This window comes from Amaranthus tricolor, chromosome 1, assembly GCF_026212465.1.
Source record: "Amaranthus tricolor cultivar Red isolate AtriRed21 chromosome 1, ASM2621246v1, whole genome shotgun sequence".
Lineage (NCBI taxonomy): Eukaryota > Viridiplantae > Streptophyta > Magnoliopsida > Caryophyllales > Amaranthaceae > Amaranthus > Amaranthus tricolor.
The window spans coordinates 11,554,961-11,663,172 of record NC_080047.1 but is presented as its reverse complement, the minus strand read 5'-3'; the positions used below and the strand labels follow the sequence as shown (position 1 = coordinate 11,663,172).

The window sequence follows — 108,212 nt, the reverse complement described above, 5'->3', positions numbered from 1 at the left end:
GAGGTTGTCTCACCAGTACAATACAAGCTAAAAGATTTTTATTTTCTAACTTGAAAATCATTTATTTAATATGAATACTAGACAATTAAGAGTACATTTTGTATTTTTCTACATTAACTAGTTCACTTATGCAAATTAGAACTTTGAACTATCAAAAATTTTATTTAATATATATATATATATATATATATATATATATATATATATATATATATATATATATATATATATATATATATATATATATATATATATATATATATATATATATATATATATGGAGGGATGCATTAAAATGAGTATTCAATATGAGAAGGATAAGAAGCTTTCTATACTCTTGATTTGAACAAGATAAAAAAATCTAGGGTCACAACGAGCTAAAAACACTTAAATGTAAAAGTCACTATCTTACACAAAAAAAATAGTATGTCATAAATCTGAAGAATTTTATTAGTATTTAACATAGTATTTGTTTTTGTATATATATATTGACAAACAAAAAATCCTTCTTATCCTTCTCTTTTAAAAATCCTTTTTATTTGATCTTATATATATATATATATATATATATATATATATATATATATATATATATATATATATATATATATATATATATATGTGTGTGTGTGTGCGCGCGCGCGCGCGCGCTTTACCCCTCCAAACATTTGAATTTAACGACCCGTTTAGTAGGTGGAAATAAATAATAGTAATGAAAATGAAAATTAGTGTAATTTTAGTTGAAAAATCTCTTTACTACATTGATAGTCATGTTTGTCCAGCTTTAATGATCTCAATTTCTTAATAAAGTTCATTTTAATGCATTACCATTAGAAGAGGTGGTATTAGATGGCAATGTAAATTTGTAAATAAAAAAAAACTTTTTTGTGGTTAAAATTTCATCATCATCACCATATATGGAAATGATATAGATCTTTTGATAAAATCGAACACTTTAAATTATTCTCACCACCACCATTTAGTATCACTATAAACAAGTGTAAGTGTCATTTTATGAAACAAAGAGATCTGGGAATAATTTAATAATCATAGGAATAATCAACGCATATGCCAGCTTTAGTTTTCTCAGGCCCCTCGCGATCTATGCGAACAATAATTTATGATCTCTTAGTCTAATTAAATTTTTATTTTTTAATAGAAACATAAATATTAATTTGTATGTGTAAATAAGATGAATCTCAAAATGCCATAACAAAAGAGTAGATGAGATTAAAACAAAATTATAAATATAAATATAAAATAATAAAATAATGTAAAATAATTAGATGAACTAAATATATAAATTGACTGCAAATTAGATGAAACAAAAAATAAAATACTATTATTATAAAATAAAACGATTAAAGCCCGAGTGAGCGGTGAGCCCAGATAACATTTAGACTCATTAATTTATTAACCGAATTAGTTTAATTAGTTAAAAAAAAACAATATGCTACGAAAAAATAAGAGAAATTTTATGTGGTGATTCTGAATTTTTGAATTTTCCTTGTGATAGACGGTAAATTCACGTTGTGACCTTGAGCTTCTAACTTTCCATGTTGTAGACAAAATGTTAATTATTTTATTAAATTAAGTACTCATTTGGAATAGATTACATAAAGGGTGACCGTGTTATCATTCAAGTAAAAAGCGTTATATAAGGCAAAAGCCCAAATAGGAGTCCACAACACGTACACCGACCGCACCAAAAAGGCCACCAATAAAATTCTGCTCGGGTCGGAGTAGAAGAATCTTTTTGAAGGAGTCTAATTTTTATTAACGAAATTTAAAATTTATTGGTCTTTTTCGTATGTGTTATCTTCCATATATCAATATATCCTGGTGATAAATGATGAAGGTGTCTGTGTTATCATCCCCAGGAAGGTCCCTGGTGTTTGTATTAGCAGCATTTTTGTCATTTGTTCCAAATGCTTCTATCGGCGTTGTGTTTGCTTATACAAGAGAAGACTTCCCTTCTGATTTTATCTTCGGCTCCGCCACCTCTGCTAATCAGGTACTCTATTTCGTCCTTTTTAAGTTGACTTTTGATTATAATATAATATTTTAAATCGGTTTAATTTTAATTATTGTGCGAATGTAAATTTCTTTTCAAGCTAATTAGATTTTATATTTAGATTATTTCAGATCAAATTAACTTAATCGAGTTTTTGACATCTCTGGTTAAATTTGGAAAATATGGAACTTAAGTCAAATAGGGTTGAATTGTAGAAATGTAGGATCTTGAAATTGATTACTAGCATGACTTAAGTTTTTCAACTCTTTTCTTTTAGCAATATTAATTTTAAAATACTTTATTAAGTTGATGTTATATAAATGGAGTGATAATATTTCACTTAATTAAAGTGTATTTTAAATTAACAAAAAGAATATATACAAACAAAATCATGATGAATAATAATTGCTTTAGTGACTAAAGCAACGAATAAAATCTAAAAGAAATATATGTAAAAGTCCATATGCTAAGTTAATTAGACATACATTTAATATTTTTTCATGTTTACAATTATTGTCTTATTTTTTTTTTTACACTAGTATCTTAAATATGGTTATTAATTAAAACTTACAAAAACTAATATTGATAAAATTTGATTGAGAAATCAAACAATATAATTGAGTTTATAAATTGAAAATAAAGTACAAAATATAAACAATTAATGAGTAGTATTTAAAAATAAATAAGACAATAATAACGAAATGAAAGGAGTGAGATATTTGTCTATGTATATAATAAGTATACTCATAGGGAGTATAAGTTAAGACATGCAATTTTTGGCACGCCAAATTTGTAGGTATCGGAAGGGGGTCACAACGACATCCATAATGTCACTCACAAGACAATCAATCAATAACTCTAACAAATCAACGCAATCAATTCACCAATATCAATCAACCAATAATACCAAATTTTGGACAGCAATATGGCAGTAAAAATAATCAATAATAAGCGAGAAATAAATCACAATCAACACACACAAATAATCGATGTGAAGGATAAAAACCACGAGACCTTTTGAGGAGTCCACCCTTATTTCTCTTATTGATAATTGAGGGAAAAAGAACTCTAAATCAGTCTAAAAAAGGTTCATACACCCACCAACAATAGCCAAGAACAACAAGAGATCAAAATAGAATAAAAGCTGAAGAATAGCACCAAAAACGTCAGGTCTGTTCTGACAGCAATTCCGACCAAACCGAAGCTCCAAACTACGATCAAAACCAGTCAAAACGAAGCTCTAGATGTCAAGAACAAGCTCACCAAATTTCAGCAAAATCGGACCACGAGAACTCCTCCGATCGACCACTTGATCAAGCTTGGTGCTGACTGAAACGAAAATCACAAAACCCTCTTTTTCCCTCCTTTTTTTTGCGTTTTTCTGTTTATTTTTTTCTCTCTTAAAATGGTTTGCCTTCCTTGCTGATAACGACCCTTAAGGTTCTCTTAAAAGCCCAATAAATAGATCCATTAATAAAAGCCCAAAAAGAAATGTATGTATATGATGAAAATGTAATTAAATAAGTACGTGAATTATAATTAAAATTAATACATTTTGCAATTGCACGCAGGTAGAAGGAGCAACATTTGAGGATGGAAGAACTGCTAGTCTATTTGACACTTACTTTCATGATGGTAAGTTTGATTTATTTATTGCATTCAATTTCCACTTGATGAATTAAGAAAATTGCTATATATATATATATATATATATATATATATATATATATATATATATATATATATATATATAAAAGGTTTAACCTAAACCTAGGGTCATTAAAGTAAATTTACAAACAAGATAAAATATTTACATATTTATATCTATTATCAGTTTGATGTATAATAAAAAAATTATTGGGTTAGGTTTAAATGTTTTAGTATCAAAATTCTAAAGTTATCTAATAAAATTATTTACCTAATTAGCAACCTCTTTAATATGAAATAAATGATTAATTAAGGCTCTTTTCAAATTTCAAATTGAATAAAACAATTGATTTCTAATAAATGTAATTACTTGTAGTTTTTTTTTACCATATTTTAAATCTGCATTCTATGCAACAAATTTTTGGTTGATTTATTTTTTAAAATATTCAAATTATTCAGTACTTCTATTTAAAGATGGTAAATTTTCATTTTGAAATAATTTCAAATCACTAAATTATATATATAGCTCAATCAAACACAAAATTATAGAATTCTTTTTTCCTTTTCTGAAAATGGAAAATTTTCAAAAAATAACATGGTAGTAATTTCATTTCACACATAAGCCAGCTTCAACGAATAAAATTGTTTCATTGCGAGGTGCTATGTGACAATGATATTTGTTATTTTTCAATATTAATATTAAATTGAATGATAGCTTGATTAAAAATAGAAGCATAGAATTTTTTTTTTCTATAACGGTAAATTACTCAGAATTTAACATAGTGGTATAATTTATTTGTCATTCGAGACAACATCATTGAATAAAGTTGTACCATTTGGAATGACCATGTGAGGATTACATTTATCATTTTTCTATATTTTAAATTAAATTGTATATTTATATATGATATATAGAGAGTAAATACATTTCTTTTTTTTTATCTTATGTGGGACAACCCCCACCCCTAAGCAACGACACCTCGTGATTCGAGTTAAAAATGTTAAAATGTTATATTATGAGTTTATTCAATGGTTTAGGATATTTTTTCTTATATCAATAAAAAAACTAAAAAATTTAAATTTTTTTGCTAATAAATTATTCTTTGACCGTCCCTGATTTATAAAAAAATAACTAAATTACAATTTTAGAAATTATAAATTGTAGGTGCGGATAGTGGATACACAATGGATGCCATGTGTGATCAATATCATAAATACAAGGTAACATATTTTAAATCTTTGCCAAATTGACTATGTTTTTTTATTGTCAGATATCAGATCTGGATAATTAAATATTTTTTTTTTATCCAATTTCAGAGTAGAACTAGTAAGTCGTGACTAGTAAATGACTAAATTGCTAGTCTCGTTGAGTTTGTCCATTTGATTAAATTTTGTGAGTTTTTTTTTTTTTATTTTTTATCATGGTGTGCTTACCCAAAGGAAAAGAGTAGTATCTATAAGCTTTACACAAAAAAATAAAAAATTATTTTTTACTCCGTCTTATTGATCTAAATAAATGTCTTAATTTATATAAACTATTCATTCATCATTTTTAGTGTATTTTATCTAAATTGATAAATTAAAATATAGTTTAATGGATTATTTTTTATTGATCTCAATATAAATTTTATTAATATTAACTTTTTATTATTTAATTTTTAACCAAGTAAAATTAGAGATATTTGTAATTAAAATACTATATATGCATGTGTGTAAAACCCAATCAAATAGAACATTTGGTTTTTTATTTTTGATTATAGGGTAGGCTTAGGAAAAGGATCAAATTCGAATTTAACCTCACTACAATATAATTTGCTTTTAGTGGGATATATTTAGGGATATTAATTTAAATATTACTACTTTAATTTTCTAATGGTGTATATATAATCGATTCAGTGACATTTATTAGATTCTTTAGCAGCATATATAAAATTATACTAAAACTTTTCGCGTCATAAGATCCAGTGATATTTTCTCATAAATGCCACTGTAGACTATAGTAATAATTACATATGCTACTAAAGGTCAAATAAAGTGTTACTAAATCACTTTATAGTCAACTTAAAATAAAATTATCACACTAAAAATATAAATCTGTGGCATTTTTTAATATCACTAAATCAAATATCGCGAAAAGTTAAATTTTTTATAGTCACTATTATTATTTTTATAGACTAATAAATTTAATTATAATGTCATTACACTTTATCTTTGTAATTCACATTCAACCTTTTTAGTGTGTGTATTTTATATTTTTGCTACACTAATTTTACTAGTGTTTTTTTAGAGATTTACTAGACAAATATTTAAAGTCAAAAACACTTGCTTTTTTAATCAATAAAAGAGATGATTATAAGGAAGCTACAATTCTATTTGCGTCGTTAAATATAATTTTTACTATGATTCAAGTTCATTTCAGTCTATATAATTTTAAAATTTTAATAGTTAATTAACTAATTTTTATATAACAAATAATTTTTACAAGTATATGAATCTCAAAATCTTAATTTCGCCCACCCTTATCAAACCAAAATGACACTTTGTAAATTATTTCCAGGATGATGTTCAACTAATGGTACGAACAGGATTAGATGCATATAGATTCTCAATCTCATGGTCAAGGCTGATCCCATGTACATCCTCTTCATTTTATGAATTTTCTACATAATATTAACTAGCTCTTTCATCCTTTTTATTTTTTGTTGTCAGTTTGTCACACATATCAACAAGTAAGAAATAATACTCCCTCTTATTCAACATAACTGGTCTATTTGCTTTTTAACACTATTTATCTCTTACTCTTAATTTTTATTTTATTATTAATTTATAAGTTAAAACATAGTCAAGTGGGATCTTCTTTGATTCGTCTCAATACAAGAATTATTTATATCAATTTTTCATAATTTTTAATAATATATAATTAAAGATATTAAAGATCAAATAAGTGCATTAAATAGAGTGTATAAAGTAAATGAGAGGTACCGAGGGTGTATTATACTGTGGACTAAAGGCCAAAGGCAAGAATGATGATAATTAAATTTAGTTTTAATTCATGAAGTTCCGGAAATGGAAGACCAAAATGTGGAGTGGTGTGCTTAAAATGCGCAAGTTTAATTTGCCTTAAAAAGAACTTAGGACTAAAATTAGTTAAAATAAGGTTATCTAATATATTGAGAATCAATTTTTTGTCGATTAGATTAAATATTAGATTATTCATATAAGATTTTGGATTCAATTAACACCAAACTCTTCCTTCCAAGGCTTACTCAATGATCCAAAAACGACATTCACTTACTCTACTTTTCATAAATTTCTGTTTGAGAAGACATTTAGCATTGGAGATAGGCATGGGTTTTGGACCCTGAGGGTCTAGATCCGATTCGACCCTAATTTAAGGGTATGAATTCATCTCATTTTGGACCCTATGGATCTGGATCCATGACCCATGGGTACGGATTTGGGTTCGAGTCAACACGTTTGAGATTCAGATCTGACCCTCAGATCTGACCCAGATCTAATCGATGGACCCATTTACATCTTTTTTTAAATTATATATTAGCTATCATGTGTATTTAATTTTTTGATTTAGAATTTTATTATAATTCTGAATATTACGAGATATTATACTTTGTTGGAAAACTTCATATATCTATTCGCTCAATTAGTATAAAGTATTCGTAGATCCTTCTTAGTAAAAAATGTTTAAATAATTTTATATGAATGGTCTAAATTGTATAATATATTTTAAAAAGTTTTCAGGAAAAAAAAATTATTTGGACCCAAATCCAAACCTAAGACCCACCAGACACTAAGGATCTAGGTCTGAATCCAAGTTTTTCAACCCTATGGATTTGGGTCCGAGTTTGAGCCCACTTAAAAATTTGAGTCTAGATTTGGGTTTAGCTGAATGACTGAATCCAACCTAAATCTGACCAATGCCCATTCCTACTTAGCATGGAGGAAGGAATATCAATTACTAACGAAAAAATTTTCACAAATTCTTGTATGAAACGGTCTCACCGTGAGACATGCCTCATACTTGGGTTAAATAGCCCAATAATTGAAACTTTTAGGTTATAGACTTCTTGTTTTGAGGTTATCTCACCATGAGACGGTCTCACACAATATGGGTTGTAATAGGTTATATCCTTGATTCTTGAATTAAAATTTTCTACAATTTGCAAGTCAGGAATTTTCTCACACCATTGGAGATGTTTTTTCACCTCATTTCAAAAATTATTAATTAACTTAACACTCCATAAGTTACTTTACTTGTTTTGATTTTCTTAATATTTTATAAATATTAAATATAATTATTTACCTTTGACCTTTCTTTTTCAGATGGAAGCAGTGGCGGACCCAGAGGGGTGCAAGGGGGGGCAGTGGACCCCCCAATCTTAAAAAATTAAATCCGGTTTTTTTAAAAAAAAAAAAAAAAAATTTAAAAAAAATTGAAAAGAAGCGTTTGGAGGCGGAACCGCGGAAGAAAGAGAAACCCAGAAACAAACCCTAAATTTCCTCATTCCTGCCTTCCTCTTCGTCTTCGCTTCATCGCTCATTCGCTTGCCCGCTTGGTCTTCGCTTCGTCTTCGACTCTTCGTCTTCGTCTGACTGTCAATCTTCGTCTGACGGTCTGAGCTTCGTCAATGGTGACTTGGTGAGCTTCTTGACCTTCGACACAAACAAACCCTAAATTTCCTGCCTTCCTCTTCCTCAATCTTCGTCTTCGCTTAATCGCTTCGTCTTCGTCTTCGTCTGAGACTCTGAGTGTTCGACACTTCGACTGTCAATCTTTCCTCAATCTTCTTCCTGCTCTTCTCCTTGCTGACGAAGTGACGAGTGACGACGCCGGTCGCCGGCTCTAACCCTCTGTTTAAGTACAATCCCGTCGTCTTCCCGAGTTACCATTGAAGGTACGCAGTTTCTCTTAACTTAATTTTATTAATTTTGTTAATTATCTTATTCTTTTGTTGATTATTCTCTTATGAAAATTCTAAATTTGGATTGTTTTGGGTGAATTGCAACATAATTTGTTGTTTTTTCAACAAAATTATGACGTTTTTTGCAATGGATAGTGAGATTATTGCATTGGAAATTTGGAATTATGACGTTTTTCAACATAATTTGTTGTTGATTATTCTCTTATGAACTGATTTTTGGTAAGTGAGATTATTGCATTGGAATTATAAAATTTGATGTGGGTTTATAAACTGATTTTTGCATTGGAATTATGAGATTATTGCATTTGGTAAGTGAGATTATTGAATTATGAGTCATATTTTTAATTTAATTAGGAAATGTCAAGTAATTCAAATTCACCTTGTTCGAAAAAGTCAAAAGTAAAGGGAAGACAACCCGATCTTCGTGAATTATTGTTTAAAAGAATGAAATCCCAACAAACATCTAACGAAGGCAATGAATCTTCTCCTTTAAGTTCCCCTCTAAGTCCTCCTTTAAGTTCCCCTCCAAGTGAAGATGTTAATATGGAAGTAGGTGGTTCAAGTAGTTGTGATGAACCATTGGATGATGAATGGGTGTATGATGTTGAACTTCTTCCTCATGACCCGGGATTGAGGAAAAACATAATGGATTATCCCCCTAATGAAAGAAATCCGGTTAGGAGAGCATATATTCTCAAAAAACCTTGCCAACCAAAAACACATGATTTCCCTCAAAGAGATATCTCCGGTAGGTTACGCCGTTTTAGTTTGAATTGGTTCAAAAAATGGGATTGGCTTGAATATAGTGTTGAAATGGATGCCGCATTTTGTTTTGTTTGTTATTTGTTCAAGAGGGATGTTGAAATTAACAAGGGGGGTGATGCATTTGTTGTCGGAGGGTTTAGAGCGTGGAGTAAACCTGATAGGCTTGAGAAGCATGTTGGAGGAATTAAAAGTGCTCATAATATTGCTTATGAGAAATATGTGAATCTAAGAGATGCAAAGAAGACATCAATTGAATTTGTATTTGATAATGCGAGTGAGGTTCAAATGAACGAATATCATATTCGTTTGAATGCATCCTTAACTTGTTTGAGATTTCTTTTGGGCTAAGGTTTGGCATTCCGGGGACATGATGAAAGTGAGGAGTCATATAGTAGAGGTAACTTTCTTGAGCTTTTGAAGTCAGTGGCGGACCCAGAGGGGTGCAAGGGGGGGCAGTGGACCCCCCAATCTTAAAAAATTAAATCCGGTTTTTTTAAAAAAAAAAAAAAAATTTAAAAAAAATTGAAAAGAAGCGTTTGGAGGCGGAACCGCGGAAGAAAGAGAAACCCAGAAACAAACCCTAAATTTCCTCATTCCTGCCTTCCTCTTCGTCTTCGCTTCATCGCTCATTCGCTTGCCCGCTTGGTCTTCGCTTCGTCTTCGACTCTTCGTCTTCGTCTGACTGTCAATCTTCGTCTGACGGTCTGAGCTTCGTCAATGGTGACTTGGTGAGCTTCTTGACCTTCGACACAAACAAACCCTAAATTTCCTGCCTTCCTCTTCCTCAATCTTCGTCTTCGCTTAATCGCTTCGTCTTCGTCTTCGTCTGAGACTCTGAGTGTTCGACACTTCGACTGTCAATCTTTCCTCAATCTTCTTCCTGCTCTTCTCCTTGCTGACGAAGTGACGAGTGACGACGCCGGTCGCCGGCTCTAACCCTCTGTTTAAGTACAGTCCCGTCGTCTTCCCGAGTTACCATTGAAGGTACGCAGTTTCTCTTAACTTAATTTTATTAATTTTGTTAATTATCTTATTCTTTTGTTGATTATTCTCTTATGAAAATTCTAAATTTGGATTGTTTTGGGTGAATTGCAACATAATTTGTTGTTTTTTCAACAAAATTATGACGTTTTTTGCAATGGGTAGTGAGATTATTGCATTGGAAATTTGGAATTATGACGTTTTTCAACATAATTTGTTGTTGATTATTTTCTTATGAACTGATTTTTGGTAAGTGAGATTATTGCATTGGAATTATAAAATTTGATGTGGGTTTATAAACTGATTTTTGCATTGGAATTATGAGATTATTGCATTTGGTAAGTGAGATTATTGAATTATGAGTCATATTTTTAATTTAATTAGGAAATGTCAAGTAATTCAAGTTCACCTTGTTCGAAAAAGTCAAAAGTAAAGGGAAGACAACCCGATCTTCGTGAATTATTGTTTAAAAGAATGAAATCCCAACAAACATCTAACGAAGGCAATGAATCTTCTCCTTTAAGTTCCCCTCTAAGTCCTCCTTTAAGTTCCCCTCCAAGTGAAGATGTTAATATGGAAGTAGGTGGTTCAAGTAGTTGTGATGAACCATTGGATGATGAATGGGTGTATGATGTTGAACTTCTTCCTCATGACCCGGGATTGAGGAAAAACATAATGGATTATCCCCCTAATGAAAGAAATCCGGTTAGGAGAGCATATATTCTCAAAAAACCTTGCCAACCAAAAACACATGATTTCCCTCAAAGAGATATCTCCGGTAGGTTACGCCGTTTTAGTTTGAATTGGTTCAAAAAATGGGATTGGCTTGAATATAGTGTTGAAATGGATGCCGCATTTTGTTTTGTTTGTTATTTGTTCAAGAGGGATGTTGAAATTAACAAGGGGGGTGATGCATTTGTTGTCGGAGGGTTTAGAGCGTGGAGTAAACCTGATAGGCTTGAGAAGCATGTTGGAGGAATTAAAAGTGCTCATAATATTGCTTATGAGAAATATGTGAATCTAAGAGATGCAAAGAAGACATCAATTGAATTTGTATTTGATAATGCGAGTGAGGTTCAAATGAACGAATATCATATTCGTTTGAATGCATCCTTAACTTGTTTGAGATTTCTTTTGGGCCAAGGTTTGGCATTCCGGGGACATGATGAAAGTGAGGAGTCATATAGTAGAGGTAACTTTCTTGAGCTTTTGAAGTGGTTGGGGGGGAAGGTTGAGGAAATAGGAAAATATACTTTCCAAAATGCACCCAAAAATTGTCAATTAACATCTCCCAAAATTCAAAAAGACATTATCACTTGTTGTGCAAAAGAGACTACTAAGCGCATAATAGAAGAGGTTGGTGATGGTTACTTTTCTATTTTGGCCGATGAATCAAGTGATGTGTCTCAAAAAGAACAACTAGCTCTTGTTTTGCGGTTTGTTAATAGAGAAAATGGATCGGTAGTGGAACGCTTTTTAGGCATTCTACATGTGGGTGATACTACCGCTTTGTCTCTTAAAAATGCCATTATGTCCTTGTTTATGGAACATTCATTGAGTCCTTCCATGATAAGAGGTCAAGGGTATGATGGGGCAAGTAACATGAGGGGTGAAATCAATGGCCTCAAGACTTTGATTATGAATGATACTCCAAGAGCCTATTACATTCATTGTTTTGCTCATCAACTTCAACTAACTCTAGTTGCGGTTGCTAAAAAGAATGTTAATTGTACTTGGCTTTTTGACGTACTTGCAAACTTGTTAAATGTGGTGGGAGCTTCTTGTAAGAGAAGAGACCTTATTCGAAAAAACCAAGCTCAAGTAGTGGCTCAAGCTTTGGAAGTGGGGGAAATTGAAAGTGGATCGGGTTTGAATCAAGAACGTGGTTTGAGTAGGCCGGGAGATACACGTTGGGGATCTCATTACAAGTGTCTAATAAGTATCATCAACTTGTTTCCTTCAATTGTTAAAGTGCTTGAGGAGATTGGAGAAAATGGCTCTCCGGATGATAAGCTCAAAGCTCAAGTTGTTTTAGGATCTTTGGAGTCCTTTGATTTTATTTTTATGGCTCATTTCATGTTGACTATTTTTGGCTACACTAATGATTTATGTGTTGCTTTACAAAGAAAGGAACAAGATATTGTGAATGCCATTAGCCTTGTTAAAAGTACAACGAATGTGTTGCAAAAGATGAGGGATCAAGGATGGGATAGTCTCTTAGACAAAGTCATTTTATTTTGTACTAAACACGAGATTGATGTTCCATCTATGGATGCTCAATATGTACCTCAAGGAAGATCAAGACGTTTTGCTAAACAAGCAACAAATCTACATCATTTTCGGGTTGCAATCTTTTTGGAAGTAATTGATTTGCATCTTCAAGAGATTGATAACCGTTTTAATGAGAAGAACATGGAGTTACTTACATGCATGGCTTCCCTGAGTCCTAGAGGTAACTTTTCATCTTTTGATAAAGAGAGGATACTTAAACTTGCTTCTTTATATCCCGAAGAGTTTTCATGTTTTGATTTAACGGCTCTTGATCTTCAACTTGATGTCTTCTTGGATTCTATGCAAAATGATGAAAGATTTCATGATTTGCAAGATATCAATTCTCTTTCCATGATGCTTGTTAAAACAAGGAGACATGAGACTTTTCCTCTTATACATTTGCTAATCAAGTTGATGTTGATTCTTCCTGTTGCTACGGCAAGTGTAGAAAGAGTGTTTTCCGCAATGACGTTTGTCAAAAATAAGTTGAGAAATAGCATGGGTGATCAACTAGTGAATGATTGTTTGGTTACTTACATTGAGAAGGAAGTGTTTCTACAAGTTTCTGATGAAAAGATTATTGATCGCTTTAAAAATATGAAAACTCGAAGGATGAATTTGTAATTTTCATTTGAACGCTTGTATTTTTTTTTTTTTATATTTTGGATTGTAAAACTTTTAACATCGGATTTGATATTGTAAATTGTAATTTTCTATTTTTCTTGTATTTTTCTATTTTTCTTTTAAAAAAAAATTATTCGGACGACGATCAAATTATTCGAACGACGTGACGTTCGGATTTTGCCCCCCCAAATTGAAATTCCTGGGTCCGCCACTGGATGGAAGAGGACCCATTAATCCAAAAGGTGTTGAATATTACAATAATCTTATCAACGAATTAATCAAATATGGTAAATTTATAAAAATTCAAATTATGCTATTATGTAGTGATTAATGATTATATCTACTTAGCAATATTTAAATTCTTTTTTTTTATTTAGGAATTCAACCTCACGTAACATTGCTACATTTTGATCTCCCACTACAACTTGAGGAGAATTACACTTCACAAGGATGGCAAGACCAACAATTTGTGTAAAGCTTCTTAATTAATCTATTATTGTGTCTTTTTTTATTTTACTTAAGATTACAGCAGGTAGGTTCTAAGCATGTTTAACATGTTCTACTCCACATGGCCTTAAAAAGTTAGGGTAAGTATGGATATAAATTTAATGGGTAGTTGTCAATATATATATAAATATGAAAAGTCATATCTGCCATGAGTATTGGGTAAATGGTAAGTATAAGGTCTTATCCACACCCACACCCACACCCACCCACCCAGCCCATACCCACCCACCTACCACGTCCTATAGTCGTCCGCCTTATATTTATAATTTACTAATTTTAATTAATTTGTATATTTTTATTAGAAAGTATTGACAAAACTTATAAGTATATTTATTTTATTTTGTTATATAGCATGGTTAAACAAAATTTAATTTGTGATTAAATATGTAAAGATTTATAGAGGTATATAATGTGGACTTAAAGTAAATAAAAGGCGGATACAAGGAGTTACCTAGTAGGTCGAAGTGGATGAGAATGAGTTTGAATGCATATCCAGATTGGTAAATATGAGTAAGAAAAATATTACCTTCGACAAGTGGTGGTGTGATACCGCATCCATCCATCTTTTTTATTATCTCTACAACCATTAAACTAACTAATGTTTCTCAACGATATTATAAACTTTATCATAGTATTTTGATTAATTATCTGATAATGAGATAATCTTTGATGTGAATACAGGGAAGACTTCACCAAATATGCAGATGTGTGCTTTGAATTGTTTGGAGATAGAGTTTTACATTGGACAACAATCAATGAGCCTAATTGCTATTCTTTTGTTTTAAATGCAAAAACACCAAAAGTTATTAATGTAGCTCACAAACTATTGATAGGGCATGCATCAGTGGCCAATCTATACAGAGAAAAGTACAAGGTATATATTCATAATTATTACTCCTATAAGCTTTTGCTGAATCATTTCCCTTAATATTGCTAAAAAAAAATAATTCCCACTTTGCACTATGTGGGAAAGTATTTCCCACAATACCGTTCACGTGGAAAAATAATTTTTTTTTTAATTTTTCAGAGAAAACCGCCACTTGAGATGGCGGTTTCCCTTAAGTGCTAAAACGCCACATGAAGTGGCGGTTTGGTCAAGGCAAACCGCCATCTCAAGTGGCGGTTTGGTCCCTGGTAAACCGCCACTTCATATGGCGGTTTGCTTGTGGCCTGCAACAATTTTTTTTTCTTTCATTTCCCCTAAATAATGAACGCAACCTGCATTAAACTAATTCAATACCATCTATTCCATAATAATCAATTACGAACCAGCTTGATTTGAAAAAATTAATTATGAAAATAAGGCGAAGATATATTACAATCATGGAAAGTCATACAAGAAGTTCAAATCATATAAGAATGTACAAAGTTTGTTAAACTACAACCCCCGGCCCCTTTTGTTTTGCGCACCAGTGGATGATGATGGTGTGAACTCGTCAACCTCCGCAATGACATTAAGAGCAGGAGCTCGTCGTTGACTAGCACGCTGATATGTGATGATCCTTTGCGGAGGCGATGGATGTGGAGGAGGAGTGGTGATGGAAGCTGGAGGAACGAATGGGGACATAGTACTGGATGTCGATGGCGATCTGGAAGACCGACCTCGAGTAGATGAATGTTGGCGACCCCTTGTGGACCGAGAACTGGATCCTCCGGAAGAGCTACCTCGGTGGGCTGAACTCCGAGGAGAAGGAGTGTGGAATGTGTCATCTACCTCGCTAATGACGGGTGGAGTCGGTATAAGGTACTCATAACCCGCCTGACTCAATGCATCGGTCAATGACGCGTTGATGGAGCATAGGGTCTGAGAACATAGCCGATATCCCACATCAACTGGCGATGTAGCGGCCCCTTGAATCGTGTCATTGCATTGTATGAGCACCGATCGGATGTGCTCAGCCTGTTTGTTATCATTATATTGTTAAAAGATTCACGTAAAAATATTACTATATGTTATGAGTGTTGAAAGAAGACGTACCAGTAACGTAGATGTTGGATGGTAATGTGATCCTGACTGCGCAAATGTGGTGTTCGTTAGGCGTAATATGGAGATACGCCTGTACCAACTCATGTACATAGCAGAGCTTTGACCTGTGAAGTTATCTCCTCGAACCAATGTAGATGCTCGGTCATTCCATGCATCTACATGTGATCTACGTCGTACGAGGTAGTTCTTGTCTCCAGTCCTCCGATCGATCGCATGTAGTTGAGGTTGGGTATCACAGGCTTGCGGAATAACCTGCTCCAAACCGAATTGACGCATAACACGATCCGGGAGGTGTAGCTTGACGATGTCAAAACAAATAAGTGGACAACGTGATCTCCAAATCTCGTGGCCCGATGTACATATGTGCGGCAGAGTGTCCATCTTAGCCGATGTGTAAGGCTGCCATGTCATCTGTAATAGTAAGCAATATGCTCAGTAATATATACAATTTATTCATAACTAATACAAACAGTAAATGTTAATAACCTGCTCGTCCCGTTGTCGATCAAGTGCGTCTCTGTAGTAGACGAGAGTATATGGGGAGTGGGATCTCGAAAGATATACGCGAAGCCAGCTGCAAACAAATAAACATTGTTTAACATTTCCATTTATCATAAAATAGTGAAATTATGAATTTGAATAGTGAATTGAGTGTTGCTACCTTACAGCTAAAGGATCCAACCCGCGCCGATGCTATGACCCTAAAACCGGTTCAAAATCACCCGCGTCATCTTCCTGATCATGTTGCCCATCGGGTCGAATCGTCCGAATAATGGGCCTCCCTATATGAATGTGCTCCCATGACCATATCTGTAACAACATCAAGCAGCCACCAATGTCCTTGGCACCCTTGTGAGATGCTCGACATAAGTTACGATACAGATACGCTAGGGTAGCACTTCCCCAACTGTACTCATCTACGCGCTCCAAGTCTCCCAGTAGAGGGAGATAGATCAACTATACCGAGTCGCCGCTCTTGTCTGGAAACAAGATGCATCCAAACAGGTACAAGATGTAAGCTCGCGCATATCTATCAATCGTCACATCATCCGCGTCATCCTCTAGCGCGCTAAAATGCTGTCGGAGCCAAGTCAGCTTCAATGACGATCCAACGATGATCTTCGGCTGTGTGGGGTCTTGAGGGTTTTCCGGCCAAACCCCTAGTAGCTCATGAACTAATGCTGGCCAATTTCCCTCTCCATGACCAATCACTGCTTGTCCTTCAACCGGCAGTCCCATGATAACTGCCACATCTTGCAACGTGATCGTTGCCTCGCCAACTGTGAGGTGGAAGGTATGTGTCTCCGGCCTCCACCTCTCCACCAATGTAGTGATAAGAGCTCGATCGAGCTCTCAGCCCCCGCCCAAGAACCTGTGAATGTATCTGAAACCAGCTAGTTCGACTACCTCTAATACCTTGTCATTCACCTCCCGCTGTAACGTACTCGCCTGGTAGTGCTGACGAGTAACCAATTGGGCAATGGAGCCCTCCCACGCAGCTACGCTCCTGTGTGTCGCCTGAAGCGTAAGCACTGATGGATCAACTGGGCCCGGCATCGCCATGATCGCTGTTATAAACATGTTTTCCATGTGATTTCACTTACAATTAATTGTTGATTGTGAGAAAATGAAGTATAAATTTGAATACAAGAATTTGTGATATTAAGGTATTAGAACACTTATTAGAAGGTTTATTTCAAATATAAAAGCTAAAAATACCATGAATATATACAAAAACCATTAAACTAACCCTACAAAGTAATAAACTTTCATTGAAGCATTTCATCAAACACTTTATATGCATACAAAACAAATCCTAAAATTCAACTATAAATATGTAAAACGTAAGCTTAAATCATGAAAACAATAGAATGTAACAAACAATTAACGTTTTTATAACTTCAATTCAAAACAATAATGAACAAAAAAACAATTTGCATATTGAAAAAAAATTAGGGTTTTATTCATACCTTAAATGAGGATGAAAATGAACTAGTACACAAGGAGAAGATGGGAATGTAGTTGATTAGCTTAGTTGAATGAGAGGAATTGTAAATTTGAAGTAAATGAGAGTGAAGAAATTTTCTTTTTAACCTAATACCGACAGCAAGAAGGAAAGAGCAAAATGAAATGCTCGAAGGAAGATATTGTTTGCTGTTTTGTACTGCTACCAAACCGCCACTTCAAGTGGCGGTTTACTCAATATTAATTATTTATTTTTTTTTTTTTAAAAATTAAAAATCCACAAAACGCTATTTCAAGTAGCGGTTTAGTTCAGATCCCTAAACAAAACCGCCATTTCATATAGCGGTTATATTAAAAAAAAAAAATTCTCACACCTATCCTACGTGGACAGTAAAGTGGGAAATAATTTCCCATTTTAAGGAAAGTGGGAATTAGTTTATAAGATTGCAATATTCTGGGAATAGTTCCGCTTTTGCTATTCCTATGTGCAATTCAATCACTTTTTTTTTTTTTTTTTTTTTTTTTTTTTTTTTTTTTCAGGCAACTCAACATGGATTTGTGGGTCTGAATATTTGTGCAAACTGGTGTCTTCCCGAAGGAGATGATGAAGAAGATTTGATAGCTACTCAAAGAGTCAACAAGTTGATTGGTTGGTAAGCTAATTAAGATATACTCCTATCATATCATATCATCATATATAATAAAAAGAACAACTAGTCTTTTGAGAGACTGTCTCTTTGATAGACGTATCTCAAGCCCATTCCATTAAAGATTAATGTCTACTTATCGTATTCTTAATGCCTACTTATATTATTCTTAATGCTTACTTACCGTATTCTTAATGCTTACTTTCAATATCTTAAGTGTCTACTTACATCATTCTTAATACCTACTTACAATATTTTACAAAATATATAATGGGCCGGCCAATCAGAGATAGTCTCTAAAAGAGACGGTCTCTCAAGAATTTATGTAAAAAGAATGTAACAATTGATGTTGACATGACAATTCATTTTAAACTTGATTACATAATAATATCTTTTATTATATTTGGTTATTTTAAAATTTAATTTAATAGAAGTACTAAATATTATGTTACCAATTTATAAACCGACTAATTTAATTCAACTGTAAAAAACGTACAATGCCATATTACTTTACAATCTAAACAATTATACTGCAATTGTTAAAATTCAAATAACTTATTCATTTGTGGACAAATGGGTCTAATTTAGAACATGAATCTTAATAAATTATTAAATTACAACAACAAATATTGTATAATTGGTGATAAAGTAATAAACTTTTAAAATTTAAATATTTGTCATCAAAAATTTTTGTATTTGAATCTTTTTCATTCAACAGATTTTTCCAAAACGAAATAGTTTGTATTATGCAAATATTTATTAAAAAAGATGGATCTATGGGATTTGAATTTAAAAAATGGTTTTCAAGTTCTTTTGCTAAATTATTCAATAAATCTTTTTAATTAGCAAATTTATTCAACATAATAATAATTTTATTAAATTGAATCTTTTAAGTGATAAAAGAGGCAATCACAATAGGTTAAATAATATTTTAATTTGCAATAAACTTTCCTATATACTATTAAAAATAATTTTTTAATATAGCTAGTCTTAATTTTTTTCCACTATAAATTAAATATATTTACTTCTGATTTACACAATCAATTCTTTTTACATAACCTCCTAAATGATTATCATATTTGTTTAGTGCACCAAAGTCTCATAGGTTAGAACAACCTTCTTGCTTGGTGAATCCTTTTAAAATTCTTGTCTTGTTTATTTCTTTATCATTGTTATTCATCATTAACTTGTATAATTAGTTCCTACTTTAAGACACAACATAAACACCCCTTCTAACTTCATATTGTGATCTTGAGTGAGTTAGAGCAACACTTCTCTTAGATCTAATATTTGATTTTATTACTAAATATACTAAGGAGTTATTATAATACTAGTATAGAAACTCGTGTAATGCACGAATTTATAAATAAAAAATATATAAAAATATAATTTCAAAGAATAATGCAAGTATATATATTATCGTGATTAAATTTATCAAATACATGGTTTTTTTATGCAAAAATTTAATATTAATTTTTTAAAATTATTTATTGAATACATTGCGTTTTCATTCAATTAAATATATCAAATTATAGGTTAGTTATATAAAATTGCTATAAGCCTTTAATAAATTATATAAATATTTTACCTAAATTAGCTCTAATTTAAAAAAAATTAAATTCCAAATTAGGTAAATATTATTATGTAATCAACTATCATCTACTAAAATAATTCCATTTGTCAAACATCTCTAAATATGACATTTGTCATTTTCCAATATCTACTATTATGTATGATGTATGATCATTGTTATTAATCATTAACTTGCATAATTAGTTCCAACATTAAGACACAACATAAACACCCATATTAACTTCATATTGTGAATTTGTGATCCTTGAGTGAGGTAGAGTACCTCTTCTCTCAGATCTATTGTTTGATTTTAATACTAATATATTAAGGAGTTATTATAATACAAGTATAGAAACTCGTGCAATGTATGAATTTATGAATATAAAATATAAAAAAAACATAGAATATTAAAGAACAATGCAAGTGTATATTATCGTGATTAAATTTAACAAATACATGATTTTTTTAACGCAAAAATTAAATATTAATTTTTTAAAATTATTTATCGAATACATCGCATTTTCATTCTATTAAATATATCAAATTCTAGGTTAGTTATATGAAATTGTATAAGCCTTTAATAGATTATATAAATATTTTACCTAATTTAGCTCTAATTAAAAAAAAATCAGATTTTAAATTAGGTAAATATTATCATGTAATCAACTATCATCTACTAAAATAATTCCATTTGTCAAACATCTCTAAATATGACAATTGTCATTTTTCAATATTTTTATTAGTATGTATGATATAATATGATATGATTTAGATTTGATTGGTATAAGGAAGATATAAAATAGGTTACATTTATTCATAACCAATCAAAATATGAGTTAATATTGAGATTCTTTTAGACTTGATTATATTTTATGTGTTTTATATATTCGATTAATTTTATAATTTTACAGCTAATTATTAGTTGTTCATTGATCATTTAGTCATTATGTATTATAAATCTTTTATATCGATTATTATTACAAAATAATGAAATACAAATTACAAGAAATGAGGAATTTGTAATTCCCCTTTTGTTGATGGCTAAAGAACTATACAATTACACTAACGAAAACCTTTGAAGATACTTGTGCAATGAAGATCGTTACACGAAAACTTGATACTTGTAGGCATGAGATTACTTTTCTTCTGTGATATTTCCCCTAAAAAGATATTTGGATTTAAACTTGAAAATTCACAACGAGATACAAATAATACAATATACCGTTAGTAGTTATGGTATACCACTTATCAACAAAGTATTTATATGAATTATAAAACTTGAAAAATTGACAAAAAGTTTTTAACTCTTTTTGAAAATCACAAGTAAATGAGAAAGCAAGGAAGAGATAGAAATTCAGAAAAATTGGTATGTACATCCTTCACCCAAAGTCTCTATTTATATTAGTCATAGTATATACCCAAAGTTTATGGGATACTAATTACCATATTGATCAAGCTTAATGATCATACTTCAATACCATGTTAATTGTGATACACATGAGCATTATTCCAAGCCATAAACATCCTCGTAACTTCAGAATAAAGATTGAACAAGAAAAGAAATCTGATGCTCTTTGTTTAAAGAAGACGAAAAGGCAAACAAAACTGGTCAGAACCAAAACCCGACTCGGCTTTGGTCCTCACCCACAGGAAAATCGAGTTGACTATACCTGCTGACTCGGTTCTTGTTTTTGCCTTTTTGTCCTTCCCTTTGAACCTCTTTAGACCTTGTATTTTAATACAACTTATCCAAATACTATTTATGATCCTTGGTAGTATATCTTTAGGAATTAATATACATTAAATGTCCAATACTTACTACAGTTTATTAGAAATATTCTAATTATATGATAACGATAAAAGTAGACATTTTCTAGAAGTATAGGAAATATAACTACCAATGGCGAATTCAGGAAAAATTACCAATGGGAGGTGTCTATAACTCTATATCCCTAGTCAATTACATATTTTAGTGTTGGACCAATAACAAAAAAAAAAAAGAAAAATCTCAGAAATTCAATAAAAAAGATTTAAAAAGAACAGAATTTCCTATTAAACAATATATAGGAGTGTATAGTATTTAACATTTTCATTATAAAATTATTTACCAGGTTTATTGATCCCTTACTGTTTGGAGATTATTCTGATTTTATGAAGCACTTGTTGGGGAATGAACTTCCATTAATCACGAAGCAAGAATCTGAGTTACTAATTAAAGGTTCATTTGACTTTATTGGTCTAAATATCTACAAAGCTATAGCAATCAAACATAATCCAACCAAAGGGAATTTGGCAGCTACTTGTAGCAGTAAGTCTACATTCAGCTAATAACCTTCAAAATTTTATACTTCATATATATATATATATATATATATATATATATATATATATATATATATATATATATATATATATATATATATATATATATATATATATATATATATATATATATATATATATATATATATATATATATATATATATATATATATATATATATATATATATATATATATATAATAAGATATTTCAAATTTTAAATCGTTATTATTAAAACATACTCCTAATCATATCATAGTACGTTGCAGGTAAGAATGTTGGAGGAAAGGTAAAATCACGAAACTTTATATGATTTATGATAATATTTATTTAACATATATATATTCCTAACTTTTAACACCCATCAGTTTATCCAAGGTGTGCTCGCATATTTTAAGCAGGTTTATGGCAATCCTCCCATCTACATACATGAAACTGGTTTGCAGTCCGCTTCTCAATCTTCTATTATATGTTACTTTTTATTCTAAAATACTTATAACTGGGAATTATATATTACATGGAAAAGTATCACTAGCTATTGCATGTATAATAAAAAGAAGGAAGTATAATTTGATTCTGACTCTTTTTTTTTTTTAAGTTTGCTCCATTTAATTTTTTATCATGTTAGTTTTTTATTATGCTAAACTTAAAAGAATAAGAAAAAGTATATATAGCTATTATAGCTTTTTTTTCATTGTAATGTTGATTTGTTGCTTTACAAAACATTGAATATAGGTTTGAGGACATTTCACAATACGTCTCTAAAGGACTCATCAAGAGTTGATTATCTAAGTGCTTGCATAGAAAGCTTATATGAGGCTCTAAGGTATGATATATAATAAACAAAGCCATCTCATTCTACTACTATATTAGCCGAAGTTAAAGAGTTCGAATGTATGCCGCCTTATTTTTATTAATAATTTATTATTGTTAATGGTTCTTATGCTGTAGGCCTTCTCATCGACAAGTTAGCTCAACCCCTTATATATATATATATATATCTACTGCTTTGAATTCAAATTTAGCGCCTTAAATTTGTTTGATTATTTTATTTGATTATTTTATTTAACATTAAGCTGGACATTCCACACAACTGTTAAAGATCAGCCACGAATATCAAAAATGTTGTTTTTGAAGAATTGAACAGCGGAAATTTAGGGTTTTTGGAATTCAGTTTTTATTAATTGTGAGAGTAATACAACCTTCAATATATACAGTAATTCTAGGAAACTAAATAAGGCAACAAGAATAATCCTATAATCCTATACATAAATTAAAGAACTAATATAAACTAATATACTGAAAAAAATATTTTTACACTCCCCTTCAAGTTAGGTTGTAGGCTCACAAACACCTAACTTGCACAAAATAGTGTTGAAGGCTTCTGCTGATACGAATTTAGTGAGAATGTCAGCCAGCTGCTCCTTTGACCTGATGAATGGTAAGCTAATGATCTTCTTTTTCAGTTTCTCTTTGATGAAGTGCCTATCTATCTCGACATGCTTTGTACGATTATGCTGGACAAGATTTTCAGATATGCTGATAGCTGCTTATTGTCACAGTACAAGTTACACGCCTCTTTTTGTTGACAATTTAGCTCACCCAATAGTTTTCTAATCCAGAGAACTTCTGTAATCCCTTTAGCAATACCTCTAAATTATACTTCAGTACTAGACAAAGCTACCACTTTCTGTTTCTTTCTTTTCCAAGTAACCAAGTTACCACCTACTAGGGTAAAGTATCCTGACGTCGACTTTCAATCATCTCGGTCACCAGCCCAGTTTGCATCTATATAAGCTACAAGCTCTAGGTGTTGATTTTTCCAAAAGAGAATTCCCCTGTTGCAGGTTCCCTTTAAGTATCTTAAGAGTCTCGTTACGGCCTCCATGTGTTGAACTTGAGGTTGATGCATGAATCTGCTTACAACACTTACAGCATAGGCAATGTCTAACCTCATATATGATAGATAGATAAGTTTTCCTACCAATCTTCGATACTGATATTGATCTGCCATCTCAGCTCCTTCAATGAATTGGAGACCATGATTTGTCATTATAGGTGTTTCTGCTGATTTGCAGTCAATCATCCCTGTTTCAGCCAATAGGTCTAGAATATACTTCCTCTGTTTGATAAAGATCCCTGTCTTAGATCTTAGGACTTCTATTCCAAGGAAGTATTTCAAATTCCCCAAGTCTTTCATCTCAAGTTCAAGCGTCAGTCGGCCGTTTAGCTCATTGATCTCCTTAGCATCATTCCCTGTAATGACCAAGTCATCCAGATAAATAACAAGACATGTGATTCTTCCATCTTTCTTCTTAAGGAACAGTATGATTGGAATTACTCTGTTTGTAGCCAAATTTTCTCATAGCTGCAGTAAATCTTCAAAACCATGTTCTAGGATATTGTTTCTGGCCATATAAAGCTTTCCGAAGTCTACACCCTTCTCTCTGATTGTATTCATTGAGAACCCTGGTGGAGCTTGCATATAAACCTCTTCTTCAATTTTCCCATGTAAGAAAGCATTTTTCACATCGAACTGGTATAGTGGTCAATCCTTGTTTCCTGTAATGGAGAAGAGAACCCGGATGGTGTCAATTTTGGCAACTGGAGAGAATGTTTCAAAATAGTCCACTCCATAGGTCTGTGTGTATCCTTTTGCAACGAGGCGAACTTTGTATCTTTCAATGGTTCTGTCTGCATGATACTTTACTGAGAAAACCCATTTGCACCCTACTGTCTTCTTTCCCTTTGGCAGAGTGCATCGTTCCCAAGTCTCATTTTTCTTAAGAGCTATGATTTCTTCTTCCATGGCTTTCTTGCACTTCGGGTCATGAAGAGCATCTTCAGTGGTTTTGGGTAGGTTACCCGAGTAGAGGGAAGCATTGAATGCAAGTGCTGTCTGAGATAATTGTTCTTGGTTCACTTGGCTAATGGGATATCGAGATCTTTGAGACTAAATAAGGCAACAAGAATAATCCTATAATCCTATACATAATTTAAGAAAATAATATAAACTAATATACTGAAAAATATATTCCTACAGTTTTTAATTCATGGAATTGATTAATGCTTTAATAGCGAATATCATGTATGTATGTGTAAAAATAAAAAGTACGCATGCAATAATTAATAAGTAATTTTAATATAATGTTGTTTACGTTGTGACAAAAGGAATGGATCAAACGTGAAGGGCTTTTTTCAATGGTCGTTCTTTGATTTGTATGAGTTATTAGGAGGAGGCTATACCTATAGCTTTGGCCTCTATTATGTAGATTTTGATGACCAAGATCGGAAAAGATACCCCAAGTCCTCGGCACAATGGTACTCTACATTTTTAAAAGGAAATGTGACATTAAATCCCTTAGACTTGAAGGGCATTTCAAATTTGGAGTTATCAAGGAAAGAAAGACATTTGTCACAAGTAAATACAACCTTGAAGATGAATCAACAAATCTACGATATGTTTCAATGTCTTGCTTAACTTTTCGACTTGGATTATGAATATTATGCAAGCTGGTATAAATACCTTATATTGTAAACGGCTTATGCAATAACTTTATACATATTTTTGTATGACGCGATTTCACCGTGAAATGTGTCTTATATTTTAGTTAAATACTCAAATAATAAAAACTTTTAGCATATAAATTTCTGTTTTAAGGTCGTCTCACTGTAATACGCCCTCTTAGCATAACTCAACTTATGCATTTGATTTACATTTTTGTGTTTTTGAAATGTATTAGGATCTCTTAGACTATAATTTTGGTTACAAAAAAGATTATTAGGGAGTTACTCAAATAACTATTGTCATCTTTTTTTTAAAATGATTGTCAATTTAATTTAACAAATGGAGAATTATTTATGTATGCCACTTATAAGGTCATTACATCAACTTTGTTAATAATCATTCAACTAATTACTAGAGTTTATAAGCAAGAACATACAATTGCTTACAAATTTTTTAAAAAATTATCATCATTTTAATTTAATTATAATAAATTCATAATTCTAATTATTTGCTCTTGGAAAATTGATCACACTTAATATTGTCCACCTTTATTTCTATATCTAAAAATATTAACTTCTATAAATTAATAATAAAAAGTTATTTTCCCTTGAGAGATGGGTCTTGTTTCTCTTAGGAAGTGTTTGGCACAAGGAAATGACATTTATGAGACTTTAAGATAGAACTTTTAAGTTGAGACTTTGAAGATAAAAAAGTCACCCTTTATTTGTTATGGTAGGGATTTGGGAGAAAGAAATAAAATGAAAGTCTCAACTCAAATATTTACCCTCCTCCAAGACATTTTTAAGGACTTTCTCCCATTTTAGTCTCATTCCCTATTCTCATTCCTTACACTTATTTCTAAAACAAAGTCCCATTTCCTCCCTCAAATCCCTCATGCCAAGCATCCCCTTAGAGTAAGTACCTTTTTTTACAGAGGAGATCCTAAATCGATTCTCATTTAGCCTTCTCCTTCTCTCAACCTATCCAATAATCCAAAAAAAATTATTTACCTTTAGTTCACTCAAACATATAACATACACATAGGCGAAGCCACACCAGGGGCCGGTGGAGGCCCGACCCCCTTACTGAAAATGCGATACTTTGTAATTTTGGCTTTGGCTCCCCTTATAATTTAAAGAGTGCATAATTGCAAAAAAATTACTATAGGTCAATGCTTGGGATAAATTGTAATCTAAGGTTAATGGATCAAACCTACATTCAAACTATTGTTTTTTAGTGGACTAGAAAATTTTATTTATACTATAATTTCATTACTAATTATCTTTCATAATTCAACATTCATCCTTTTAGTGTAGGTTTATATTTTTATTATCTTAATTTTAATAGTGTTTTTTTTGGAGATTTAGAAGGCAAATATATATATAGTCAAAAAAACACTTAGTTTTTTCAAAATAGGTAATTATAGGAAATTTTCAACTCTATTTGTTAGATATAATTTTTGTTATTATTCAAATTCATTTTTTTAAGATTGATTCAAGTTCATTTCAGTTTATATGATTTTAATTCTTAGTTTAATTAATTTTTATATAATAAATAATTTGTTAGTATATTGAAAATTTTTGACCCCCTAATTCAAAATTCTGACTTCACCCTTGTACATATAATAAATTTATTGTAGTTCATGCACTTTCATATAACATAAAAGTCAATGAGTGTGCTATTTTAATATATCCAATTAGTCTTAAAAAAATTTAGAGCCCTTTTTCATTTAGATTGGAGTCTTTTTGATATATTTTTAAATCTTATATTTTTTTTTCCTAATTTATTTTAGGGTTTATGAGTGTGCTCTTTTAATATAGAGTTTAATTTTTTTAAATTTTATAGAATATTTGGTGGGCTTATCTAATATCAGTATTGGTTGTAGTGAGGAAAAACATAGAATTGATAAAATTGTGTTATGTTTTCTAAATGTTACTTCTACTGTCATTAGAATGCATTTCTTATTATTAATGAAACTTCAAAGTTTTCGTACTGTTACTCTCACTTTAGTTATTTATTTAATTGCACCATATCAAATATTTTTATTTTCTTACAAATTGGTATAACTGCGTTACATTTGTAATGGTTTTTCTATTTTGTGATTTTCAAATAAGTGGATAATAATAATATAGGAAGACTAGGTGAAACCTGAGAATAAAGTTAATTAGATTAATATAGGTTAATCATCTTCCAAATAGAACTAAAAGCAAAAGCTAGGTGATACCATAGACATATGCGGCAAAAGAATTTAGCTACAAAAAGACAATACATTTCAAATAATTTTTTTTTTACAATATATACTCTTAATACAATTTTTTGTGTTTTTAGCACAATTTTTGTGAAAGTAACTAGGGCTGGCCTTGAGATTTGAAAGGCTTGGAGTAAAATATTTGTTACGGGCTTCTAATTACTAAAAATACTATTATAGGCTCTTAGGGCAATTTTTGTGAAAGTAACTTGGGATGAGCAAATAAGAGTTGACTTGCATGAGTTAAACCTCTCTGCGGACCTGACTAGGGATAGGAGCAGTTGGAGACGACATATCCATGTCCCAGACTTTTGATGTACGCTTAGTTTTCCGTTTAGTGCCCGTAACATCATGTTCTTATCGTTTCCTTTCTTTTAGTTCTGTGTTTTCCTCTGTAGTAGCTCCCCTTTTTTAGGCCTTTAAGTTATCTTGCACGTGTAATCACATCTCTTTATCTTCCTCGAGCCGGGGGACTCCTTTGGCCGCACTCTCCTTTATGGGTATGAGTTGCCGCCGTCATTCCCTCCCCAGACCCTGGCCTTAGTCTTCTATGCGCGGAATATACTGGGTATGATGATGATGATAATGATGACTATTATAGGCTCCTAACTATTAAATATTAAAACCATCGTTTTTCTAACTTTTATGGGCCCGGGGCACAGGCCCCTCATGCCCCCTTTTAAGATCGACACTAGATGCAAATATATTGATATAAAAGGAGTGCATTTGTTTATTATAATTTTCTTATATTAAATCTTTTGGGAAATTGATTATTACCATCATTTTATTAAATTTAAACATATATTGTATAATAAATATATTATTGTCTTATTTACATCGAGTAATAATATATGCATGTAAGGAAATATAAAGTATCACATATGTTAAATTCTTTACAAATATTAAATATCACTTCTTCTAATAAAAATCTTAAATATAATGCATTTTTTTAAAAAGTGAAATTTTTTCCAATGCAAGTTAATTAACAATGAATGAAGAACATTTTAGACACTAAATTCAAGTAACAACACCAAATATATTTAATTGATATTTTTCTATGGTTTTTATACTAAGTTTAAATTTTATTAACTATTAATTAAATAATTAAATTTAAATTATGTATATGAATTGCTTGGATTTGATTTAGGAAAAATTACCCTGAATAATACGAACTTTCACTGATTTTCCTACAATAATACGAACTTTCAATTAACCATGAATAATACGAACTTTGATACATATTTCCCGCTGGCATACCATTTTACCTGTTACCGGTAAACTTACTCATTCCTTTAAAAAAAAATTTTTTGGCTGATAAAACTAAGTAAAGCAAAAATTTTTTGCTGGGTCAGGATGCACTCCGCGTGCCGCGGATTAGGGTCTGTCTGCCTTTAAATTTTTACTTCACTTTTTTTTTAATACTTATTTGCTACGGTCATTCAATAACTGCAGCAAATAATGCTTATATTTTATTTATTTTTTTTTTGTTTAATATGCATTTATTTGCTGCGGGCCATAGCATAACCGTAGCAATTAATTGTGCTACTGAGTATTTGCTGCGGTCACACCCTAAAACCGCAGTAATTAATTATTTTTTTCCTAATTCTTTTTTCTATTTATTGCTGCGTATATACAAAAATCACAGCAAATGATACGCAGCAAATACGTTTTTTTCACTAGTATATCTGAGTCCTCTCTATCTCCATTTTTGTTTGTGTTCTTTGGGCTATGGTGGTGGCTAGCCGCAGGATTGACATATTTTTCGTTAGGCTGGCCAATGCGTGATGATGGAGAATTTTTTAACTCAATCCGTGAAGCTGTTAAGGTGACCTTTAAATCTTGTTGGATACATGCATTTCAATAAAATATGGACCACAAAGGTTTCAAATAATATCATGCTTAATAATTTCCCAATTTTTTTTAAAAAAAGAATTAAAGCCATTGATTCCTTGGCCATTATTGTATGAACTGTTAACATGGCTTGGTTAATTTATAAAATCTTTTTTGACTACTTGTAATTTAGCATGAACACCATGTTTACATAAAAGAATTCCTTTTGCAATTGATGTTCTAGATTGAGATGATGACGAAGGAGAATACATGTTAAATATCAAATTACTTTAGAGATTAAAATGAAAATGGAAAAAAAAATTTAGATGTTGGAAGAAGTAATTAAATTGGAAGAGCAAAGTGAGCAAAAGATGAAGAAGAGGCTGCTGAAAAAAGGCTGTCTAAATACCCATTAAAATAAGGAAAAATTACCCTGAATAATACGAACTTTCACTGATTTTCCTACAATAATACGAACTTTCTATTAACCATGAATAATACGAACTTTGATACATATTTCCCGCTAGCATAATGAAGAAATGGGGAATTTACCGTTTCTCCAGGTAAAGAACCAGTCAGGTATGCTAGCGGAAAATATGTATCAAAGTTCGTATTATTCATGGTTAGTTGAAAGTTCGTATTATTGTAGGAAAATCAGTGAAAGTTCGTATTATTCAGGGTAATTTTTCCTTTAATTTATTGGCGGTTTTGATTGATATATGTTTTTTATTATGATGGTTTATTTAGCTGGTAAAATTGATTTCTTTATTCAAATTGAGGCGAAATAAGTCGTGCTTAGAGATGGGCGATTCTAATACTTATTAAGGCGTGATAGATCATATGTAGTTGTTTTATGGGTCAAACGTAGGCAAAAACTAAAGATTTTAATATGTGATGATTATTATAATATTTATACTTAACATACAATATTTCTACAAAAAAGTGGTTCAATATTTATAGTTGATAAAGTTCTTATAAATGTATCCATTTCACTAAGTTTATATATCATTTAACTTTATTTTCTGTCGTAATATATATTACGGTACACAAACCTATATTTTAAATTGCGTATCAATATTAATTTTTTAATCTTATTCATCTCTTTTGATATTTATTTATTTATTTATCTAAAAGTATTAAATAACCCGTGATTAGCACGAACAATCACCTAATATTTACTAATTGGGAGACAATAAATATTATAAGATTGGAAAATAACTAAAGAACTTAATTTTTAAATAGGTTTAAAGTGGCTCATTTAAACATCTAAAATAGATATTATAATTATAATTAATATCTAAAGTGGGGCTATAAGCCAAGATTAGAATTGTCATCCAGTGAAACCGTCACAAGTACATTGACTAAGTCTAAGACTATGGACTCAGTTATAATTATGACTTCTTATTTACTAGCCTTACATCCTCTATCACTAATTCTTTATTAAAATCATCTTACTGTGAAACGATTTTAATTGGGTCAGCTTAAATTATTTAAAAATTGTGATACGTGAAGAGTTCGCCAGACTTGTTAATACTTTGACGTATTGTTTCTCTTCCGATCAATCAATAACGCATTAAAGATTGTAATTCGAATACTAATATAATTCATATTATTGTGTGCGGTTCTGGTGATAATATTATTGGCTGTTAAATAATTATAATATAAAATTCTGTTGATCGCACTTAATATTATCCTATAATTTATTATTTTGAGTAAGATATTATGTCATATTACTGATATATATAAATTAATTATTTGACTGTTAGTTTTTTATGGGAGATAAGCTTAAATAAAAAAGTTTTTCATCGCTACTCTAAGTGACAATCCACTACGATGCTACAACAAAATTTTCTTTTTCACGACATAAGTCACTGATTTATATCTTTAGTGTAATAATTATTGGTTTTATTTTAAATTCTTATAAAGTGATTAGTGATACTTTTTTAACCTTTAATGACATATATATGTAATTGTTAATATTGTCTATAGTGAAATTTATGAGAAATGTCACTAAATTTTATTTCGCAAAAAGTTTTAGTATGATTTTTTATTACACAGTTAAAGAGTCTGATAACACTAAATTCACAATATATATTATTAGAAATTCAAAATAGACATTTAAATTAAGTGTCACTAAATATATCTTATTAAAAGCATATTATGTTGTAGTAAATCTATAATACTCAATGTGATTCCTTATTCCTTATGTAAATTACAGCCCTTTCTACGGACCAACGTTACTGTATTTTTTGAAATAAGCCATATAAAACAAAGTTTAAGCAAGACTTATACAAGCGTATTTTATGCATTAAAGATAAGACTTTATATGATAAACTTACATTGAGTTTGGATAAAAATTTAGAAGAAAAATAAAAAAGAGAAATAAGGAAGGGAAATAAGGAAAAACAAAAGGGAGATAATGATAAGAAATAATTTCCTTATTTGTCATTTGCAAGGAAGGTAGAGGTAAAGAAAATATATTTTCTTTTAAAATCTTTTCAATAAATTAGAGATTTTTAATCAACAAAAATAAAGAAATTAGTTTCATTCTTTCAAATTCTCCCCATTAAATATGTTATCTAAACAAAAAATATATTATATATAGTGAATTTAGTGTTATATATATTTTAAAATAAAATCGTATAAAACAAAGTTCAGTATTTTTACCGACATATCTTATATGCAGTATTAAAGCTAATAATAAATATAATAGACAAATTATTTAGCATAAAAAATCCTAAAATTTAATAGACTTCTTAATTTGCTAGCCAATTTGCATCATGATTCCCTATTCATTCAATACTATCAAATCTTAATTTTGAAAGTTCAACAAATTTTAGGACCGTTGCATTTATAAAATGGTACAACGTCTATGATCAACATTGGTTATACAAGCAAAAGAGTAACGCATAAGCTCAAAATAACATTAATATTAATACATAAATATTATTATTATTATTATTATTATTATTAATTATAATAATTATGATGAGCACTCAAATATAACAACTATGATAATCACAAACGGCATCCTCGTGAGTTATTTCCCTATATAACCAACACCTTCCCTTCAACATTTTCTCATTACCTTAAAACACCCAATACTTAATACTTCTTCCTACAATATTATTCCCATTTTTCCATCAAAAATAATTGCTCTAATTTTATTTTCAATTCTTATTCTCCCATTGTTTGTTAATTAAATCAATGGGGATGATTCAAATATTTTTTTGTTCCGTTTTTGTGTTGTTAATGTTGTTCTCGAATTTATGTCACGGTAACAATTTTTTCATTGGTGGAAGAGATGGTTGGGTTTTAAATCCATCGGAAAGTTATAGTCATTGGGCTGAAAGAAACAGGTTTCAAGTTAATGATACCCTTAGTAAGTCCCTCCTACCTTTTTTTTTCCCTTATTTTTCTTTTATTATAACTTTTAAAACTCCAATTAAATTAGTTACTTAGGAATGATATATGAAAATCTTATTTAAATAAAATTTAAGAGTAATTTCTTTACTTCATAGTGTTTAATTTATTTTAATAAAAAAACTCCTAAAATCGGTAGAGTAGACAAATGAAGGAAACGGATCTATAAATTAATTTTCAAACACTTAAATCGGTAGAGTTATTTACATGTATGTTACATGAAGGCAATACTTCTATATTAATTGAAATATCACTAATTTTGTGTATAAATTTTTTTTAAAACAATTATAGCAAATAACAAAATGAATTAAAAGACAAAAGTTTGCACATTTGAGAATGTCCGTAAATAATTCTATGGTGGTCCTCTTGTTTGAGCTACTTTCGTAAAGAAATTCAATCACAAAGAATAGACTAATAATTAAGAAAAATGATTGTACTCAAGACGTGAGTTTATGATTGTTTTACAATCTAATCAAAATTTTGAGAGCTTTTTGGTCAAAGTGTAACCAACAAACTGAAACGAAGAAAATATTTAATTTTACAGCAACATAGAATTGTATAAAATTTGAAGTACTTCTAGAACACACCATTTTCCTATTCCGTCTCAATTTATTTGTTACATTTTAATCAAAACTGTAAAAACATTTTTGTCAAATGTATGACATAAAAATTAAAACGAATGAAGTAATATTCATAACAGACAAATAATTAAATTGAGATAATATTCAAAAAAAAATGTTAAAATAATTTTTCTTGAAGTAATAATCTCACCAATTAATTTAATTTGTTTTTATAGTCTTCAAGTTCAAAAAAGGCAATGATTCAGTGCTGTTAGTCACAAAGGAGAATTACAACGCATGCAACGTGCAAAACCCAATTGAGGCTTTAACAGAGGAAGATTCACAATTCAAGTTCCAAAGATCTGGATTGCACTATTTTATTAGTGGCAATATAGATCATTGTAATAAAGGCCAAAAAATTATCATTTGGGTACTTGCTGTTAGGCCTAAGAAATCTCCTCCTGCACCAGCACTACCACCTACACTCTCTCCGCCACCTTTGGCATCGCCACCAGCTCCGGCCTCAAGTGCACCGGCTGTTAGCCCCGGCCCCGCCGATGCACCTTCTCCAACCTCTGATAAACCGCATAACTTGGGCTTCAGTGTTTCGGAGCCGGGGTTGTTCAATAGTGTAGTTATTGGAGTTGGTGTGTTTATGGCTTGTTTTGGTTCGAGGATTTAATTAGGTGCAAATTTACCTTTATATGGCTTGATATTACTATCAATATTTATGATATATAATTAATGTATTTTCGGATCTTAATTTGCATGTTATGTTATGTGAAGAATTTTAATTTAATTTATGGTTAACAACTCTTTATTTTATGGATATTTCTCTAGTGCCTATCTTAGAATGCCAATCACTATGAGTATCAATATTTCATATTTGTCAATATAAATATAATATCACTTAATGTATCATGTCTATTGAAACTATGATGAAGATTAGTATATTCTCATAAACCAAAATATTGTTAACGATGTGTTACTCTTTGCACTTTGCATCCATAGGAATGTAGATACACGTATAATGCAACTCCATTATGTATGTGTCTCAAGCCTAAACTAGTGAATTTTTTTGGTGTGTTATCGATATCAAAATCATCCCTATGTTTTTTTTACAACTCCCCCTACAAAAAAAGCCTCTACTAACTATCTAAAATAGTTCCAAATCAATTGATATAAGCCTATATCAATTAATTTTTGACTATTTTAAACAGTCTGAATTAACATAATAAATATTTCATTTTAGTAAGAAACCAGTCGAAGTTTTTGACTTACTAGCAGTTGGAACTTCCAAGTAACAAGTTGGTCATAAATCTATATGAAATTTTCGGCTATTTTTGACTAACATCTAGTATTCAGAAATTTACCACAAAATTTTATTTAAAATTTTTGACCATTTTTTCATGTTCATCCAAAAAAAAAAACTTTACTGGAATTAAGAAAGCTCTATCAACTCGTATGCCGTATCCAAATCCAATTTAATCCACACATAAAACTAACAAAGTTCCAACCCATAACCTTAGTCAACAAGGGGAAGGGAATCATGACTCATACTTTAATGTTTTATAACTCATATTTAAATTTCAAAATATTAATTTTATATAATTTTATTTAATATTTTATTGTTATTATTATTATTATTATTATTATTATTATTATTATTATTATTTTAATTTTTTTAATTTTTATTATTATAGTAGTACTAGTAGTAGTATTAGTAGTAGTAGTATTGTTTAAGTAAAATTTCAGTCGTATTAGTGTTTTATTAGTAAATATTAATCATATTAATATAGTATTAGTATATTATTAGTCGTATTAGTACAATATTAGTCGTATTAGAATAAAATTAGTATATTATCTGTCATATTAGTATATTATTAATCATATTAGTGTAGTATTAATATAGTATTAGTTGTATTAGTATTTATTAGTAAATTATTAGTGTATTAATATATTATTAGTCATATTACTTAAGTGTTAGTTGTATTGGTATATATATCGTTAGTATATTATTAGTACATTATTAGTCGTATTAATAAAGTATCATTTGTACTAGTATATTATTAATTGTATTAGTAAAGTGTTTAGACGTATTAGTTTAGAACTAGTACAATATTAGATGTGTTAGTGTAGTACTAGTTTATTATTAGTCGTATTAGTTTAGTTTTAGTTGTATTAGTGTAATATTAGTAAATTAGTAGTCGTATTAGTGTAAAATAATTAGTACAATATTAGTCACTGGCTATGGACATCTAGAAAGATGTGACCCATAGAATTAAGTGTGGGGAAAATAGTGGAGAACGACTACTCGAAGATATAAGAAAGGGTTTGTATTTTGCAAATATTTAGGAAAAAATGAAACAGAATCATTTAAAATAGTTTGAACATGTGTAATAGATGGGGCATTAGCAAATCGGTAAGGAAGATAAAAAGTTGGAGCTCCAAAGACTTAAAAAGAGGACGAGAAAGATCGAAAATGATTTAAAAAGACAAAAATGGAAAAGATATGAAAATTCTAGAATTATAAATTAAAATGCTAGAAAATTGAAATAAATAGAGAGGAAGAATCCATGTGTACCATTAGAACTGATATATTGGTATGTAGGCGACTCTAATATTTTAGTATTAAAACTTTAACATTGTTATTATAATAGTAATTCTCTGAATAATTAAAATGTGAGTTTATTTTCGATGGTTTAGCTATGTGTTCAATTATAAACTAATTTCTTTTCCTAATATTTACTCCACTAATAATAAAGATGGAAAGTGAGCTTGGTTGGCACGCGTACCGCCCATACACGAGCTGACTGAAGCATAACACAGCACGACTCATTTTATAGCCCAACACAACATGAGAAGCATAGAGTGATAGAGGTGAGCATCATGCAGGTTGCGGAGAAAGGGATTTTGTATGTTGACACTACACTACACTATCCATGACACCAGAGTGGTCTGCGTGTTGTCGCATTTCAACACAACTTATGGCACGCATTTAGGCCAATGATTATTAATTTTTATCTATCATTCCTTAATAAATTTTTATTAATGATTAAATAAAATAAGGTATCTTTTGAATTATTGATTCTTTTTTTTTTATTGTTTTTAATTATAATTAATCAATTTTTATTACAAAATAATTATTTATGTTATCTTAAAACATATAGTTATTATTATATTAAAATACAACTATATAATCATTTAAATTATATGAATGAATAATACCAATATACGAACGTTTAAATAAAAATAACAGTATATAATCATTAATTTCAATGTAATTCGAAGTGTCAAAAATAAAAAAATATCAGGCCATTACCTTATATGAGCGCATAACAAGATGAACCATGGCGAATCAATCTATGACATATACTAACTTCATTTTAGGGTGATTAAACATGACTACACATGACATAACTTTGTTCATGACACAACATGACTTGACATAAGACACGTTAGGCATAACACATGAGCAACCCTCCATTGCATGATTTTCATGTTTATTTACTCATTTATAATGAATGGGCGTTTGGTATCGTCATTGAATGTTGGTAATGGAAAGTATTTTTTAAAAAATAATACTTACTCTCTAATTAAAATAAAATTTAATTTTTATAACTCCTTGTTTGAGTTCGATTCTTATTGCCTTTTCTATCTTGCCTTTTTCATTTTCTTAGTCTACCTCGAATATAAAATAAATAAATAAGTAAATATATAAATAAATAAAGAAGAGGTGGTGGCTTGTTAATTTGTTATTGTGCAGCGTTATCCTTTGTTGTTGAGTCATTTCTCTTCTTCAGAACGCCCTCAACTGAACCTTCTACTATTTCCCTTCTTCCCATCCTCCTTTTACATCTGCGTTTTGGAAGGTTATTTCCAGGTATTCTTCTTCTAGTTATGTTTTTCATTACCTGTTTTCTAGTTTTATTCTTCCTATTTTGTTTTTTCTATAACCAATTGACTTCTTCAAATTGAATTGAAGGACTTAATTTGAAACTTAACCTAGTTTTTACGATCCGATTCATTTTACGACTTAATCATGAAAGATATTTAATTTTAATTGAATTTTCTAACTTATTCTTGATTGTGCCTTAAAATTTGTGCCCTAGTCATCTTGCTTGTGGTGTATAGTTGATTCTATGTTTTTTTAAATTATTTTTTTTGTCGGCGTTGTAAAAATTGACGAGAAGTTCCCCTTAATAGTTTTGTTCATGGAATTTGTATAGTTGGGATTCTGTTATTTTTTTCGGGAATGTGATATTTCTTGCAATTAGGGATATCTCCAGATTTTGGATTAATTAGGGATTTGTATTTGCTGTGATATGCAAATCAAAATATTCTCCCTCTGTCCAAAATAATAAAATCTAAGTACAAATGAATAGAAAATGAGAAATGAGTGGATCATATGAAAATATACCTTAAATGTGTGGACAAGAGTTAAAAGCAAGAGCATGGATCATGGTCAAAAATATAAATGAGTCAAATTAAGTGGAACAAACTAAAAAATAAGGCTAATTCATTGGGATAAAGAGAATATGTTTTTACCCATATTACGATTGATTGACTGAATGACTGTCCATGACTATTGGGATTGATTCATTGGTTGATGTAGCCTACTCCAATTTTATGAAATTAAGAATTTGTCATTGTTGTGCATTTAATGACCGTCCAACTTTATCCTGACTCACTGTCTTTGTGGTCAGGCGAATATTTTTCTTTGATTGAGGGAGTATAAGGATGTTGAAATATTTTGCTATGAATGTTCTGTTGTTTCCTCACGAATAATCAAACTTAGCTTATGTGTTTGGCATACTGGTGCACAAGTGGTATTTGTTCTGTATATTTTTGAAAACTGCTGCTTTTTGAGGTTTCTTCATTGGATTGGTTGAAATGTCTGAATTAGTTGAAAGGTCTTGTGACATAATCTTGTGAAGTTTGAACAGCTTAAGAGTGAGGTGAGTTTGTTTTCCATGGATAAAGGAGTCCCGCCTAGCTTGTTTGCCAATGATGGCTCATTTATGGAGAGGTTTAAACAACTTCAGCAAGAGAAGAAAAGTGATAATGTTGAGGATTCTAGACAGACAACAAATGTATCAAGGAGTTCAACTCCGAACTCCTCTAGTGTAAAAATCGGTGTGGATGTTACGAATAATAATCGACGGAAGCCTACTACAGCTTCTTCAGGTGGTAAGCTTGCGTTTAGCTTGAAGCAGAAATCAAAGCTTGCGGTTCCTTCTGTCAAGTTGAGTGAAGATGAAGAAGATGTAGATTCAGGAAATGCATCTGATGGAGTTTCTGCAAAGCGGCAGAGATTGAATCAACCACATATATCTTCTGTGTCATCCAGAAAATTTGATGTTGGTAATGTCTGTCTGTACAGATCTTTCATGTCTTGCTTATCCTATTTCAATGGGTTTGTTTCTTCTTTTTGGGTTTATTTGACATTTATGTTTGTTTCAATATAATTATTTGTTCTCTATTATCACCATGTGTATTCTCAGGTGAAGGTTCACGTTAACTTTGTTGCATAGACATTCTGGATCAGTTAATTTTGGCTAAATATTTCTGCGAATTAGTTGTGGATGTATACATTTTTGTTTTAATGGTCGAAGCTTATGATTCACTAATGACTGTGGCAAGATAATCTGATGCAGTGTCTTGTTTGTCTTAATGGGTTTATTCTGTAGTGGTTGATATAGAATTGTTGTAAATTAATGTATTATGGTAGTGTTTAGACTTTTGTCAACACTTGACATGTCCATATTGGGATGTTTTCATCTTTGGGAGTGTTAAAGGAGATGTGGTTACCATGCAAGTCCATGGTGTAAACGAGAAGATACATTATCGCTGTTAATTAAATTAAGAAATTGGCTTAAGGTCTGTAGATTCTGGCAACTGATCATGTCAGAAGTGCAAACATTTTTTCATATGCTGCATTACTGTCGCAAGGGACTTGGGGAATTTCCTTTAGCTATATTTCACATAGCTCTTCCATGTTTTGGTTGCAGAGAAAGGGGCAATGAAGAGAGCTGAGGGAACAAACAAATTATGATCTAGGAAAGTGAACCATGTCATATGCATTTACCCATAGCCAGTTTTTCCCCCTCAGTTTTATATTTAATTTCCAGTCTTTTTTTTCACCTTTATTATGTGCAATGTCCCAAGAAAATCAAGGATAAACTCCTATGTTTGTAATAGCAAATAAGTAGGACCATTCATTAGCAAATGTGCTGTCTCATGAATGCAGCTTACATCTTATGTTTCTTTGAACCATGGAGAAGAGATGTTCAATAAGCGATATGGAACTGTGGCACGCCTGCTAAAAGAGTAGTTTGCATTGCGTTGTTCATGCTCTTGGTATTAATCAGTTCTTTAAGTGATATGCAGCACCTCCTTCACCAAGTGATCCTGCAGTGAAGATAGCTGCAGACAGGCTAGCAAGTTTTGTGGCTAAAAAGGGAAGGCAAATTGAGGCTATTACCCGCCAGAAGAACCCAGGGAATACTCCTTTCAGGTATGTAGTTTGGCAAGTTTTACCATTCTTATCTTGTAAAAGTAACTACAACAACATTCCACTACTCCAATGCCTCTTAGTGGTCCGACCAAGTTGGGGTTGCAGGTGTTGTTGAATGTACACAATATTACCCTAGTACTAACAAAGAGTCTCTTTTCAATTAACCCTTGATTGTAAATATCATTAGCAACTCCATCTAAATAAGAAGCATAGTGATGTATAGACCATTTTACTATATTCCTTTATAATTCAAAACCAAAAAACTAAAAATCTTTAGTTCCATTCTCGATGTACTTTAGTGAGCTCATGAGAACCCATCATAACCTTAAATCCCTCCTCTAAATCAAATAATGATTTATTTATATGCTATATGGCTATTCTAGCAGTGTTTAGCTTGAAAAGTGACACTCACGCTTTAAGGCATTAAGATTATCCATGGATTTTGATGTTAATTAGGGAGGTCAAGGGCTGAAGGGTCACGTGGAAATTAATCCATAATGCTTTTTCAAATTTTTTGAGTCATGGTTGCTCAAAATAAACCTGTGTAGCAATCTTTTAATCTTGGGGCATATGAATATTGCTAACTAGTATAAACAGTAAAACACTGAAGCAGAAGTATTTATTTAAATTATCATTGGACACTGCATTTGCCTCTCTTTAGCTTTCCCATTCGAACTCTTGCCATATTTATGTGGAAAATGTATTTATATAGCCTTTTTAATATATTAGTGGTCGTTTTAACAATATACATGTAGGTTTGAGCATCATGAATGCTTTTTTGAATTTACAAATTCCTCATACATACGTAAGTGCATGTGGTGTTTTGATTTTGATTATGGAGTAAATTTGTTTGTAATGATATTTGTTAATGCTATTTTCTAGTTGATGATTGGACACTTGGACCTTTATTTTAGGTTGGGATTTATTATGTGAGTCTGAGTTTATATGAGAGATGTTGGTTGCAATTTTGGAACCAGTTTTCGTGATTTTCTCCTTTATCAATCCTGCAGATTTCTGTTTGATGAAGACTGTATAGAATACAAGTACTATGAATTTCGTATTCAAGAAGAGAAGAAAGCACTAGCACCAAGCAAAGATTTGCAAACTACACCTAGTGGTTAGTTCCTCGTGTTGGTTGTTTGCTTCATCTTTTTTATTTATAGTATGTTTTATTTGATGTTTATGTTTAAGAAACTATTACTTGTTAAATATTTATTGGATTTATGTCAATAGTAGAGAGGATTTAATCCAAATAAATGAAGACTTGCCCTGTTACCGTTGTTTAAAATACACATAGAATGCAGGATTGATGGAGTTATTTTCTTACTGTATTTCCTTGGAAGAAAAAAGGAACTCTTTTTGACATTCTATAGCAATTTTGAGAAATATTATCTTGGATAGGGGTCAGTTGAATTTTGAACTTGACTTAAGTAGAGCAATGAAAGGCTGGGATCTATGTAATAAGAAAATCTATGAGGAGATTTGTGCTGTTTTTAAATGCAAATTTTTATATGCGCTTCTTCAGGATGTAGATGGTCTGATCAATGCTCTGTTCACTGCTGTATGAACAGTTTCATGCCATTACCATGTGTTTTTGTTATGGTTTTTGCACTTATTCAAATGCAGTATGACGGTGTTATTTACATTTTTGTAAACGCATCTGTAGGTGATATGACTGCTTCAGCGAGCAGTGTTCATCAAAAGTCAAGTAATGTGAATTTGCACACGCCTGCTACTACTTTGTGTGAAGTACATGAAGCCAGTTCAATCCAGACAACATCTGCTAGAAGTGGTGAGAATATATGTGTTCCTGTGTTTTTCTTCGAATTCTTGAGGGGCATTTCATTATGACTTTCAGTGTTTACTGGAATACTTAAGTCTGCAATGCTTGTGGACATTTGTTACAAATTAAGTAAGATCAAATACTTGATTTTGAGCTATGTGTGACAAAATCACAAAAGCTTTGCTGGAATGCTTTTTACTATGGTTATTTTGCTAGTGTTCCCTCTTGTGGTTTTGATATTCAAAATCATCATGTTAATCTTTTGCTGTATTTTTTAATGATAATTTCAATCGATTATTTCCTTTACGGGTGTCACTGATAGGAATTTTTTGGCTTCTCTATACCTTGGTTTCCATCATGTTGATGTGTCGGTAAGGGTTTGTATCTGACATTGCATAAGATGTATGTTTTTTCTTGTGTTAAGATATTATTGGTATCTTCTGATGTATGTTTCCTGTTGTGTTTTATAGTTTGCATACAGTGCAATTATCTTTAAATTTCACTGTTCTTGAGTAACATTTGTAGAATTTGTGTTTGCAGGAGAATCATGTTCATCTGTTTCTGGATCAGATCCTATAGCCATGATGGAATATTACATGAAGAAAGCGGCAGCCGAGGAGAGGAAAAGACCACCTAAACAATCACAAGATGAAATGCCTCCCCCAGCTTCTCTTCATGTGCAAGGTTAATAGCTGGCTTTGTCTTATGAAAAATATAAATTTTCTTTCAACTAATAGAACAGGGTTTAAGTTTTGGAAGCAAATCAATGCTGTTCATTAAACATGATTTTAGTTTAATTTTTAAAATTTAACCCTTTTCAAACAAAAACGGAAATTGTCTGTTTTTATAAATAGCGACCATGGGGTTTTAGATTTTAAAGTTTGTTTGAAAGGTCTGCAAAATCTGAAATTCAATGGTCTTTTTTCTTTCACCATATTTCCAGAAATATTTCGAGGTCTTTTTGATGAAGAATCACTATTTGCATAATTTGTTATTAGCGGTTTCCGTGTCCTGCATTTGCGAATTTCCATACAGGGTTGTTTAGTTTTAAGACGCGTGAGCAGTGCAGTATATCACCTTTTTGGGGCCAAGAGCAAAACTCGAAAAAGAGCCCTAATCACACAATAACAACAATGCCGGTGCTTAAACCCCAAAAGAGACCCCTAAACATTTCTTTTATTTCATGGGTAAAAAAAACTCAATGATTTAATTTAATTTTTAACCACCTAAAAAGTGTTATTTATAAATTTAGAACGTTAGAGTCAATTGTATCGAGCGCAAAATTTTAATAAATGCATATTAAATTACAAAGATTACAATCTAACATAGGAAAGCAGAGGTCTCATCGATGGTTATACTGATATTATCAAGCAATGAAAGAGATTTATCGGAGAATTAGGAGATTTCGATATCAGAAAATTCAAAAACGGGGAAATGAAAATCCACTTTATAGAAGACCTAAAGTTTCTTAATTATTAAATATAATGGAAGTGGGCCACATTAAATTAGGGGCCTGTGCAAATGCTCATTGTAAACATGCAATTGGGCTGACTCTGGGTGTGAGACAATCACTTAGGGTGTTTGCCTCAAATAATCTTCTATTGAGGCTAAGACCAAAAAGCGCTCTAAGGCGCCCTGATGCGCTTGCTTCTAGGAACTTAAAAGCACTCTAAGGTGCTCGCCTTAAGGAATGCCTCACCTAACCCTATCTTGGCACTCAATCCATAGCTTTAGGCGTGCCTTGGCGAGCTTTTTGAGTCTAAGCTGGGTGGTAGCGGCAACTTTCAAGTTGCAACTTGATTCATGCTAATTTCCCGAGTTTATTTTGTGTTAAATGTATTGTCCCTTTTCTGTTCATTTTTAGGGTTCATAAGATGCATGATCCATCAAATTATGTTTCCTAACTATAAGTTTCTGTTGCAGCTTCTGGAAAGAAAGGTCATCACATGGGAGATTACATACCACCCGAAGAGTTGGAGAACTTTTTGGCTAAATGTAATGATGCTGCCGTACAAAAAGCTGCGAAGGAGGCTGCTGATAAGGCAAAAATACAAGCTGATAATGTTGGCCATAAGCTTTTGTCGAAAATGGGTTGGAAAGAAGGTGTGTTTTCTGCTGAATTGCATAAGCATATGAATACCTGTGGTCCATTTCTTTTAATTAATAAGTATTTACATTTTATATTGGGTAAGGCTGACAATTGGTAATGCGTACGTTGTTAGTATTCAAACAATTACATGTTTTTAGGTGGAATTGCTTTACCTTTAACATTCTTATAGGACATGTTATATAGAAAGTCAATAGCGCTTCATTATGATATACATATAAAATATGATACAAAACAAGCTGTTAGGTAAATGCTTCCATGAACTAACCAAAATTTTTAATGTGCTTTTGAATGTTTACGTACAACTTTACAAGCCAGCATGTACCTCGATTCTGGACCTCTTAGAGCTTGTCTATATTTGAACCGGTACTCTGGCTGCTTATTGCTATCTCAAGACCTTAATGCTTATACTAATTGTTTTATAGATGCTTCACCGACTTTCCGCGTGTTGTCTTATGAAATATATTCGCTAGTAGATTTATCATGGATGCTAGATCCTAGTTGTTGATACATACATTATCTTTCTGACAGGTACTTAACTGAATATTTGTTGTCTCTTTGAATTTCATTTGCCTCTAAATGGTGTTTATAACTGTATACTGCAAATGCAGCTGTGTGCATATCGTATTCCTGTTTTAGTACTTTCATCGCCTTTTACATGTCTTGGTATATGTGTTTCCTGTTGGACTCGTTTTGCAAATAGAAGACTATGAAGTGGCTCGTTAAATTGAGTTCATCTCTTGGTTCGATCTTGCAGGTGAGGGCCTGGGAAGTTCTAGGAAAGGCATTGCAGATCCTATTTCGGCTGGAAATGTGAAAAAAGACCATTTGGGTGTTGGTGCGCAGCAACCGGGTGAGGTCACTCCTGATGATGACATATATGAACAGTACAAGAAGCGTATGATGCTTGGATATCGTCACAGACCAAACCCTCTGGTATTTACCCGTCTAATATTGTCATTATCATTCTCTTCTATGATACGACGTTATTTGTTTAGTCACTGATGATGTCTGTTTCTGTTTTTGTAGAACAACCCGCGGAAATCATATTACTGAAGAATTGTAGCCACTAATTGTTACCAGGGAGTTGAGTATTATTTTGTGTTTGAAAGAATTTTAGTTGAAATGAAATGCTAAATACAAGAATCATTGTTTTATTTGCAAGTGGTTGGATTGAAGAATGGGTCACCAGTTTACGATTTGGTCCATTGAGAGGATCGTTACAATAGATGTCTATTGTCGATTTCTGTAAGGAAACCTTAACAAGGTTTACGACCAAAAAATAACTGGAATTATAAGGGACACAAAAAATAGTTTGCAATGAAGAACTTTTTATTAATCAACTCCTGGAACACTATCTGCTAATCTGCTGCTTCATTGAGATGTCCATGTTCGTTTGTGGTGGTTGTAAAATTTATGTTTGCTAAAGGATGCGGTTTGCTTAACTTGTTATTTTCGGGTCAGGTTAAAATTTTGTAGAATAAATAGATCATGACAATTGTTAAATTAAAAAAAATTGTCATAAAGGATTTTATTATTTTAATGGCAAAATTGAATATTTTGAAATAAAGACTTTTTTAATTAAAATATAAAAAAATTAAGTTTTTTTCGAGAGTAATTCTCAAAATAAACATTCTTATTTGTTGTTATTAACAGTGAATACGAGAATAACATGTTAAAAGACAAAAAAATAAATTTACCACGATTTTGTTTGTAGTTTCTAACGTGATAAGGTCGAGTGATTGGTTGCGCGAATGTAGCCTTAAAAAATGTATTGAAATATGAAGGGGTAAATGAAAGTCTCTTGTGGACACGATGCCAAGTATTTCAGGCCATCTGCGAGGAAATTGCATGTTGGATGTTGATTAAGTCCAGCTATAAACACAATGACATTGACAAGCATGTAGCCCAACCCAAATCTTGTAGGTTACGTTCCAAAAGTCTGTAGTCATCCCTGACTTTACTAAGGAAGACCATAAGACTGACCACAAATGGGTTTTAATAAAATCTCACAACTTGTTTAAGTATTAGTGTATTACTTCAATTATAGTATCCAATGTCAATGGGTTATGTGCTCACAATGTTGAAGTTGTGTACTGTTATCTGTTTCATTATATTTCAATGGACATCATCAGTCATCTTAGATGGACTACAAGGCATTACCATCCAACGCCATGAAAGGCCTGGTAATTTACTTCCTTTACATGTCATATATTAACGTCTCGCAATGTTACATTATCTTTATTTTTTATTAATATTTTCACCGTTTAATGCTAACAATCAAGTCGATTCTAATATTAATTTTTTTTGCAAGTGAATTTTAATCATATTTGCATCTCTTATTATGAATACATTTATTTGAATGAAAGTATTATTTTTAAAGTGCCTAGACTATCAACTCACCGTTTAGCTATATTTCAACTGTTCTCAAATTCAATTTGAAATTAAAGAATAAATCAATAAATATTCAAAACTCAACGGTCAACATATAATGAATAATGGAAGGATTTTCTTTCCACAAGTAAATAACCTTAAAGGATTTTCTTTACAATTTTTTTCACTAGAAATTCAGTAAAATTAATAATTTATTGTTCCCTTGATGCGTGCCTTCCACCCTTATCAATTTATAGATGTATTTTCACCACATGTAAAAAGATAACCTTCGCTTACACCTCTTGTTAGCACCCAACTTTGATCATTTAGGGTTCCTAGGTGAGATTGTGAGTTGGATCGCCTATTTTTTTCTCTTCCGTTAGCATGTTCCAAACGCCCAAACCTGGATGGTGGCCCTTCTCACCCACACTCAGGCTCCCCGCTCAGGACCGGCCATGTCTCTTGTCCGTTGAAGATTCACCTTAAAATGAAAAAATAAAACTTTAATGTAGAGAGCTTGCTAGTCATATCTCTTCTTGAATCAACTATAGAATGTTAGACAACTGAAAGAGAATAGTTTGGACCCAACAATGATAGAATAATGGTTAGAAGATGAGTGAAAAACAGAGGATGGACAAGAGAACAACAAACAATCAATACAATGCGTTTATGAGGTATCTAATGATACCTCCCCCTCAAGCAATGATTATTTCCATTAACATACTTGAAATGTTTGCCAAAATCGTTACAATGTTAAGAATTTAGATGAACGATACAAACAACAATGAACAAAACAATGTTTGATAATGTAAACTAAGCAAAGAGACACAAAGATTTAAGGAGGTTCACCCAATGATGGATACGTCCTTCGTCGTGTGTAGTTTTTGTTTTATTATATCAATGGAGTGTAAAATACTCTTACAAATGAAGTATTACAAAAGGCTATGTGTTTGGCTTAGGGGTTGTGTTTGATGTGTTTTTAAGTGAGTATGAGAGCTCTATATATAGTACTAGGTACATTAATGTCAATTGCTCACTAAATACAAGATTAATATTGAATAATGAATGATATGAAACAGCTCCAAGAACTTGAAAGGTCAAAAAATAGCATCCTAGGCACATCAGAGGATCCGCTCGACCGGAACAGAGAGCTCGCTCGGTCGAGCGAGCTACAAACACCTTCTGGATGCATTCTGTCTTACCGCTCAACCAACTAAGAAAGCTCGCTCGGTCGAGCAACCATCAGGCTTCCTCTGTCAGAATTCTGTTCGAGCAAGCATCTATCAAAGCCCTTTGCACTTCTTCATTAATCATCATTAACACCAATAATTCCCATGAATACTTTTCCACAATAAATCACATTTAACAACTACAATCATTAAGTTAACAACTTAATCTCCCACATTATTACACCTATTGGATTCCAAACCCAAGAGTCATACACGAATGCACTCATCAAATGTGCACTCAAGTCACATAATTCATAACAATCTCCACCTTGACTTGAGTTCACCCAAGTCAAAGCATTCATCAATCTACTTCATCTTACAAAAATATAAACAAAAGTAATATACACACCCCAAACGCCTGTGATGGTTCATTCATGTTCAACGAATCCATATCAAATTAAATCATACACAAAAGTCAAACCATTTGATCGCTGTTAGTAACAGCGACTTCCCCTTTGACCAGTCAAACCTTTTTTCGCTGTTAGTAACAACGACTACATGTTAACTTAAAAATTCCAGCAACTTTAAACTCGCTGTTAGTAACAACGATTATGTACCAAGTCTAGCTTTAGGGCCAAAGACGCTTATTTTGGGAATAATGTTTGAACGAATCTTATTTTTTGACTAAAGTTAATAAAAGGTCTTATTTTTTTCAAATTTTCGGCATTAGAGTGGTCTTGGACTTTTTTGGGCGCTAAGCAATGACAAAAGATTAGACCTCTAATCTATATACAACCAAAACACTATTTGTTAGTGAAAGAGAATGGCTCGGACCCAACAATGGTAGAAAACGATGTAGATGTTGAGTGAAAAACAGAGCATGAACAAGAGACATAACAAACAACAACAACAATGTGTTTATGAGGTATCAATGGATACCTCCCCCTCAAATAAAGTATCTTATCATTAATATAATCATAATTAAACTAATGACTCAACTTACCATAGTTAAAAGCTCACTCTTAACCCATAAAGGTTCCACCTTTAATGGTGAAACTCCACAAATGCCACTAATACAAAGAGAACACTCTAATGGCCAATGCCCTAACTTTTCCTAATGTATTTGCCTCTCCTTACTCTTCTAATGATGTTCTTAGACCCCTTTATATAGTCTCATAACATATTAGAAGCCCTGGGACCAATCCCTTGAAGCCCAAGGAAATCCCGCAACAAAACAGAACATGTGTTATTTGGCCCTCTGGAAAGCCGCTCGATCAAGCATGATCCGCTCGACCGAGCATGATCCGCTCGACCACTCGAGCGAACCTCCAGACCTCTCTGATCAGCTCCAGCAACGTGGCTTGACCGAGCTAGCCTTGCTCGACTGGTCGAGCGCCCCTTCAGTGGTCTCTGGCTGCTATTGCCTTGCTCAAATGACCATCATCACCTTGAGCCTTTTCTTGACCAATGCATCTCTCATGCACCGTACTCGTGTTCTTCGTTGCACCATCATCACGACACCCCGAAGACCCTCCACATGAGGATGATTTGGTACTTGCTCTAACAATTAGAGTTTCAATTAAATACAATCATTTAATATTAAAAATAGACTAATTCTTATTATCCAAACAAGTAATTCCTTATTCGTCCTCATCCTTTTCCTCTATTTTCCTTCATCCAAATACACTCTTTAAATTTTTTGTACAAAAAATATAATCATATATAGAATATTGCAAATACATATAATTTTATAAAGTTTATCAAATCACTTTTTATGTTGATGCAAATTCAAGTTTAAAACAATATCAAATTCATCCATCCTTATAATTGTTTTTTAAAATAAAACACATCGTAACAAACAAAGTTTACGCTATACGTTTTCTCACTTTCAACTTACAAGTGTAATAAATTAGGATCAAACAATGATCAATAAAGTTAAGCGAGCAATTTACTAATACTCCCTCCGTTCTTTTCAATTTAATTTTGATTTGCTTTAATTTGTCCTATTAATTTTGTATCATTTTCTTTATTGGTAATGGACACTCTCTTTTTAGTTTCATCCACAAACTTGTATTCTATCTCCATTTTAATGGCTCATATTTATCATTCACTTATTTTTTATCTCATTCTTTAACTCAATTCTCTTTTTACTACGTTTCAGTCATTTTTCAACTTGTTATTTATATATATATATATATAAATATATATATATATATATATATATATATATACACACACACACACACACATATATATATATATGCTTGAAGGTCTCATAGTTAGGACCCAGATCCAGATCCTGACCCTCGAAGTCTCCATTTTCTAGAGTTTGAAGGTCTCTTAATTAAGTGCTTTATTCACGAAAGCATGGTAAATGAGTAGAAGCTATCTATATAAGTTCTGGGTTTGGCTGCCTCAACGAAGTCTAAGGGGCATACTTGTAACTTTATTGGACGTATGAATAGATATGGACACATGGCCTTTAACGTATCACATATGTGAGTTTAACGAATTATTTCATGTGTACTACTGCTTCAATTGGTTGGATATAATTGCTTAATTCAATCTGTAAGGACATTAGGGGTATGATCAATTATTAAGATGCGTGGTACTAGGTGTCAATTCAATCCGTAAGGACATTGGTTCGTAAATCAATGTTGCGTTTCATGAAGCCGTGTGTGGGTTGTGTCCTATATGACAAATTTCTGAATTCTTATCCTCTTTATCACTTTACACGGAGAACTTGCAATCCTTGATTGTAAATTTTCATTTCTTCTTGCACCTAAGTTTTCTCATATTGTTCTATTTTTCTTGTGTTAGTATTTTAGTCAAATTCTTTGTATCTCAAAACATATTTCCGAAATATATTTCCAAGCATCGTAGTAGTGAGAAAATGATGTTTTAGGAAGAGAGTCTCGCCTAGAATCTTTATCAACTCACATACAAAACCTTCTTGTTACTATGTTCAATATGTGGTGATTCCCGAAGATGAAGTTCGCATTTGGTGTATGTTAAGCAAAGGTTTGAAAACTTTCATATGTATTTTGTAACCAACTAAAGTGATGTAACTTTATATTATGAGTTTGATTAATACTTTAAAGTCACAAAATACAACAATAACTTGAGGTTGGCTTCTGTGGCAATACAGGTTTCATAAGTATTGATTGTGGGTCAAATACAAGCTATACAGAAGAATCAACAACATTAAATTACACAACAGATGCTGATTACATCGACACTGGTGTTAATTTTGATGTATCTGAAAAATACAAGTCTTCAGGACTGACGCCGCTTCTGTACACTGTCAGAAGCTTTCCTGAGGGAAACAAGAACTGCTACACTCTAAGACAAGCACAAGGCAGAGACACCAAATATTTGATTAGAACTTATTTTATGTATGGAAACTATGATCAACTAAACAAACCTCCAACATTTGATCTACACCTTGGTGTTGATGTTTGGCTTACAATACAGTTAGACAACTCATCTCATATATTGGTGAAGGAGATAATTCACACACTCAAAATGGATTATTTGTACGTTTGCCTCGCTAATACAGGGCTTGGAACGCCATTTATATCAGGATTAGAGTTAAGGCCTCTTATTGATTCCATCTATAAGACAGATTTCGGGTCACTAAATCTTTGCTATCGATATCATACTTCCAATCAACCATATGTTATAAGGTCAGTTTACGATTTGAATTTATCGAAATCTATGGTTGGTTTTGTCTTAGCAGAAATATTGAAATAGGATGATACTTGATTCTATCAAAGTAGAAATCCACAAGTGAAGAAGTCTTTTGCATTGAATAAATAGAGGATGCAACCTATTAGGCTATTACTGATGGGTTTAGGATGTAAAGCTTTTTTTGAACAAAAAGTGTGTGTTTTTATCTTAGGAGCCTATCTTTTGGGGATAAATTAAGTGCGTGCATTTCTCCGTGCCCTCTCCTTGGAGGGGACATGAGTATGATATGTCTGCTATCCTCTTCCCCAGACCCTGACTTGTGCAGAATACTTGGTTATTGACTATGACAATGACTATACTTCACGAGACTAATTTACTATATTTATGGTATAGATACAACGATGATGTCTTTGACCGCATCTGGCAATCTGCAAACTGGCCTAATGTGAGCATAACTCAGTCCCATTCAGAGATTGCTTCTCATAAAGATGCGTTTTTACTACCATCATCTGTTATGAAAGCAGCGATTATGCCCGAAAATGTCGATCAACCAATTCAACTCATAATGAACGTGGATCATGAGATCACTGAATACTACTGCTTATTGCATGTAACTGAGTTTTTAATGCTTCAGACTGGTGAAGTCAGAGAATACAACATTGCTATCAACCACGGGCCATTTTACGGACCTTACAAACCATCGTACTTAGAAGCTGACACCATATACAGCACCAAACCATTTATTTCTGGCTCGTTTGTAAATATTACAATCAAGAGAAACAATCGATCCACCCTTCCTCCACTTATAAGTGCTGTAGAGTTATATAGTCTTAAAAGGTTCTCACAACTTTCAACAAATGAAGCAGATGGTAATTTCTTCCCCAAGTATATTCTGCTTTAGTGATTAATACAACCTTTCGTTAGTTCCCTACAATAATACCAACTTTTGATTAACCATGGATAACACGAATTTTGGGACTTTTTTTCCTAGAATAATACCAACTTTACTTTATTAACTAATTGACCTTTTTTTTATTGTTATATAATCTCCTATAGTTTGATTTTTAACGTGTTAGAGATATTTTAGAAAAACACCCCTAAGTTGGTATTATTCATGGTTATTTTGTTGGAAAATAAGTAAAAGGTTGTATTATTCCTGGTAATTTTTCCATCTTAATATCATCGTTATGAAATTATATCGTAATTTGTGTTTGTGTATCTTTGTCAACTACGTGTGCTTATTAGTTCTCGCAATCACGAATACCAAGTCATTCTATAAGAAGATGAAGAACTGGCAAGGTGATCCATGCATGCCAGAACCTTATTCATGGCCTGGTGTGGGCTGCAGCTATAACACCTCTGAGTCCAGCAGAATTATATCACTGCAAGTTTTCAAAATCTTCTAAATTGAATTCATATCATAGAATACAAAATCTCATGTTTATGTATTACATTTTGTGCTCAGGAATCTTAGTTCAAAAGGACTAACAGGATATATTGCAGCATCATTTGCAGATCTCACATCACTACAAAGCTTGTAATTATTCTGTTTTTAACACAATAGTTTTGATTTCAATCTAACACGATAACAAGTTAATTTCATGTTTTTAACCTGCGAAAGCTATCATCCAACAGGGATTTGTCAAACAATAATTTAACCGGCCAGATACCTGAGTTTCTTGCAGACTTACCATTGTTGAAAACCTTGTATGTTGCGTTTCTTTCTTTCTTTCTGTTGTTTATTCTCCTTTGAGCAGAGGTGTTCAATGGGCGGGTCACATTTTAACAGGTCATTAGCGGGTTGGGTCAATAATGGGGCGGGTCATTGACAGGCCTTGGAGTAAGGGTCGGGTCGGGTCGGATAATTGTAAGTGTTAAATGATGGCCATAAAGTATAATAAATAAACTATTTTATGAACTTTTATAAAACGGGTCAAAGTGGCTCGGATTAAAACATGCTTTGACCTGCCTCGGCCCATTTAACATGACCCACCCCGACCCGGCCCATTTAAATAATGACCTGACCCGCACCGTGAACACCTCTACCTTTGAGCTTATACACCTCATGTCTAAACTGATTTAGGAACGTATGCAGGAATCTTTCAGGAAACAGCATCACCGGTTCAGTTCCTGAACTTCTGTTGGAGAAAACCGCAGCAGGGTCACTCTCTTTGAGGTACTTTGTAGAAGTAAAATGAGGGTACAAATTTTATTAGTCGCCATTTGTTTCTCTTCTCTATTATAGAAGTATGTCGCTAACATATTTTTGTCTCCTTTGTTGAGTGAAGCGTGGAAAACAATCCTGGTCTTTGTCCGAGCACATCATGCACTTCGAAGAAGCAAAAAAAAGTACCTGTAGCTCTTTTTGCTGTAATTGCCTCTATAGTTATCCTTGTAGCAGGATTCAACATTTGTTGTATGTACAAAATGAAAAGTAGAAGGTATGATACCATGTGTTAAAATTAGGATGACATTTTATATGGATGGTTAGCTTAATAATTTAGTCATTTCCTAGCAGAAGCCATGGAAGTCTAGCTGCGGGACACCCTTCAAATTCAGTAAACAGCAAAGGGAAGGGTGTATTTACACGGTTCACTTATTCCGAACTAACAAGCATTACCAGAGGCTTTCAAAGTGAACTAGGGAAAGGTGGATCTGCTGTAGTTTACTACGGTTGTCTAAATGATGGCTTGGAAGTGGCGGTCAAGATGTTGTCTGCAACAGTTCATGGTTCGGAACAGTTTAGTGCAGAGGTTTGCGATCAGCCACACTTAGTTCTCTTATGACCTTCCATAAAATTGGTCGGAAAGCTTTATATTTTAACTGAGTTTGTGATCCTTTTGAGTGACAGGTTGAGCTCTTAATGGCTATTCGCCATAAGAACTTGGTTTCTCTAGTCGGTTACTGTAAAGAAGGATCAAACTTAGCTCTAGTTTATGAGTTCATGGCAGCCGGAAACTTGCACAATCTTCTCTTAGGTATGATTCTTCATTATATGACAACTAAATTATCTCGGTATAAGAAACAGTCCTGTTTAGGAACGTTGCTGGAATGAAGATCTTGGCCCTTCCTGATTTGGTATTTTTTTCAGCTACAACGTCTTTGAGTTGGAAAAAGAGGCTTAAGATTGCAGTTGACATTGCACAAGGTCAGCAGAACAAGATACTCTTCTTAGACCTTAGTTCATGTCTGCAACTAATATAAACCAGCATTTTAATCGACAAACTTCGTTGATTGATTTGAATTGTAGGACTCGATTACTTGCACAACGGTTGCAGACCACCAATAGTTCATAGAGATGTTAAAACCCAAAATATCTTATTAAATGAAACTCTTCAGGCAAAGGTTGCTGATTTTGGCTTGTCAAAAATTTTCCCAGATGGAAGTAATTCTCACGTACTAACAAGAGTGATAGGCACACCAGGTTATCTTGATCCAGAGTAAGCACATCTCCTGCCATAATACTCCTGTATGATCTATGATATTGAATTAACTTTTCTGATATAGGTATTACAAAACTCATCAGCTGAACGAGAAAAGTGACGTATACAGTTACGGGGTAGTCCTATTAGAATTGATCACAGGAAAGGCTGCAATCTTGAAAAATAGGGAGCGAACTTCAGTTTTATCGTTGGTTCAATGGGTTATCTCCGTTCTTGACAAAGGCGATATAAGCCATATCTTAGATGAACGTCTGCAAGAAGTTGAGAACCTAAATTCTGTTTGGAGAATAACAGATATAGCTATGTCATGTGTGAAGCCAACTGCAGTCGAAAGGCCTACAATGAGTCAAATTGTCGCAGATCTCAAAGAATGCTTAGCTAGAGTTACGGGGAATGTTGCAAGGGCACCCAACGATACCCTTGAGATGAGCCTAGCAAGCGTATCCACAGATATGGTTCCGTCAGTTCGATAATGAGTTGATATACATAATACATTTATCGTTTTATTTTCGTTGCAGACGTGTAATGTTTAATGAAATTGCTGCAGAAATTTGTGCAGACAAATGAGTATACTGGTTTTATTTGTGCAGAAAAATGAATCCAACGGAATAGCTGAAAATGGTCACAAAGAGTTCAGGAAATTCTGTAATGATATACTTTTTTAAGAAAATAATATAAATCCACAATTTTACCCAGAACAAATGAATCAAACCCACCCAAAGAATATCATAAAATATCACCTAAAAGAATTTATACTTAACCCAATCACATTGATATTGAATAAAAGCATATAAACAAGCTCTCCATTGCACATGATAAATCTTCACACAGAGCAACCCTGCTGAATGTGGTATCGATAGAAGGCGCGTTTTTTCTTCTTAGAATTGCTCTTGATGGTGAGCACAACGTTCCCAGGCTCATTGTTTCTGAATGTGTTTCGAACGGGTTCTTCGATCGAATCCATCTTCTTCTCCTTCTGAATGATGATGGTGTAAGATCCATCATCAGTAGGAATGAATTCCTCCTTGTAGCTCACTTCCCAACCTACAACTGTCAAGTCCCATATCAATGTTGCTCCAGCCTGTTACATATCACCAAAAATTACCAAAGTCAAGACCAAGCAAAAGTGACAAATCCAATAACAAAATTCCATTAACTCAATGCCCTGCAGTGGCTCCCACCTAGCGGGTTTAAAAGGGTTAACGTTCGCAACGTTACCCTTATTAATGATAAGAAAGAAGTTATTTCCGATAAAGTATTAAGTGCACATATCACCAAAAAATTACCCTACGGTGGCTCCCATCTAGCGTGTTTGAAAGGGTTAACTTTGCAACCTTACCCTTGTTAATGATAACAAAGAGGTTATCTCCGTTAAAGCATAAGAAGTGCACATATCACCAAAAAATTACCCCATAGTGGCTCCCACCTAGCGGGTTTGAAAGGGTTAAGGTTCGTAACCTTACACTTGTTGATGATATCAAAGAGGTTATTTCCGATAAACCATAAGTGCACATATCACCAAAAATTACCCTACAGTGGCTCCCACCTAGCGGGTTTGAAAGGGTTAACGTATGCAACCTTACCCTTGTTATGATAACAAACATACGAAGTGCATATAGTCCATTGTACTCAAAAATCCACAATAGGTTAGTGAATCTAAGAAAACAGAACAGTGAGTATTTGTGACTCATACATCTGGTGCTTGAATTTCAATTGTTTCTGTTGATCCAGGTTTCAAGCAAATTTCTGAAACTCCTCCATTTTCTGAATTGAATACAATCTCATTTTCGCGCTTGAAGCCACCATACTGAGTAGGAATTTCCTCCAAGTGGATGTACCTACAACATAAAGTGTGATTATGTTTATTGTTAGTACAGATTATACCCAATAAATTTTGGAAAAAAAATACACATAAATATATAAATTCATACAACTCTAGTACAGACTTACTTGAGAAGAGTCTCGGTAACTTTAGCTGGCCGTGCAACAACAAACTTGCTCTTACTTCTTTGAGTCAAGAAAGGTGAAATGAGAGAGTAAAATGCATAGTACCAAAATGGCACATTAATGAACACCTATCACCAAATGAAAGAAAAACATTAATCATTAACACAATCACTCTGGCCTTTATGGTTAAAGGGCCATGTTATGTTCTATATACTCAATCAGGCCCTCCTCGTGTTGACACTAAATAATTACACTTTAAATGATGGGTGAATGAGATTTAGTATCAAAAGAACCAAACCAACCAATTAAGCACATGATATAATATATCAAAACAATGATATAATACTAACAAAAACTCTTCTATCCCCTATATTTTTTGCTATATTTTTTGTTTAAATTTTAAAGATAGACAAGGCAAAAATATGTGAAATGCCCAAGATGAAGTGGTTACCAAGATGACCAAAAAAGGAAAATCTAATGTCTTGATTTCGACTCTTGTTTCGGTTGGAGCAAGTACCACTTTCGTTTTGATTTAGATTCTTGTTGTCCCTCGTCTAGCCCTCCATTCCCTCATCATACCATTTACTCGAAGAAGAAAAGGCATATGTAGCAAACTTAGGTAATGGATGCACTAACAACTAAAAAAACATATAGAATTATATAACTAAAGAGAGTACTCACATTTTTAACAACCAATTCAGGATAATTATCTTGAAGAAGTCCAATAGCTTTGTAAGTAGCATTCCTAATTTCTTTCTTAGAAGGTCCAGGACAATTCTTAAGATCATAAACTTGAAGAATTGAGCTAACACCACCTGGTTGAAAACTAAGCTTTTTGATACCTTTCTCCATAAATTGAAACCTCCACCTCAAAAATTGTTCCCTTTTCTCCTCACTCCCAAAAACCTTTTGATAAAGCTCTTCATTACCAAAAACCCCAAAAATATTATAACAAACTGGATGATTTTCTCTATCAATACCCTTCATATAAGCAGCATTATCAAGATCTTCCTCTAAATCCTCATCCAAAATATCCCCAATTTTGAAATTTTTCCTCCAAACAAGGGTTCTCTTAAGCATCTCAAATGCTTCATTAACCTTAAACTCCCTAGCTCTTAAAAACTTCAACAAAATTACATCTGTACCCTCAGAACTTTCAGTAGACATTAAAGGAACACCCCAAATGGAAATTTCCTCATTTTTCTCAACTTTTTTCTCTGATTCTTTTTCTCCTTCTTCTTCTCCTTCTTCAATGGTTTTTTCATCTGGGTTTCCTTCTTTTTCATCTACTTCCTCTGTTTTTTCCTTTTTTTCATTCATGGGTTTTTCTTTCTCTTTTTTTTCCTCTGTTTTGAAAAGGGTATTGCTTGAAATGGCTTCTTCAAGCTTTGATTTAAGCTCAAACAATGCATTTCTTTCAGATTCCTTAAGATCAGAGAGGTAATTACTCTCTTCCCTATAAGAAGAACTTTTCTCAACTAAATTGGGTTTTGGTTCATCTTCTGAATTTTGTGGGTTTTCCTCAACTTTCTCAGCAACATCATCCACCATTTTTGCCTCTTTTTCAGAAACCACCATTTCTTCTTTCTGGGTTTCCTCAACAGAAACTTCAACAGTCATGGTTAAAGGGAAAAAAACGAAGTTCTAGGTAATGAAAAAATGAATAAAAAGATTGAAACTTTTAGGAAATGGAAAACAAAGATTGAGGGGTTTTTGAGTTGAGGGAAAGATGGGAAATGGGAGGTAACGGTTATATACAAAGAAATATGAAACGGTATACTAAGGTAGGACCCACATACAACGGTAAATTATCTGGGTCCACCAGAGATGAGCCGTTGTTAAAATTAGATGAATCGTTTTACCAAGGAATTGTTGGGTTTTGCTAGGCTGGAGGCCAGTCTTCTTCTGCTCATGCCTTGTAGACATAATGATATATGATGCTAACTTTTTCCTTGTTAAAAAGAGAATAATCACTTTGGGTTTATTGGGTCTACATTTTTTGTGTTTGTCTCATAGTTAAGAGTTTTTAGTTTCCTTTTTTGAATTAAAAATAATTGCCCCAAAAAAACTAAAAATAGTTGGATATTAATAAATAAAATGTTGGGAAGAAAGAGGGAGAGTGAGCAATACGTTTGTAATAATCAACTCGGTAAAACTAAGTTATATTCTATGATTATGACCAAACAATATCTTAATCTTTTGGGATTAAAATCTTGTTAGTGTTGTTGATTAATACATAAAAGAAAAAAAATAAATAGTTTGTTAATTCTTTAATATGTCAATAATGGAGATATGATACTCTTTTCTTCTCATATATTTGTTATTTTTTATTCATTTATACAAGTATAAACTTTTTTAAAGTTATTCAGCAGGTGCATAGTTTTAGATTACATTTTGATTAAATCTAATTAAAATATTCTCTCAAAGTTTATTACATTTGCCAATATTAGAAAATGTTACAAATTAGATTTTAACAATTTTAACTATTGTGTAATCTAAACATATGCATCTGGTGTATAGGTTAGAATAATCAATATAAGAATATGAGTTGCTCAATACTATTTATTAGTAGTAGGTAAATAAGTACTTTTTATGGGAAAAATTTTCAATTTTATTAGATCTAAGTTGGCAACTAGTTATTAAGAATTTTATTAGTTATTTTTCTTGTGTGAAACGACTTAAGCTGTGCGATTAATCCAAGCCTGGTAAATTTCTTTTTAGTTCTGACATACCAATTCAAGATTTAAAAAATTAATTTTAATATTTAAACCATCAATTTTAAGACTTAAAAGACCAATTTATAAGTTTTTAATATCAATTTTAAAGTTTGAGTCATCATAATTTAAAGTTGGAATGAGAATTTTAAGTCTTAGAATTGGTTTTAAAAGTTTTAGATAATAGTCTTTTAAGTCTTAAAATTGGCCTTTTAAGATTTAAAATTGTCAAATTCTATAACTTAAATTGCCAATTTAAAAGCTTTGAAAATTGTCGTTTAAATTTTAAAATTGTTTTTTAAATTCTAAAATTTGTCTTTTGAATTTTAAAATCGGTAAAAATAATAATAGTAATTGAGTTAGTCCAATAAGACCCATGAGTCGGTGTCACCCAAGATTTTATATTTCTTTTAAATGAAATGTTAATAATATAAATTGAGAAACTTGTCATAGGCTCATCCATGCCTATATTGGCATTTGGCATTGCCCATGATCAAATTGATTTAACAAGAGATCTAAATAAATATTTCACAGCCGCTCAAATCCATGATTAAATTGAATAATCAACATTGTTATCTTGATTAGATCGTAACATGTGCTCAAGTTCCTCATTCAGATTCTGTTCATGTGATTTTTCATATTCCTCAAAATTGATTTAACTGTCTCCTCTTTGAACTAATTATTTAAAATTAAATCATCTCTATGTCCAATTGTAGTTGTTAATCCTTACATTTTAGTATGTTTTATCTATTTTAAGTCTCAACTTTTTTTTAATCTTATCCACAAACTTATCATTTCTTCATCTTTATTATTTATATCTATCGTCAACTTATACATTCTTGCTCTCAAACTCAATTATCCTACTATTTTTTATCCACAAATACATATATTACTAACTAAGAGGGACAAAAGGAGTACAAGTAATTTTATGAGACATGGATATATCCCAATCATCAAACAAAGAAATTTTTTTTTTAATTCAAGCAAAGGTTTTATTTTTACTTGTAGTTGGAACACACTACGGACAAAAGAGGGGCTAGAATTACTTTTATTTAGACGATGGTAATGATCTATCAATTAAATTTTCTACCGTTATATCAACTCATGATTTTTGTTTAATTAAAACATATCAGTAATTTACAACAGTATAATGCTGAATAAGAAAACAAACTACTTATATATTTTACCTTATTTTCTCTTTTGATAAGTGCACATAAAATATCTAGTAACATTTTTTATTACTTATAGTTTCATACAACCCAACTATTTACGAAGTAGACATTAAAATATCCATCTTTAGTAGGAGTTAGGATCCTTTTTATTACTTAAAATGTAATGAAAGGTCCATTACTCTATTTAATGGTTAGAATTACTTAATAGAAGAAAATAAAAAAAATTTGAGATTTTATTTTTTATTCTAAAATAGGTAATTGAAAAAGAGCAATAGAAAGGATTCTAATACTAAATATATTAATAACAATAATTGTCAGGCTAGCTCAAGTGCGTCAGTTTTTGACCAAAATTGGGAAACACAACTAACAACTGTGCTACTGTACTACTTGTAGTCTGTATTTAACTGTATCTCTCTGCATCTGACAGTCTGATATGTTTTGTTGACCAGAAGCTTAATTGCACAATCTTTTTATAGTAGCTGTCACCAACTTCCTTTGAATTTATAGTATTTTTCATTTTAGTTTATTTCAATTAATTTATATTATTTATAATTTTAAATAATAATAATTATTTTAACTCTTTTAATTTCACCCGTAAAATTTATTCTCTCAAATTAAAAAGAACATTCATCCATTATCATTAAGTGGCATTAACCTAATATTTCAGCAAGATGAGATTTAGAATTCAAATGTACAGTATTACCGTTAATTTTTGATAAGTGATACTTCGTGATAACTCAACAAAGAGAGTGTACATCTTTTATTACACCCAACAAATAGACTATTTGCATTAACATGTAGCACGAGCAAGAACGAGAGGATGTAGTAATACATGACAAAAAAGAAGCTATCAACACTCAGGATTACTATACCCATGATAATCGATCAATAAACAATTTTCTTTTCCTTTACCAGCTGTTTTCTTTTCTGGCACAGGAATATATAAACATGTAATGAGACAATGTTCAAAGTGCCATCTCAGCTTGCAATGCAGCAAGTTCATCTTCCTCGGAGCTCTTCTGGGGCGTGGGCCTTACAGGTAGCTTTCCAGCAGGAACATGTACTGGAGCCATAGGGGCAGTCGTAGCTGGCTGTAGAAGTTGTTCTTCCAACTCAGCTCCTTCAAGTTCTTCAAGCTCGGCTTCCAATTCATCCTTCATAAAAATTGTTGAAAATACATAAAATGTTTTCACACAAGAAAATGCAAGATGATGTCATTTATAGAGCCTAATCTTTTATCGAACATTTGTGTGAGCATAAAGAATAACAGACAACACTTTCATACCTCGTCAAAATCAGCTATACCAATAGGAGCAGCTAGTGCCTCCTGTATCTGTCTCAAACTATCCGTTTGCTCATTGATCTCATCCATTGTCTTGTCCACATCATCAATGTTTCTGTAAAATAACATAATATTCGTCACATCCACAATTAAGAGACAACAAAAAAAAGCAGATACACCAAGCGGCACACATTTTATTCAAGGGAAAATCATTACTAAACTAATCACTGATCATAATGCAAAATCTCAGGATGCAAACACTGTTGCAATAATGTTTGTGAAACCACTTTCAATGCAGATGGTTATGCAGTTACCACGGCCTATTACTGCAGTCACGGTAACCGATATAATCTGGTCGGGATGCGGTGAAGCGGACATATAATTTGCACTTTGACATCAATAAATCTATGCATCAATTGCACTGAGGGCATATAAAACTAGAGAAGTAGAAACAGAAGCAAGGCATTAAAATTTGATAGCCTCTAGTTAAGATAGAAGACAAACCCAAGTATTCCACGACAATTGATCGCATGTGTTTTTTTGGCCAATTATTTCAGATAAATATCCCCAAGTTATCGAAGAAATTGGCAGATATATTTGACTGTCTGCTTATCTTTTGGGTCTGATTTAACTAGCAGTGGACACTCAATAAACAGATAAGAATGCATTTCTGCGATGTGCAACCTACTAAATCACTTATCAATGGGAAGGAAATTAGTATGACAAATCCTTTTTCTGTATTGGAGAGAGGATTTTGAGATAAAATGTGAAATTAAGCTACCTGAAGCATCATATAGCATTAATATGCTACATATTCTAGTTACATTTACACCCACTCAAAACAATGAGGAAAACCTGTAGTTGACTGTTTATTGAAAGAAAATTGTAAAAGTAAAAGCAACAAGTGTAACAAGTATAGGAAAGAAAATTTCATCTCATGTTCTATGAAACTCTAGTGCTTCTAACTTCTTCAACGTCTATGCCACATGACAAATTTAAATATTAAACATGCACGATAGAAAGCTAAAATCCTAAGGTCAAGACAATAATCTTCATCATTGAGTCAAACATATTACAGTGCCTTATGTCCTACCCTAAAGCAATTATCTTAGCCACAACGGGACTAAAAGCTAAGAAGTCCCAAGCCTTTGATAGTCTGGCATTTCAAGGTAAATTCAACTATCATTATTCACAAATGCTCACCCTACAAAACATTACCTACCACCTTTTCCAGTCTTTTTATACCTCTCCCCCTTATGTTTCTTGTACAATTGGATTGTTCTTTTTTTCACACCAAAGTTTAATGCTTCTAGGAGCCTGTGATGAGCTTTAAACACAATCCAAGAGATCCGGTAGTTACTTAACTTCATGAACATAAAAGGAACAAAGTTGATGAAGATAAAGACCTGGTCAAACTTTGGTCAGTTAACTTCAGATAGGCCTACAAGTTCAACAGCCAGTACTCGAACCACTCTCTTTCACAATACAGTTAATCAGATGAGAGTCGACAGATGAAAACAGAATAAGATGAACAACTCTCTTAGGCGTTCTTTATCTATCATTCACGAGGAAAACGGTAAAGGAGTCACGCAACAGCAAGTTAATATAATGCCTAGTCCTATCAAGAGTCATTTGGAAACCACCAAACAATCAGGCCGACAAGTCACCTGGATTTGACATGCAAAAAATTCGTGTAGATATAAGCTATCTACGACAACACCATAATGAGCTACGCTTGGTAGGCCCAGTGTGATATAAGATCTCAAGAAGTTGGTGTAGATATAAGATCTCAAAATGGAGCACTATATGAAGACTTAGTGTGATGCATATAGACTCTAAATCAAGTGAAAGAAACCTCAACTGTCCAATTTTAAATTTCACATAGTGTCTATTTTTTTCTATGCCAAGAGGGTGTAGTGTGACAAAATTTCGCAGCATCAGACTTCCTGTTAAACTGCAAGTACAAATTGACACACAGAATGATAGAACTTGAATTAGAGGAAATGAAAACTTACGTTGCTTTTTGCATAGCCTTCATAGCATTAGCACCAGATCTTAACGCATCAACTGTCTCTGTTGTTGCTTTTGCAGAATCGAGCATAATGATCTGCAAGTCAATAAAGCAAAAATAAATTATCACTGATAATAAAATTTTATAACATGCAATTATAAAAGAATGCCCACAGGCCACAAGGCATTCAAATTTATACACACCACAAATTATCTAATCAGAAGTATACATAGCAGACACGATAGTACACAAAGGTAACTGATAATTTTAAATAAATAGGAAAATACTAACCTGATCATGAATTCGCAGTTGAAAATTTCCAACCTGCTCAACTTGCTGTTCATACAACCTCTTCCTCTTTAAACATTGTATTGCAGCTTCACATGAAATAAGCAACATCAGATATTTTTTAAAAAAATTAAAAACTCAAGACCAACAAAAGCTAATGGGCATAACATCCTTGTGTCATGGACTGGGTAGGCCATGAGATGAAATTACTAAAGATTGAACAGAAAATGTATATGAATGTATCGATTTGTATGTAAAAATGTAATTGTATAACGAAGAAGGATTGTAAACAAAGAACGATTACAAAGAATAGTATACAAGCATTCGAGAGGGTTGTTGTCTCCTAACGAGTATAATACTCCTCTTAAAACTATTACTTGAATGAATGGCTAATTTCCTTCCCCTTCCCCTCTATTTATACTAATTATCTCCACATTTTATTCCCTCACTTGACTAATTACTAAGTATTATTTATTACTTAATTCCTATAATACCCCTTTCCAGCCCTTCATGACACCTTGTTTTCCTCAATAAGCTAAATTAGCATCAGAAGTGCTAAATAAAAAGTCAATGTCCTAGTCCTTATTCAAATTTTTGACTTTCAAAGGCATAGAATTATCATATCAAACCATGATCAAATTCCCAAAACAAAGACCAACATCACATATGTGCTTAGCTCAAGTTCACATGATAATATTGAAGACCTACCTTTGCAGGAATGCCAAAATATAAAAGAAAGACAGCAGTCACACAATGCCAAAGCCTTATTATCGACAATAGCAACCAAAATAATTTGAGAAAACCGGAACACAATTACTCAGTCAGAGATCTACAAAATATATAGTAGAAAATACTTTAATCTTGAAAAGTACAAACTTTCAAGAACATACCACGTTTGTTCTTGGCTCTTGTAAATTCTTTTGCCTTCTCAACTTCTGCAGCAGCCTTTTTCATTAGAAGCTGCTCTTTCTTCTCTAGCATTTGAAGTGTCTGCAGATCATTCAAGAATAGACACACTGAACAAAATGAAGGAAAAGAGGCAGCAAACTTTCAAGAACATACCAATCAGCACAAGCAAGCAGCAAGAGATAAAAATTATCACTCCAATCACAATCAAAATTTTAAATCTTTCAGGTTCAAAGGCAGAAGGGTAGAATGTTTTTTCAATATATCATAGGGGGAAAAGTAGTTTATAAAGCAATGGATGTTATTTGGAAGTAAAGGCCCAAGTAAATCAGCGTAAGCAGCAGAAATCAAATGCACTCCCTTCCGCCCCACCATGAAATTTCGAATTGACATTGCAACTAAGTGCAAGAGCAATTACAGAAAGTAAATAAAATGGGACACAGAGGACACAGATTAACAATAAAACAATACAAGAAACAATAAAAAAAACGAAGGCTAAGATAACTCCTAATAATCACCAAATTCATTTTGGCATACAAGAAGAACAAATATCCATGGAAACTTAATTCAATAAAAGTCTCTCAATTGAGTACATAAAAGAGCACACAAGAACAAACATCTACAGGTCAAAAAGCTATGACAACTCCCAACAACAATGTCCATTTAGGTTGCTTTGAGAACTCACGTAGGTTCAGATGGTTCAGTCGAATGTAGTTCTACAATGCATAATATCGGCCGCAGCTCTGCATCGCTACCGCATTGCAAAGTTTTTGAGATTACAGCCACCACAAACTCAGTCACATTGATTGCAAAAGCATATGCGTCAACTATGAAAGTGGTTTGACAACTATTACCACAACTACGACCGCATTCAGGATTTAAAACTATGGTATAATGTCTTTTAACATTTATAATACTTGCAAACAAGTGTCCAAAAGAGCTCTAAATATATTCCACATATATTTTGCTTATCTCGTAAATGTTTTAAAGCAGTATACTGGTCAAAAACACCTCTGTGAAACAGCATGACCAACCATTTTGACTTTCATTACCATTTCATTAATCCAATACATGCAGCTCACACCAAATCACAATACTATGATAAAATACAGTATGAACTCTAAATGTGCATGTATGTTTTAAAACTACACAAACACATACATCATTATGGGTGTCCAATGTCCATATATTATCGTATTTAGTAGTTTAGTACTCGGCAAAGAAACTATTGTAAAAAGTAAAAACCTTTGACATCCACAAACAATCTTGAATGTCAGAATTTGATACTTTAATCTTCCATACAACAATTAGAGCAACGAAAAGGGTATGATTGTATAGGAGCAACATTCTTGGAATATAGTAGTAGATGAATATTGAGTAGATGTCTACTTCCACCTCTCATTTCTCTACTTCCCATTGCTAAAAACATAGTCCCCATGAAAGAAAATAAAAAGAAAAAAAAGAAGTATACGTAGCAAAAAGTTCAAGGCCAGCTTTTTCTATCAAACGGCACAAACTTCTGAAATTTCTTTTCCAGGACAGTAATCCTATAGGTTAATTAGCAATTTTCCACATATCCCCAAAATAAGTTATTCACTACCGATAAACCAAAGTCTAACTTGCTTGTCATGGTTCCCAAGTTCAGCTCCAAGGTAATAAAAACTTTTCAAATCTCCTTCGTGCAATCTCCCTAACCATCTATTAACACGCATGAAAAGTATTTCATCCCAATTTCCTTATCAAAATGTAGTACAAATGCAATTATACTCAATGCTCCCATGAAAAAGAAGCACAAATGCAATATCTCGATTGAAGCTAAACTTAAACATATCGACAATGCCCCCGCTTCACCCGCACTCTATACCTTGGCAACAAAATTACAAATCCAATTCAATTGCATAATCAAAAATAGGTTCCTTGATCATCATATGCAATCAGTTCTAAGCTTATCAAATATCAATGCATCTTTACACACCCATAATACAGCTAAACCCTGGGTTCCACCTAACGACATACAGCGACGAAACATGGCAAACCTAATAATTATCTAACTTCACAAATAACTCATGCTGCATAGGTTTCAATACATTTACAATACAATTCATTACCAAATTACTCCAACAGATTCACCCAAAATAATTAACCAAACAGCTTAACCCTTAATCAGCATTATCAATAATTTCAAAAACAAAAAATTGATTAAAAACCCTACTCAAAAACAAAAAGGTTCACAAACCTCATTCAATTTATCTAACGTAGACAAAGTCATCTCATTTGTAGCCGCATCCCTAGCTTTAGCACCAAAAAGTCTGGCAAACATATTTAACAACGTTTTACTCCCCTGAAATAATATAAAGAACACCGATCAATTAAACCCTAAAATTCGAAAACAAGCTACCAAATCAATCCAATCCGTAAGCATTAAACCTTAACAAAATCAAAGGAATATGAATGATCAAATCAAAGAAAATTAACCTTCAATTAACAACAATGGAAAGCAAAGAATTTCAAAAAAGGAAGAACAGAGAAGATCGTGAAGAAAGACGTATAGAATTAAGATTAATGAAAACGAAATTGTTGAAAGTTTCCTCCTCTTTTTTTTTTTTTTCTCTCTCTGCCGATTTTTTTACGCGATTTTAATATGTGATTTGCGCGCTATATGAGTGTGAGCAAGAGTTTTGCAAGTGGCAAATGAGTTAACTTCACAACGAAGGAGAACAAGGACACCTCTACGTAACGAGTCAATACAAATGAGTCACATTCATAAGTCACAAACCCATTGAAAGAGGGGCGTATGAAATTGAATGGAAGGTTCTTGAATTTGATGATTGAGTGAATCCAAAAAAAATAATTTTTTTTCTTGAAAGAAATAAAAATTGGTTACAAAATATATAGTGTTTGATTGTTCAGATTAATTTTAAATTTGATAATTCCCGAGTTAGGTTATTTTCAATTTGAATGAATTTTAGTTCATCCAACAAGTCAATAAGATAGATTATCAATATATTTATTAAATAACAATATCAATATTGACTCAAAATATAAAATTCACTACATATAATGTGAATTTCAGTATCCCGCACAAGGCAGGGTCCGGGTGGGGGGTTTTCTTTTTCTTGAAAGATGCGGACAAATTATACCCCTTCCCCCAATGAGGGAGTAAAGAGAGATGCACGCAGTCAAGAATTCCCCCCAATTGATATCTACGCCCAATAGGGGTCGAATCTTAAACCTTCTATTCTACATGTAGATGCTCTTTCCAAAATTTAGATTGTTGTAGATAAATCAATAAAAGAATGGATTATTAAGAGTAATTTTTCCTTTTAAAATTTATTACTAAATATTGTATAATGCTTCCATTCCTTAAAAAATGCATTAATCAAGGTCCTTTATACCAAAAACTGAATGTAAGTATGCCTTGATATGATAAATTTCTAAAATACGATTTCTTATAGTAAGGAGATTATCAACTTACAGTTGGATAATAGCGATGAAATGATCTTGGTGTTTCAAATATAATGAATAATCATTTTTCGATTGCGTTGAGGTGGTCAATTTAACAACGGTGGAAAATATTTCGTCATAATCAATCCCATTTTATTTAGTATTACTTTTAGTACAAAATGTAACAACCCGACTCATTTATAAGCTAAATAAGAGGAATTGTCACGTGATTATATACCTCTGAAAGGACACAACCCCATAGCTCTACGACTATGTCTCTTGGGTGAAGCTAGTTAATATTTAAATGACACTCGCCTCAAAAACAGGGAGTAGGAGACGATGTCCCACCACTCCGTCAATGACCAGCTCGTAAGCCTGATCCATTGACCCATATAAAAATATAATCATAACAAGTCATAACCAATTTGTCTCAACAACAATTAATTTCAAAACAATTTTATTAAAACTATTTTCCAAGAAAAGTAGTTTGGCCTAACCTTTAAGGGATTACTACTACTCACCAATAAAGGTGATTCAAGAAGTCGAGTCCGTAAATTGCATTAGTATTTAGTACCGATTACCAAACGAGCCGTAAATTGCATCAGTATTTAGTACCGATTACCAAACGAGCCGTAAATTGCACCAGTATTTGGCATTACTGAACTTTCATGATGACTAAAATGAATACCTAAAGACTCAAAATTAGGTTTGTTAAATACGTAAATCCAAAAAGGAGTCAAAAGTCTCTTGTAAACAATCTAAATGAGTAAAGTTTTGTGCATCACAAGATATAGGTAAGTAAAACCTATTAAATGTCTTAGTAGAATCTATATGACGAATTGAAAAACTTTCTCTTAAACTTGACATTTTTAGAGACATAGACTGTTATACTTAAAAGGTTATACAGTTTGTAACACTTTTGATGCATATCAAATCCAATAAATACATATATATCTGCTCTAGGAGTGAACCTATATCTACCTTTTTGTTAGGTACTAGCAAACCATAAACAACCAAAAGATAATTGAGTGATAAACTCGCTTAATACCGAGAAGTTTCTCAAAAGGTGTGACACCTTCAAGAAATGTCGCTCCGCCTTTGCCCAGAGGTAGTCTATTGATGATATGTGTATCACATTGTACACAATTATAGGAAAGTATATATTAGGAAATATTATGTGATTTGTAATTATTCTTAATTATCCTGATTTTATTCTATTTCCTAGATTAGTTGTCCTTCTCATGTATATAAGGAGCTTTGTCTCTTGGATTATTAATATAATAAACATAGTGTTCAAAACCTAAACTAGTTTAATTCCACATTATTCTTTTCTTCATGGTATTAGAGCCGATGATTTTTTCCGGCGACTTTTAACCAAACCACCATATCGGTCATCATCATCTACCGAAGAAAAAAAGGGAAAACTTACCTACCATGGAAAAAAAACTTTGTGTGTCATCACTAACCCCGGTGTTGCAACCAAAAAGGTTAAACTCCAATATCGGCATCTCAGATGCGAGAGTTCTTTTTCAGGTGAATCAACCCATATCCCGATTTGGGAAAATTACCCTATCTATCAAGAACAGATCTCAACCACAAACAATGGGTTTTTCTCATCAAGACTCACACCACGAGCAAGCCGCCACCAAGGCCTCGATTGGTCATACCAGCGGCAAGGCCTACTTAGTGGGGGTCTCCGGCAACAATTTCCCACATGATGAAGTGTATACCACTTTAAGAAAAGAGAAACACGGAGCAGTAAGTAAAGCTACAAAGGAGAGAGAGAGGTGGTAGAAACACAAGGTTGTATAAACACCATTAAAGGCAAACCAAAAACCAGAGGAGAGAGAGAAAAACAACCCTAAACCCTTCCCAAAATGTTTTTTCCTCTAATTTTGTTTTTTATACCCAAAAACATACAAAAACAACCCTAAACTCTTCCCAAAAATCGTGTATTTTTGGCTATACCCAAAAACAAATAATAACAACTCTAAACCCTACTCCAAAGCCGTGTGATGCATCCCATGATTTTTTTGTTCCTTCACAATCCAATCCTACTTTACAAAGTGTGGGCCTTCTTTGCAAGCCTCATTCTGATTTATGGATTTTTGATTGTTGGGCCACAGATACAATGACGTATAATTCCTCTGACATTCATATTACTATTCCCACCACTCGGACTCATACTCAAACGACTGGGTAGATTGAACTGGCAGTGTTGACGTTTCTCCTACTATTCACTTAAAAATTGACTTCTTATTTCTAGTCTCTCTCATAAATTGTTATCAATTAGTCAATTGACGAAAGAACTTAACTGTGTGGTTGTCATGACTTCTACTGATTGTATTATACAGGATGATCAGACTGGGACAATTATTAGAAGTGGTATTGAGAAAGGAGGCTTATACTATGTGGACAATGCAGTTCAAAAAGGTCACACGTCGCTTGCTCATGGGTCTCCTGATCATCAATTGTGGATATGGCATCGACGTCTAGGTCATCCTTCCTTGGGGTACCTAAAACGTCTTTTTCCTTCCCTTTCTAATTACAATACAACCTTAAACTGTGAATCTTGTGTCTTAGCCAAAAGCCATAAACACTCATATGCCCCTAGTTTGACTCATAGTATTAAACCATTTGTTTTAATACATTCTGATGTTTGGGGTCCTGCTCCCGAATGTGATACCCATGGTTATTCATATTATGTCTTGTTTGTGGATGATTTTACTCGAATGAGTTGGGTCTATTTTTTGAAACACAAGTCTGAAGTCTTTGATGTATTTGTCAAATTTTATGATATGATTCTCACTCAATTTCAAACTCAACCACATTTTCTTCGGTCTGATTATGGGGTTGAATATGTTAACCTAAACATGAAAAAATTTATTTCTGATCATGGCTTAATTCACCAAACCACCTGTCCCGATATCCCCCAACAAAACGGGATTGTTGAACAGAAATAGTGTATCCTTTTCGAAATTACCCGGGCAATTCTGTTTGAATCACATGTTCCCTTTTATTTTTTGATATAAGCCATTGCTACTGCCACTTACTTGACCAACCGTCTTCCCACAAAAACTCTGAACTTCCAAACCCCTTTGCATACTCTCCAAACTCATACCCTTATTCCTTCCTCACACTTTTTACCTCCTCGTATTTTTGGATGTGTTGTCTATGTTCATCTTCTCAAATGAGACAGAAACAAACTTGAACCTCGAGTTGTTAAATGTGTCTTTGTGGGTTATGGTGTTACTCAAAAAGGATATTGGTGTTTTGACCCAATTTATAATAAGATGTATACCACAATGGACTGTGAATTCTTTGAATAGTCCTATTATTTCTCCCAGCTTGTCCTCAGGGGGAGAATGTTTGTAATGACCTAAGCTGGCTGACATATCCAGTAAGGAACCCAGTAAGGATGGACCCTCCAGAGCAAGTAGGTCACACCGCCGACACTGCTGTTGACCATATAGTATTTCCATCTCAACTCACTCCAATCCGATCTGATGAGCATCCAATGAGCCAAAGGTCATACCTGAGCCTGAATTATTTGTTGATGATATGCCCAATACAGAGTCAACCAATGAGAAATTGACTAATGATGTGCTGTTAACTGATGATGATATGCTTAATGATGTACCCAATTTTGAGATATCAAACAGGTATGAGTTACTACCCAGAAGTACAAGGGGAATTCCCCTAAGGAGATATGATCTCGAATTTGAGCAACAAAGGTCTAGATATCCTGTGAATAGAGAGAATAATCAGGCTCTTTCACAAACAGCAGTGGCCTTCAACACTCTCTTTATTCCAATACTGTGTCTAATAATGTTGAAGAATCTCTTCGAGATCCAAACTGGAAAAAAGCGATGGAAGAAGAGATCTATGCTCTTGACAAAAATGAAACATGTGAGAAGTGTGACTTGCTAGAAGTAAAGAAGACAGTTAGATGCAGATGGGTATACAACATCAAATATTTGGCTGATGGTACCATTGAGCTGTACACAACCAGATTGGTAGCACAAGGATATACTCAAACTTATGGGGTAGATTACTCTAAAACATTCTCTCCAGTGGCCAAAAATGATACAATCCGGGTCTTTTTCTCTATTTCTGCAAATAAAGATTGGCCATTACACCAGTTCGATGTGAAGAATGCTTTCTTACATGGGAGAATAGAAGAAGAGGTGTACATGAAGGCTCCCCCAGGTTTTTCCAGTGACTATAATCCAGGTGAAGGATGCAAATTGAATAAGGCTCTCCATGGCCTAAAACAGTCTCCAAGGGCATGGTTTGGGAGATTCACCGCAATAATGACAAAATTTGGATATAAATAAAGCAACTCTGACCATACTCTGTTTCTTAAGAGACAGGATGATCATATTAGTTGTTTGATTATCTATGTGAATGACATGATTATCACCGGAGATGATAAGGAAGATATTTGTATTCTCAAGGAACAATTGTCTTGTGAATTTGAGATGATAGACTTAGGACAACTAAAGTATTTTCTTGGCATCGAAGTATTGAGGTCGAGGGGAGGTATCTTCAGCCAATGGAAGTATGTTCTTGACTTGCTAGCAGAAACAAGCATTGTTGATTGTAAGCTTGCAGAGACACCTACTGTTGCGAATCATGGTCTCCAGACGATTAAAGGTGAAAAACTAGCAGATGGAGGGCAATATCAGAGAATGGTTGGTAAACTCATATATCTCTCTCTCACACGACCAGACATTGCTTATGCAGTTGGAGTAGTGAGTATGTTTATGCATCAACCACAAATTCAGCACATGACAACAATTATGAGAATATTGAGATACCTAAAGGGTACAAGCAGTAGGGGTATTTTATTCAGGAAATATGGTCACCTAGACCTTGTTGCTTACATAGATGCAAACTAGGCTGGAGATCGAGATGATAGAAAATCTACCTCTGGGTACTTCACATTGGTTGGAGGGAACTTGGTTATATGGAAAATCAAAAAACAAAAGGTGGTTGCTTTATCAAGTGTATTGGCAGAGTTTCATGGTATTGCGAAAGGAATAACTGAGATCGTATGGATATAGAAGCTCCTAAGAGAACTACACTTCCCACAGAAAAAGGCATGCAGATTGTTTTGTGATAATAAAGCAGCAATCAGTATTTCTGTAAAACCCAGTTCAACATGACCGCACTAAACATGTTGAAATCGATAAACATTTTATAAAGGAGAAACTTGTGAAGAAGATCATAAGCATTCCCTTTGTAAGATCAGAAGATCAGCTGGCAGATATTCTTACAAAGGCAGTTACCTCAGAAGCCTACTGCCTTTGAACGAACATTGTGCAAGTTAGGTATTGGTGACCCGAAAACCTAATTTGAGGGGGAGTGTAGGAAAGTATATATTAGGAAATTTATGTGATTTGTAATTATTCTTAATTACCCTGATTTTATTCTATTTCCTAAATTAGTTGTCATTCTCATGTATATATGAAGTTTTGTCTCTTGGATTATTAATATAATAAACATAGTGTTTAAAACCTAAACTAGTTTAATTCCGCATTATTCTTTTTTTCAACAATCACTCCAAAACGACACGGATAAATTTGACTAAAAGTCTAAAAATACAAGACTTTTGTAGTTTCCAAGAGATGCATATGCTTTTTCTAAACAATGCCATTTTGTTAAGGTGTTTCACAACTTTATTAATATATAATACTCCTAGAATACATTTTTCAAGAAAAAATTATTATGATTCACCTTCAATTAATTCTTTGGCCTTATAAGATCTAATGACATGTAATTGGGTTTCACATTGCCTTTAAACATAGGCTATGAATTATTTCATACAACAACATAATCACTTCTATTTATAATGAAATGAACCCAATTCAATTTGCTAAACTCATCAATAACCATTTTTTGTGTTGATTTCGAATGTGCGTTCAATTTGAATTTGGGGTAGGATCTAGATTAAAGTAGTCCTATATGTGTAAGATCAAGAGTCGATATTTTTTTCTCATCTTGGCGATGGTTCAACTCGATCAGTGAAGGAGAATATTGGGCAATATTTTACTTGAGCTTGTGTGTAGCTTCAAGAAGACAATGAACATAAAGTCTTGATTTACTTTTGAATACATATAGATATGGGTCATAATTGTTAAACACTTAAAAATTTATGTTATGTGTTTTCCATATTCAAGTGATTAGACATATTTATTTATTTCAATCCTAATATATAAAAATTATATGAAGTATATCACTTGTAAAGTATGTTGTATTAGATTCAATTCAATCTGAATTACTTTGGTATTGATGCATAAGTTGGGAATAAGTTTACTCAATTTACCCATTTAACCAAAAACCTCTCAGCACAAAAATAATTAAAATGAGAAATTCAAAGCGACGGAATAGTATCTCTTTGTTATAAGAGATAAAAAATCCAGAGTTAAATAATAATATCATGGACTAATTAAATTTCGACTCGTTTATCTATACATTAAACACAAATTCTTGTGAGAGATGATCTCTTCGAGAAACCATTTCTAATTGGGTCTGCCCATAAAGAAAAACGTAGAGTAAGAGTAAATACTAAACTTTAATAGACTGAGCCTGAGAGATGCTTCTCAGAGAGACGGTCTCTTAAGAGACTGGTTGCTAGCAAAAACATCAATTCTTTCACTTGGATAATGGCTATTATACATTTTTTTTGCTAATACTTTATCAAGTATATATCTCTTTTAACTACAAGTAAATTCAGAATACTGGTATAAGACGGACAAAACACTCATATCTTTTCTGAACAATTTGGCTTCTGACATCATTCTGTACGTGTTATATATTACACAATAAACAAATAACCCAGACCATAGTCTAGGTGGGCTCGAACCTAGATTCTTACCTCCACATGGCATCTGGTATTCAGCTGACTGAAAGCACTTCATAATATCATGCATGATACATGAATCAATAACTTGTTCAATTGTTAACAGTGCAGATTTTTGTCTCATTTCAATGCAGAAATTCCTCCCTTGTGAACAGATGACTGTTGTGATAATCATACATAAATCCCTTTATATACCCACACAGTACAAGCTTCAATCAACATCATTAGCTCTCAGAGTTAGTAGTAGCTATGGCAATTAATTTAAACATGCGATTTCTTATCCTTATAGTTTTATCCGCCATTGCATCTGCTCGTGATCATCCTAATCCTCGTGTGTTCAAATTGTATCAGGTGCCGCCTAAATCATCTTCTAGTCCCATGAGTAATAACCAAGATGAGAAGGTGAGTGCCGGACCAATGATTTCAAGTGAAACTAAACCCTGTCGTAGTCCAAGCCCAATTATTGCGAGTGAATCTGTGACCTCTCCGAGTCCCAGCCCAACTATTACGGGTGAAACTATAACCTCTCAGAGTCCAAGCCCAATTATTTCCAGTGAAACTGGTGCCTCTCAAAGTCGAATGAGTCAAAGTAATATTGTCCAACCTAGTTCAATGCAAGTCGGACTAATTCCAATCTTGCCAGGAGTAGACGGTTCATTTCAATTCGGGCCTGGACAAGGGTCATTTGACGTTGGTTTAGGACCTCTTGATTTTGGGTTCAAATGGGGTCAACCCGGGTATGTGATCGGTTACAATACACAACCTAACCCATATGTTGTCGTGTCACCGTACGCGACGCCTTTTTCCTTGCCTCCAAACCAACCACCCAGGAATGTTTATAACACAGGCCGTCCGTTACTTGTGAATGCAATTTCTTATTATCCGTCCAAGGCGAGCTCGGGCCCGATGGCTCAGTCGCAGGCTAGTATGGCTCCAATGCCAACTCATTAGCTGAAAAACTAGCCGCACAGATAGAGAGCAGCAGCTGAAGAATTAGCACCCTCTATAGTTTCACAATGTGTGTGTTTTAAAGTGCTGGAATAAGTAAATTTGAATAAGTAGTTATTGATGCTGCTGCTCTTCATAATTGTAATCATTCACTTGAATTAAACATGGAAATAATAAACAGTTTTTCTGATCAATTTTTGTGTGTAAAAGTGTACATTTGCTTTAAATGCAGGCCAAAAAGAAAAGGGGAGACTAAGGGAAACTAAACAGGGTTGATTTACTAAGTTGGATGAACATTTGCTACAAACTGTGATACATTCGTTATTTAGCTTATACACAATAATACTCGTATAAAAGGAGAGTTGGCTGAATACAAACCCGATGAGGTTTCATCCTAAACAAACCAACTAGTATTAAGAGGAGTAGCTCATCAAGTATATATGTTAGTGAACCTCTCTAATTCTTTGATGTGGAATCACATGTAGGTTATTTTCCAACAAACTGCAAAGGCCCATTAAGAATGTATTCAATCATATAGGCATGATGACTACATTTACCTATGTTGCTAAGGAAAATAGTACTACTTAATCTTTATTGATTAATATAGTTGACATCTAAAGTGCAATCATATATTCAAAGTTATCAAAGTCAAAATTAAATCCGACGGAAAAATTATATCTGAAACTTAACTGGACACCCGAATGTACATCCCCACATATATTGGTATCTGTTGCAACTTATTAGTGCACATCATATAGCTACTACCATTCATGTCAAAAGGTATTTATCCGCACAATTTATTTATAATAATGATATAAATATATGATTAGTCAATAGCAAAATGTATGGAACAATCTAAAAACAGAAATATATCTTATTTAAGGATGGATGGAAAAATGTTGCTGTTGCACATAGTGCAGAATTTGTGCAATTCATATTTGTTCATCATGATTGAATTATAATGTCTTATTATCATCTTATGAACATAACATTTATCATGTTAGAGATTCCCTGCTGGACATAATAGACCAAGATGTAAAAATAAACAATTTGAACGGGTGTCAGGGTCGACCATAACTTCCCCTCAAATTTTAGTTTTATTTATAGTAATAGTTATAAGGAACTTTTATTAATTTTGGCCCATCGAGAAACCACCTTAAGTTTTGACTTCGCCATTGATTTGAACCCAGTTACTAAGAACTCAACGACAAGTGTTCAACAGCTGACAACTTCAAAAATAAAATTTGTATTCAGCTTCAAATGGGGGATAACACCAACCACCTCCATGATCAACATATAACTCAAATGATACTGATATCCTCGTGTTTAAAAAAAAGCACAAAATTATTCATTCTGCACTTCTCGAGATACATCGACTTTTTTATGATTAACAGAGATTTAAAGCAAGAATCGGCTTGACTGACGAGAAAATGATCTAGTTGATACTGGTCTCTGATCATTCCAGAGGACATGCTTTCTCAAACGCTTCCTGCTCTTTGCGACATAGATCAAATTCATTTGTGTGATAGTACATGCAATGGCTGTATTCGTCCATCTCTTTTGTGCACTTCTGGTGAAGATCTCTCAGCCTGCAAAGCCAGTTACACAAGATTAAAGAAACCAACTATCAGAGTCTAAGTTATTGCACTAGTACTTTCGGCACATCCATCAAGAAAAAGATATGTATGCACACTGAAAGAACACCACATTTTATGTCAAGAGTGCCAAAGCTTCTGCTTCATTTGATTTTGCAATTTAATCTTAGATGAATATAACAACATGCCTAGTTTTAAGCGATCACATGTAATAACAAAGGGGTTGTTTCCATTTGACCCTTATTACCAAACATCAATTGCAACTTCATATAAGAAGCTCATATGATTTATTCTACATGAATGGAGATAAAATTAAAAAAGAAAAAAAACGCTATTAATTTAATCTGCACCCCAAAACATTGACAATCCAGATTATGGGCAAAGAAAATACAAGCAGGACAAGGGCTACAAAAACTTTGATCGCAAAATCCTGGCCTGAGTTCTAAATTCTCGACAATCTAAAGCACTAAATACGAGAAAGCATTCCCATTTTGAGAAAGAAAAAGAAGATGCAGCAGACTGCACAACACAACAATGTTGGAGGGAAGTAAAGACTAGAGAGAATTGGTATGAGAAGAATATTAGAAAGATAGAATGATTGTATTTGTTGTTCTGTAAAATGATGAATATAAGATCCCATTATATAAGGGTAGAAAGATGTCACATAATAACTGCAAGTCTGCAACCATTGAAGAAGCATAACTTTTGGATATCATCAAACCATAACTCCTAACTATTCATGTACCTATAATTAATCATGACTTACTACATGAACTTACTCATTAGGCATACTAAGAGTCTTCAACCATACAGTCTCATTTACTTTCACTTCTCCTTGAGACTTCGCTCTTCATTCAAAATAAGCATCTAAGCTTCTCGAATCTACCCTTTCGAAATGCTTTAGTGAAAGTGTCTGCTAGCTAACATCTGAACAATGTTCTCCATTAATCTGAACCGAATTGACTTCACTGTTGTTTTTTTCTAACAAAATGATACCTTACCTTAATATGTGGTTTGTCTTGCGATGAAAGATAGGATTCTTAAAAATTACTATTGTAGAATCGCTATCACAATAGAAATGGATAATTGTAGCTCCTCCTTGAGCTTTATCTATATCTGACGACTCCTTGAGCTTTATCTATATCTGACGACTGACATTATCTTTCTTAGCCATATTGCTTAGATTTACAGTTTCGAAAGTGCCAAAACATTATCTTTCAAAAGTTTTAAAAGTTGCTTGATTTCCATGCCTCATTCTTCTCAATCATTTGAATCTTTTCTCCAATCTCATCCACTTCTGAAAATCCAACATACAATTCCGTGATGTGCTTCTTTAATCTAGGACCGCAAATATCAGTGTGTACTAGCTCCAATGTTTACTCGCTCTCCAAGCTTTCTCTTTTGGAAATGGAAGTTTGAGCATCTTGCCAAGTTGACATGCTCCATAAACATCATTGCATTCAGGCAATGTAAAAAGATCTTGGTCTCCTTGCATTTTTTTTCTCTCTTGGTTAAATGTGATCTATGAATGGTCAACAAACAAACCATAATTGCTTACCAAGACTAGGTGTCTATTGTAGCTTTTTCTTCATATCCAAAGCCTTAATCATATAAGACGATTTGTTTGTTGGTCATGTAATGTACAAAGTTTTAAGCTAAATGTTACCTACCTACTTGCAACAAGCAACAAGCAACGAGTGAGAAAAAAGAACACTCGACAGCAAAATAAGGCCACAACAGGACCATTCAGTCTAAACAAAAGACATGACTTTACAAGCAAGAGCAATAGGTTTTGTAGGTGTTCTCCTTGCATTTTTTTTCTCTCTTGGTTAAATGTGATCTATGAATGGTCAACAAACAAACCATAATTGCTTACCAAGACTAGGTGTCTATTGTAGCTTTTTCTTCATATCCAAAGCCTTAATCATATAAGACGATTTGTTTGTTGGTCATGTAATGTACAAAGTTTTAAGCTAAATGTTACCTACCTACTTGCAACAAGCAACAAGCAACGAGTGAGAAAAAAGAACACTCGACAGCAAAATAAGGCCACAACAGGACCATTCAGTCTAAACAAAAGACATGACTTTACAAGCAAGAGCAATAGGTTTTGTAGGCATTAAATAGGAAAATACAGAACTCAAAGAAGCAAGAGCCAAGAGAGGAAGATTAATGAGTACTTATCATGCTGAAAGGTTTAAGTTGATGACACATCCAGAAGACAGGACAATCATCAAAACCTTCTCAAGTGAACGTAAGGTTTGCACTCAAACAAGATCCTCTAGAACAAATTTGTTGGGCACTCAAAGGCCCACATATTGGTTATGAACCCCTCAATTCCTCCACTTGCACCGAGGCCCCAAATAGATGCAAAGTTGGTCTCCTACAAGCTTCTAGAGTTGCAACAAAGTTGCATGCCCTGATCAAAACTAGTACTATATTTTATCTGCCCGAAATATAGTGCAGCATCAAGGGGGCCAACTTAGTTGCTGATTGTTCTGCTGCTTTACTTTACCTTGAAAATTTATAAATGACCAACACAGACTGCATGAGAGTCTTAAACATTCACATGAAAATTTGAGTTCTTCATCTTAGAATGACTTGTCTTCAAGAGATACATATAACCACATACAAGCAAATCACAGGGACTAGAATAATAGCAAACAAGTATAGTAGAAATCAGAAGAGGAGAAAAAGAAACTGAAAGCAGAGTTGTGCTTCCGGTGAAAGATAAAACACTCCATAAGATGACAGTACAATGGAACTATTAATGTCAAATCCAATAAAGGGCTGAAGCCAATGAAGTTACCATCAAAACCCAAACAGGCACACTACTTTGTTTGCCCCAAATACCATTTTTTGTAGTCCCTTTCAGTTTGCTCATTGAGTCAACAGTTTAGATGGTTACCCATTTTCTCTGTATATCTCTCTTCCAACATGCATTGTCCCTATCAATTACACTAGACTCTTATTAAAGAAGCACTGTCTCCATGAGGCAAATTTACGTGGGCAGAGGAAAAGGAGATAATTCAAGATACCTAAAGGCTAAACGATTCTCATATAAATCACCAAATAGTTTTTCATTCTTGATTTCAATGCTATAGCTAAGCCAGACAAGAGTTATGCTTTACTTAAATCATAGTAAAAAAAAATAGCACCTAAGAAATGGTATTGAACTGCCAACATACAATTTTCCAGATTTTTTTTATCTAGATTTTATGCCTCAACCATGATGCAAAATATCCCCTACATTGACTTATCTCGGCCGCATTGTAAAGTTTTTGGAGCTTACTGCAACACAAAAAATATATTGAACCAACCTTAAAACCATCTACATAGATGGCAAAAATTGTTTCCTAACCGTCACCATGAATGAAACTGCATTTTTGCACTATGGCGTTAACTCCTTTTTTTTTTCCTTGTCTTCATATCTACAAGCCATTCAATTGCCCTCCAAGTTTGAAGATTCACTTTATAGATGCATTTAATACCCGATGGATTAAACAATCCATATCAAGCAATCTAAGATGACCCGCTTACTAAAGCCATGTGAGTTCCATCCAATTTCAACAATATACTTCAAGAAAATCCTCAAGTCTTAAGAACTTTTCCATACCATGACATAGGTAACATCTAATTTTTGCATGGAGATCAATTTTCCCTAATTCCATAATCTCCACACAAAATACTAACCTAGGTACTTTGTCATATGTCTTCTTTAAATTAATAGAAGTCCAAAGTAAATCATTTTCTTTAACTTATGGTAATTCATTTGTTACCGCGTCGTTTTAATAGCTTCCATGGTAGATTGTTGTGGCATTAGACCAATTTTACTTATGTAAATGCTTGCATCTTCTGAGATGTTATCCATTACTCTCTCCTGTAGATTCAAAGTGTGGTTCATAAGCTTGATTACCCGGTATTGCACATTCCTTTGTTTTTTGTTGAATAGATAGTATCGTGCTAATCTGCTTGTCCTACGACATCTTATTTGTTCTTCATATCTAGTTAAAAGAGGTTATTTGACAAATATGATTTTGTCTTAACATTTTCAAGCCTCAATGGAACTACCATAGGAATCGGAACCCTACTCGTTTCTTTTATCATTTTCTTCAAAGCTTCTTCCACTTCAACTTTATTCGTTCATCTTATAAATTCCTTATTCTAATCCACTCATACCATCAATACATATGTTGTCTCCCTAAATCAATGAGTTGCTGTATTTCTTTAATCTATTGTGGCTAATTCTACACACTTCAAGCTATTAAGATATTTTCTAACTGATTATCTCCTACAACCATCTTATGAAGATTTTTCTCTATTCTCAATCAACTTGTATACTTATTCACACTTTTAACTATGCCTCAAGTGTTGTCTTGATTTTGATTTCATCCTAATTTATAATGGTCTTCCCAATCTTATATTTTCCTAATGCTATAATTCAATTCTTTGTGTCCTTTATTGCAACAATTACATCTTCATTCATCAACTATTTGTATTTTTGACTATCATACTACCTTTTGATTCTCCTAGAATAACCTCAGTTGCACAAGTGATATGACTTGTCATTTTCAACCATTTTGAATATGCATCTTCCTTAGTTGTCCAATCAACTTTCTCAACTACTACATCAAAATTTCATTTTGTTATAACATTTTATTAACCTTAATGAGGCTCCCACCGAAGTAGGGTGCGAGGTAAATGTAAACTACCTGTTGTTAGTGATAATAAAGAGTGTTTTTAATTGACCATAAGTATAATGACATATAATATCAAACATCAAGTACAATTTCACACAAGCAAGCGAATATGATCTAATGAGTCATTTTAATGTAGTCCATTATAATTTGAAATCAAATAACTATAGATCTTTAGCCTCATTGAAAATGGATTAATTTATTCTAGGTTTCCTTAAATTCTACTCTTGCACGAGCATGATTTTATATGTAATCAAGTTTGTTCTAACTCACTACTCATTCACTTAGTATGACCTTATAGTCTAGATAACCTTTTTAAGATTTCTCCAATGCAAGAAGTAATCAATTTTAATTGCATTTGCTGCATTTTTACGCGTCACCAAATGATTTTTACACTTTATAAGTCACATGTTGACTACTAACAAAGCATATGCATGTGCTATCCAAAACATCCATTAACATTCTTGAAAGTACTTTATGTCTGCCTTACATGATTGTTTAGATCAACATCTAATATCAAAATACAACTTAACTTTTTGGATATTGGAACACTTTGCATCGCACCATTTACCTCCTCCTAAAAGTTCCCTTTGCTCTGGAATTCATATACCTCGACGACATTCAATATTCTTTTTGTTAGTGTTGAATATATCTTATGTTAATTGTTCTAATTCATAGAGATAATCCCAATTCCCACATCTTTAGGATTAAGGTGCCTTCGAAATTGTGTATACACAAGGTAAACATTCAAAATTCTATCATTTATTCTGCATACATTTACAAATCACTCATTTATCATAATATCAACTTTATTTCTCTTTTTATCTTACACCAAATATCACAATTTCCATAATAGGGGCTTCCATTTTTTCATACAAAAGGTACACATTCATAATTCTCTTATTTAGAAAACATACATTTATCACACTGGATAATTTTTCATTAATCATGATACCAAAATTGTTCATCGTTTTTTCTTATGCTAAATACCACAATTTGCACATCAAGCCTACGTCTTTTAATACAATCTACCAACTATGAGTACTCTCTTAAAAGGATTCAAACATTTAAAGATGACATTCTTAGCTGAGATTCAACTCTTAAGGGTCATAGAAAATAAAAATCAGAGAAATGACCTTATTAGTTCTTCTCAAAGAAACCAAATTAAAAAAAAAAAAAAAAAAAAAAGGAAGAATAGAAGAAGATGAGGTAAGATAGTCTCTACAATGCTGTTGTTCACTTAAATATGGATCACAAAAATGATATTTAAGCTCATTCTAGTTTATAACACAACAAACCCGGAAGCAATATCTATAAGATGAGGCTGATTACATCGATTCCATTTGACAGACTCAAGCAAAGGCTTATCATCAGAATATATCACATTCTCATTGTCCTTGTGTAAGTCCCATTCAAAACAATGAACCCACCTCATTTCTCTAATCAGTCAGTATCTCTCAAGACAATATCTACACTTGCAGACTTCCGTAAGCTCACTTCACGGTTCACACAAAGAGAGCACAAAGAGAAGAAAGAAAAGACCTGATTCCATAGAATCAGTATATATAAATAATCCACAAAAGAATGGTCAACCATATTCCCCCAAATTTACTTCGCCACGGAATCCACCTACGCATTGCCTAACCTTCCTTCAACACAATCATTCAATTCATCAAGCTAACCCGGTCTTTTGGACTAAGGCTTTCACATTGGTGTTGGTATTAGCAAAGTAAGCAATCATAGATGATAAACCCTTTAGAATGCCCACAAAATCACATATACCCCACAATCCGGAATCACGGAAAAACAAATGAAACCTAATCAAAATCAATAAAAACCACCAATATCTAATACCAAAAGCATCTAAAAGCCTATATTAACAAGTAAAAGATGAAAACTTTAAGATAAACCCAGAAAAGGAAGAGAGAAATTACAAGGAAAAAACACAACGGGTGACTTGTTGACCCTTATCAAGGCATTTCTCAGGGTTAGGGTCTTTCTTCTTGCACTTCAAAAAGGCGACATTTTCATCGCGGCATCTAAATCCTATATGTTTTGATGATGCCATTAACACCGCCGAGGTGGGAATCGGCTCTTCAACTGATGCATTTGCTGCCATCTGAAAATTATGACACTCCCATTAATCAAAATCTACCTATTAACAAATTCACATATTTAGCAGAAATTGAAAACAAAAATTAGGGATTGAAAGGGAATTAAAAATTAGTAAACCTAATTGAGTTGTTTGGGATTCGATTGACTTAATTGCAACAGGGAGCGATTGTGCAGGATCAGGAGGAAGAAGAGGGATTTTCGCAGCTCACCAGTGGACTGAATTCAGTAATTACGATTCACCGGTATAAATGTATAATAACCAAGGTCCAAATACAACCCTTTTGTATCGTTTTTCGGTCGGTTTTCACTTTGATGGTTATGTTTGGAATAATACTTTCTGTGTTTTAAATTACTCCTAATATTTTAAGAGTCTTATATTATTAATTTATCTTTTTTAATTTGTGATTAATTTTTTACTTAAAAGGTAAAACACAATTAAGTGAAATTTTACTTGATTCGTCTCGATGTAAAGATTATTAATATAAAATTTTTATAATTTTTATTATACATAATTAGAAATATTAAGGATTAAATTAGTGTTTAGATTGAGTGAAAAATCAAACATTGCAAGTATTTCTTTTAACGGAGGAAGTACATCCTATTATCCCACATGGCAATACGGCAATACCATTAATCCATTAGTGACTCCAACTAGATGGAATTTGAAAGCTGGATGTACATAAATTTATCTTTACTAATAATAAAATAATAGCAAACAAGCGGGCTTTTTCGAGGTCGGGGAAAATTTTTATTAACCATGCCCAGTCTGCTACCCGTCCATATCTGCCTGTGAACACCTCTACTTCTAACGTCTAATATGACTAATACTTTACTAATATGGCTAACATTTCTATAATGAAACTAGGTTTATTATACTAATATGACTAATTGTGAACTATTACGAGTTTATGACAAAAATAATAAAAATACGACTAATAATATATTACAATTATACGAATACGACTAATTCTAAATAAATACGATATATTATACTAATATGCCTAATACTAAACATATATAATTGATACTATACTAATACGAGTAATATTAAATAAATATGATTAAAATTATATTAGTACGACACTACGACTAATATTATACTAATATGTCTAATACTACACTAATACAATTAATACTATGAAAATACGACTAATACTTAACTAATACGACTAATACTATACTAAGAATACGAGTAATACTATAATAGTAAATAATAATAGCACTAGTATTTTACTAATACCCCAACTGTTACCCTAATACGAATAATATTGCACGAATACAACTAATATTATACTGATACGACTATTACTGCACTAATACGACTAACACTCCACTACAAAACTACTATCATACTAATATGACTAATACTAAATTAATACAACTAATACTAACATGCCTATCATTACTCTAATACTTTACTAATAGGGAAATTTCACATGGTAACATCAAACTTTCATGAAATGCTAGTGGCAACACTTTTATAAGATTTTTCCATATGGTAGCATTCAATTTATGCCTTATCTAACTGCCATATCATTTTCAGTTAAATTTTTGTCAATTTTCGTTTAATTTATCATTTTGACGTTTCTACCCTTATTAAGGGTTGAAAGTTGTCTTTATAATTTGCCCTAAACCATTTTTATGCTCTCAAATGTTTAATTCACAATTTTGATGTTTAATTCACCGTTTAAGAGCGTTGATGAATTAAACATCAAAATGGTGAATTAAACATTTAAGAGCATAAAAATGGTTTAGGGCAATTATAAGGACAAAAACCAATACTTAATAAGGGTAAAAACGTCAAAATGGTGAATTAAACGGACATTGACAAGAATATAACGGAAAATACTACGACAGTCAAATAAGGCATAAACTGGATGCTACCATGTAAAAAAAATCTTACAAAAATGCCACCGCTGGCATTTTATGAAAGTTCGATATTACCATGTGAAATTTCCCTTACTAATACTACACTAATATGACTAATACTTCACTAACAAAACTAATATTATACTAGCTAGTAAGACAAACACTACCACTTAAACTATATGTCAATGGGGTTAACCTCCGGTGATCAAAGCAATTAGTACATGCTACAATTGTGGGAGAACCTTTGGAACAAACTAGGAGACCAAGGTAATATGAGGAAGCAAGCAATAAACAAATCAAAGGCAATTTGACCTAAAATGCTTGAACGAGCAAAAGCTATCTATCAGTTTGTTGGCATCTTACGTATTTCTATTCATTGATATTGTTCTTTCACTGCCAACCCTTACTTGTCTATATATTGTTATGCATTCTTTTTGTTGTATCGTTAGCCAAGCTAGGAGCTTAGCTTGAGCCCCTATATCCTCTTCTTACCGTATATAATTCTCTACTACATACAATAGTTTCTCACAACCACTCATATTGCTCCATTCATGTATTCCTTTAAGTTGTATTGAGCTTTAACTCTTCTATCTTTGTGCTATTATTTGCATATGATTTCATGCTAAAAATCATCTTTTTACTTGTAAATGGTCTTCTTTCTTTAGTACACCTTTAAGCCATCATATTCAATCGTTCTTTGAACTTTTGGCTTCAATTCTGCTCTCATTAGGCCTCTCTAACAATATCGAGACACATGCATGATTTTTTATTTTTATGTATCCTCATATCGTTATACAAGTTCGATTCTCTTCTAGCCCCACTTTCCTTGCTTAACTTACCCTACAATAAAATGAAGTAGATTAATAACGTTCAAAGTCTTATTGTAAGTGACATGATATTAGAAGCCTTTCAGGTGGACTTATTAGCACCATGTTAGAAAGACATTTGTTGCATCCACACTTCAGCACAATGGGTACGGTTCTCTTGTGACGGTGCAAGTGTATAACATATTATTATGAAGCTACAACTATAAAATTAAACTTTTAGTTAAATTAATTTTTTGGCATGGTATCAAAGTTAACATGATAAAGAGATTATGAGTTCAAATTTCATTTTACGAAGTGACATATATGTCATATAAGATATCGTTGGGTTTCAATCAAAGCACGTGCACAATATTATATAATAAATAAAGTCAGATAAACGATTTCAAAGTTTGAGAAATTGGCATTTGATTTTGAATCTGAAAGTCATATTTCAACAATTTTCATTCAAAATTGGCTGCTGTATTCTACTTTTAAATACTGCTTAAACTGAGGTTATTTGCAATAACAAGCTTAGCAAAACGTACAATATCTTGTAAGCTGAAAATAAAAAAATAAAAAAAAAGATAAAAATAAAAACAGACTCCTTTAGAAAAATGGCATTCAAGCTTAGAAATTCAATGTTCATAATAGCTATTTTAATCATCTTTTCAATGGTGTTGTCTTTCAGTACGATATCATGCGAAGGGGCGAGACTTCCTGTTGCAACTAGTATGTTATTTTAAAATAATTTAGTACTATTTATTAACAAGTGTTTCGTTTTAAATTATAGATTTTAATTATAAAATTATAAATAAAAAATTTAATAATAGCGACAATGGGAAAGTCATTCTTGAATTCTCATCTTTAACTATTTTTAAAATAATTGAAGAATTTGGTCAAATTTAATTTAACATTTTTTATTTGCAAACACTAAATTAGAGCTGATTTTAAATTTCCAAATATAACATTAATTATTTTGATCAATAGTAAACAAATAAATTATCATGTTTAATTTAAAATTTATTAAAATTTTACTATCAAAAGATGCCTAAAATGCACATAAGTATTTTAAATAGTAAACAAATAAATTAGATAGTGCCCGTACGATGCACGACTTTCTTAATTTTTCTGACATATTTGTGTTATTTAAGAAATCAATTTTACATTATAGTTATATTTCAATTCACTCTGAATAGTTGTATACATTACATACATTATATTATTTGTATCATACTTTGCATTGTGCACGCAGATGATTATGAAAATTTAGTTTTTGACAAATAAATCACAACAATATATAGACAAAAAATTTGATTATATATTTAATATAATTGTATTTATACTTCTTTTTTTTATTTTGAATAAAAGGGAATTTGGTTAGTTCATGAAGTATACAATATAAAATTATAAATTTTTGATAAAGAAAATAACATACCAATTTATGCTAACAAAAATATTATATTAATTTATATAAAGTATTACAACTATTAGTAACACACTTCAGAATAAAATTTAACATAAAAAAAATTTTAATTATTTTATAAAAATTTAAACAAAAAAATAATTTGTTTTTCATAAAAATTATGAGTGATATCTCAAAAGTATATTAATAAATAAAATTGATAAGATATTATAAATATTGAAAAAAATAAAATAAAATAAGCATATGGTTTTATAATATATTAAATGATCTGACCTAAAAGGTAAAAAATAAATCAATATGAATAATATTATATTTATAGTTAGAAAATAATAATGTCAAAAATATAAAATAATTAGTGATAGTAACAATAATAATGACATCATTATTGAGTTTTAAAAGGAAAACTTTTGTTGAGGTTGCAACAGATAAGTAAAGGAGTATTAAATAGTAATATTGTCAGTTGTGTTTTATTTTATGATAGTTATAGATTGATGCTTACAAATGTTAAAAATTTATATTCATGAATTAATTAATATTTTTTTGGTAACCATATATATTCTCTGACTAACTATTAAAATTTGATAAATTCTCGTTTATTTTGTTTCATTAAAGTGGTTAATATTGAAGCACTACCGGCTACCCATTATAGTTCTGAATACAAATTAAGAATGTTGAATAAAATCATTTCCTTAAATAGATCATTTGGTGTACTTAATTTTTAAACTAATAATGCAATTGTTTTTAATGATAATGCAGCCCGCCCGCCCATATGCCCAGCGTGCGTGTGTTGCAGTCCTGCACTGACGGCTCGTTCTTGCTGTAGTTGTTGTGTTGGTCCATTGTCTCCGGTCACACTAGTGGCCACACCTTGAAAACAGTCATATATTAATTTAACTTTCAATTAGTGGAGTATATTTTAATTTATATTTCTAATGTTTCTTCTTTCTAAATTGTACGAATAATAATGGAGATGATAATGTTTAGCCTAAAATACATGTTGTAAAATGACGGGTATTTTTGCAAAATAAATTATACAACAATTTTAGCTTATCTTGATATATATAAAGGGTTGGGTGATCAAACCATTTAATGCTAGGTTGAAGCAACTTGATGTTATGAATAAGTTATTTTTGAACAAGCTGCTCATAACAAAAGCAGCTGGTCAAATCGGTTAATAAAATCAGCTGGTCAAATCAGTCATTGTAATCAGCTACCAGCTACTAGCTATCTGTTGTTTGCCAAACACCCCAAGGTCTATGGTAAAAACTTTTTTTTTGAAATTTATGGCAAATACAAATTGTTTTAAAAATTAACAACCAAATACAAATGTATGGCAACAAGTTCAAGTATTTTTCTTTTTTATCTACAATTTGTTATTTGTTTTGTAATTTATTAATATGATTTTTTCTTAACATTGCACGTTTCCATTAGAATTTACATGTTGGAAATTTGAATTAATCACATTTCATCAGGTTATTTAAGAATTATATTTCAAATTATTTTAATTTGTGATAAATTTACTAAAATTGTGATAATATACACCCTACACAACAGCAGTATATTCTCCCTCAAGAATGACCTACTCTCTTCTAGAATTCAAGTTGGTTATTCACATCATCAGTTTGTTAGAGAACTTTGTTTGTCATTATTCTCCTTTTTAGTTAGTTTGTTATTTTACCCGGGTATAGCCTTCTGTTAGTATATAGCTTTCTTGCTCATTACTCTTCTATATATATATATACACTACTATTCCATTCACCAAAATAAGAAGAAAAAGATTAATTTTCCTAAGTCCAAAATCATTGCTCCATTATTCTGTCATGGTATCAGAGCCATCTCAGTTTCTAATTTCTTGCTTTTTTTTTTTCTAAACTTCTAAGTTTCTGTTATGGCTGTCATTTCTTCTAATCATTCCTCTGCTTCCCATTCCAATTCAACCATTGATCCTACACAAGATCCAACAAGCATCTATTTTTTACACCCTTCCGATCATGCTAATACTAAGCTAGTGTCTAATCTCTTTAATGGATCCGGTTATGGTATTTGGAAGCGTTTTGTTATCATTGGACTCACCGCCAAAAGCAAGATGAGTTTCATTGATAACACTCTCCCTAAAGCTACAAACAATTATGTTCTGCAAAAAGCCTGGGAACGTTGCAACAACATGGTTATAGGTTGGCTCATTGCCTCCCTAGATCGAAATCTTGCCAAAAGTATTATGTACTATTGCACAGCTGTTGAGATTTGGAAGGATCTTGAAGACAGATTTGGTCAGTCTTCTTGCTCTCAACTCTATGGTTTACATGAGGACCTTGCTACTTTAAGTCAAAGCGCTGGGATGACAATAGCTGACTATTTTACCAAAGCTAAGTCTCTTTGGGACGAATTGGATAATTTTAGTCCAATTCCTACATGCACTTGCAATAGTTGTTCTTGCAATTTGATTAAACGAGAACTTAAGTTGCAGGAAGAACGCCGTATCATGCAATTTCTGATGAAGGTTGACCCTAAGTACAATCAAGTTCACACCAATACTTTGATGATGGATGATTTACCAAATGCTTCTGTCATTTACCGTCTCTTGCAATAAGAAGAAAGGCACAAGGAGGTTAGCAAACTTACTACTAATCCTACTGATTCCATGGTGTTTGTTGTTGATAGGAAGCAGTATTATCATAGGCACTCTGATCACCACACACAGGACAGGTCCATCTCTGGTAATAAGCGTCATGCCTCCTATTTCTGTGACCATTGCAAAATCCCTGACCATTTTATTGAGAGATGTTTTAAAATACATGGCTATCCTCCAAATTCTAGGCGCCAACTTACCAAGAAAATCGCTGCTAACATGCATACTAATCCTCCTCCTACTTTTTCTAGATGTTAAGGAGACAGGTCTTACACAAGCCCAATTTAATCATCTACTAACTCTTCTTGGCAAGAAAGATGTTGATAAACCATTCGATGTTGATACCTCTACTAATACCACCAGCAATTTAGCAGGTATTTCTTGTTTTACTTCTCACAACTCTTATTCACATTGGATCATTGATACTGGTGCAACCGATCACATGTGTAACAATCTCAGTGTTTTTACTAATATTACTCCAGTTACTTCTGCTCATTGCATTACCATCCCTGATGGCAGCACACTAACTATTTCTAAGCAAAGAGATATCCTTCTAGACAATGAGATTACTCTCACTAAAGTGCTATATGTTCCACAGCTCCATTTTAATTTGATCTCAGCATCTAAACTGTGCCTTGATTACAACTGCTAAATTCTTTTTAACTCTACCTCTTGTTATATACAGGATCCTGCAATGAAGAGGCTTTTACCACTTGGCAAATTCTCCAAAGGTCTTTATTACTTGCTGGACAACCGTGTTCCTCCTAATGCATGTGATGTCACCATCACTACTCCTAATAAGACCAATCTGGCTTATACTACCTCTATGATACAACAAGCCAAGCTACTACACCTACGGCTAGGACATGCTCCTTTTGAGAAAATCAAAATTTGATGTACCCCCATATTGATATTACTACAATCAAGAACACTTTCATTTGCTCTATTTGTCATGCTTCACGTCAGAATCGATTGTCTTTTAAGCCTAGTGTTTTTCATGCTGATTCTGCTTTTGATTTATTGCATTTAGATACATGGGGCCCTTATACTACCCCTACTCTTACTGGTTGTAATTATTTTTTGACTATTGTTGATAATTTCACACGTGCCACATGGGCTTTTCTTTTAAAAACGAAGGCTGAATGTGTTCTCGTGCTACACGATTTCATTAAATTTGTAGCCACACAATTTAACACTAATGTTAAGTCCATTCGTTCTAACAATGCCAAAGAATTTTGTGAGGGTGCAATTTTGAAATTTTATCATGCCAATGGTATTTACCATCAAACGAGTTGTGTAGAAACACCTCAACAAAATGGCCGTGTTGAACGCAAACACAAACACATTCTTGAGGTAGCACGGGCTTTACGTTTTCAATCAAATCTACCTATGACTTTTTGGGGAGAATCCATTCAATGTGCTACTTATCTTATAAACCGAATTCCTTTATCTTCTCTTGGTAATGTCTCCCCTTATGAACGACTTTATGTGTGTTCCACCTAATAATTCCCATTTGCGTTCTTTTGGTTGTCTTTGCTTTGTTTCCACTATCAAACAAGGAAGAAGCAAATTTCATTGTAGGGCTCACCCTTGTATTTTTGTTGGGTATCCCTATGGTCAAAAGGGCTATAAGCTATATAACATTGCTTCCAAGAAATTTCTAGTTTCACGTGATGTCATTTTCCATGAACATCACTTTCCATTTCATCTCTCACCCACTCCTAACCCCACTCAATTTTATTTACCTTCTACCAAACTCACCCTTTATTTTGTGATGTTCCAACCCCTCTTGCCTCCACTTCTAATATCCCTATTTTACCTCCTACTACTTCTTTTTCCACATGCTCCTGATAGTTCTTCCCCTAGCCTTCCTTCTCTTCTTTCTGATAATTCTCAATCTTCTGCTATTTGCCCTACCACCTTACCCACTACCACCCTTTTTCCTCACAAATCAATACGACTTTCTAAACCATCTTTTTACCTCTTTGATTATGTCTGTAGTGTTTCATCTACTACACCCATCTCTAGTGCTCTTTCCTTATTTGAGCCTACAACCTATAAGCAAGCAGTTTCTAATCCCAAATGGGTAGCAACCATGCACCACGAACTCAATGCTCTTGCCCAGAACCATACTTAGGACTTAGTTCCTCTACCCCTGGCAAGCACCTAGTTGGTTGTAAATGGGTCTTCAAACTCAAACTCAAAGCTGATGGTTCTTTAGAATGTCACAAAGCACGTTTGGTCTCCAAAGGGTACACTCAAGAATATGGCATTGACTTTCATGAAACGTTTTCACCTGTTGTCAAAATGACAACAATTTGATGTATCATTGCACTTGGAGCTTCCAAGAAGTGGCCTTTACACCAACTTGACGTTAACAATGCTTTTCTCCACGGCGACCTTCATGAGGATGTTTATATGAAGTCCCCTAAGGGTTTATCTCATGCTCCCAACCTTGTATGCAAACTTAAAAAATCGTTATATGGTCTTAAACAAGCTAGTAGACAGTGGTTTTCTAAGCTTACTGTTGCTCTTTTGCATCAAGGTTTTACCCAATCTAAAAATGACTACTCATTATTTACTAAACAAGATGCTCATTCTTTCACCATTGTGGCAATCTATGTTGATGATATTCTCTTAACTGGTAATAATCCTTCTACTATTCAGAGCCTTAAACATCATCTCAATCAAGCCTTTAGTATTGAGGACTTGGGCTCTCTTTATTACTTCTTTGGTCTTGAAGTCTTTTACCTAGATACTGGAATTGCTATCACTCAACAAAAGTTTGCTAATGAGCTTCTTCGTGCTTCTGGTATTTCTCAATTCAAAAAGGTTGTTACTCCCTTGCCTTTAAACCTCAAGCTTCATATGTCTGACTCTCCTTTGTATTCTAATCCAACTCATTATCGTAGTCTTGTGGGTAAACTAAATTTTTTAACCCACACACGTCCTGATTTGGCTTTTACTGTCCAAACTTTGAGCCAATTTATGCAAAGTCCCACAGAAGCACATTATTCTGCTCTTACTCACACTCTTAATTACCTTGCTTCTACCATTAATCAAGGTAATTTTTTTGAAAGCTTTTGACCAGCTGCATCTCAAAGCGTACTCTGACTCAGACTAGGGTGCTTGCCTTGACACTAGGAATTCTGTTACCGGATATCTTCTTCTTTTTGATAACTCTCCCATAAGCTGGAAGTCCAAGAAACAATCTACTGTTTCTAAATCTTCCTCTGAAGCTGGGTATCGAGTTCTGTCTTCAGCTGCTTCAGAGGTCACTTGGGTCATATGTCTCCTTGAAGATTTGGGTGTTCATGATCTAAACCCATTACTCTTCACTGTGACAACATATCAGCTATGCAAATTGCTCATAATCCAGTCCAGCACGAGCGTACTAAGCACATCTCCATTGACTGCCATTTTACAAGGGAAAAGATTTTGGAAGGTCTTCTCCAGTTGAAGTATTTACCTACTTCTCATCAACTTGCTGATTTATTGACCAAGATCTTACCTTCATCTCAGCTGCACACATTACTGTCCAAGCTTGGTATGTACTTCCCTACCCCAAGCTTGAGGGGGGATGATAATATACACTCTACATAGCAACAGTATACTCTCCCTCAAGAATGACCTACTCTCTTCTAGAATTCAAGTTGGATATCCACGTCATCAGTTTGTTAGAGAACTTTATTTGTCATTATTCTCCTTTTTAGTTAGTTTGTTATTTTACCCAGATATAGCCTTCTGTTAATATATAGCTTTCTCGCTCATTACTCTTCTGTATATATATACACTACTATTCCATTCACCAAAATAAAAAAAAAAAGATTAATTTTTCTAAGTCCAAAATCATTGCTCCATTATTCTGTCAAATTGTTACTAATTATTAGTGGTCCTATATTAAGATTAGAACATGGCCTATGTTGAATTTAAGATAGCTCTAAGTGAATTAACTCTAAGTATATCTTATGCGTTTTAATAATGAAGTAAAATAACGCCACCGATGAGGTAAACTAACAAGATCATTGTTGAGTGTACTTTCAAGTTCCACATGGAAAAAAAATAAAGAGCTGACAAGTATATGAATAATTTACAACAAATTAATAAATTTTAAATTCGTATTGACAATATTATAATACTAATGCGAATTATTCGTAAATATGGTCCAACCACCCTAAATCCAATACACCACAAATAATTTATGTAGCTACGAACAATAACCAATGACCAAATTTAATATCCATCACAAATTTCAAAGAATTGCCGTCACCGACCAAATACGCGTTAACTTGAAGTCGTCGAAGTAACATTTTATAATACTTTTAGCAATTTAATGGCATGAGATGATTATTATTATGTTTGACTTTTTACGCAATTTAGTACGTTATTTTGATAACTTATTATTGTATTTCCTCCATTTCATTATACTTATTATGTTTGACTTTTTACGCAATTTAGTACGTTATTTTGATAACTTATATATATGCACATCTAAAATCTAAAAAATATAAAAAGGTCGTATTATAAAAGTATGTGATTATCCGCAATTAGGGTGTTCAATGGGCCGGATACAGGCAGGGTCAAACTTAAGCAAATATATGGGTCAGTTTGGATAAGAGCCCTTTAAACTTAATATGGGCTCAACATGGGCCGGACTTTAGCAGTCCGGTCCAGGCCAATCCGGCTCATTTTTATTATTTAAAAATATTATAATCCTAGATCAATTTATAATAATTAAATTATTATCCATTAATTAGGCTATTTACAAATGTCCGTTTTCAATCCATATTAAGCTCTTTTATAACCCGCTTCATTTTAATTATTATAGCTCATTTTCAACCTTACTCATTTTCAACCCGAACCTTACAAAACTCTTCTAAAAACGGGCCGAATAAGAACTCCAAAATAGAGGCCCAGCCTGTTAAACACCCCTACAAACAATATATAAAATAAACTTTAACATGAATAATATAAGTATGTTATTACAATGGCTTATGAGCAACTGAGTTATTTTTTGTGATTTTAAGGTGTGTTTGGTCCAAAACTTGGTTGATATATTATGTAGGGATGTATTAACTAAGATAATTACAAAGAGAAGAAGCTCAAAACATTTCAAAATGAAAAAGTTCAAAAATTTGCTATTTTCCATATATTTAAGCCAACTAGACTATAGGTGAAAATTTTCTTTTAATTATTGTTATTGATCATAGCGGGTAAGTTGCAGGCTTTACGAGTAGTTGCACGTTCTTGAGCTGAGGGATTTTTTTACCGCACTTTTCTTTATGGATAGGAGTTGCCGTCTTCCTTCCCTTCCCATACTCTGATTATAATTTTCTTATGAGTGAAATATACTGAATATTATAATGATGATCAGATTATTGGTGAAAATTAGAGTAAAAATTTCAATCATATTCCTAAATTGACAAGGCCAAGAAGCGTTGAGAGATGACAAGGCCGGTCTTGGTAGTGCACAAAAAGCCTTCTTTTAGTGTAAGAAAAGAATAAAAGTTTACGCAAAAATGAAAGTTAGGTCAAAGAGTTATGATGTACACTAGGGTTGGGATCGTAACCCTGTTGAATCCTATCATATTTTAAAGGTTAGAGTCTATTTTTCCAATTGCAAAGATTAGAATGCGAATCCAGTTTTTTCGACCCTTAAAGTAGAGTCTAATTTTGGACTCGACTTTAAATTAGAGGTTGAATAAAATTCGGATCTACAATATCTATTCCTATTGTTAGAGCAAGCATCAAATGAGGTGCGATGGGCAAGGCATGGGAGGACTTATTCATTGCATAAGAGTGCACTAAAGAGGCCTTGATAGGTGCTCGATCAAGGCAAGGGAGCAAGAAGAAGTGAGCTCGTTCAAGGCAGCACACGAGCAGCAAGCAAAAGGCAACTGAAGAGCCGCTCGACAGGTCGAGCGGTGTTCAGCACCCGTTTTTGCGATATTCTTTTTTTGTTGCGGGACTTGTTTTGGGCTCAAGTCATTGTCCCAGGGCTAGGGCTTCTAAGTGCTAGTCTATATAAGAGAGCTTTAGAACATCACTAGAAGTAAGGAGAGTGAGGCTACGCAAGAGAGAAAGATAGGGTTAGAAACCATAAGAGTTTTCTTCTTCATTGTGTTAGTTTATGGGTGATATCCATTATTGAATGGAATCACTATCTTGAGAGCTTGTTCTCAAGTGTATTTGGTTAGTCATTAATGTATTATTGAGTTCATTAATAAAAGTAATCATTTTTTGAGGGGTAGGTATTATTAGATACCTCATAAACACATTGTGTTGATTGTTGTTGTGTCTCCTATTTATTTTCAATCATCTTCTAACCATTATTTTACCATTATTGGGTCCAAGCTTATATTCTTACACTAATGTATATCAAAACATATAAAATCCCAAACAATGAAATAAATTCAATTGTTTCATAGGTTCTATTTGATTTGGTTCATCAACAAAAAGTGAAATATAATGTCAAATTGTAATAATAATGTTAATCATACTTACATGACTCTACCGGTCAATAATATGAAGGCTGATTAAACATATCAACATCTTTAAGTAAACGATAATGCCAAAGACTAAAACAGGCATTTGGGTTTTCACATTATATAAAATAATATGATGCATTATCTTTCAAATCCGTAGGTAAGATGTACGATCTTGTTCAAAAATCAAACCAATAGTAATCCAAATAATTTGCAAATTCTTGTGAGAGATGGTCTCTTTAAGAAACCATCTTAATTGGACCGGCCCATTATATATTTTTTAAAATATTATAAATAGGAATTAAGATGATGTAAGTAGACATTTAAAATATTAAAAGTAGACATTAAGGATATGATAAGTAAGCATTAAGGATAATGTAAGTAGTCATTAAGAATACGGTAAGTACACATTAATTTTTAATAGGTTGGGTTTGAGATACGTCTCTCAAAGAGACGGTCTCTTAAGAGACTAGCTGTTTTTTTAATACTCCCTCCATTCAGCAACATTGTCATTATTTGATTTTTTGATATTATTAATAGTTTACTTTTAATTTATATTTTATTATTTATTTATAAATTAAAACACAGTATGCGGGATCTTGTTTGATTTTTCTCAATTGAAAGATTTTTAATATCAACTTTTTATAATTTATAATTTTGCACAATTAAATATATTAAGGTTTCAATAATTGTCTTAGCAAACGTGCCTAAACCAAATGAGACAATATTGTTAAACCAGTGGGAGTACGACTCAGGATTCCCTCTGTTTTACAATACTCCTTACATTTGGCTTTTAAAATAATACTTAAAAACACTTTATAAATATATTATGAAATGTATATATTAAAATTTTATACATTAAATCGAATCTGATAAGATCTCACATTGATAAATTTAATTTTCACATAAAGCTAGTCATATTTGAAATTTTTTTTCTTTGTATAAAATATTTCAAATGCAACCTTTGAAATGAAGATGACGCAGTAGAACTCTAAGATTGATTACACTTATTAATGCTATCATTATTGCATCTAAAAAAAATAAAAAAAGGAAGTCACCCAAATCAATCCATTAATTTATTGCGCTTACATAAATTCCTCATCTTTAGTCAAGCTAAACCACGTTCATTCAAAAATTACGGCTACATTATTGGTTACTCTCTATTTTCTAAGGTTCTTTCCGTTTAAAATATTATATTTAGAAGATAGAAATTTGATTAAAATTTTTAAGATATACATAGATGAAAAAATATATTCATGTGAGATCTCGTTAGATTTGTCTTGATATATATTTTTCTATTATATATTTTTTATAACTTTTTATAATGCATATTTAGAGATATTAAAATTCAAGATTTACGTTGAAAATTGTAAAAAAGTAAATAGGAAAAATAAATGAAAATAAGACAGTACTACATAAATTTTATGTACATTTAAAATAAATGTTTAAAAATGTTGAATAAAATACAAGAAATCCTCTCATTTTGGGCTTATATAAAGCTCAAATTAAGCCACGATAATTATTCCTCGCAAAGCAGAGCTTAAAATTAAATTATTAGAACATTAATTAATTAGTTGAATTATTACAAATTACATTGGCAAGAATGGCAACAAAATGTAAAATAAGGGTCGAAAACATCTTCACTCATGTGATGATATGTGTTATGGTATTATCCTCCACAGTACCAAGCGAAGCACGACGTGGTTATTACGGACCAGTGCAATCTCCACCTCCTCCAAGTAATTATTTCTTTTCATATACTATGTCTTTTCTTTTAGGAAGCATATTATTTTTCAATAAAATTCCCATAATTGACTTTTAAAGTTAAATATAGTCCGAATAGTAATTGGAGCGGAAGTTAATAATAATAATAATTAAAAGTGCTAAAATATATATTTTATGAAAAAGTGAGAGAAATATATGTGGATAAAAAGAAAAAATAAGTTAAATATATAAATGAAAATTAAAAAAGAGTGTGAGTCAGAAATGCGGTCAGAGGTTATTTCAATGGGACAAATAATCATCATTCTAAGAAAATCAAAACCTTTGTTTTTTTTTGGGGGGAAGTTTATGTAGCAATCCTGAATTTTTGGCTTTTTCACGTGGTAGACAAACCTTTTTTTGATTTACATGGTGACCTTCACCTTACAATTAATCTAAGTGCTAGACAAAAGAAAACTGTCGTGATCACCCTAATTGACGACATATTTCGAAATTCAGTCTAAATAAATACTTAATTTGACCAAAAATTTAACATTTTATATACCACATGACAAGGTTGAAAGTTCAAGTTCACCATGTGGATTTAGAAAAACACATTTGTGAAAAAGCCAAAAACTCAAAGTTACCACGTGAAATTTTTTCTTTTTTATCACAGAGTAAGCCGAGGAAAAAGAAATATTAATCTAGGTAAAAATCAAACCCATATCCGTAACGTAGAAAAATGATACTTATTTTAACCCATATAAAACTCAATTGTCAAATTTCTTATTAATTATAGTAACGAAAATGTAAATAAAAAATTTTAAATAACAAATTTCTTATTGTTAGCGAAAATCAAACTCTAATTACAAAAATAAAAGTGAAAACTTCCAACCGCTAGATAAAATAATAATAATTCTCACTAAAATAATTAAAGTAATTAATATAAAAATTTAATAAATTTATATTCATCATTTTTCATTGAAAAATGTTTATAAATCTAAAAGTATTGATGTATGTGAAATGCAGGGCCTAATGTATGTCCAGCTTGTGTGTGTTGCACACCAGCACCACCTGGTGTTTGCTGCGGTTGCTGTTCTTTTCCTATTGAAGATCCACCACCGCCTCTTGCCGTGTCTTCACCTTGATTAAATTACCGTACCTGCCGCCTGCCTTCCTTATATTCTAATTGTTCAATATATAAAATCATTTTATATATTATGATCAGATGCTTTTGTATTTTGTTAAAGTTAAGTAATATTAATGTCTTACTAAAAGTCATATAATAAAAATGTTTGACTAAAAATAAAAAATGTTATTCAAGCATTAATTTGATGTATTCCGAGCTTAATATAGTATCCAAGCTTTTTGGATATTATTGTTATATATGAATGTGAATTAGTTAGATGAATAAGATTTTTTTTATAATGTATTCCTAGTAAAGTGTAAAATATGTTCACTAGTACTCCTTAAGACTAGAGATCGATAATAATTATATTAAGCTAATGCTAAATTAAGGAGAAAATCAGATTTAGCAGATATTTGTTGTCTAATTAATACTCTTTAACCTGTATTGATGATATCATATAAATTAAATGAAATGAATGACATTTGTTGTAATAGCTCGTTTTGTACGATACTGTTTTATACGAGCCTATATAATTAACTTATTTTTTTAATTGTTCACTTTAAAATTATAGCGATCACTTTAATAGACTAAATATAAATGGATCAGTCCAATAAAGATATATTAGAACGCATAAACATAAATTGAAATTGTTAAAGCAAGTGCCAATAATTTTAATAATGACGTTAAATTTAAACATATAATCAAACATGCTTTGTGTTATATTTTGGAGAGGGTCGATATAGATGCGTTGTATGTAAATGGTTTGAAGTTTGGAACGATTGATTAGAGTTGCTTGATCGAAGCAACAAGAAAGGAGTAGAAGTTTGAAGCTCGCTCGACCATACTATGTGTTGCTCGACCGATCGAGCGGGAGTGAGCTAGGTCTAGCAAAATGTGCAGAACAAGTTAGTAGCTTCACTGGAGACTTGCTCAACCGAGCAAGGTAGTGGCTCGATCGAGGAGTAGTCGAGCAGACTACATTGGATTCTTTTTTGGTCAGAATTTGTAGTGTATGTCATTGAATTGGTGCATTAATCTCTTGTTTATTGTGATGTTTAATAGCTATGTTAATTATCATAGTTAATTGGGGCGTTACATGTAGTTTTTCGTGATCTATGAGGGAATTCTAAGAGTGATGAATACCTTACTTATAAATAGGATTCATCACTCAAAGAAACATTCACCACAAACACACAAATTGTGAGAGGACTATTTCTTTGTAAGAAACTTGAGAATGTTCTTCATAGAATTAGTATTGCGATTTTGAGAGAATTGTTCTTAAGATTAGGAGAGGTTTATTACATTGTAATTGTTGAATTCAATCTAATAAACTACATTTGAGGAGGAGGTATTCAAGATACCTCATAAACACTTGTGTTCATCTTTTTGCTTTAATTCTCATATTGTTTTTCTTTGTTGGACCTCGTTAAAGCTTTCATTTTAGAAATAACTGAGATAGAAACTCGTCGCAAGGTGCGACGATAACTTTTGCGAGGTGTTATGACTTTCTGCATCACAACGTTTATTTCTTTTAAACAAAGCTTTGTTTCACGGAGTTATGTGTTGTCACGTAATTGGAAGTTTTCTTCATGATATAATTGGTTAATGATCAGTTATTGAAGGAGTTACTATTTCTATAAATAGAGGAATGTATGGAATTAAGAAAAAACATAGAATATGATTCATTTTCTATGATCAAGAGATTCTTCTTGTCTTTCTCTTGTGCTTGAACTCGTGAAGAATTATATAAACTCTTTACAAAATTTCTGATTTTATTATCTTCCTTAACACATATTCATCTAGTGTAATCATTTTGTACTAAGTGATTATTAAAATAGAATGTATCTCTTTATGAATTTTCAACATCAAACTTATACCGAATATATCACAAAAGAAAAATTTACATATTGCCTTCAATTTATATAAAATTTTCAAGTGATTTAAGTGTTGCAAATCAATTATTCACAAGCAAGAAGAATGGATTTCTAGTAGAAACTTATATACTTTTCATTAATTTACCAAAATATATGATACAAAACTTTTATTTTCTAAAATTAGGCCCGTAAAAAACAAGATAAGGCCTATAGCTAGGTTAATACATGTGCTGATGTGCAGAACTAGGGATGGCAATGGGTCGGACTCGGCTCGGATTATACATACTCCGACACTTCTTCGGATTTTAGTCGAACTTTTTTTTTCAGTCCACCTCCACTCGGAGTCGGATTATGCATACACCAAGTTTGCCCCGACTCGGACTCTTGGACCTCCAACGGAGTCGGATACGGAGTCAGATTATTATCAAACTTTATCGTTGTGATATTGTATTAATGATTTAAAGCATACAAATTTAACAAAATATAATTTTCAAATACAATTTAACAAAAAAATATGTACTTTGAATTCAAGTTTAACATGAGAAATATTCCTAATACTACAATTTAACAAAATTTTCTCGCATTTTAATTTGGCGTATTTTATTTCTCTTGATCTGATTTGTCGTATTTTGATTGATTAATCCAAATAAAAATACCAAGTAGTTTTTCAAAATCGAAAATTACAATTAGTATGAGAGAGAGCTTGAATTAGTCACGTCTAGAGTTTTAAAGGAAACAAAATATTGGGTTAAAAGTTAAATTCAAAGTCGAATTTCCTTCAGGGTCGAAGTCGGATCGGAGTGTCGGATTTTTAATAAAGTCCAACTCCGGTCTGTCTCTAACTCGGATTCGGATCGTGAAGTTGGAGTTGGAGTCGGATAACCTTTTCCTCGGACTCGAATCGGATTATTTTCCTCGGATCGAGTCAAATTAGGATCGGATTCGAACTGAATTGCCATTCATGCAGAACAATTTGAATGAATTCAAATGGACGCATTAGAAGACATAAACCATGAGGCCATGAATCATGAATGCAATAGGGTCCAGCTTCTGTTTTCCAAGTCAACACGAAGACTTTTCAAAGACCTTGTACATAATGGTGTATATAGTTCATGTTAAATCACAATGACTAATAAAATAAACACAAATTGTCATGAGAGACGGTTTTTTCGAAAGACACATTAGACATATGGGCTAAATAACCCAATTAATACAAATAAAAGAGAAAATAAAAATATAGCCTTCTTGTATTAAGGTCGGTTCTTTAAAAGATGATCTCTTACAAAAATAGCTGTAAAATAATATTTCACTCAATTTTGATTTATAATTATATTAAATGCCATGTTTGGAAATGATAATTTCATTTGGCAATTTAAAATTGACTTAAATTTATTGTTTGACAAATTAAAAATTTTCAAATTTGAATTTGGATCAAATTCCACCATTATTTTTAAAGTAGTTAAAGTTGAGAATTTGAAAATGACTATCCAAAATTTGTCATTCTCAAATTCTTCATTTATAATAAAAATTGTAAGTTTGTAACTGCATTTAAGGCGTAAACAATACTCCTATTTAAAAGCAATACTGTGTGATTATTGTGTCTTGAGAAATGAATGGAATTTGCTTAAAGATACAATGAACGTTACGGTAAAGTTATAAAACTATAAATCACATTTCAATGATCAAAGCTTTTAGAGGATCATCCGATCAAAGAAGTGTATGAAATATAGTGATTCGAACAAGTTATTATATGGGATGACGATCTGGGAAATGGATAATGCAGGTCGTCAGGCAGAAGGTTGTGCGCGGGCCCCGAAGTACTACGTGGAGCGCGGAAGCGCGGGGTGCGGAGTTTTACGTGGAGCGCGGAGAAGGTTCTATTTTCGTCAGATTGTTGGGCACGTGCCGCAGAGTTCTACGCGGGGCGCGGAGCACTGCGTTTTTTGCGGGAAGTTGGTTTTGGCACATTTTTTGCCGTTTACTCTTAGTTTTTGACGGTTTTTTTTGTATTTTCTTAACCCTAATTTCTTTTTATTATGAGGTATATTATATAAAGGCCCCATGTAATTAGAACTAGAGGATGCAATTCAACACAAAGTGAGGAAACTCTAAGAGAGAAAAAGCTTGGAGAGCCATTGTTGTTGCTTTTCGTTCATCTTGTAATCTCCCGGTTTATAGTGAAAAGTTTATTCTAGGTGCCAGTGGATGTAGCTATTACATTGATAGTGAACTACATTAATTTATCGGTGTGATTTTTTTATTGTTTGTTTGAATCTTTATTACTTTCCGTTATTGTTTTCGATCTTTGCTTCCGCTGTCGAACAATTGGCATCAAGAGCTTAGGTTTAATCCTAGGAAGAGTTTTTTTAGGGAAACAATGGTAGGAGATTCTACAATAAGGATTGAGAAATTTAATGGGAAGAATAGCTTTGGGCTATGATAAGTGCAATTATTTGCACTTATTGCATCTATCTTTATGCTCCTTTGATGAAGTTTAGTGGTGGTTTAGGATTGTTTTTAGTCCATTTTCTCCAGTTTGTGATATTTTGATCCTTTGGGAGTAATTGGGTAGATTTTAATGATATTGGGATATATTTGTGCTAGAATTGTGGCTCTTACAATTACAGGGCTCTTTGAGAAGGAGATCGATGCTCACAAGTCAAAGAATGATCGAATGAAAGAGGCCGCAAAGCGATCCTGCATATGAAGTCCCAAGCCTCAAAGGAAAGCCTACTCGGCTTTGAGAAGCCTTCAAAGTAAAGTCTAGTCGTCTTTAGCATCTGGATACAAGGATTATAGGCAGAGAGTAAAGCCGACTCGGCATCCTAAGAAGACCAAGCCATCGCCGAGTCGGCTTAATGTTCTGGAAAATTGACGATATTGGCATTGACAAAAGCCGACTTGGCTTTTGTGGAAGAAAAGTGACCGTCGACTCGGCGGTAGGTTCTAGAAAAAATCATTGTTTTGCTTCATTAAAAGCTGACTCGGCTTTCTGCTGAGGTCCTTGACCGCTGAGTCGTTGTTTTCCCCTGTCATGCCGGCAATTACATTTTTTAGTAGATATTATAAATAGAGTTAGCTATTTTGGAGAAGTTAAGTTTTATTCTTGAGTAGTTTTCTGAATTTTTCATCATTTTTTGCTTTCAAGTTCTTCCATTGGCCCTTTGTGGGGTAAAACTCCATTGTTACATTTGATTTCTTGGTAAGTTTCATTTATGTTATTCCTATTAGTAAGTTCTCTTTGTTGATAGCTTTATTATTTGCTTTTGTGCACTGAATTTATCTATGATCTTCATGTTTATAGTTCTACTTGAGGATTTAATTATCATTTACTACATGTTCTTGATCGTTATGTCTAGAGACTAGTTTTCCTTTTTAGGGTTAGGGCATAAATCCTAATTCGAAGTATGGGATGATATTTTATTGATTGATTGTGTGAATTTGAGTCTATAATTGAATCTATGCTTAATGAATCTCAGTTTAAATATCTTTATTAACCTTTTCAATAAAATGGAAGTTTGAGATTTGGATTAATTTAGGATTGAGATACATTTAAGTTAAATTCCTACTAGTTTAGCCAATAAAACGGAAGTTTGAGGATTAACACTAATAAGGTCTTAAACCGATATTAATCAATAGAGCGGAAGCTTGAGGTTAATTAGATCACATTTAATTATTTTAATGTCTCAGTTTCATACAGTCATGAGAGTGATCAACTCCCATGTTAGAATTAGGTGATGCTCGACACCCTAGAGTTTGTTGCATCATTGTTATCACTGAGAGTAAATAACCTATATTTAAAAATACTAATTGAACTTTTCTTCCAAGTGGGAGGAAATAACCCTAGAACTTCTAACCCGATGAACTTATACTAAATCAAGTAATCAACTAAAGGAATTATCCATTAAAAATGCTAAATGGCAGCATAATTAAGGTTAGTGCATTACTTTTAATTGAATAAAAAAACAAAGTAAAAATCAGTTTATAAATCAATGTTCTATAACAATTAATAATGAGTAGTTGAGTAGTACTTATGGGAAGACATGAATTATTTCTTACTTCGTGTGTGTAGGGGGATTTGCTAACGTATGAAGTATATGTTGTGCAAATTAAGAAAATGAAGAAAAAAAAGCAAAAAGTAAGCATGTGATAAAAATATAAATAAAATATGTTGATTAGACGTTTAAAAAAGTAAAAATTATTGTAAAAACAAAAATGAAGCAAAATTCATAGAACGAGCGAAAGAAGAAAAATCGTGCAAATTCCGTAGTGATGAATTATAGAGTTACATATTACACCCTCTATACATTTGCTTAATTACATAACTAATTACGGTAAATAAATGAAGTTTGGATGTATCAATGTTGTAGTTTAAGTGGAACATTTATATATGGGATTATTAAGAGCTTGTTAAAAAATTATTTAAATTATAGCTGTGAATTAGTTAAGATTATTTGTAAATTATTTGTAAATTTTAATATTTATGAGTAATAGTCACTATAAATTAAAGTGCAAGCATTGTAACAATTTCACCATATTTCCGTGAAGATGGCCTTCTGGAGTTTAAAGTAACCTTTAACTTTCCCAAATTATCTTTGATCTAACTAATCTCCTACCCATTTTGTACTAAATTTATTTTAACGTTTTTGAAATGTTTATAATTCTCACATCTTTTCTAGTGAGTTTTTTCTTTTACTTGTTTGTGGTCTCTATTTTTTCACTAATTTTATCATATATAGTTTTTTAATGCTTATGATCTCCACCATCTAAAAGTTTAACTTTATTTTTTTTAATTCTAAAAATAATCTTTATGAGAACATCAAATAGGAATGGATATGATAGTCGACTACATACCAAGGGTAAATTAAGCTATCGTTTGGAGCCCCAAATTTTTTTTCCAATTAATTTATTTTCATATATTAGGTCGTTAATATTAACTTTTTTTAAAAAAATAAGGTCGTTAATACGAACTTGATCAATTATATATTTAGATAATTTGCATTTTTACTAAGTAATACGAGTAATTAGATTTTTTATAAAGTGGTTAAATCAACAATAAAAAAATAAAATAAATATTATATTATTTATCACGCATTAAATTTTTATACGATACTTCCTCCGTTCAAATATACTTGTTACATATGACTTTTTATGCAATTTAATGTGTTATTTCGATCATTTATATATTATACCATATACATATAAAAATTATAAAAAAGTTAATATTGTGAAAGTATGCAATTAGACAATTCAAACAATATCTCATTTGGCTATATTTTTTTTATACATTAGCCATAATATATAAAATAAATTTAAACGATAAATAATGTCAATAATCATTATATTGCAAAATATTTTATAAAAATATATTTTTTTTGGCGCCGAAATGATAAAGACTCCACGCTGGAAACTGAGGGAG

The 108,212-nt window shown here is 32.4% G+C and overlaps 8 protein-coding genes across 15 annotated transcripts; 5 read left to right on the top strand and 3 right to left on the bottom strand.

Moving 5' to 3' along the window:
* The first annotated feature begins 1,702 nt into the window (after nt 1–1,702).
* Nucleotides 1,703–25,900, top strand: LOC130800334 (cyanidin 3-O-glucoside 5-O-glucosyltransferase (acyl-glucose)-like). 2 transcript variants are annotated; one of them, XM_057663811.1, is made up of 13 exons: nt 1,703–2,014; nt 3,586–3,649; nt 4,827–4,882; nt 6,219–6,294; nt 13,458–13,529; nt 13,620–13,713; nt 14,431–14,623; nt 18,242–18,354; nt 22,032–22,228; nt 22,512–22,531; nt 22,611–22,680; nt 22,978–23,068; nt 25,414–25,900. In XM_057663811.1, the coding sequence occupies exons 1-13, from the start codon at nt 1,850–1,852 to the stop codon at nt 25,721–25,723; spliced, it is 1,521 nt and encodes a 506-aa protein (XP_057519794.1). In that variant the 5' UTR covers nt 1,703–1,849; the 3' UTR covers nt 25,724–25,900. The 2 variants fall into 2 exon arrangements, with proteins under 2 accessions (XP_057519794.1, XP_057519801.1); XM_057663818.1 differs by having other exon boundaries at nt 1,977–2,014; nt 4,811–4,882.
* A 7,040-nt stretch (nt 25,901–32,940) lies between these two features.
* LOC130800324 (early nodulin-like protein 3) lies at nt 32,941–34,628 on the top strand. The gene is made up of 2 exons (XM_057663799.1): nt 32,941–33,210; nt 34,048–34,628. The coding sequence occupies exons 1-2, from the start codon at nt 33,036–33,038 to the stop codon at nt 34,491–34,493; spliced, it is 621 nt and encodes a 206-aa protein (XP_057519782.1). The 5' UTR covers nt 32,941–33,035; the 3' UTR covers nt 34,494–34,628.
* A 2,929-nt stretch (nt 34,629–37,557) lies between these two features.
* On the top strand, nt 37,558–45,784 carry LOC130800291 (SURP and G-patch domain-containing protein 1-like protein). 6 transcript variants are annotated; one of them, XM_057663780.1, is made up of 9 exons: nt 37,558–37,694; nt 38,758–39,175; nt 40,202–40,328; nt 41,339–41,445; nt 41,995–42,120; nt 42,652–42,795; nt 44,035–44,214; nt 44,976–45,154; nt 45,248–45,784. In XM_057663780.1, the coding sequence occupies exons 2-9, from the start codon at nt 38,785–38,787 to the stop codon at nt 45,272–45,274; spliced, it is 1,281 nt and encodes a 426-aa protein (XP_057519763.1). In that variant the 5' UTR covers nt 37,558–37,694; nt 38,758–38,784; the 3' UTR covers nt 45,275–45,784. The 6 variants fall into 6 exon arrangements, with proteins under 6 accessions (XP_057519763.1, XP_057519740.1, XP_057519748.1 ...); XM_057663757.1 differs by having other exon boundaries at nt 42,637–42,795; nt 45,248–45,553; XM_057663765.1 differs by having other exon boundaries at nt 38,749–39,175; nt 42,637–42,795; nt 45,248–45,553.
* Nucleotides 45,785–45,928: 144 nt separating this feature from the next.
* LOC130800265 (probable LRR receptor-like serine/threonine-protein kinase At4g29180) lies at nt 45,929–55,370 on the top strand. 2 transcript variants are annotated; one of them, XM_057663732.1, is made up of 13 exons: nt 45,929–46,404; nt 50,909–51,446; nt 51,844–52,319; nt 52,696–52,834; nt 52,916–52,987; nt 53,086–53,157; nt 53,546–53,626; nt 53,739–53,891; nt 53,969–54,203; nt 54,302–54,428; nt 54,542–54,598; nt 54,701–54,890; nt 54,958–55,370. In XM_057663732.1, the coding sequence occupies exons 1-13, from the start codon at nt 46,275–46,277 to the stop codon at nt 55,364–55,366; spliced, it is 2,679 nt and encodes an 892-aa protein (XP_057519715.1). In that variant the 5' UTR covers nt 45,929–46,274; the 3' UTR covers nt 55,367–55,370. The 2 variants fall into 2 exon arrangements, with proteins under 2 accessions (XP_057519715.1, XP_057519709.1); XM_057663726.1 differs by having other exon boundaries at nt 53,534–53,626.
* A 155-nt stretch (nt 55,371–55,525) lies between these two features.
* On the bottom strand, nt 55,526–58,590 carry LOC130800280 (patellin-4). Its single transcript, XM_057663740.1, has 4 exons — nt 57,522–58,590; nt 56,844–56,968; nt 56,587–56,731; nt 55,526–55,974 (listed from the first exon to the last, which is right to left on the bottom strand). Exons 1-4 carry the CDS (start codon nt 58,458–58,460, stop codon nt 55,717–55,719), a joined length of 1,467 nt encoding a protein of 488 aa, XP_057519723.1. The 5' UTR covers nt 58,461–58,590; the 3' UTR covers nt 55,526–55,716.
* A 2,826-nt stretch (nt 58,591–61,416) lies between these two features.
* LOC130800256 (vacuolar protein sorting-associated protein 32 homolog 1-like) lies at nt 61,417–68,058 on the bottom strand. The gene is made up of 7 exons (XM_057663714.1): nt 67,689–68,058; nt 67,450–67,554; nt 65,198–65,297; nt 64,311–64,396; nt 64,024–64,115; nt 62,012–62,123; nt 61,417–61,880 (listed from the first exon to the last, which is right to left on the bottom strand). Exons 2-7 carry the CDS (start codon nt 67,531–67,533, stop codon nt 61,692–61,694), a joined length of 663 nt encoding a protein of 220 aa, XP_057519697.1. The 5' UTR covers nt 67,534–67,554; nt 67,689–68,058; the 3' UTR covers nt 61,417–61,691.
* Nucleotides 68,059–77,700: 9,642 nt separating this feature from the next.
* On the bottom strand, nt 77,701–85,198 carry LOC130800245 (NADH dehydrogenase [ubiquinone] 1 alpha subcomplex subunit 8-B-like). Its single transcript, XM_057663703.1, has 3 exons — nt 84,995–85,198; nt 84,697–84,881; nt 77,701–78,059 (listed from the first exon to the last, which is right to left on the bottom strand). The coding sequence occupies exons 2-3, from the start codon at nt 84,879–84,881 to the stop codon at nt 77,927–77,929; spliced, it is 318 nt and encodes a 105-aa protein (XP_057519686.1). The 5' UTR covers nt 84,995–85,198; the 3' UTR covers nt 77,701–77,926.
* Nucleotides 85,199–99,624: 14,426 nt separating this feature from the next.
* On the top strand, nt 99,625–101,224 carry LOC130800238 (uncharacterized). Its single transcript, XM_057663691.1, has 2 exons — nt 99,625–99,828; nt 100,820–101,224. Exons 1-2 carry the CDS (start codon nt 99,693–99,695, stop codon nt 100,936–100,938), a joined length of 255 nt encoding a protein of 84 aa, XP_057519674.1. The 5' UTR covers nt 99,625–99,692; the 3' UTR covers nt 100,939–101,224.
* The last annotated feature ends 6,988 nt before the right edge of the window (nt 101,225–108,212 follow it).

What these genes read in the sequence shown, in the direction of transcription:
- LOC130800265 (XM_057663726.1), top strand. Translation starts at nt 46,275, where the DNA reads ATGTCAATGGGTTATGTGCTCACAATGTTGAAGTTGTGTACTGTTATC. An exon ending in TCCAGCAGAATTATATCACT is followed by an intron (nt 52,835 to 52,915) that starts GCAAGTTTTCAA and finishes TTTTGTGCTCAG; the next exon opens with GAATCTTAGTTCAAAAGGAC. An exon ending in CTTGCACAATCTTCTCTTAG is followed by an intron (nt 54,429 to 54,541) that starts GTATGATTCTTC and finishes TATTTTTTTCAG; the next exon opens with CTACAACGTCTTTGAGTTGG.
- LOC130800280 (XM_057663740.1), bottom strand. Translation starts at nt 58,460, where the DNA reads ATGACTGTTGAAGTTTCTGTTGAGGAAACCCAGAAAGAAGAAATGGTG. An exon ending in CTGAATTGGTTGTTAAAAAT is followed by an intron (nt 56,969 to 57,521) that starts GTGAGTACTCTC and finishes ATTTGGTGATAG; the next exon opens with GTGTTCATTAATGTGCCATT. An exon ending in TTGAAATTCAAGCACCAGAT is followed by an intron (nt 55,975 to 56,586) that starts GTATGAGTCACA and finishes GATATGTAACAG; the next exon opens with GCTGGAGCAACATTGATATG.
- LOC130800334 (XM_057663811.1), top strand. Translation starts at nt 1,850, where the DNA reads ATGATGAAGGTGTCTGTGTTATCATCCCCAGGAAGGTCCCTGGTGTTT. An exon ending in CCGCCACCTCTGCTAATCAG is followed by an intron (nt 2,015 to 3,585) that starts GTACTCTATTTC and finishes AATTGCACGCAG; the next exon opens with GTAGAAGGAGCAACATTTGA. An exon ending in CAACGAATTAATCAAATATG is followed by an intron (nt 13,530 to 13,619) that starts GTAAATTTATAA and finishes TTTTTTATTTAG; the next exon opens with GAATTCAACCTCACGTAACA.
- LOC130800324 (XM_057663799.1), top strand. Translation starts at nt 33,036, where the DNA reads ATGGGGATGATTCAAATATTTTTTTGTTCCGTTTTTGTGTTGTTAATG. An exon ending in TCAAGTTAATGATACCCTTA is followed by an intron (nt 33,211 to 34,047) that starts GTAAGTCCCTCC and finishes TTGTTTTTATAG; the next exon opens with TCTTCAAGTTCAAAAAAGGC.
- LOC130800256 (XM_057663714.1), bottom strand. Translation starts at nt 67,533, where the DNA reads ATGTTTGCCAGACTTTTTGGTGCTAAAGCTAGGGATGCGGCTACAAAT. An exon ending in CGTTAGATAAATTGAATGAG is followed by an intron (nt 65,298 to 67,449) that starts GTTTGTGAACCT and finishes AATGATCTGCAG; the next exon opens with ACACTTCAAATGCTAGAGAA. An exon ending in GTATAGCTGATTTTGACGAG is followed by an intron (nt 61,881 to 62,011) that starts GTATGAAAGTGT and finishes ATTTTTATGAAG; the next exon opens with GATGAATTGGAAGCCGAGCT.
- LOC130800238 (XM_057663691.1), top strand. Translation starts at nt 99,693, where the DNA reads ATGGCAACAAAATGTAAAATAAGGGTCGAAAACATCTTCACTCATGTG. An exon ending in GCAATCTCCACCTCCTCCAA is followed by an intron (nt 99,829 to 100,819) that starts GTAATTATTTCT and finishes TGTGAAATGCAG; the next exon opens with GGCCTAATGTATGTCCAGCT.
- LOC130800291 (XM_057663757.1), top strand. Translation starts at nt 38,785, where the DNA reads ATGGATAAAGGAGTCCCGCCTAGCTTGTTTGCCAATGATGGCTCATTT. An exon ending in GAAAATGGGTTGGAAAGAAG is followed by an intron (nt 44,215 to 44,975) that starts GTGTGTTTTCTG and finishes TCGATCTTGCAG; the next exon opens with GTGAGGGCCTGGGAAGTTCT. An exon ending in GTCACAGACCAAACCCTCTG is followed by an intron (nt 45,155 to 45,247) that starts GTATTTACCCGT and finishes CTGTTTTTGTAG; the next exon opens with AACAACCCGCGGAAATCATA.
- LOC130800245 (XM_057663703.1), bottom strand. Translation starts at nt 84,881, where the DNA reads ATGGCAGCAAATGCATCAGTTGAAGAGCCGATTCCCACCTCGGCGGTG. An exon ending in ACCCGTTGTGTTTTTTCCTT is followed by an intron (nt 78,060 to 84,696) that starts GTAATTTCTCTC and finishes CTGGCTTTGCAG; the next exon opens with GCTGAGAGATCTTCACCAGA.